The sequence below is a fragment of the Castor canadensis genome, chromosome 8 (assembly GCF_047511655.1).
Source record: "Castor canadensis chromosome 8, mCasCan1.hap1v2, whole genome shotgun sequence".
In the NCBI taxonomy this organism is placed as follows: domain Eukaryota; kingdom Metazoa; phylum Chordata; class Mammalia; order Rodentia; family Castoridae; genus Castor; species Castor canadensis.
The window spans coordinates 158140866-158280918 of record NC_133393.1 but is presented as its reverse complement, the minus strand read 5'-3'; the positions used below and the strand labels follow the sequence as shown (position 1 = coordinate 158280918).

At 52.6% G+C, this 140053-nt stretch overlaps 4 protein-coding genes, 3 long non-coding RNA genes and 1 pseudogene across 16 annotated transcripts; 4 read left to right on the top strand and 4 right to left on the bottom strand.

Annotated features, from left to right (window-relative positions):
• The first annotated feature begins 13311 nt into the window (after positions 1-13311).
• Positions 13312-20058, top strand: LOC141425871 (uncharacterized). The gene is made up of 2 exons (XR_012451061.1): positions 13312-13450; positions 17798-20058. It is a non-coding gene; the product is annotated as an uncharacterized lncRNA (long non-coding RNA).
• A 2919-nt stretch (positions 20059-22977) lies between these two features.
• On the bottom strand, positions 22978-25939 carry Pim3 (Pim-3 proto-oncogene, serine/threonine kinase). Its single transcript, XM_020181483.2, has 6 exons — positions 25708-25939; positions 25506-25615; positions 25364-25414; positions 24896-25265; positions 24134-24310; positions 22978-24057 (listed from the first exon to the last, which is right to left on the bottom strand). Exons 1-6 carry the CDS (start codon positions 25790-25792, stop codon positions 23870-23872), a joined length of 981 nt encoding a protein of 326 aa, XP_020037072.2. The 5' UTR covers positions 25793-25939; the 3' UTR covers positions 22978-23869.
• A 13826-nt stretch (positions 25940-39765) lies between these two features.
• LOC141425870 (uncharacterized) lies at positions 39766-44173 on the bottom strand. Its single transcript, XR_012451060.1, has 3 exons — positions 43693-44173; positions 41506-41780; positions 39766-40909 (listed from the first exon to the last, which is right to left on the bottom strand). It is a non-coding gene; the product is annotated as an uncharacterized lncRNA (long non-coding RNA).
• Positions 44174-57184: 13011 nt separating this feature from the next.
• Creld2 (cysteine rich with EGF like domains 2) lies at positions 57185-67224 on the bottom strand. Of its 2 annotated transcripts, none has more exons than XM_020181034.2 (10): positions 67029-67224; positions 66827-66897; positions 66333-66443; positions 63692-63783; positions 62607-62783; positions 61734-61829; positions 60545-60628; positions 59092-59187; positions 58480-58620; positions 57185-57482 (listed from the first exon to the last, which is right to left on the bottom strand). In XM_020181034.2, the coding sequence occupies exons 1-10, from the start codon at positions 67155-67157 to the stop codon at positions 57433-57435; spliced, it is 1047 nt and encodes a 348-aa protein (XP_020036623.2). In that variant the 5' UTR covers positions 67158-67224; the 3' UTR covers positions 57185-57432. The 2 variants fall into 2 exon arrangements, with proteins under 2 accessions (XP_020036623.2, XP_020036615.2); XM_020181026.2 differs by having other exon boundaries at positions 66815-66897; positions 67029-67223.
• Positions 67225-67485: 261 nt separating this feature from the next.
• Positions 67486-79934, top strand: Alg12 (ALG12 alpha-1,6-mannosyltransferase). Of its 2 annotated transcripts, none has more exons than XM_020181506.2 (12): positions 67486-67630; positions 69847-69950; positions 70165-70339; positions 70922-71099; positions 71177-71309; positions 73297-73470; positions 73781-73975; positions 74567-74670; positions 75265-75488; positions 78747-78916; positions 79000-79075; positions 79212-79934. In XM_020181506.2, coding segments are annotated over exons 3-12 (1488 nt in total). In that variant the 5' UTR covers positions 67486-67630; positions 69847-69950; positions 70165-70337; the 3' UTR covers positions 79444-79934. The 2 variants fall into 2 exon arrangements, with proteins under 2 accessions (XP_020037095.1, XP_073940843.1); XM_074084742.1 differs by having other exon boundaries at positions 79000-79103; positions 79212-79348.
• Positions 79935-96538: 16604 nt separating this feature from the next.
• On the bottom strand, positions 96539-127594 carry Zbed4 (zinc finger BED-type containing 4). Of its 7 annotated transcripts, none has more exons than XM_020181533.2 (4): positions 127495-127594; positions 125864-125939; positions 124667-125557; positions 96539-101666 (listed from the first exon to the last, which is right to left on the bottom strand). In XM_020181533.2, exon 4 carries the CDS (start codon positions 101315-101317, stop codon positions 97805-97807), a length of 3513 nt encoding a protein of 1170 aa, XP_020037122.2. In that variant the 5' UTR covers positions 101318-101666; positions 124667-125557; positions 125864-125939; positions 127495-127594; the 3' UTR covers positions 96539-97804. The 7 variants fall into 7 exon arrangements, with proteins under 7 accessions (XP_020037122.2, XP_073940839.1, XP_073940840.1 ...); XM_074084738.1 differs by having other exon boundaries at positions 125877-125939; XM_074084739.1 differs by lacking the exon at positions 124667-125557.
• On the top strand, positions 105847-105925 carry LOC141410589 (small nucleolar RNA SNORA44; annotated as a pseudogene).
• Positions 127595-128253: 659 nt separating the features above from the next.
• LOC141425869 (uncharacterized) lies at positions 128254-137293 on the top strand. 2 transcript variants are annotated; one of them, XR_012451058.1, is made up of 2 exons: positions 128254-129317; positions 136626-137293. It is a non-coding gene; the product is annotated as an uncharacterized lncRNA (long non-coding RNA). The 2 variants fall into 2 exon arrangements; XR_012451059.1 differs by having other exon boundaries at positions 134887-137293.
• The last annotated feature ends 2760 nt before the right edge of the window (positions 137294-140053 follow it).

Sequence of the window (140053 nt, the reverse complement as noted above, 5' to 3'; positions counted from 1 at the left end):
GGGTGTAGTGGGCGTGGTGCGGGTGGGGGTGCAGTGTGTGGATTTGCTGTGGGTGGGTTAGGGGGGCAGGGTGAGAAAGGGGCGGGGCGCAGTAGGCGGGATTGGGCGGGGCTGCGGTGCGAGGCTAGGCTTGGAGGGAGGTGCTGAGTGCGGTGTGCGGGATCAGGGTGGGCCGGATGGGGTCTGTGGTGCGGTGGAGTCAGGGCATGGTGGGCGGAGCACGGTGGAAGGAGCGCGGTGTGCATCGCGACGCACTGGGCAGGTTGGGGGCGCGGGCGGGGCGCGGTGGGCGGGTCAGGGTGCGTTCGGGGTGGGGCGCGGGGCGCTCGGGGTGCACTGGGCAGGTTCGGGTGAGGGCGCGGGCGGGGCGGAGTTGCGGTCCGGGCGTGGGGCGGTGGGCGGCATCGCCGTGGGCTGTGGGCAGGTTGAGGGTCAGGTGCGGTCGGAGCGGAGCGGTGGTCGCCCGGCGGGCCGGGGTCTCAGTGCCCCTCTCCCCGCAGGGCCGCCGCGGGACCTCCAGGCGCCGCGGCCCCGCGCCCCTCGCCGGGCCCTGCAAGCGCTGCGGTTTCTTCTGCGCCTCGGTGCTGCAGGGCGCCGTCTTCGTGTCTCTCGGCGCGCGGCCCAGCGGCCCGTGGAGCCCGTGACGAGGACCGGGACGAGAACCGGACCGAGGGGTGCCAGGCGCCCAGAACGTGGCTCGACCCCTCGCAAGCCCACTCATAGATGAGGGACCTTGTGTACAGAGCTATTTTAGAGAGATGGCGATGTCCACCATGGTTTTTCTTATGGAGCCCCAGCCTCTCCGGTTGCCCAGCCCCTGTGCGCGCATCCATAGCCCGTGTTAGCCCGGCACCCCTGCCCCTGCCCCTGCCCCTGCCCCTGCCCCTGCCACAGGACAGGCGAGAATGAGCTGCCCCTGGCACCAGGGTGCCCCCTTCCCTTTCCCTGTCTCGCAGCCCGGGGTCCCCAGCAGGACCCTCGTTCACTTGTCCACTCGTTCAACTAGTCTGCTGTCCTTGTCCCAGACCTATGCACCCAAGTGTCACCTGGTGCTGAGGGAGGGGGTGCAAAGGGGGTGTCCAACCTAGGTTGGGCCCGTCAGATTACATGCCAGCTGGACTTCTGAGCCCTCTGGTGGTCAGTGAGCCAGGTAGGATAGAAGACCCACCATGGAGACCCAGGCGTGGGAAGAGCCAGAGCCCTGAGTTGTCTCTGGACTTAGGCAGGGGTGCCCAGCTGCTGGCACCTGCACAGGACAAGGCGGGGGCCCTGACACAGGGTGAACAGGGCCTGTGCTTGGTGAACACTGGGAGTTCGCACATTGGAAACTTGGTCCCCAGTGCATCCGTGTTAAGAGGCAGGACTCTGGCAGAGCCTCATTTCGTGGATTAATGAGTTAGCATGAGTGTGGCTTTGTTACAAAAGTGAGCTCTCTCTGACAGGCTTGCTCAGTCTTGCTGTGTGACACCCTCCAAATGTCATGATGGAATACAGGGCCATGGAATCACTGGCACCCAGCCTCAGATGCTGGTCCGATGTTCTTTGACTTCCCAGCCTGCAGAACCTTGATAAACTAGTCTTTGTCATTTGCCCCGTATATGGTATTCAGTTACAGTCACCAGACAGGATCTACATTCCCCAGCCTTCTGTGACAGGACAGGAGCCTCTCTTGACCTCAGGCTGGAGAGGCTTTGATGACGGGCAGGCGGGGAGGGCCTCTTGGGACCAGTGCCAATCCCCTCTCCAGCTCCCCATTCCCACCTTAGGTTGTCTACTTCAGGCCACCTGCAGCCCCTTCAGCATGGTACTGGCATAGCAGTTCAGGGTGGCAGGTGTGTCACCTGGCAGGTGGGCCTGGTCTGAGCCAGCCATAAAGAGGGCCATCCAGGTGTGAGTGGACTCACGGGGGCCCTCCCCCTTTCTTAGCACTGCAGATGTGCCCGTGAAATCATTGTGAGGCCTCAGCCATGGCACAGCAGTCCCTACTGGAGCCCCTAGGTCAGGCTGCTGCAGCAGGGCCGGGGTGTCTTGGGGGTCTGTCTCAGAGCTGGCCTTCCTGGACCCTCAAACACACCTACTCCTGACTGCATCCCCAGTGTGGAGGTTGCACTGGACTTTCTCTCCCAGAGGCTGTGGCCACAGGCAAACACCCCTGGAGGCAAGGCACTGGCCCCTGTTTGCTTGCCTCAGTGGTAGTTCAGGGTGCGGTGGCCAATGCCCAGCAGTGGTCACAGAAGTTCCAGCCACCGAGACTCCAGACCAGGTGGGGGGCAGTATCAAGGGTTTGGCCCAGGTGGGAAGGAGGCTGGGAAGTGACTTGGTATTCAGGCTGGGCTGGCAAGAGGGTGCGGTCCCCAGCCATGGGTCTCCCCACTGCTTCCATCCACGAGACTCAGAGCCCCCTCACCATGCTTCTAGAGGTCCCACCTGACTTGGCCTGAATCCACCTCTCCATGTTCTCACCTAGAGATGGTGCCACCCTTCCCACTTTGGGTGTCCTGTTGGAATTCCAGACAGAGCCCCAGAACTTTGCAGGCCCAGCCCACTCCCGGGATCCTTAGCCATACACCTCTCTGTGTCCCCACCTCTCCATGTCCCTCTAACATGGTGCAGGGGTCCCCTGTTCTGTGGAGGAAGAGGCTGGACACAGGGTCTTCCCTGTGAGGGGTGGGGGGGGAGATGTAACCACCTTAGCACCCACTGCACAAATCCAAGAACAGAAACAGACCTGACTTGTGTTTTTCCATGTTCCCACCAGGTGACTAGCAGAAATCCAGGGTCTTCAACTTAAGGGTCTACCCCAGGCCACCCCAACAGTCCCAGCTTCCCATGTCCACCAAGGTCGATTCTCGTCCAGGGACAGAGTGACTGTTGCTCCTTGCTGCCACATAGACCTGGATTAACCACAGATCCTTGCAGGCCAGCACATGGCACAGTGACCACCTGGGCATCTGGATTCCTGTTAGTGACCTCACACTCCTGATCAGCAAGGCACCACAACCCACCCACTAACACGTCCCTCCTCACATGGCCTGGCCAGGAGCAGCCAGCTCTGCAGGATCTTGGGCCCTATCTAAGCCACAAGTCTGGGCCCCTCTGCCCTCATGCTGAGTACCCACCCCTCTGTGGAGGCCCCAGGCAGGCAGGACCGGCTGAGGAGAAGGACACACCAGACCAAGAGCCCAGGGAAAAACAGCTTTCCAAGGCACTGCCCCACTCCAGATGCTGTGTTCACGCCTGTGCCTCCTTCAGGGGTCCACACAGACTCGCCTTCTCTGTGTGGCCTCCCCTGACCACTCACTGAGGTTTACAACTCCCAACTCTCCTGAACCCCCTGTCATTTTCCCCACACCTCCAATCAACAGTGACAAAATATAGTCACTGATTTAAGTCTCAGGTTTTCAGCCTCCTCAGCTCACCATTTTTCAGAACATGAGCACTGAGGAGCTGGGGTCTTTGCCCAAACAGAACCCAACACAGTAGGTGCTCAATTGATTCATGCTGAGTAGATAAACCTGTGAGTGGGTCCGCCTGTGGGAGCTTCCAACACTGGCAGGAGTGGGACGTGCAGGCCACATCCAGGAGGTGAGGCCAGAGCGTCCACAGGGACTGTTAACACAGTCCAAGCCCAAGAACCAGGCCTCCCAGGGCCCGTGACCCCCACCACCCAGACACTGAGAAGGGGCCAGGGGCTAGGGACAGGTAGAACAGACATGTGACTGCACCGGCTGCGTAAAGAGTGGTTCAAGAGGTGCTTGAGAACTTGGGGCATGGTTCAGGTGGTTGAGCACTTGCCTCATAAGCTTGAGGCCCTGGAAGAGCTGACCCTCAGCAACTTGTCCCTTTCGCTGTTGTACCCAGGGCTTCACCTGCTGTCGCCCATTCAGCCTTCAGGGATGGGGTTGGATGAGTGGTAGGCTCAGGGCCCCATGCTTGGCTGTAGGCCTCCCACTCCTGGCCCACATGGCACCAAGGTCCACCCAGCCTGGCAGGTTCACCTTGTCCATCCAAGGAAGCAGGTGGGCCTGCTCAGGCTGGGTCTAATCCTGAGCAGAGTGAGTGGCCATGGCTGTAGCCTCCCCAACCCTCTGCACAGAGCCACACAGCCTGTTCACAATGGGAAGAGTGCCTGGTCCTGCCCAGGTGTGGACATTGCTCTCCAAAATGACTGCAACAATTTACAACCCCACCAGCGACATGAGGAAACTACCTAGCAAACATTTTCCCCTAGTGTGAACAGATACCCCATTGGGCTTTTAAAATAACTGCATTGTCTCCGTGACCGGTGTGCGTTTATTAGAAGGACTCCAAAGCCCCATATGGAAATGATATTGACAGTAATAAACATCCTCCCAGACATTTCTGTAGGCAAATATTCAGTTAGTAGGATAAGCAGATAAAAATTATTTTGTAGAAATGAAATTATCATAGTCATTTAAAATATTGTTTTCAACGTTACTGGAATTTAATAGGAAAAATAAATGGAGGAAATGGCTCAACTTCAATTAGATGTTTTGAGATATCTCCTCAAGGATCTTTGGAGTTAAGAAAAGGAATTATTTATGGCCAGGCACCCATGGCTCACGCCCGTAATCCAAGCTACTTGGGAGGCTGAGGTCAGGAGGACCACAGCTCAATGCCAGCAGGGACCTATAGTTCATGAAACCCCATCTCAAGATGTACTGGAGGTGAGGCTCAAGTGGTATGGCACCTGCTTTGCAAGCATGAAGCCCTGAGTTCAAACTCCAGTCCCACAAAAGAAAGGAAAGGAAATTATGAAACCCAGGATGCTGGGCCTTCTTATAGCCCCCTTCCCCCTCCCCCATCCCATCAAGAACTCTGCTGAGAATCTGGGGTGCTGAGGTGCTGAGTGATACCCCGAGCACCCACCTGCCTGGACCCTACCCAGAAGTCAGGCTATAATCTCTGCCCCCAGCTTCCCACCCCATGGTCCAGCAAGGGTTGGTCACTTCCTATGATCGCAGGGACTTCCCACCCAGGGGCCATCTGCTGGGATGTGCTGTCCTTTGGTGATCTACACTCATTGAAGGACCACAGAGGCCTCTTGGCCCTCAGAGTCACTTTGGCCCCAGGCCAGGGTCCCCCCAGCAGTGGGCCCTGGGACCCACCTCCTCATGCAGCTCTCACCACCCCCTGGCCTCCCTCTCAAGAATGGGTGTCATCTCTACCTGGCTGCTGTGACCAGGAACATGCACCCAACCTGGCCTGAATGATCAGTCACAGCTATCTGCACACTCTCTGACCTTCATCTTGGCCTGGGATGTCCCTCCTTCAACTGGCCACAGCCACTGGGCCTTCTTTTCCCTCCTGCAGGGGGTGCGACTGAGCAGGCCCCCCCACCCATAAACATTGGTCCTTCAGTCTGCCTCTTCCCTGAAAGACAGAGATCTGGAACTGTAGGGCAAAGTAGCACCCTTAGGTGGGATGGGGGCTGCAGGTATAAGTAAGGTAAAGCCCTGGGGGTGGGGGACAAGGACTCCTTGGTACTAGTGGCCAGGGATGAGGCCAGACCCTAAATGGCAGCGACGTATTAGGTTGGACCCCAGAATAGTCCAAAGGTTGGAGATGCCAGAACCCCACATACCCACCCCTTGGGAATGACTGCAGTGGGGGGGGGGCAGTCCCTAGGGAAGGAGACCTATTAGGTGGCAGGGCAGGGTCCCCATAGTGGACTTTGGGTCATCTGGGGTCAGTGTGACTTGGTGTGACCAGACATTTTCTGAGGGTCCCCATCAGGAACAATGGAGTCCCTGCACTGGAGCACAGAGGCTAAGTCAGGTGCAGGGCTCACCGGCTGGGTTTGGGGTGCTGGGGCAGAGGGACCACAGCAGCATGTGCAGAGAGTGTGCTCAGGCACACCATCCCTAGCCAGCATCAAGGTCCTGGGTGGGCAGGCTGGGGCTCTGCCCTCGCCATGTCTCCTCTGCCATGATGCCCCCTCCCTAGCAAGGCTGGGGGCTCAGCCAAGCAGGCTTTTGCCCCACATTCCTGCGTCTAACTCTTGGACAATATAGGGCTGTCCAGCAATGCCTACATCCCCCACCCTGATCCAGGGCTATGCCAGGAACCCTGCAGCCTGGAGGCAAGGGGTGGGAGGACTTACTGGAGGGAGGGGGCAGAGCTCCCACCTGGCTCCCTCAAGATGTCCTTACTGCCCTGGCTGTCCCACAGATAGAGGAATCTGAGGCCTATGGCCTTTGGCTTTCCCACAGACCTTGCTGCCCACCACCCCTCTGAGCTAAGGGGGAAGTGGGCAACAGGATACATGTGTGCTGCCACCAGGTGGCAGCAGCACGTGTACATGGTTCTGGGCGACATTCAGCACCCACCTCCTTATCAGGACTCTTTCTTTCCCCCCACCCCACTCCCTGGCAGTGCTGGGGGTTTGAACTCAGGACCTTGACTAGGCAGGTGCTCTACCACTCAAACCATGCAGCCAGTCCTTTTGCCCTTTTTGTGTGTGTGTGTGTGATACGGGGGTCTGGACCCAGGGCCTACACCTTGAGCCACTCTGCCAGCCCTTTTTTGTGTTGGGTACTTTTGAGATAGGATCTTGTGAACTATTTTCCTGGGTTGGCGTCGAACCTGATCTCTGCCTACTGAGTAGCTAGGATTACAGGTGTGAGGCACTGGCGCCTGGCTTTGCTTTGGTTGTTTCTTGAGATAGAGTCTCTCTTTATGTCTGGGCTGGACCCAAACTGCCATCCTCCCAATCTTTGCCTCCTAAGGATTACAGGCCTGGATTGAGTCACTGTGCCTGATCCCTATCAGGATTCTTGAGACCACATCCAGAGTTCCACCTCCCAACAGACCCACTGCCTGAGATCACACTTGCCCAGGAAACAGAGCTAAAGCATCATGGCCCCAGGATGGGGGATGGACTCAGAGATGGCAAGGTCACCACACTAGGACAGACAGCCATGGTTCACATCCAGACCCACAGTCTAACTGGAGTGAGGCCTCAGACACCTGTGTGCCTCACTCATTCATCCATCAAGTGTGTACTGAGCAACCACTGGGTCCTGGGCACTTGCCCATCATGGAACAAAGAAAGGCCCTTGCCAGCCCAGTGGCTCACACCGATAATCCTAGCTAAGCAGAGATCAGGGGATCAAAGTTTGATACCAGCCTGGGCAAAAAGTGAGACTTCACCTCAAAAATACCCAATACAAAATGGGGCTGGGCACCTAGTTCAAGTGATGGAGTGCCCGCCTAGCAAGTATGAGGCCCTGAGTTCAAACCCCAGTATGAAAGGAAGGAAGGAAGGAAAGAAAGGAGGGAGGGAGGGAGGATGGGAAAGAACTCTCAGGCCCTGCAGCTGGCGGACCAGGTCTGGGTCCCTTGGGTCAGGATTCCCAGTGCTCACAGTAGGACTATAAGTCATCCTACACATCAGACCTTTGCATGGGAGACAAACAGCTACTGATGCAGAATGCCAGCACGGTGAGAAGACTGTCGGGAAAACCAACAGGGAGTGGGAGGGGGTGCAGCGTGGAGGAGTCTGCTTAGACTGCAGGGGCCGGCCTTCCAGCTGTGGGTCCCACCAGACCCAGCTGCCTCACAGAAAGCCTGAGGGGCAGCCAAGGAGGTGGGGCAGGCAGTGGGAGAAAGTACAGAAGGCTGGGCTGTCTGTTGTCTTGATGGTGGGACAAGGGACCAATGTTTTGGCCTCAGTGGCTCAGGGCAAAGTCCATCCACATCCACAGAGATGGGGACGCAGGAATGCAAGGTTGGGGGCTGGGCAGGAGCTGGTTAACTGAGTCAAGTTCAAGGTGCCTACTGGACACTCGTACATTTCAGTGGGAATGAAGTCCCACTGTCTCAGAGACAAATGGACTTGCTAGAAGTGAACCCCTGGGCTTTGATTTATCTGAGTGTCCTATTTTCTCCTTTCCAAGGATAGCTTTCCTGGATATAGAATTCTTGGCTGACAGGGTTTCTTTTCTTTATGGCCTTTTTTTATTGTTTTCATTGTTGGGAATCAAGCCCAGGACCTCATGCAAGTGCTCTACCACCGAACTTCATCTGGTCTTTCAGGACTTTAAATATGTCACACAGCTGCCTCTGGCCTCCTGGGTTTCTGATAAAAAAAAAAAAAAACCTGTAAATCTTACTGAGGATTCCTTGTATGAGACATGTCACTTTTCTCTTGCTGCTTTCTGTGTCTTTTGACAGTAAGACAACAATGCTTTTCAATGTGGGTGTATTTGAGACAAACCTACTTGGAGTTTGAGACTCTTGGAGACACAGGTTCATGTATGTAATCACATTAGGGACTTGGAGGATATCACGTCTTCAAAGGCTTTTGTGTCCTTTCTCCTTCTCTGTCCTGGACGCCCAGGATGTGTCTGTTAGTGTGCTTGATGGTTTCAGAGATTTCAGAACACAGTCCTTGGCTCTGTTGATTCTGGGGCCATGGCCAGGTGGAACGACATGGAGGAGGTGGCAGTGTACAGAGGAGGCTGTTCACCTTCTGGCTGACAGGAAGCAGTGTGCAGCAAGAGAGGACACAGGGACAATTCATCCCCAAGGACATGCCCCAGTGACCCCCTTCCTCCCACTCAGCCCCACCTCCTAAAGCTTCCAGAACCTCCCAAAGTAGCACCACCAGATGGGGACCAAGCCCCCCAAATTGAGACTTTTGGGGAACACTTCCTGTTCAGCCATTGCAATGTTCCATGAGCCCCTCGAGCTACTCCATTCTACTTTCTACCTTTCTCTCTCTGCTATGAGAGTGGCTAAGTCAACAGCCTTGGTCCCTTCAGGCATCGAGCCCTCAGTCATATTTCCATTTGAGCTCCAGTTTCTCTTTGCCTCCTTTTCAAGTTCTCCCATCTTTACTGGCATTACCTTTTGTTCACGCCTGTTCTGATTCCCTCCATCTTGTTGAGCATCTTGAAGATCGCTGACTTAGCGTTTTTGTCCAGTAGTTCAAGTCTGGACCACCTCAGGAACAGTTTGTGTGACATTCTTCTTTCCCTCGTTCATTTCAACGTAATTACACGTTGAAAACTGGGCATTTTCAATATTATAGTTTAGCAACTCTGAAAATAAGCTTCTTCCTCTCCTCAAAAATTGCTTGTTTTTGCTTGCTGAAGGACAGTGGTCCTTTTGTTTAGAGTGACTTCTCCAAACTATTTTTGCAAAGCCTGTGTTCCTTGTTTCATGTAGCCCCTGAAGCGTCTGTCTGTTATCGCCACAGTCAGCCAATGATCTAACAGATGTTTCCCAAATTGCATGTGCATATATGTGTGTATGTGTGTATGTGTACTTGTGTATGTGTGTATTTGTGTATATATGTATATGTGCGTGTACAACTTTAACTCCTCCAACAGATGTCACATTACCACATTACAGAACTAAAAACAGGGATGGCAAGCCAGACACGGTGGTACACTCCTATAATCCCAGATACTTAGAAGTGGAGGCAGGAGGATTGAGAGTTCTAGGTCAGCCTGGAAAAACTTAGTAAGAGCCTATCTCAAAAAGAAAATAAAAACAAAAAAGGGGCTGTGCACTGGTGGCTCAAGCCTGTAATCCTAGCTACTCAGAAGGCAGAGATCAGGCCAATACTAAAAAAAAAAATCCACTTGGGCATGGTGGCACACTCCTGCAATCCCAGGGGGACTCTGTCTCCCCACTGGTCGGTTAAGCAGGGAGGCCAGGATGAGTAGCTGGGGGTGGGCGGTTCTGCCAACAAGGACTCTGAAGAGCCTGCTTGGAGAGGGTTGGGGACAGTAGGGAAGAGACAGGAATGGGGAGGTCTGGAGGCGGGTGCAGAGCCCCAGGAGGTGTAGGGTTTTGTCTTCCAGGGTTGGAGGAGGGGATGAGCCGTTCAGCTTCGCACAGGGCCAGTGGGGGAGATCAGGGGTCCCCAGCCCGCCAGTTCTCTTCTCCAGCCCATTGCCCACAAGCGACCGGCAGCCCCACGGCTGTGCGAACGCCTGCTCCCGGCTGAGGCCTCTTCTGACATAAAACACCTGGAGAGGTTTCTGGCTCCGGCGCCAACCTGATCACTAGGGCTTCCAAGTGCGGCTCCGATGGAAGTTTTAAATATCTGCTACCACGCTGATGTAGTCCATGGGAATTACTTTCTTCTGGGGCTCCACGCGGTGCGCATTTCCACACCGCTTTCTTAGCTGGGGGTGGCTCAGTGGGAGAGCTGCCAGCACGCGTGAGGCCCTGGGTTCCCACCCCAGCACCCCAAAAAAGTGCGCAGCAAGCTTACTGTTTCCGTGTTTCGTCGGGGTCAGAAAGAGCGGCAGCAGGGCAGGACTCGCGGATTATAGGGCGCGTGCGGGCGCGGATGTTGGGGTGCAGACGCGACTTTTCGGGGCGGAGCCGCGGAAGCTGGACAAGGGGCAGCGGGTGGGGACGGGATGTGAGGTGTGGGATGTGGGAGATGGACCATGGGCGAGGAGTGCAGAGGGCACGCGGAGAGGCCACGCGTGGGCCCCCCAGCCGATGCGGATGGACCACGGGTAGGACATGCTGGGGTACGCTCCTGGGAAGGCCCTGGCCCTCTCCAAGCCATGTGGGGACAGCTGCTGGGCACAACCCCACCGAGAGCTAGGCGGGAGGGAAGGGCCCACCTGCCTGCCAGAGAAAAACCCACGTCGCCCGGCGCCTCCAGCTGTCCCCACAGGCCTGACCCCCACTCCGGCTCCTGCCACCTGCAGACATCCCCGCCCCCTTCCCAATTTCGAGATCTGCCCCCCTCCCCCCGGTCCCTGTGCCGAAAGGCGGACGCGGGTCCCCTGGGGCGAGACGGCAGCTGTGGGGCGGGTCCTGCGACCCGCGGCTCACGTGGGGCCGGGGGAGGGGCCGCAGCTGGGGTCCTGCCCCTCCCCCACTGGGCGGGGGGGGCGAGGGGGCGGAGTCTCCCCAGAGCCCTCCCCCCCACTGGACGGAGCCGCGGGAGGGGCCCGCTCTGCGCAGGGGCGGGCGGGGCTCCAGGGCTCAGGTCCCCCTCCCGCTGCTTCGCTCCACAGCGGGGGATCTTGGAGGACATTCCTCGTGTTTGGCTCAGGTTCCCAGGACACAAACGCAGCTGATGTGGCCCACGCCTGGCGCCCAGAGAGACCCCCTCCCTCCCAGGAGGGACCCACTGGACATCCACACCGCGTACCCATGCGCTGAGGAAGCTGCCAGCTCACACCGCCATCATCACTCCTTTTTCTGCCCTGGGAGTCTGGAGGGAGTGGGGTGGATGCAGGTCCAGCGTTGACCACCGCCTGGGTGACCCCAGAGAGCTGGCCTCTGGGCCTGGGAGGACCTCAGGCAGGCTGCCCGCTGGGTCCCACCCCTTCAGCTCTGTGCCCATGGGTCACCCGGCCCTCATCGCCTGGAGGAGCCGCTTTGTAGCGCCTGCCCATGTGGAGGTCACCGAGGTGTACTCGGGGCCTAATGCCCCCTCCCCAGTAGTTTCCAGCTTTGGTTTCATCACCCATGTTCCTCTCTGGCCAGGGCCCCAATAACACCCGTATTAGCCCCTTTATTTTTGTCCCATAGGTCTCTGAACCTCTCTTCATTTTTGAAAAACAAAATTTTTTTGGCAGTAACTTGGGCTTGAACTCAGGGCTTCATGCTTGCTAGTCCGGTGCTCTGTCACTTGAGCCACTCTTTCAGCCTTTTTCATTCTGATTATTTTGGAGATAGAGTTTCGCTTTATTTCCCAGGCTGGCCTGAACCACAGTTATATTGTACACTTTCGGCTGTAGCTGGGTGACAGGCACGTACCATTGCGTCCAGCTATCGGTTGAGACTGGCCTCAAACTGAGATCCTCCTGAACTCAGCCTCCCAAGTAACTAGGATCACAGGTGTGAGCCGCCAGTGCTGCGCTAATATTTGTCATTTTTTGCAAGTGCTGGTTCAAGCACTTTTATAATGGGTCTTCAGACTTTTCAGTCAGGTAACTCATCTGAGTCACCGATGTCTGTGGATTGTTGAGATTTTCACAGTCTTCATATGTCAAGTGATTCTTGTTTCTATTCTGGAGAACTTGAATGTTATGTTAGGAGACTCCGAAAAGAGAATGTCAATATTCTTGTTTTGTCTCCCTCGGGTACGGTTCTAATGTCAGCCCCATTTTCAAAGATTTGCTGGCTATTCGGCCTGCCAGTGCCACTTGTGACACTCCTACTCCTTTTAGAGCAATTCTCCAAGTATCTGATGTGCTAATTTGCATCAGACCCACACACATGCAGACTGGGGTGAACCCAGGAGTTCAAAACTTCAAAACTTTTCCCCCTGAGCTTCTTCCTCTCTGTTACTTCTCTGGTACTTTCCAGTTACCTGGGGTTCCCTCTTTCTCTAACTGAAACCAACCACTTCTGTATTTGTGATGCAGCTGAGGCCAAATGGCAGGAGCCCGCAGAGGGCAAAGGCTGCTGACGAGGAGGCTCCAGGACCGCTCCATGTCTGTGCGTTTCCAGTGAGCAAGGCAAAATGAAGCTGAGAACACAACTCGGTCTGAATGCTGTTGAAAATAATAAAATAGCTAGAAATAAATTCAGCACAGGTAGTGTTAAGAGTGGCGCACTTACAACCACATAGCACGTTCAAGAGATGTTAAAAGAGGATGGAGGTTCAAAACCAGCCTAGGCAAAAAGTTAGCAAGACCCCATCTCAACCAATAGGTGGGCATGGTTCTCCATGCCTGTTGTCCCAGGGTAAAATAGGAAGATTGTGGTCCAGGCCAGCCTGGACAAAAACTAAGACTCTATTTCCAAAATAACCCCAGCAAAGAAGGCTGTAAGAGTGGCTCAGGTGGTAGTAAGTGCAAAGCCCTGAGTTCAAACTCCAGTATCAACAACAACAACAAAAAAAATCACCAATGTAATAAAAAAAAAAAAACTTGTATTTAAAGCCAGATGCCAGTGGTTTATGCCTATAATCCCAGCTGCACAGGAGGCACAGATCAGGAGGATAGTGGTTCAAAGCCAGCCCTGAGGAAATAAATAGTTCATGAGACCCTATCTCAAAAAAAGAAAAAAAAAAAAAAAAAAAGCCCTTCACAAAAAAGAGCTGGTGGAGTGCCTGCCTAGAAAGTGAGTTGAAACTCCAGTGCCGCCAAAAAAAAAAAAAAGCCCTCATACCATAACGGTGGAAGAGTAAAATCACAGAAAGTCTGTTTGCTCAACAACAAATGTGAATTTTCCATGTGACCCAGCATGGGTCATCTGCCTGAGAGACTTGCGCACATGATCGTTCTTAGCAGCCAAAATGGGACAGCACCTCCCATGTCCATCAACTGATGCGTGCGTTATCCATTCCCTGGGATGTTATCATGGGAACTGAGTACTGACACCCACGAGCCAGTGAACCTCAGAATGATTCCGTCCAGTGACAGCAGCCAAACAGCAGCCAAACAGCAGGTTCCGTTTCTATGATGTCCAGAAAAGGCAAGACTAGAAAGACAGAGAGCAGGTTGGTGATTTCCGGGCTGAGGGTGGGAAGAGAGGAAGTGACAGGGCTCAGAGGTGCAGGGCACTTCGGGGTGATGGAAATGTTCTAAAATTGTGTGTCGGTGATGGCTGCACAACACAGTGAGTTTACTGAAATCCCTGAGTTGTGGGTGGGTTGCTGAAACTGTTCACAGTGGGTGGATTTCATGGCATGAAATCACACCTCAATAAAGCTGGTTTAAAAATACTTTCCAAAGGTTTTATTAGAATTCCATTTAATTCTCTGAGAAGCATTTAAAGTGACTCAGAGTATTCGCTCAGAAGGATTTTTGCTTTTTATACAAACTTAGCCAGCTGAAAGAAAGAGAGCCTGCCCTGGATCCTGCTCCTGGGGTTGCCCTGGTGGGGACTCCAGCCGGCCTCCTATCCTTCACAAGCCCCTGGCCAGTCCAGAAGCCTGCCCATTGCAGCCCAGTCCACTCTGCAGCCTGGCAAAGCCCCAATGCCCCTCTTTCCGCCCCAGACCCCTAGGCCTGGGCCTACAGGCTCTCTCTCTAGGCCTGCCAGGGGCCACCGTGATTCCACTGGCTTTTACCGACACACATACCACATATAACACACGCTCAGACAGGAGCGTCCCCCCTTGGCACTGGCTGTTAGCTCCATGGTTGGGTTCTCCGCGGGTCATTCTAGATGGAGGGGCGGTGTCCCAGGAGCGTCCTAGCCGCGCGCTGCCTGCGGGGACCACGGGGCGGGGCGTGAGGGGAAGGCTGGAGCCCAGGCAGCCTGGGGAGCCCACGAGGTGAGCGGGGCGCGGGCACACACCTTGGCGAGGCCTCGGTCAGCAGAGCTCGGGCTTCCGAACGCGCGTCCGTCCCGCAGCCGGCAGGGGGCGCCGCGGCCCGCGGACTCCGAGGGCTGGGGCCGGGCGCGGACATCCGGGTGGCCCCGAGGGAACCGGGGACGCACGTGGGTGCGAAACGCCCAGCCTGGCCTCCCACTCCTGCCCCAGGCCCGGTTCCTCCCCACACACACTCGAGGCTCTGATGTCCCCAGACGCGAAAACACCGCAGTGTGGCGAGGCCGGCGGATCCCACTGACCCCCAGGCCCCCGTCTTTAGCTCCTTTTGCGCATATGGGGCGCGCGTCTGGGCAGGGAGGGTCAGACATGGAGACAGCCAGTGCCCGCGGCCCGCGGCCTGGCGCGGAGTGGATGGCGGGCCCCACACCGGAACTCGGACCTGTGCCCTGCATACCGCGCTGCGGTGTCCCCGTGTGACCTGGGCAGAGGACTTCGGTCCTCCTGGGGCTATGCTGGACCCCCCTCCCCATCCCAGACTCCACCGCAGGCTCAGGGCGCCCACAGCTAATCTGGCCAGCAGGGCACGGGAGTCAGGTGGCTGGACAAGTGTCTGGACCGGGTGACCACGTGCTGGGGACAGAATGTCCCAAAGACGAGGGCGGAGAGGGGGGTAGGCGGGGGGAAGGCCAGGGACCTCAGCTTGAGTCCTCAGCCCCAGAGAGCTGCCCTGCAGGACAAGCAGGGTCCTTGGGCCTATGACCGGTCAGCGCCGCCCGGGCCTGCCCGGGAATCAGGCTCAGGGAGACTGTCCCACGCGCGCAGGCATTCTCGGGGCGGGCTCCTCCCGACCTTGCAGCCTCCTGCCCTACTTGGGTCAGAACGACCTTCTACCTCCCAAGCCCTGTCAAAAGCGCCTCCTCCCACGTCGCGGAGGACTCTGACCGCTCGGCCCCTCCTCCTTGGCTGACTCCGGACCCCAGGCGCGCGCTGGGTCTCACTCTGCCCACCCGCGGCGCGGGCTTGATCCGCGGGTCGCAGCCCCCGGCTCCTCCCAACCTTGCTCCAGACACGCCCACTCCCTCCCTGCCCCTCCCCTGTCCTCGGGCCCCACCCCCTGCCTTAGCGATCGCACCCCCGGCTCTCCTCTAACCCGCCCCAACTTCGTGGTGCTCTGGATGACCTGCAGAAGCCCCATGGAGGGCGCAGGGCCCTAGGATGTTCTTAACTGGCTCACCCCACGCAGTCCTACCCGCCTCACACGGGTGTACACGTGGTCCCAGACCTTAAGGCTGGGGGGGCCCCATTGAGCAGACTGGGCAGGAGCACCAGGTGCACAGGGCTCTTGTGGTGTGCGCCTCCCCCCACCCCCAGCCCACCCCCCCCACCCCGCATGCCTGCCTCCCTGCCTTCATCCTGGCTTAAGGCTGTTCCTCCGTCTCCAGTGTCCCCCTTCCCCCACCATCCCATGGCTGGGTGACTCACAGGAGACTCCCCCACTTGCTGCTGCACCCTGTGAGGGAGGGAGGGTGAGTCACGGTGGCAGCAGCGTCACATGGGGGTGGGGGAAGGGGAGAACACTCCAGTGTGGGCAGCAGGCTCTGCCTAAGCTGGGTTCTGCACCTAAGCTAGGTGTGCACACACGCACTCTGGAGTACATGTGTGTATGCAGCATAAGCACACACAGGTACACATGCATGCATACACCTGAAAAACACACATGGAACCACATATGTGTGCACACACACAGGTACACTTGCACAGACGCCCACAAACATGCATGCACGTACACACACACCCACACACGCAGATTGCATACTCACTGGCGTGTTCTCACTTACGTATGCACTGACTGGTACACACGTGGACACATACGGGCAACACATTCACGGGGTTACATGCATCCCTTTTGTGGGTGGACGGATCCAGCTGGCCCCTTCCACAGGGGGCTAAGGAGGCTGCTTCATGCCTAGGCCTGTGGTGCCCTCTATGTGCCAGGCCCACCATGTTTCAATCCACCTCTCAGCTGCAGGAGCAGTGGCTCGGGAGGGGCGGGGGAGCCAGCAGGAAGGCCCCGGCAGCAGCCCTGGACTCTGCCCTGCCCTCTGAGGCCCACTCTCCTCTCCTTGGGTGCTCCCCTCAGCTTACCTGTGTAGAGCAGGCTGTTGAGGAATCCTGAGGCATGGCGACAACCAGGAGAAGGGTCCCAGAGTGGAGGACTCCTCTGTGCTCGCTCTCTCGCTCTCTCTCTCTCTCTCTCTCTCTCTGGATTGAACCCAGGGCCTTGCTAATGCTAGGCTAGTGCTCTAGCACTTTGGCTATGTCCTCAGCCCCCTTCTGTTTTTCTTTAAGGCCTGGGCTCCTTTGCTTGTCTTGTAGAGTTTGAGTGGCTGTCTCTCCCTAGATCTCAGCCGCTTCCTAGATCTTGGTCTGAAGCAGCCCTTGCCTGGCCTGGTCTGGTCACTGGGTCCTAGAACCCAGGGCATCTGACAGAACCACCTTCTCTGCCCTATCCAGGGTCCTTGAGAGCTTCCGGGAACACTGCAGACAGCTGCTAGGCTGGGTGTGACTTGAAGCCTTGGGCCAGCACCTCACCACTCCCTGGTCTCCCTGGCTGCTTGGGAGATCAGGGTGTGGGTCACTGAGCACAGTGGTCCTTATGAGGAGTCTCAGGAACAGAGAGAAGCAGCTCCTGTCTCTGGCAGGTTGTGCTCATCATCCCTGGTCCTCTAGTGCATTAGCCACCTGCCCATGTGAGGCTAGAACCTCAGTCAGGACCAGCTTGCACAGTCTGCCCAAGTAAAGACCTGACCCAGTAAGCCACCGCAGGGCTTCGAGGCAGTACCCCTGTGGCCCTTCCTCCAAGGTTGGACCTCTGTGCCTCTGGCCCCTCACCTGGTTCCACTCCAGTCATGGAAGCCCAGGGCAGCTCACCTAGTAGGAGGGTGGGCAGCAGTGGTTGAGGCCAGGTCGAAGCTGCTCAGGTCCACTGGGAAGGTAGAGTCCAATCACACCCACCTAGGACAGCCTACACCTGGGTGGAAGCGGGGGCCCTGGGTCATGTTTTAGGTCTGAGCCTGCTTGGCTACTTGTAACCATGGGCTGTCCCTGACCTGCCTGAGCCTCAGTTTCTTCACCTGGCTCATTCAATGCTGAGTAGAGGTGACCCACCCCAAGGGAGATGCCCCTTACTTGTTATCCAGGAAGAAAGCCCACCCTGGCTGACATCAGGGCACAGTGGCTGTAGGAGGGTGCCTGTCCAGGAGGAGGGAGGGAACCAGTGCTAGAGGGAAGGCCCTGCCCCCGCCTGCCCAGCCAGGCCGACTGCTGGGAGCCTTAGGTGTGACAGGAGGGCCTCAGTTGTGTAAGTGTTTTACCAAGGCTGCCGTGTATACTCATGTGCAGCACACCCTCAGGGGTCCCTGCACAAGGGAGTGCTCAGAGACCCAGGGCCAGGAATTCAGCCTGGACCCTGGACCCTGGACCCCTCAGCATCAGCCTGGTCAGGGATGAGCAGAGACCCCACTCACACACACCAGTTTCTTATCTGCCCCTTTACTGTGTTGGCAGGGGCCAGGCTTGCTGACGTCATCCCTCATCACCAGTCCTGGACCTCAGGCCTCTCAACACTCCACGGACCCTGTCCAGATTCTGGCTACCCAGCAGCTCCCTGTGGAGGACAAGCATGCCCTGCCATGAACCCAGCACCCTCTTCCCAGGCTTTGTCCTCTTAGGGTTTCGTGTGATGCTGGCATCGACAGGCCTGTGGTCCCCTACACCAGATGCTGAAGCTGAGGCTGAGGCCTGAAACTATGGGTCAGATGGGCTAGTGCCCACTCCCTCAGCCCTACCTCTTCAGGCTTCACTGCCCATCTGGGACTACCTGGCCTCTGTCCCAGATGGCCCTGTGGACCAGGTGTGAGTTGCCCACAGTTGCACCTGGCATTTGCATTTGGAGCTGCTTCCCTCCCCCTCAGGGTGCTGACCAGCTGGGACCTGGGTGTCCGGGGGAGAGGGGCAGATAGGCTCCCCAGGCCCTCAGAGATCACTTCCCTTTGCCACGCAGCTTTGGCATCAAAGCCACACCAAGGTTTCGTTTCTGGAGCTGCCTTGGAGGAAAGAAACTTAGCAAGGCCCCACCAATACAAGAGGCCAGCTTTGGAGACAGCTTGTGTCCTGGTCTCCCTCTAGAGAAGCTCAGCTGGCCTGCAGCCCAGTGGGTGAAGAGGCCAGGGGAGGCAGGCAAGCAAGGAGGCAGGAAGAGCAGCCTTGAGGCCAAGCCTCACCCCTCAAGGGCACAGTCAGCCTCAGCCCATCCTGTGACCTGTTTGGGGACCAGCTGTGAACAAGCCAACCATCTTTCAAACACTGAGTACCTATGTGAGTGACTCAGCCTGCAGACACAGTGGGAACCCACACTTACTGGCAGAGGGCCTCCTGTCCAGGATTCCCTGAAGGGTGGAGGTTTTCCAGGATTTGACTAAAAGGTTCTAAGGATGCCTTTACATATTAAGTCAGCAAACTTGGCTGAAGATATTAAGATGTGTAGTGATGGGGGCCTAGCTGAGCAGAAAATCGTCAGAGCTACCAGACCAGACCAGGCATAAGGAGAGAGACCAGTGTGGGTTACTGGTAGAGGGGAGAAACCCAGGAAGCCTGCAGGAGGCAGAAAGGGCTTTGGGGGCTGTGCCCCCAGTCGGTTATCATTTAGGGCAGGTCTGCCCCCTCTGCTCCAGCCAGAGCCATGACAGGGCCAACAATGCCAGCCTCAGGGAGGGTCATGGTTCTGCCATTGGCAGCAGATCCATCCTGGCCAGAGTGCCCTGGGTCTGGGGGGTCTCCTCTCCCAGCCCCTAGACCCTAGGACAGATCCTGCCCTAGCAGAAGAGGATCCCATGTGTAATCCCAACACTGGGGCAGAGGCAGGGGTACTGGTAGTTCCAGGCCAGCCTGGGCTGCATAGCAAGACCCTGCCTCAGAAACCAAAAAGCAAAAGCAACAATAGGGTGTGTAGGGTGGGAGTGTGACAAACTGAGGACCTGTAAACTGAGCAGGCCCAGGTCTCACCCTGCACAGAGAACGGGCATGGCTGGGGAGGGTGTTAGAGGCTGGCCTGCCCCAGAACCTCCAGGCCCATGCTGGCCAGTCTCCTGGTGTCTCCCTGCCAGGTGTGAGTGTAGTGGGGCACAGAGGTCATCACTTTACTGCAGGTGCCGAGGGTGCTGCTGTCCTGGAGGCTAGGACACACCTGTCTGTGGGGAAGGCCCCTGAACACATCCAGACAGACACCACCCAAGCACACTGCCTTGGGACTGCTGGCTTTCTCCCCAGACCTCAGAGCTGGGAGGAGGTGCTGGAATCCACCCCAGCACGTGGGTCGCCCAGACCCTGATAGAGCTCGAGGAAGCGTCTGGGGCACCCAGACACAGAGAGCCCAGGAATGGAGGGGGCCCTGAGTCCTTCACCACACCCCACGTGCCAGTCAAATGGCCTGGAGCAGCCACAACAGCGGCAGGCAGAGCTGCCCAGAGAACTGTGCTATGGCTTAGATCTGAAGTGACCTCAAGGCCCTCTGTTGAAGGCTTGGTCCTCAGCCAGTGTTGCTACTGGGAGGCTGTGGAACCCTTAGGAGGTGGGGCCTAGTTGGAGGACGTGGATCACTGGGACCCCAGCCCCTTCCTCTCTGTTTGCTTTCTGACCACTGTGGAGTGAATGGGGTGCCTGCTCCCCATCAAGAGGTACCATCCTCACACAGGCCCAAAAATAATGGACCAAGTGACCATGGACTGAGTCTCTGATACTGTGAGAAAATAAATCTGTCCTGCTTTCAAGTTGTTTGTCTGAGGTATTTTGTGGCAGTGGGGAAAGCTGACGTAATGGGGTGCTCCTAGCATTCAGCTCTGGACATTCTGCCTGTCTCCACGACCTGGGAATGCACCCTCAGACCTCTCTGAAATCTCATGGAGGGGCAGCCCAGGGCCAGGAAAGGCCCACACCACAGCCCAGTACCTGAGACCCACTCCTGTTGGCGGCTGCGGCAGGGCGGATAAGGACCCGAGGCTGGCCAGGACTGTCTCCTCCTGGTTGAACTGAGAGCACTCGGTAAGCCATCTCTGAGCTGGAAGGCCAGTACATAGAGGTCGCACCCACCCCAGGCCATGGCAGTGAGTCCTATTTCAGGAAGGTTTCTGCCTCTCTGGGCCTCCCTCAGTTTCCCCCAGGGCAACCAAGGTAGAGAGTCCTTGCCTGGTTTAGCTGGGGCTGGGAATGCCCATGGTGTCCAGCCCAGGAGTGCCCAGACAGCAGTGTCCCAGCCTGGGCTCAGAGGGTGGGGAAAAGGTGCTCATGGAGCAACCAGTCAGAATGGAGACGTAGAGTGAGGTGGGCACAAGCAGTACTGAAAAAGTGTTTTTTTGTTGTTGTTTTGTTTTGTTTTCCAGTATTGGGGTCACCTCATGCTTGCAAGGCAGGCACTCTATCACTTAAGCCATCACTTAAGGCCATCCCTTAAGTGTCCAGCCCTATTTGTTTTATTTTTCAGGTAGGTTCTCAAGCTTTTTGCCTAGGACTGGCTTCAGACTGAGATTCTCCTACCTATACCTCCTGAGTAGCTGGGATTACAGAGTGAACCACCATGCCCGGCTTGTTTTTTGACATGGGGGTGTTTCATTTTTTTCATGAGCTGGCCTTGAACCGTCATCTCCCATTGCCAACTTCCAAGTAGCTGGAATTGCAGGTGTGAGTCACTGCTGCCCCTCCCTTCTTTTCTCTCACCCCAGATGGTCCTCAGCTCCTCAGGGTGACTTGGCCCTGGCCCTACACTTGCATGTGTGCCAACTCATTCCTCCGTGGGCTGGGGACCCCTGCCTGTCCTCAGGGCCACCTTGCTTCTCTGAGCCTGTGTCTACTTGCTCCCTGGCCCTGAGGTACACAGGCCTGTGTGTCCCCTACCTCCACCCCATTGGTCACCGGTGTCCACAACTTCAGTATCCCCTGAACCATCAGCACCCACCCCCGCCTCCTGAGGTGGCCAGCCTGGCCTATCATGCCCACTTCTGTTGCTCTCCTGGACCTGTGTGCTGAATTGCTCAGTGGTTCAATCTCCAGGAGGGACAGGGGCTGGGGGGAGAGCAGCACTTCCAGACTCCCTGGACCTCCTCCTCTCCTCAGAGTGGTACTGAGGCCTCCAAACTCCTTCCCCAGCTTCACACACTTAGACTTGCAGGTCACTGCTGGACGGCCAGGGCCTTAGGCAAGCTGCATGGTGGCCTGCCTGCTCCTGTCTGTGGACTCCCAGGACATGCTCTGCATGTGGTGTTGCTGTGCGCAGAGGACAGCGTGTCCTTCTGGTATGGACACTCTCCACACAGCATCCTTCGTGTGAAGTCCCTGCAGGCTTTGCACACCTCCACCTGCTGAAGTGTTACCTGTCAGCATGACCTCCCTGAACTTGTGGTGGCCAGCTTCTGCTGCCCTGCTGCTCCCCTGTGAGAGGACTGGCCTCCTTTACAATTCTCCAATTCCCAGGGCCCCAACATGCCTTCCCACCAAGTTGAAGGACCTGGTGGCTAAGAGCACAGGGGGAGAGGGGCTTGACTCAGCCCCAGCACAGCTCAGCGAGCAGTGGGTGGAGGAAAGGATGGAAGGAGGTTGGATGGCAGAGTAAGTGGAGGAGGGTGGACAGATGGATGGGAGGAATTAGGGACAGGGGAGTGGGCCTGGCATTCTCTCCTAGCAATGGGCCAGCCTGATCTGATCCATGTGGCCGTGTGGTGATACAGGGGCTGCGTCCGTCAGGAGCCCCCGACCAGGAAACCAGAATGGGCCATGCTGAGTTCCAGCTACCAGGCTCAGGGCTGCTGCCCCTGGACCCTGCTTCTGCTAGGTGCGCTGGGGTGAGTTAAAAGAAAAGGCCCAGTGGGCCTGGGTAGACTTGGGCAAGCTGGCCAGGTAGGGCTGTGGGAACAGGCACTTTCCTCCCACTTGCCAGTCTCTGCTGCTGGGCAGGGATAGGGTTGCGGGGGACCTGTGGGCAAGGTTCTGCCCCCTGAAAACTCCTGCCCTCAGCAACGGGTCCTCAGGAGAGGCAGTCCACAAACACCCAAGGATTCCAGTGGAGCCAGAAGCCTCCGCCCAACCCTCTCCTGCCTGAGGAAGAGTAGCTTCGCTTCTCCCTCTTCGTACCTGTGGACCCATAGAGGGACATTCTTGTCCTGCTGCCTACCTGCCAAGGGTTCTTCAGCAGGGCTCCTGGAGCATCACAGTGACTTCTCCCCCTGCCCCCCTCCCCCTCCCCTCCCACCACACAACTGGCCACACCTCAACATGCCCCTACCACACCCACCTGTCCTCTGTAGGTACTGTCTGCATTGCCTGGACACCCTCCCACCCCATCCTTCTGGCAAACTCCTACATATCACTCAGAACATCTGCACAGTAACCAGGCATCTCTACTTTCCTGAGCCTCCCTGAGCAGACTCCGTAACTCCTCTTGGGATCACCTATTCCTCTGGGTGCAGAGAATGGGATGGCAAAAGGCCACAAACCACACACAGGACCCTCTTGCCTAAAGGAAGAGACACCAGAAGGAGCCAGGCTGGCCTCCCAAAGGGAAGAGACTGGACCCCTCTGTCCCCACTATGGGCACGGCCTCCAGAGGCAATCTGGAAAGGCTACCTACTCAGGGTCAGGAATCCCCTCAACCCCACTTTCCCACCTGGGCACCCAGCACAGTAAACACAGGACATCTCTTATATACAAAAAAAATTTAATTGAAATACCTGTATAAAAAATATGATCTCCAGACATCTCACACTTTTGAACTGAAAGAACCCCCCATCCCCGATGCCCATCACACCGGGGTCACAGAAACACAGCTGCTAAAATAAATTAAGGGCTTGAGACTCTGTCCCCCACCCAGCTTTCAGAGCCAGCAAGCAGACTGTACAAGGTCAATAATTTAAAACCCACCCCCAGTGCAGATGCCCAGGGCGGCGGGGTCACCCACTCCCTTTAAATTAGCCACTGTACAAGTTCTTCCTCCCAAACAGGTGGACTGGGGACCTACTCCAGGTGTAAGGTCAGGACAGGGTCTATGACTGCTGCCACCAGAGGCCTGGAGGAGGCAGCTGCTCAGAGGAAGTAACCTCGACAAATAAATTAAGCAATAAATAGCCCGGTAGGGCGGGGCGCCCTCCAGGGGAGTCACACCATAAACAACAGATACTGGCACGCACAGACACAGCCTGCGTGCGCTGTGGCAGGCAGGCGGCAGAGGCCTGCCATTGCATTGCTTGTGCACGGACAGCCCAGTCGAACACCATGAGACTGAGGGTGGGAGGCAGGCACGGGGATCCTGTGCCCACTGGTGGGTGCTCTGGGCCCTACAGGAAGGCTGCCTCCAGGTTGGAGCAGAAGGTGGGGGATGTCTCTGGTTCAAGTATCCACCCAGAGGGCAGGTGGGACCTCTCTTCACCCGGAGCCGTCTTTGGACAGATGAGCTCAAGAAAACCCAGTCCCATGGAGCAGCGATCAAAAAGGCACTCAAAGCAAAGGAAACAGGCCCGGTGCCGAGGGCAAAGGTCACCAGGAATCAAAGATCACTGCTTCTGCAGAAGGACACATTTTAAGCCAGGCCCCTTCTCACAAGCTCTCACTGCTGGACGTGGTGCTGGCCCCATCATCAGTGTCCAGGGCACAGAGTCGCAGGTCACAGCTCTCTGAGATGTCCCCTTCTGCCCCAAGCATCCAGGGGTGAGCAGCGATCTGGTCCAGTGAGGGCCTCTCTGAAGGCCTCAGGGAGAGGCACCACTCAATGAGCTGCTGGCACTCTGGAGAGAGCAGAAGGTCAGGGAATGTTCTACTCCTCCCCCTACCCCCCACCCAGCCACAAGTCACAGTGCACACCTGGGGAGACCCTCCTCCGGAAGAACAGGCGACCACGCAGGATCTCCTCGTCCTGCTCAAAGGGGATGTCACCGCACACCATGTCATAGAGCAGCACACCAAGGGACCACACGGTGGCCGAACGCCCGTGGTAGCGGTGGTAGCGAATCCACTCTGGGGGGCTGTACACCCGGGTGCCTGCGGGAACACAAGGGGTTGGGGACACACGAGGTCAGGGACAGGAGAGGTCGGGGAGCTCCTGCCAATTAACTCCTGGTCAGCCTGGCCTCCAAAATCTTGCTTGTCATCACCCTGGAAAAACCCCAGCGGCAGGCGGGGCCTCGCAGGGGGAGGGACGTGCCGGGCAGGGGAGGCGCCGCTGCCCGGGGAGCGCGCGTCACATGAGCCTCGGCTCGCGTTTCACAACAAACAGATGCGACGTGAGGCCACGGGGCGCGGTGCCCTGCGCTCCAGCTTGGTCCCAGCCCAGCCCGTGCGGCCGGGGAGGGGAGGGCAAAGGAGGGGAGGAGGAGAGAGCAGCGCGGGAAGAGGCGGGGCGGGCAGCGAGGGAGGAGGGAGGAGCGGGGAGCCCCGGCTTCCCCGCGCTCCGCAATGCGGGGATTTCTGCCGCGGCGCCCCCGAGCTCGGCACGCACGCAGGGGAGGCCAGCGAGCGCCCGCCCGGCACGGGGAGGGGCCCCGGAGTCGCGCGCGCACCGCGGAGCCCCAGCCCCGCGCCCCCTCCCCTGCCCTCCCCTGCCCCCCCGTTGCCCGCCGGGCTCACCGTCGAAGTCGGTGTAGACCGTGTCCTTGAGCAGCGCGCCCGAGCCGAAGTCGATGAGCTTCAGCTCGCCCGAGCGCAGATCCACCAGCAGGTTCTCGTCCTTGATGTCGCGGTGCACCACGCCGCAGCCGTGGCAGTGGCGCACGGCGGCCAGCACCTGCGCGAAGAAGCGGCGGGCCAGCGGCTCGTCCAGGGCGCCGCGCTCCGTGATGAAGTCGAAGAGGTCCTGCGCGGGCTCGGGCCGCTCCAGCACCAGCAGGAAGCCGTCGGGCCGCTCGAACCAGTCCAGCAGGCGGATGACGCCGCGCGCGCCGCCCGCCGCGCCCACCTTGCGCAGCAGCACCACCTCCAGGGGCACGGCCGCGCCGCCCTGGGGGACACGGCGGTCAGCGCACAAAGCCGGGCAGCCCGCACCGCCCGCACCGCCCGCACCGCCGGCCCGCACCCCCGCACCGCCCGCAGACTTACAAGGCTGCCCCACTCGGTCACCCGCTCCTTCACCACGTGCTTCACGGCCACCTGCGGGGGGACGCGAGTGGTCAGGTCAGGCCCGGCGGCCGAGCGAGGCGGGCGAGAACCCGGATCCGCCCAGCGGCCCGACTCGACTCACCGGGAGCCCGTCGGCGATGCGGCTGCCCGCGTAGACCGTGCCGAAGCCGCCGCTGCCCAGCACGGCGCCCACCTGGTACACCTTCTCGAAGCTCTCCTTGTCCGCCTTGGCTATGGGGACGCACGAGAGGCTTAGTGACGGCCGGGCGCCCCGCCGGCTCCCGCCCCGGCCCGGCCCGGCCCGGCCCAGCCCGCCCGCGAACCTGGCTGCAGGATCTTCACCGGAAGGTGGTCCACGCCGCCGGGCCCGCAGAGGTGCGCCAGGGAACCGAACTTGGACAGCAGCATCGCGGGCGGCCTCGCGATCGGCGCCACCTCTCGCCCGGTCGGCGCGGACGCGGGAGGGCGGCCTCCCGGGCCGCAGACAACGCGGCGGATATGCCGGGCGCTCGGCGAAGCGGCCGCGCGGCGCAGTCGCCCGGTGACCGCGCGGAACCGCGTAGACACGCAGCAGGCCGAGCGGCTCACACGCCCCGGCCGCCTCGCCCCGGGGTTTTGGGCCCCGGTGGCGCGTATCCCTCCGCGGTGGGCGGGGCCACCAGAACCCCCCGCCCCCTTCCTCCCGCGGCTTGCGCTGTGCAGCGGCTCCGAGCCCGCCCGGGCGGCACTGGGAAAGCCGGAGCCGCCTTCCTGGTGCGAGAAGGCTGTGAGGCGGCGGAGGCGGGACCCGCCGGGACTACATTGGCATAGTAGAGTCGCGGAGGCGCACCTCGTGTCGCGGTTCCTTCTGTGTGCTCACTCGCTCTGCGCACGCGCAGTTCGCGCGCGGGCGGAGGCCGAGGCGCCTTGGGCGGTGCGGGTGGGGCCACGTGAGCCAATAGGAAGCAGGGTTTTGAAAGGACACGGGGTGGTTAGAGCGCAGCCAATGGCGAGGCGGGGGTGGGGGCGGGGCGGGATTTGCCGGGTCCCGCCCCCAAGACGGCTCCGCGGAAGGTCACCCGCCGGGCTTGGTGGCACACGCGCGTTCTTTTCTCTGTGCCGCCTGTGGGCGGTCCGGGCGCGCGGAGAAAAGGGGTGCGGGGTCCGGAGGAGAGGCGGAAGTCCGGGAGGGGCTCCCGTGTCACCCTGAGGCCGCGGTGACACAGATGTGCGTGTGCGTCACCGGCGGCCAGCGCGCCCTAGTACGAACGTGCCCTGGCCGCGGGAGACGGCGTCGCCGCCCCTCGAGACTCCTCAGCTCAGCACCCCCTGCCCAGGTGCTCCTCAGCCCGCTCGGCCCGCAGCTCCAAACCCCCCTCCCACCCCCAGGATGCCTCCCCTCCCCGGACCCTTTGCCCTGGTGGCCTTCCTCTGCTTTCCATCCACCTGGCGCGGTCGTGGCTGATCTCCGGATCCATCTGCTGTCCGCCTCTACCAGTGGACTCTGTGATCAGGGGTCAGGGCCCGCACAGCCCAGGTCCAACATGGCCCCGAGCCTACCTGTGCTCCTCTGAGGTCTCAATGCTCACCTGTACGATGTGCTTGCCGACCTCAAAACAGCTCAGGATTAGAGGATGTGAGTGGCCGTCTGAAGACCCCGCTCAGCCCCAGAGTGGGTTGAAGACATTATCTGATGCTCCCAGCAAGCGTCCATGTGCAGATCCAAGTGCCTGGCCCCTTGGTGTGACCTTGCACACACGCTTGCCTGTGGGCCTGGCTTCTTACCCCTCACCGTCTCTTCAATGGTGCCACTGACCACCACACCACTCTTCTGCTTGAGGTCCTTTCTTGACCTAGTCTAGGGTCCATCTGTGGCACAGAAGCCCACTAGCTCCTCTCTAGCTCTTTCTCTGTCTCACTGGTGCCCTAAGCCTTGCTTGTGATGGCTCTGCTCTTGTCCCGCCTACCTTCTAGCTCTTTGGGCCTTGTCCCCCACGCTGACATTCTCTAACTGCCTCCTTCTGGTTCCTGTCTGAAAGAGCCTCAGGGTCTTGGAGCCTGGTGCTCTCCTGCAGTGCGGCATGGCTCCTGACTCAGGCCAGCCCAGGACCCTTGTCCCTGACCAGGTCAAGTCCCAGGTAGGATGTCCAAGCCCATGCTCTCAGTAGAATTTACACCACTTGTGTGGGAGGAGGGCTATTGTCCATGTGTGGGTGCTTGCAGAGGACCAGCCTAGGGTCCAGCAGGGTCTCCTTCCCATGCTGTGCAGTCAAGCTGTGCTGGACCCCAGGCCTTCATGCTGGGAAGGGGGTGTGCTGGGGAGCCTTCTGGGTCTAGATGTTGACCACGGAGATCCTGAGAGCAGGTCAGCAGCTGGGAGGGACTGGGATTACTGAGGCCCCCTCAGTGGACCTCCTGCCCAATTCATGAAACTCTCTGGGTCATCCTGGCTGGAACCCAGTAGAGTCAGCCTTGAGAGACCAAAATCCAGGAGGGGCACCCCATCTCTGCTCCCCCAAACTCCCGAGGTGTGCTCTCGATACCAGTCTCCCTAGACCAACAGCTACATGTGCCCAGCCTCCCACGGCTCCTCCTCCCCTTACTTTGAAGGTGGGCTAGAGACCCCAGAAGGACTCCTGCCTCACAGGACCTCCAGAGGGCTTGGACAGTGGGGAGGGTTCCTGGTAGCCTGGTCCCGATGCAGGAGGCAACCACTTGCTGAGGTTGGGATTTCTCTGCAACTTTCTTTTCTCCTGACACTGCTGTGCATTCACTCCTTTATGGACGTGTGTGTGCCCCTGCACTTGCAGATTGAGAACCCTGAGCCAGCAGTGAGCTCTGACAAGTCAAAATAGACTGGAGCCCATGCCCCCAGGAGCTGTCCATCCAATATCCATCTGGCTTGAGGAGTTTACTGAGCAGGCAGCCTGGTGTGTGCAGTCATCCAGACCACCATAACTTCTGGAGGAAGCTCTGCCCCAAAGGGATATAGGACCCCTTGTATCCCCAGATAAGCCCTGCTTGCCTCACCTTACCCCTGCCAGCAGTGGGCATGGTCTACCATTTATTGGCTTGGCAAATGGTGGGTACTCTGGCTATAGAGCTTCTGCACTCCTTGCACAGGCTGAATCTCAGAGACCCAAGGGCTTCTAGCCCTTCTGCTGACTCTGGCCTCACAGGTCTGCTTAACACCCCCAGCCAAGCCCCATGCAGGGTGCCAGTCCCCGCCTGTTTTTTCCTGGTTCCTGGAAGGCCCATCCGGTGGGCCTTAAAAATAGCTCTGGCCCCTGTGGGTAGGCCCAGCCCACAGCAGCAGAGCTGGGGCATTCCTACAGATGAGAGGCCAGAAGGAGGAGGGCCTAGCTGGGGTCTGGCTGCAGAGGCCCAAGCCCTGCCCCTGGGCCTCCAACACCCACTGCAAGTCAGTGAAGCACAAGAACCTGCAACAATTGGGCTGCTCTGCTGAGGGGGCAGGGCGGAGGCTGGGGGAGCAGAGCAGACCCTACCAAGGGCCAGATTTCCCCACCTTTCACCCAGCCCCGGAGCCATCCTGTCCCTGACTGCTCCTGGCTCAGGGATGGAAACAGCCATCCCTGCCCTACAGTGGATGGGATGAGCAGCCAGCTCCACCAGGTCACCCTGTCCTGCTGGTGGGAGGGGCTGTGCCGTTGCTGTGGTGACAGGAGCCAAACTGGCCTCACTGGATTAGGGAGAGTGGAAGAGAGGGGAGCCAGGGCCTCAGCCTTCCTCTCTCCCTAGACACACACACACACACACACACACACACACACACACACACACTCACACACAGGTGCTCATGCTCACAACAGCTGGTAAACACACGTGCACACACATCAAGCTTGTAAACATACCCACCTGAGGCACCCCCATGGAGCTGAAGCATCCATGAGGAGAATGGGGTAGGGGTACCTCCCCCATACTCCATCAGCCATCTCCACCTGTCCTCTTGCCCTCAGGCCATCCTGGACTCTTCTTCCCATGCCAATGACAAATGCCACCTCTATCAGACTTTGTCTAGCTGGCCCATAGGCATCTCATACGTTTGCCTAGCTCCATCCTGACTGTCTCTGATACTTCTCCAGCTGGGCCATACCTGGGGTCCTCTCACCTGCCCCTCCCCTACCAAGGCTGTGACTCTGTCCCACCTTCCACCAGCCTCCTCACTCCTGCTTCCAGCCTTGTCCTGGACCCTGGTGCATGTCCCTTCAGCCATGAGGGTCAGTCCCAGAGATAGACAGTGTAGCCTTGCCTCAAGATCCTCTGACCTTAGGTTCATTGCAAGAGCTGCTGGCTGTGCCTAGGCTGGCCCCTCCCTAAGCCCAGCTTGACAGTTCCTTAGATGGGCACAGCTGGCAACAAGCACCCACTGCCATCCATGGCCCCTGGCCAGGAACTGTACCAGTCCACCCCCACCCTGTGCCTGGCCCTGGCTAGTTGGGTAAGTGTGGCACAGGCCCTGGCCACCCACTGTTGCAGGGCCACAGCTGCTAGGCTTGCTTGGAAGCAGAACTCCCAGGGCAGGGCAGGGCAGGGCAGGCACCACCCTTTCCCCTCCTGCCCCAAGCTCCTCAGTGCAGCCTCTCACCGCAGCCTCTCACCGATGAGAGAAGCCAGCAGAGCTCGCCAGGATTTTGCAACAATTCACCAAAGGCCACCCAGGGTTGGGGTAGGAAGCTCAGTAGGAACAGGGCCACCAGCTTGCATGAACTCTGGCCCAGCCTCTTCTACCCTTGTCCCAGAGACTGACAGACGCCACTGCCCTGCCCAGGAGACCCTGGCCTGTCCTGAGCCCCCAGCAGAGGCCCACCCTATGTTGGCTGCTGCTTACTCTTGGCGTGGCCCCTGTTGCCACTGAGGCATGTCTACTCACACATGGAGTGGTCACCTGACCTCAGCAGAAAAAGACCTTGAAAAACCAAAGATGCCAGGGGGTGTCCAGACCTAAAGCAGCTCCTCAGTGTATCTGAATGCTTTCTTTTGTCCCCCAAAGCAGCCTGGGGCTCTTAGCTGGTGAGCCTTGAAGACAGCAAAGACAGTGGGCAAGGTGACATAGGCCATTCCATCCCATCTGGACCCTTCAGCCTGGATGGCTGCTGGCTGCAACACTGTCCCCAAACTAGGGCCAGGCTCAGCCAGGGCTGAAGCTGGTGCAGCAGAAGACTAGGCCAAAGGTGTCCCTCCTCATCCAGCACACTGTGTGGTACCTGTGGGCAGGACTGGGCTGCCCACAGTCCAGTCCAACCTTTGCCCCAAAAGTGCGTGCCCTGGTTCACCTCTGGGGACCATCATCAACCACAGGCTGGGCACCCCAGCCCAGGCCCTCCCACCTCTCAGTCATGGGCCTTGCCCTGCTACTGACCCACCCTGGAACAGTGGAAGGTCCCCAGCCGCTCCCAGCCTCAGCCTCCCCACAGCATACAGTAGGCACCTCACAGAAGCAGTAATGGAAGTCCTGGCCTTCTTTGTAGGCACAGACTCCAGAATTTTATCCACAGAGTCTTGGGGCTCCCTGGGATAGGTTGGCTGGGGTGGGGCCTGACATGCCTCCCAGAAGCTCTGAACCTCTGCCTCCAATGAGGAGCTCCTTAGACTAAGGCGTTTAGGTGGATGTGGTGGAGGGTGTCGCACTCCTGCTTGTCCTGCCCAGTCCACATGGACTGCAGGCGCAGGGGTGCCTTCTGCAGAAGCTCACGCCCTGACCCTGAGTGGGCGTAACCTCTCAGCTCCAGGCTGGGGATGTAGAGAGGGGTGGGGAGTGTCTGTAATCATGACCTTGGAGACGTGTACATTTAGTGAGTATTGCTGCGCAGCTCAGTCCACTTGTGCACCACGTGACAGCCTGGGGACACTGCTATCACACGTGTGTGTGAGGAGGACCTTCTCAGGAGTGGGGACTTTGGGGACAGGACAAGCCTGTGGGTTGCAGTTGGCCCTGCCAAGCTCTCAAGCAGGAGCATTACTGCCAGAGCATGAACTCTGCCCGAGAGCAGGTCAGCTTGGACAGAAGCAGGGCAGGATGGATGACAGCTTCAGGTCAGGTTCTATCTGACCCCTCCCTGATAGCCCTGGGTAGTACCCACACAGCTTGGGACTGACATACCTGGGCACCCAGTGCCTGTGAGTCTCCTCCTTTAAAGTTCAGAAAAATACCTGGGGGATGAAAGGCAAGTCCCACCTGCCTGGGCATGGTGGGGGGCAGTCAGTGGTTCTGAGGAAGAACCAATAAAGCCCAGAGTTCTGCTCATGGAGGAAGAACTAGAGAAGAACCCGTTTGTTTTTGTGGCTGCCAGGAGCCTCCCCTTGCCCCCTCTTCTCCTTTAGGGGCTGCTGGGAATGGACCTAGGCCTTCAGGCAGGGACTGGTTCCTGACAGCCACACTGATGCAGAGCCAGGCCAGGTTGGGCAGGATTGCAGGATGAGCCATGGGGCTCATGCTCACCTCAGACTGTGCCCTGTTACCCTGAGGAGCCCCTCTAGGCAGCCCTCCCCTGCCTTGCCAGAAAGACCGAGATCTGGCTCCTGGGCATCCACAGGGCCAGTCTGGGCTGGACACAAAGAATCATGAGGAGCATTTGGATGCCAGAAGGCAGTGGGAGCAGAGAGTGGGGGCTCCAGGGACCCCCCAGCCCAGGAAAGGGTAACCACCGGGGGACATCCGTGTCTCTGGTCTGCTGGCCAGGCTTGCAGGGGCTCTGATGGTGCTGAGCTGTGGTCCAGCCTGTCGACCCTTCCTGGCCGGGTTCCTGTTTGTCTTGATTGGTATGAGCCTCCCAGGCCCTTCCTGCCTCTGCTGCTGCTCTGGGGGAGGGACTAGGAGAAAGGACCCTGAATGACTGCAAGAGCACTGGGCCAGCTGCGTCCAGTCTCAAACCCAGGTCTAGGAGAGTCCAGAGGGGTCCACTAAGGCCTGAGGAGGGGCCCCGCTGTGTCCCCACCTCTGACCAGTGCTCCCCCAGTCCACCCTGACACAGGGCAATGAGGTGGACTGGGCAGGGCACCTGGTTCAGAAGTGGTCAGGCTTTTTTCCAACATCAGGGACACCTCCCTATTCCTGGGAAGTGACAGGGTGGTGGTGGGGTGGCACTCCAGGCCAGCAGAGGGGTTGAGTTGGCCTCTGGTGAAGGGATGTTCCCAATTCTTGACTGGCTTACCCTCAGTGTCCATACTTACTCTTGCTGCTCCCAAAGCAGACTGTGCTGAGGGCTTCCTGGAGGAGGTGCTGGCTCTCTAGGGCTGGGCAGCCAGAGGAGCCAATCTGGCCCAGTGGCTAGTTGACCTGGGTCAGAGCTCATGGAACAATTTAGCTTTGTGTACACCTGGTCCCAGGTGAGCCTGGACTATGTGTGCATTCACAGGTGGTCAATCTTGCTACACATTCTTATGGTGTGTACAACTCAGAACCTCTTTTCCTTTCCCCTTGAGCCCATGGGCTGGAAAGATATGGGCACAGCCCAGCTGCCAGGAGCAGAGCACCAGGCTGGGTGGGCACAGCTCCCCTGGCTTGCAGCCCCAGCACCTCCCACAACCACCCCTCAGGAAGAAAGCAGATTGGGGTGACCAAGGACTGGACACTTGAAATCTTGCCAACCTGCCCACTGTCCAGATGGAGAGCTAGGGGCCTAGGGAGAGGTCAGCTGAAGCAGGACCTATCAGCCCCTAGTGGACTCTCCTCCCAAGATCCAGGCTCTGGTCCTCTGGCCCAGCTGTAGAGCTGGAGGGGAGAGCTGCTGAGGCAAGAGGGCAGGGCGGGGTGGGCACCTGAAGAGGGGATAGGGGAGGGGCATGTGAACGTAGCCCTCCTGGGGCATAGGCACATTCCCAGCCATCCATTCACCAGCCAGCAGCCAGTCAGTGTCCACAGGAAACCCAGTGGCTGAGTCAGCGCAGAGAAATGGGAAGAATGGGAGGAATTCTACACTTTCACTCTCTGGCTGGACTCCCCACCCCCAAGAAATTCCCTGCCCCAGCCATCCTCCTCCAGCCTGCAGGCCCCAGGGGCCCCCAGAAATCCCTCTAGCTCCCACTGCCCCCTTGACCTTGGCCTGAGTGGGAGGACTTGCTCCTTGGGGCTGTGTAGGCCCAGAGAGAGATGCCGAGGCTTCCCTGTGCTGGGCTGGATACAGCACTGCAGGAGCGAGCTGTGTCTGGGGCTCCTAAGCTCTTTGCTTCAAGCACGTGGAGCCTCCTGAGACCTCACACCTGCCCTGTCCTGCCCCTAGTGCACCCCCTCCCCTGTCCCTGCTGTCCCTGGTCCAGGGTTTCCCCCTGGGGAAAGGTCAGTCCTGAAATCCAGTCTCAGGGAGAGGGAAGGGAGGGGAAGGGAGGGTGGGGGAGACAGCAAGTAGCCTGCTGAGTCCTCTAGTCAGCACCAAGCCTCAGGACAGGGCTGGTACCACTGGGTGTCTCTGGTCCAGCCCTGCTGAAAATTTCAGAGACCGGTTCATGATTCCAGTTCTCTTCCCTCCCCCCAGGTTCAGGCCTAGGTAGTGTCAGGAGGAACCACAGGGCCTCCTGGGGCCGTGGGTCCCCTGGGGCCCGTAGCACGAGACATCCTACCTCTTGGAGCCCAGCCACCGCCACAGACACCTGTCTTCATGTTTATGGGGATGGGGCTAGGTATAGACTCATACCTGCAAGGTAGTGGTCCCTTGGGAAAAGAGCTATCCACCTGAACAGGTAGCTCTAGGCCCCCTCCCCCAGCACGGAGCTCCCCAGCTCCACCATCCTGAGGACCAAGTCCTCCCCCAGATCCCTGGCCCTTGGGGATATGTACCCATATTGGTCCTCTTCCCTGGAGGGCAGGAGGCAGCTGCTGGGCTCCTTCTTTGTCTCAGCCACACCCTTGCTAGGGCGTTCCCAGAGTGGCTTCCCTGGCTGGCCACTAGCCTGTAATGGGAGGGGAGGGGAGCTGCTGACTCGTGGTTTCTGGGACGCACCATTTGGGGTTTCGACCCGGCCCTGGTGTCCCTCCCAGGTGGGCAAGTCAGCTGCTCTGTGACCTGGGGCAGAGGCCTCCCCACAGACAGCAGGAGAATGGCACCCAGCCTGCTGCTTTGCCATGGTGCTCTCCCCAGCTTCAGCCCCATGCCCTGCTGGTGCTCCCTGCCCAATAGGGCCTCCACCCCCCATTATCAGAGGCAGGGCCTCCACCCCTCATCATCAGAGGCAGCCCCTCCAGCTTGCTTCTGAACATGGCCCTCTCCTGCTCACAACCCTTTGCTGGCTCCCTATTGCTGCTGGGTCTTGGCTTTCAGCTATAGAATGGGTCTGCTGGGCACACCACCTGCCCTGCCCTTGAAGGATGAACCCTAGCCTTTCTGAGTTTCCTAGCACTCAGAACAACCCCCACCCCACAACCATATTTCACCTCCAGGAAGGAATGTACTGATCCCTATGCCCCTCAGGTTTCAGCCAAGGCTTTGCCTCTTCCAAGCACCCCCAGACTTGGCCAGGTCAGGACCACTGGCCAGGAAAGGGTGTGTGCTGGGTTTCACTGGCCTAGGGCTGCAGGAGCTGTTTTAGGCCTGGTCGGGGGTCCTCTCATTTCCTGGTATTCCTAGAAATGCCAAAGCCAGTCAAAGGAGAGAGGCAGGCAGGGGAGAAGAGGGACCCCTGCACTCTAACACACTTGGGATCTGCCCCCTCTCCTGTCCCCATGCCATCCTCCTCCTGGTGCTCATTTACAGATGGGAAAACAGAGGCTAGGGAAAGCAAAAATGACAGGCCACAGGCAGCTGAGGTGGGCGATCACAATCTGAGCTCAGTCCAGGGATGGGAGGCTGTGCTGGAGGGGCCAAGGCAGAGGCTTTTGCAATTCTCTGTGCTGGGCACTGTCAGCATGGGGCTGGAGGCAGAGGAGGGCTCTGGCCAGGGAAGAGTGCCCAGGGGAGAGGGCTGGGAACAAGGGCTTAGGAAAAGAGCATGTCAGGGGCAGGAGGAGAGCTGGGGCCAGCAGGAGTGAGGGAACCTCAGCCAGGTCTGACTCCCTGAAGTCCCTCCCGGGTATGACTTGGGCTCTCACAAAGATGACTCTGGCCTGTATGGGTGGGCATGGAGCCCCTCAGTGAGACCTGGGTGGGAGCAACGTGGGGCAGGCCTGGCCACCAAGTCACCGGCATATGGATCAGGGCAGTCATCAAACCAGCCCTGCCATGGCCAGCTCAAAAGCTCCGGAGGGTACTGGCTGGCTTCCTGTGAGCTGAGGGTGGGGTGGACAGAGCCAGGGGCGGGGTTGGAGACTGGGTTTCGTCCCCACCCAGGGCTCAGGCTAGATTTGGCTTCCTTGTGGGGCTGTCAGCCTCCAAGCCTCTCCCCACTCTCTGCTCTGTGTCTGTGTCCCCATCTCTGCATCTCTGACCGGGGGAAGGTGGCTGGGTGCTGGCTTGCCTGTCCTGCTCCCTGACCCAGCCTTCAAGGCTCAACCACTCCTGCTTGGCCACCCCCAGCTGAGCCAACACCTCCGGCAGGTGGCTGCCTGCCCACTATTCTGTGATGCCCATGACGCAGGCTGGGGCCTGTTCTGCCTGCCTCCTGGCTGGGCTTCAGTTCACAGTGTCCACGTGAGAGGCATGGACACACACACAGCGTGGCTGTACCCTGTCAGACTGGCTCTGCTTGGTCAACCTTGGTCTGTGTAGGGCTCATGAGTCCTCATGTCCTCCAGCCCCCAGCCCCTGTCCTGGTGACCTGCGGTCTCAGTTTTCTCACTCGCAAACCAGGCAGTACTGCCCACCCTGACATTCTTGTGGAGTTGGTTATGAGGAAATACTGCACAGCTGGGGTGGGGGCAGGGAAGAGGGCAGATCTCAGGCCCGGGAGACTGTAGGGTCCACCAAATGCAGCTGAGTGGGGCGAGGTCATGGAAGTGCTGCCCTCCTACCACGCCACAGCCTGCCCCACCAAGAGCTCTTCCAGCCATGGGGAATGCAGGCAGACCCTCCTTCCCTGAGCCCAGCCCACAGGGCCTGGGAAGGAGCTGGCACAGCCCCCGGCGCGTGCACGTGTGTGTGTGTGTGTGTGTGGTGTGTGCATAGCCTGCCCAGCAGGGCAGCCTGCCCAGAGGACCTCCAGCAGCTCCTACGGGAGGCTGTCACTTTACTCCTCAGTGTGGGTTAGCTGGCTAAAGGATTTATCACCAACCTGGTACCTCTCCAACAGCCTAGCTCAGACCTCTGCTGCCCTGCCCTTCCATCCTCTGAAGTCGGTGTGACCCTGCTCTGCACAGTGGGGCCACTGCGTCACGCCTGAGGGGGCTTCAGGGCACGTGCCCCACAGCGTGCCAAGTGGCCCACAGACTGGTGGACGGGATGAGTATGAGCCTGGGGCCACGTCAAGAACTGTAGGTGGAGACTGCATGTGTCATGCCCACGTGTGGGACAGCTAGGGAGGGACAATGGAGGAACAGTGGGCAGCACAGGCTCGAGGGACGGTCACCAGGTGGGATGTGGGTTGGGTCAGGGTTATGGGTCTGAGTAGAGAGTGTGCATGGAGGTCTAGGGCAAGGTGGGGCCATATTGGCAGGGGGTCGAGGGGCAAGGGGTGAGGGGGTGAGGCAGTATGGATGGGCCAGAGGGGCGGGGTGGCCGGGGACACAATGGGCCCTTGTCCCGTGCTGGGCTCCAGGCGCCCTGAGCAAACACACACCCTGTTCCTGCCGCACACCGTGTCCCCAACCAGCCATGGCTCAGGGCCAGCGGGAAGGCTGCCTGGCCAGGACACGCGCCACAACGCCTTGGCGCCTGTGGCCTCTGGAGAACCTCCGAGGGGCGTCCAGGGGGTCACTCCTGCTGGGTGCTCCCCCAATGGTCGCTTCACCACATTCAGGGGCTCTGGAGCCCTGTGGGGGAGGGGCCTCACCACATCCAGTCCTGCAGGACCCCCTTCCTTCTGTTGGCCTCTGGTCCTGGGCTTTCTCTGGATACTTCACTTGTGACAGAGGCCAGGCCCGTCAGGGCCCAGCCCAGTCCCTGTTGAGGGCCTTCCTGGGCTGAGGCCCTCTCTGGGCTATGAGTGACCAATCACAGCAGGTGACCCTCCCAGGGCTTCTGCCCCCACCCTAGCTCTCTCCCAGCCCTGCCCCACCACAGGGTGGATGGGTCCCAGCCTGTACTGAGAAGAGCCCCAGGCAGGGCTGGGGCTCTGCAGTGACAGAGTCCTCCCTCAGAGTCCTGGGCAAAGGCTATGAGGAGTCCCCCAGGGCTGGGTTTCTATCTGGGGGAGTTGTGGACCTTGGACTCCCCTGGGCTGGAGACAGGGCTACACCAGGTGCAGGGACTGGGGACTCTAGCACCCCCACATCAGTAGCTGAGTGCCGTCCGCGTCTCTCTGGCAGCAGTAGGGGCTGCCTGTTTACACTGCATGAGATCCCAAAGGCAGGTTGCTACCTGGTGACAGCGTGCATTGATTGAGGTGGGAGAACACTGGAGAGACAGAAACAGCCGCAGGAGCCGCAGGACACACACACTGAGAGCCACCAGGGCCCTGGGTCTCCTGAAGCAGCGTGTGCTGAAACTCCTGCCAGGGACCTCCTGGGACCCTCAAGTACAGGCAGGCTCTTGGGGAAGATCTAGGTAGCCCTGTCTGCTGGGCAGCTCTATTAGTAGAGCTGTCATCTGCTAACGGGACTGCTGGTGGACCCAGCTGGGCAGTCTCTCAAAGGGGCAGCTGCTGAGGGCTCCTATCCCCTCCCCAGGTGGGCTTCCCTCCAGGTAGGAGGAACGCTACCTGGCTTTATCTTGAAACCATCTGTGCCACTTGCCCCTCCCTAACCAGGTGCACTGGGCACTCTGCTGGGCCCTTAGGATGGCAAAAGAGCCTCTGTGGCTTGGCCAGTGTCCCAGTGCCATCTCCCATGGCCCCACATGGCACTTGGGTCCAGGGACCAACCAAGCCCAACGTAGGAGCCCAGCACTGGCCAGGCACTGGGACACTGGCTCCCTGCCCGCCTGGCCACCTGAGCCTGTGTCCCGGTCCCAAGGAAGGGTGAGAGGCCTGGGACCCCTGCCACACCACTGGTGTTGAGAACATGTGGTCATGCTGAGGGCAGAGCTGGGCAGAGGTCAGGCTGGGCACTGAAGCTGCGACAGCCCCACCAAAGTCAAAGGCCAAGCCAAGTGAGGTGCGGGCCTCTGTGGTGAAGGGATGTCCCTCAGCTGGTACTGATGGCAGAGGGGAGATGGCCCACAACCCAATGCAGCAGACCCCAAGCGAGGTTGGGAGGGCCTCAGGAGGAGCATTTGCATGACAAGTGGGTTCCCAGGAATTTCTTGCGCACATTGTGTGTCTGTGAGAGAGGCTCGCGGGTGTCCACGCCCCCACAGGCTCACAGCACCCATCTGCATTAGGCCTCAGGGCCAGACCCCAATTCAGAGCCACCCTGAGCCGGGTCATTCTCACCGGGTGTCCCTACCTCATCAGAGGCCTGTCCCCTGCCTACCTGTGGCCCATATATCACCAGACCCCTCCGCCCCGCCAGCCCTGGTGGCCTGCTGAAGTCCAGCTCTGGGCCACAGCTGGGGTTCAGGCCCCACTGGGCCTCAGAGCATGTCTGTTGGGAGGACCGGGTCCTTGCCCAGCTTGGGGATCAGGGAGGGTCAGCCTCCTAGGCCCAAGGACATCACTGCCAAATGCCTCAGTGTTTCTGCAAGCTGGTGGAGGGCTCTGCAGGGCAGCAGGACAAAGCATCTGCTGACCAGAGCCAGTCCTTTTCTGTCACCCTGCCATCCCTGTGGCACAAAGGATCAAGCCCTATCCTGTGGGTCTGCAGGGGTGTGGGCAGGTGTGGACTCTGGGAGGCACCAGGGCTTCCTCCCTTCTGGGAGGCTGGGAAGACCCTGGGCAGGGGCAGAACTTGGGGACAGTGGTGGAGGGACATCTGCCTGTGTGGGGGTAACTGGTAGGTGCAGAGAGGCAGGTCAAGGAGGCCCAAGAGGTGCATGGCATCTGAGGCCAGAGGGGAGGTGGAGCCCATGGTGTCCTGGCGCCTGTTAGGACCCAGATTCGCCAGCACCTTTGTGCTCCCCAAGGCTGGGGCAGGTGGAAGGGCCAGCAGAAGATGGGGAGATATGCTCGAGGAAATCCCTTTTAAAAAACGCACATGGGGCTGGAGGTGTGGCTCCAGCAGTAGCTCCTCTGTAGCAAGTGCAAAGCAGTGAGTTCAAACCAAATATATTTTAACGCTTAGCTTGCTAAATGCATCACGTGTGCCCAAAAAAACACAGAGCATGTTGTGTGGTTAAACAGTGGTAATGACAGTGGACCCTTGCCAGGACCTGATCTCCCGTGAGCTGGCCCCTCAGAGGAGGGTTTGTTGATGGAACCCTAACTCTCCTTTATCCCTGCAACCCTTTCGCGGAGGGGCAAGTTTCAAGCTGGCAAAAGGAGGCTCTCCAGGCAATCATCTTTTCCCCCCTCCATTCTGCATCCAACTCTTCTTGACCCTGCGGGTCAACCAGCTGCTCAATTTTCACAGGCCAATTCGCAATGAAAATTCAGGATCTCTTGTTCAAAAAACAGGAAAAAAATTGACTTGGGAGCAGTGGCTCGTACCTGTAATCCCAGCTACTCAGGAGGTGATCACAAAAAGTTAAGGAGCCTGTGTCAACCAATAAAAAGCAGGGTGTGGTGGCTGGCACCTGTCACCCCAGCTACTCAGGAAGTGTGTAAATAGGAGGATTTCCATCCAGGTCAGCCCAGGCATAAACAGGAGACCCTATTAAAAAAAAACTAAGGCAAAGAAAATGGGTGTGTGGCTCAAGTGGTAGAGCACCTGCCTAGCAAGTGCAAGGCCCTGAGTTCAAACGCCAGTATTGCCAAAAAGGGGGGGCAGGAAAAAGTAAGGTTATAGGAACTAAAATACAAAGCTTTCCCCTTTTTCCATGGTCTCACCCATCATGATGTTAGTAAAGAAAGACGGAAATGTGGGAGCACGATTGTTTTGTTGTTACTTTATATCGTACAAGGGGGGTTCACATGCCAATGTCCGAGCCAGCGTCACTGAATCACACAGCTCTCTTCCTTGCTCATCCTGGCACACATTGCTTTCTCGCCAGACTCCTGGAAATGCCACGCCAAGCTAATCCAGCTGTTTTCTTTTCATTGTGATAAAATACGACAGCGTGAGGGTTGGTGTTTAACTATTATTTAGTGTACTGTTCAGTGACGCCTGCCACATCCAAATGCAGCCATCACCACCATTGTCCCTAGAACATTCTCAGAACCTCAAACCCAAACTCTGTCTCCATTAAACCACTCTGGATCCCAACCTAGCCCTGCACCTGCTAAACCTTCTGTCTCTGTGCACATGCCCCGCTATGTGCCTTGGTGACACAGCGTTTTCCTTTTGCAGCGGCTTCTTTTACTGAGCACAAGGGCCTTAAGGTTCATCCACAGCTATCTCTTGCCAGTTTCCTTCCTTTTTTAAGGCTGAATCATATTCCACTGTATGAAGGGGCCATGTTTTGTCATCCACTCATCCGTCCTGGACCGTGAGTCACTTCCACACTGTGGCTAGGGCAGATGACAGTCCTGTGAACATGGTAGGCAAGAGTGCTTGAGAGCCTGATTCCGTTCTGGTGGGTGTGGACCCACAAGAGGACTCGCGGGTCACAAGGTACCGTATCTGAATGTGCCCCCAAAGTTCACGTGTTGGAAGTCTGATCCCAAATGAGTTCTGTTGGAAGGTGGAACCTGAGCCTGGTTCCCAGGATGGTTGATGCCCTCACCACAGGATGGGCTCCCAAGAGAGAGTGAATTGGACCCTCCTACTCACTGGCTCCCACCCTCTCCCTCCTTCTAGTTTTCTTCTCTCTCCTCTCTCTCTTTCTCTTTCTCTCTCTCTCTCTCTCTCTCTCCCCCCCTCTCTCCTTCTTTTTCTCTTCCTCCCTTCCTCTCTTTCTCTCCCCCTCCTCCTCCCTCTGCCCCTCTCTCCCCCCTTTTCCTCCCTCCTCCTTCTTTTTTCTCTCTCTCTTCCTTCTCCCTCCCCTTCCCTCTCCCTCCCCCTCTCCCTCGTGCCCTTTGCCCTCCATCCTGGACAACATAGCAAGAAGGCCATTGCCAGAGTCCAGCCTCCTGGATATTGGACTCCTTGGCTTTCAGACCCATTAGCCAATGTTTCTACTCACAGATTACGCGGCGTCAGGCGCAGTCTAGCAGCTCAGCACAGAGACAAGTGGGACTCTGGCTGCATTTTAAGCAGCAACGGCGGCCACAAGAGGTGGCAAGGGCTGCAATTCCTCCATGTCCTGCCACTTGCTGTTGGCCGTTTTCTGATTGCAGCTGTCCATGGGAGTGAGGTGGGGTCTCACTGTGGCTTTGACATGAGGCGCAGGGTCTCCCTGCCCGACGGCTCTGATGGCTCTGCCCGCCTGGGCCCCCGCCTCTCATCTTCCCTCCGTAGCTGGACATGGAGAGAACCCACCCCCTTCTTTTATTTACTTTTTGGTGCTGAGGGTTGAACCCAGGACCTCTGCCACTGAGCTACATCCCCAGCCTACCACCCCTTCCTTCTGCTCTGTCCCTCCCTCTCTAAACCCTCTTCTTGGTGCCCCTACCTCATGGACTCCCTCCCTTATCATTGCTTCCCCTCCAGAGTAACAAACTGACCATCTCCCATCTTGACAGTCATCCCTGGACCCCAGCTGTAGGCTTCTAGGCCAGACTTCTCCCAGGGTGGCTGTGACACTTTCTCTTCCCCAGACGTGCTGTGCTGGCTTTCACGTTGCCCGTGTGGCAGCACACAGATCCTGGTCCCTCCTTCCACCCCCTTGCTGGGGCTGCTCTCTCACCATCTCCCATTCCCCTTCGTTCCATGGGCAGATGTTTCTGGCCTGGGCTTGAGGCTTCTCCCTCCACCTCAAGCATGGAGGACCCATCGTCCTCCATGGGCTCTGGCCCATCTGTTCCAGAACTGCCCTCCCTGGTGTCCCACTGAGAGTCCAGTAGCGGCTCAAGGGGAAGCACCAACACCGAGTTCTGGATTTGCAGCCTTCATCTTCCCCACCACTGCAACAGGTGACCTGTTGGTTTTCAGAGCTTAGCATGTACCTATTTATCTGACAGCTTTGGGGACAGTCTGAAGCCTGACTGTGGTTTGCCTTCTTTCTCTGCCTCAAGGTCCCCACCAGGTGTATGAAACCCAGGGGTGAGCTGGGCTGACATCTAGTCAAAGGGTCACAAGTGCACCTTAGGGCCACAGAACACAGTTTGCATATGATAAAAAGCAAGTTCTCACAGCAATTCTGATCCAAAGGAGGGGTGGGATTCCCTCAGCACCTGGTGAGCACTGAGACCTTTGTCAGGACCTGAGCCTCACCCCAAGGATGTGCTGGGGGACCAAGTTCTCTGTAGCTCATGCCTACCCAGGTCTCCATGGGGGACTCTACCAGCTGCTGCAGGATCCGGGACTCTGGGGAGCTCGCACCACAGCTGTGGAGTTCGGGGGCTGAGGCTACTCTCTGGTGTGCTGACCACCTAGGACCCCCAGATCCCCTCTATTGGCAGAGACTGTAGAAGCTCAGGACTGTCATGGAGAGAGCCTGGGGCTGAGGATGGGGCTGGGGAAAGTAGGACCCAGGAGGCCTGGACAGGCCCCACAGTGAGTGGGAAGGGACCCAGCCTAGGCCAGAACCTGGAAGATCCTAACAGGGACCTGACACTGGACACTAGGGGTCACCAGCTTGGGCACCCCAAAGGCAGGAGTCCTAATTAAGGAGAAGACCCTCCCTCTTGACACATCAGGGGTCCTTCATTAAAGACCCAGGGCCTGAGGGCTCCAGCACTCCCAGTTCTACCCACTCATGGCGAAAGAGCACTGAGCCCAGGGCCCATTCCGCAAGAGACTGCAGCTATGACCTGGCCCAGCCCAGGGAGACAAAGGTTCAGCCCTGGAGTGGGGTGGAGGACACAGATTGTGAGCTGGGTGCCTCAGCAATCAGGGACCAGACAGACATCAGGGGAGCCCACAGCCTCCACCCATTCCCAGTCCCAAGGGCAGCTACTGCTTGGGGTCCCACACTTTACGGTGATTTTTAGGGAAACTGATTTTCAGGCAAGGTGTTCAAATTGTCCCGGGTGGTTCTTTGAGGGGGTGACGTTCAAGTGCCTGAGGATGCCTTGCTAGCTCTGGAGTACATAGCAGAGCCACCATAGGGGTCTGCCAGCTAGACACTGGTGAGGCTGACTCCAGGTCCAGGGGCTCTGTGGGCAACCACGGATCCCCACCCACTCAGGGTGTCTCACCACAATGAGTGGTGCCTGGGGCTGAACCCACTCCTCAGAGACCTAGCCTGGCCTGGCGCGGCTTTGCTCACCTCTGGGCAGAGGAGTCCTGGGGGGCTGCCCTGCAAATCAGCCTGTGTCCACTGGTCCTTGCACCATCATGAATGAGGCCCACATCAGGGACCCCATGGGGTCAGCTCCAGCTTTGTAACCTCAGAAGCCAGAGGCAGTGGCCTCAGCCATCTGGGAACTGCCTGTGATTCTAGTTATACACATAGCAGGTCTGATGCTCCTCCCCGCTTACACTCTGGCCTCTGGTGTCTGGGAAGGTGACCTTGGGGCTCTATGCATGGGGCCTGGGTGTCCACAGTGAGCACTGTGAGGGCTGGGAACCAATCCACATGTATACACATTCACACACTCGTTCATTCACTCACTCACTCATTCACTCACTTGTCCATTCACTCACTCACTCACTCGTTCATTCACTCGTCCATTCACTCACTCCTTTCCTGGGTACTGACTCCAGCCAGATCACTGCATACAGGGAGGGAGTGGGTGGCTGTTTAAACAGGTGGGTCCCCTCATTTGCTCACCATTAAACAGACCTTTCCCGGAGCCTGTGGGTCTGAAGCACTGCATGGGTCCACTGGATGGGCAGACACACGGACAGATGGACAGGTGGATGGACACATGGTGGTCAGGCCCCTTTCTTTTCCTGGACACATACAACTGCCCCTGCTGGTCCAAGGTCCCTTCTGGCTCTGCCTTCCTTCCTTCCCTCACCTGCTGCAGGTTTCTGACTCTCGTGCCCTTCCTAGAAAGCATGCGGGTCCTTGGGGCCCATGGCGCCCAAGTACTTGCCAATGTGGCTAATAAGATCCCTTAATAAGAAAACGGGGGCCACCGCCCTGAAGGGGGTGCCTAGGATAGTGGGGATCAGGCTGCAGGCCCTCAGTGAGACCGCAGAGGACTGGACACAGGAACCACAACTCAAGACTTAGAGCACAGATGTTGATCCTGGATCTGAACCTGACCTGGGCAGGTGCCAGCAGAAGGTGGAGGGAAGGGTTTGCCCTTGGAATGGAGTCTTCCCTGCCTCCGAGACCCCAAGCCTCTACTCTTCAAGTCTTGAGTCTGTCACAGACAGGAGGGATTTCCCAGAGCTGCTGTGTTGGGACACATGAGGTCAGTGTGTCTAGACTGGGCCCCCACCCCCTATCTGGCCTTCTGCCCCCAATCCCAGAAAATCCCATCAGCCCCACACTAAAATACCCCTAAATCCCTATTCGCACTCCTTCCATGCTGCCCTGGCCCCCGTCCTGGGTGCTATGCCTGCTCACCCTGCAGCAGGGTCCCTGGGACCTCAGCCTTGGTCCCAGGCCCCGCGCATCTCCACCTTGGGGGGGGGTAAACACCATGTCCTCCCTCCTGCTCATTAGGTCCAGATTTGCCTCTTCCTCTCTGGAACTCCCCTGGCTTCCAACAGATGAGGTCCCCTCTCCCTCCTGGCATCTCATACCCTTATGGCTCTGCCAGGGCAGTGGTCTCCTGCGGGGACATGAAGCCCCCAAAGCCCAGCTTCACACCTGCCCTGGACAGGCCCTCAGCTGTCCTCTGCATCCCCTCTGTTCTTCTAGCCTAGCACTCCCCCATGCTGATTGGCCCCTGCCCCAAGGTCAGGGGGACACTTCGACATCCCACGTGCTGCCTCTGACCCACAGGGCCAAATTGGGCCTGTGGCATTGTGCCCGGACAGGGTGACTCTGGAAGGCCTGCTCCCGTCCATGTCTCAGTGCCCATGTTGGGGGCAGGGAGAGCCACCTACCCTCCTGTCTCCTCACAGATGTGGCCTGGCCGGGAGGGCGTGCTTGCTAGTGTCTGGCAGGTGCAGGGGTGTTGCTGCGCTGAGGGGTGCCCGTGGGTGTGCAGGTGTACAAACACGTGCATGCCATGCCGTAAGGTGTACATGTGGGGATGTCGAGCCTAACTGCTGCGTGGACACACGCTAGGGGCCTAGCTACTGAAGAGTAGCAGCGTGTGGACTGTGGCTGAATGTTGGCCTGGGTAGCAGGAGTGCAGTGGCCAGGACCCTACTTGGCCCTCAGTCGGGGAGAGGGGCAGGACATATGGCATCCGGGGTCTTGGCTACACGACGGGTACGGTTCTTCTCTGTGGCATCCCCTCTGTGTGCCTGGTGCCCAGACTATTGTGGGCTAACAGAGCCTCAGCACACACTCACACTCCCTGGCTGGTGGCTGGGTTGGTCTGTCCATGGCAGTCAGTGGCCTATGAGATGACAACACTGACAGCCTGGCTGTACCTGCTGGGCTCACAGCTGCACCCAAAACTAGGCTCCTGGAGGAGGAAGTGGTCACCAGGTGAACTCCCCACACCGTGAGCGCTGATGGTCAGCTTTGTCTGAAAGCTGAAAGCCTACACCATAGTCAGAGGGATGGACAAAAAGTGGATGGACAGACAGGCAGCTGATGGCTGGCAGAGGCTGCCAAGAATGGGCGGAAGCTGGGGCGGGCGGCCGGCGGGTGGCCTGGTAGGTCCTGGAAATCCTTGCCTCCTGTTTTCCCAACAAAGGACCTCTGTCCCCCCAGGAAGGCCACTGGCGGGCGGCAGCGGACGCGCCTTTTCCGTAAACAGGGTTGTTTTCCTTTTTTCCTCCCTACACAATAACAACCGTCCCCAGGCCCCCATCCTGTCGCCTGTTACTACCAGCCATGGGGGCCCAGGCAGTCTGAGGGGGGAGGTGTCCAGCAGGCAGGCTCTACTGGGCCAGGCAGCCACTGTCACCTGGGATTGGGAGCTAAGCTTGCCCACCACGGTGAGACCTCAGCGGGAAGCAAGGGTCAGGAATTCAAATGTGCCTGCCCACAAGGCAAGTGGGAGGGTACACTCCCACTCTGGGGTCCCAAAGCTAGGGAGCTGGGATGGGTGGGGGCCATGCGGACCTTGTGCCTTTTGGGACTTGGTGGGTCCTTCAGGTCTGGCCCAGCAGTGCTTGGAACAGAGGGCCAGGGTTGGGTCCATGAGATGACTGTACCCCTGGCAGGGGCAGGAGGTACAGACCTTCCCTCCATGTGGATTTCCCTCCAGGCTGGCTGTGAGCCTCCTGGGTGCTCAGCCAGGTGGACTGCAGTGCCTGCTTCTCAGACAAGAGCTGGAGAGTCAGAGCGTCTCACATGCCAAAGCCCCTGAGGGGACCCTTGGGGGTGTAGACTGCAGAGTGAAGGAAGCCAGGCCAGCATCCTCAGAGAGGAAGGCTAGCTCCTGGCCACAGGGCCTACGTGGAGATGGGGACAGCCCCACCCCCAGCTATGAGAGGCCTTGAGAGGTGCAGGGACAGAGATCCATCTGTCTGGCAGACAGATGCGGTGGGGGTGCTCCCCTCCATGTGCCTGGCCCTGGAGGGGGCAGGCACGGGCATGGTGCCCAGTGGCTCAGAACGCCAGTGTGCAGCCTGTGTGGGTGCCCCCAGGCAGAGGCTGCCTGAATGGGCCTGTGTGAGGGGCTGGGGGCTATTTATAGCTGGCTCCTGCAGGAGAGCTATTAATAGTGAGGGCAGAGGGTGAAAGCACAATGTCCAGGCCCTGGCTGCCCAAAGGGGTGGGGGAGGGGGTCATTCTCTGAGACACTGGGGGCTGGTACCAGCATGAACCAGGCACTAAGAGCCACTGTTATCTGAGTGGCCACAAGCCAGGCTTGTGAGGCTAACCTGGGGCACTCTCCAGCCACCATGCTCCCTAGCAGGGTATGCTCATGGTGGGATGCAGGATCACCAGGGACCCGGGGTGAAGCAGAATGTCGGTAACAAGACAAAAGTCCAGTTCCCAAACAGTGCCACCTGACATGAGATGGGTAGGTGAGGAAGGCCTGGAGGGTTTTCAGGGGGACTTGGAACCTCTGCACCCAAGGAGTGTGCGCTTTGGGGAGCAAACCCTTTCTGTTATTGGCCAGCAGTGGATTTGATGGAGGGGTCAAGTGGACCCTGCAGCCACCCTCTGCACCTCTGGCAGGTCAACCAGGTGTCCTGGCAGGTGACTCCAGAAGGAAGTCAGCTGAGCCCTGAGCCACAGGACAGTGGGTGGCCCCCAGACCCACAGCCTCCCCTGGCTGCATTGTGAAACTTGGAACGTGACACAGACAGTGGAAAGATCAGACTCCACCCCACCGAGGGTGCAGCCGGCAGTGGGTGTGACCCCAGATTTGGCTGCAGTGCCCAGTCTAGTGCCACGGGTCCAGGTCTTACGGGAAGGGGTGGGTGCCCCTGTGTCCCTAAGCCCAGTCCTGCTGCAGGACAGCTACAGAACAGACCCCCTCCCCGGCCTAGGGGCCTGCGGGAGGGCGGACAGGTGGTGTCCAGGGCCAGGGGGTGGAGCTGGCCGAGGCCGCCCGCTGCAGCCGGGGACCCCCAGCCACCCCCAGCGGCCGTTCCGGGGCTCCGTCCGACCTGGATCAGGACGGACGAGCCCTCCTCCGGTTTCCGCTCGTTTCCTGCGGGAACCCCCGCCCGTGCCGAGACTGACCAAGGCCGGGCGCGCCCGCCCCGCGGTCACCTGTTGCCAAGTGCTTTCCAAGAAGGTCGCGGCCTCCGCCGCAAAAGCCGGGGTGTCGCCACTACTGCCGCCACCCACGCGTTATCTTTTGGTGGGGGCGGGGTTTCCCGGCGCCGAGGGCGCGGTCCGGGCGGGGGCGGGGCGGAGGGGGCGGAGCTTCGCGGAGCTGCGCACGGCCCGGCCCCTCCTGTGTCCGGCTCCGCCCCGCCCCTTTCCCGGGAAGCCCGTGACGCTTCCGGCACCGCCCCTTCCCGGCAGCGCGGCCCTCCGTTCCCCGCTGCGGCCCCTCCGGGGAGGGCTGGGGGTCCCCGGGGGTCCCCAGGACGCGGCTCGAGGCGTCCTCGAGGGACAGCGGCGGGGCGAGGCGTCCTCCCTGGTCCTGGGGAGGTGCGCGGACCGAGGGAGTCCTGTCGCCGGGAAGCTTCTCCCTAGAGGGTCCCCGGGGCCGGGAGGAGGGGTCGGACGGGGTCCCCTCGTCCCTGGCTGGTGGGAGCCAGCCGGCCTGGCGTCTGGAGGGGTCCGCACAATGAGTGCTTCGAGAGGGGCCCAGGTGGACAGGGAGTGTGTCCTGAGCGGGCTGTCCAAAGAGGCCCTGGGCTGGTCCTGCCCAGCACTGCAGTGACATGCCTCCCGGGACCCGGGCGCTGCCCCTCCAGCGCCCCTGACCTTCAGTTCTGCCCCCTGGGGCCCATCAGGGACGCGGTCAGCTGCCTACTGCTCCCTGTGAGGTTAACAACACCTTCAGAGGTTGACAGTCACTCCACTATGACCACCACCCCGTCCCAAGTGGTGGTTTGAATCCCCATACCAATCCTGCCTGTCTGCTGTCCTGCTGGCCACACGTAAGCCAGGATGAGTCCCACGGCGCAGGGAGGAGGCTAGAGGAAGGTTGTCCCCCCAGGGCAGGGAGAGCAGAGTGTGACAGGCTGAGGGGTCCCCAGGAGTCTACCCTGCCCCAGGACCTTGGCAGGCAGGATGTGAGGGTGAGGGGGGAAGGGCACCCACACATGGGGAGCCTGGCAGTGGAGCTCCTTCTGCTGGCAGCTCCCAGCTGTGCACCATGGGAGGGAGAGGCCACTTGTCCACCCCCTCTGCAGTCTCTAAGGCTGCTGGAGCTGGTCCCTGGCTCTTGTGGGAGCAGGCAGGAATTGGAGTGGTGCAGGGCTGTGGGCAGGTGCTGGCGGTGGGGCAGGGGTGGGCCTGTGAGGTTACTGGCATGGTGGGGCTAGCACAGGGCTGGGGCTTGGTGCTGGGCAGATGGGAAGGCAGCACCTGTCCCCGAGGCGGAACCTCTAGTGAGTCCTGTAGAGATAGCCACTTCCCCCAAGCTGAACCCCTTCCAGCTGAGTAATCCACAAAGGCATCAAAGCCCCTTGCCACAGCTCAGAACACCTCCAAAAGGTCACTACAGCAGCTTCACGGCCAACTGCCCCCTTGGAGCTGACCACCAATCAGCAGCAATGGAGGTTGAAGGCCTGGGCTGCTCTGCCCAGCTGGTGTCCAGTTGACATGGCTGTCCCTGGTGGTGGGCTGTGTTGACAAGGAGGGGCCCACACTCACCGGGCAGGATGGATTGGCAGCATTCCCACATATAACAAATGCCTGAGAGAATCAACTTATAGGGAAGTTTGGGTCAGTTTTGGAGGTTTCAGTCCGTGATGGATTGGTCCATTGCTTTTGGGCCTGTAGGGAGGCAGAGCAAAACACCTCATGTCCAGGAACTGAAAAGAGGGGCCGGGTCCCACAGTCCCTTTCAAAGGAGTGCCCCATCACCTGAAAATTCCCCCAGGGTCCACCTTTTTTTTTTTTTTTTTTTTGTGGTGCTGGGGTTTGAACCCAGGCCCCTCACACTTGCTAACTTGCCACTTGCCAACCCTGTTTTGTGCTGGGTTCTTTTGAGATAGGGTCTCTTGAACTATTTCCCCTGGCTGGCCTCAAACCACAATCCTCCGGATCTCTGCCTCCTGAGTAGCTAGGATTACAGGCATGCACCACTGGCACCCAGCCTTATTTTGTTTTTTAAGATAGGGTCACATTTTCTAGCCCAGGCTGGCCTGGAACTCTCATCCTCCTGCCTCAACTTTCTGTGTTGGGATTTCAGGCCCAGCAGGCCCCACCTCTTAAAAGCTCCAGCAGGTTCCAGAAGCCAAGCTGGGGACCATGGCCTATAACACATAGGCCTTTTGGGGGGCCACTTAAGATCCAAATTAGAGCACATGGTAAGGGTATAGAGATACAGTTTCAGGGACAATGTCATTGGGGCTGTGGCTGTTCTCAGTACTGAAAAGGGGAGACAGGTCAGAGAACAAGGGTTCAGTACTTCTTCTTAAGAAGGTTCCCAGCCCGGTGCCGGTGGCTCATGCCTGTAATCCTAGCTTCTTGGGAGGCAGAGATCAGGAGGATCGCAGTTCAAAGCCAGCCAGGGGAAATAGTTCAAGGGACCCTATCTTGAAAAATATCTAACACAAAACAAAGCTGGCAGAGTGGCTCAAGTGGTAGAATGCCTGTCTGCAAGTGTGAGGCTCTGAGTTCAAACCCCATTACTTCCCCCCACAAAAAAGCTCTCAAAAGGTCAAGCCGTGCCTGACCAGTGTGCTGTGAATAGCAGGGATGGACACGCAGGGGCCACTCTCCATTTGATGGCTGGCCTCTGCCCTAGCTAGGAGGCACACATACAGAGCCTCACTCCTCAGAGCCTATGCACCCTCCCCCTGGACACTAGGCCCACAACTAGGATGAAGTTTCTGCATATCCTGGCAGGGACAAGCTGGCTTGGTAAGGGACAAAGGGACTGTACCCACAGGAGCCTTGGAGCCTAGCACTGTGCCCCAACATGCTGCAGCAAGGAGTGCTTGATGTTGGGGACTCTTTGCCTGAGATACAGGATGAAGATCCAGGAGATGGTGTACGTGTAGATGCACTGCTAGGAGGCTCCTAACAGCCCAGAAAGTCTGAAGCAGGGTAAATGTCAGGACAACCAAGATGTGAGCTGCAAGGCCTGTGAGGTGGATGCAAGGGTGAACTTGTCACACGAGAGGTGTCAGGCTCCTCAAGAGGGCCAGAGGACACACCATGGACCCATGCCCTAGGGAACATCTGGGGAAGGATCAGGCAGCAGGACTGACAGCAGGAGAAGCTGTCACAGAGCTAGCCTTGCTGACAGTGACTTAGATGGGGGCATGGTGGCCACTCCTAGCTAGAAGTGGAGGATGCAGGCTGGTGTGGAACCAAGGGCTCTGAGCCCCTAGATGTGGAGAAAGTTAACTGAACATGGTGTTCCTGGGGGCAGACAGGTGGCCAAGCAGGGAACTCAGCCTTGCAGGCAGAAGAAATTGAGGAAGCGTGACGAAGAGGCCAGGGCGGTCACCTGGGACAGAGACCTGGCCCCTTGCCCAGTTTCCAGACCTGAGCCCGTTTTCAGACCCAGATGCCCCAACTACAGGGGAGGCCAGGTCCCTAAGAGGAAACTGTCCACCCAGACAAGTCCAGCCCAAAGAGCCTGGGCCACTGACTCAGGGATACAGGGAGGAGGGGAAGTACCCAGCGTGTGGAAGACAGCTGGACAAGGGGTTCAGGCTGACACTGATGTCCAGACAGCTTCATGGTTCTGTTGGTCAGCTTATTGGGACTAGGTGATAAATGGAATTCTCACCAGATCCTACCCACCAACTGTGAGCCTGCCCATGTACCTGGGTCATTGCCCCAGTTCCAGAACAGAGTGGGGCAGATGTACCTGATGGGAGGCTCTGTCCTTGGTCATCATAACAAGAACTCCAAGGCAGGCCTGCAAGTGTCCCTACCCAGCCAGGACAGCAAACCACAGGCGTGATGCCCTGAGATGATCGAGCCACAGAACGTGAGAGGATGGTCCATGGTAGCTCTGTCTGACCACTACAGAAGGAAAAGTGGGTGGGTATGCCAAGTGCAGTGGTTCATGCCTGCAGTCTTAGCTACTTTGAAGGCAGAGATCAGGAGGATTGCAGTTCAAGGCCAACCTGGACAACAAAGTTAGCAAGACCCCATCTCAACAAAAAAGCTGGGCATGATAGTGCATGCCTGTTACCCCAGCTACAAGGGAAGCCTAAGAAAGAGGATCACAGTCCAGGCTGACCTGGGGATAAACACAAGACCTTATCTGAAAAATAACAAAACAAAAAGGGCTGGGGGTGTGACTCAAGTAGTAGAGTACCTGCCTAGCAAGTGCAAGGTCCTGAGTTCAAATCCCAGTACAAAAAAAAAAGGCAAAGTGAGTGGGCCAAAGGAGAGGAGAGTGGCACCTTTCAGCACAGGGCTCTCAGCTTCAGGCTGTGGCGTGGCTCCTGGCAGGAGGGTTGCACACCCATGTTCACGTAGACTTGACAGTGTGCATACAGGCCCTGTCCAGGGCTGCGGTAACCTTCACCCTGTAGTGGTCTAGTCCTGGCTGCCACATACGACCTGACCCAGAGACTGAAGGCCTGGGAAGGCCCTCCACACAAACCCAGGGTGAGAGCGAGGCCATCCATCCACAGTGGAGGCTCATGGATCTGGTGAGAGGGCTGGCATGGCTCCAGGCCCGGCTGGAGAAGAAATGGGCTGCCCCGTGACCTTGTACCTGGACTGGCCACTGGCCCTGGCTCTTTTAGACCCACCCTGGGGTAAGATCAGCAAGTCCAGGGATGGCCACTGTCAGATGGACATGGTGCATCTAAAGGGGAGATGGATGCAGCACGCTGTATGCACAAGTGATTCGAGTCCATGTGGACTATGCCACATGGCACCCACCATCCACACACCTTTGCTTGTCCCTGGCTTCACATCATGGCCTCCCAGGGGTTCCTATAACCAGCTGGTGTGGTTCAGGTGTATCAGCAGTGTGTGGCACAAGCTGACAGAGGTCAGTGGTGTGACAGGTGTGGGAAAGGGTAACTTCTGAGATGGGCCTGGCCATCCACTCAAGAGGAAAGAGAAATAGACTAGAGGTCAAGTGATCAAAACCCCTGGTTAGCTGACCAGGGGGCGGGGGGGAAAGAAGTATGTGTGACAAGGGGTCAAGGAGAAGCATGCAGAGGGCCTTGGGATGTGGACATTTAAGTCCCATCTTAACACTCACCAGAGTAAGTCCAACACAGACGAGGCTTTGGACAGTCAGCCAGGTAGACAGAATGGCCAGGTGACACCAGCCTGCCTGTCACTGGTCTCCATGCTGGCACAATGAGCATGTGGACCCGAGGCCCTGGTGGCCTAGCAGAGGCCATGCATTCACTCAGCATCCAGAGGTGCACTCAGGACAGCTCCTCCTGACAGAGGCTGACCACTCCCTGCCTCGTGGGAAGGACACAGTTCACTGTCGCAGAGTAGCTCACATGCGTGCGCAGCATGGCCTTTTTCTGTGCCAGAGGACCTCGCCGCAGTCCAGGCTGCCCAGTGGGGGCTTCTGTCAGCATCTATCTGTCCTTCACCATTGACGTGTGGCCAGTCATCCTGTGCTGAATGTTCTGTGCACACGAGGGCACTGAACATCCCCGGCTGGCTCCCGCCCAGTCATGACAACCAAAGAGTCTCCAGACATTGTTCCCTGCTGGCTTGAAAACTGCCTTATCCTCCAGCGTCCCCAGAATGCCACCCAGGGCTGTACTTGACAGCAAAGTCAGCCCAGGGAAGAACCAGGACCAGGAACTTCCAGAAGCTTCCACCTCACAGGGCAAGCCTGCTGAAGGACAGGGAAGGTTGGGCCTGGCAGAGTGGAGTTAGCTCCTCACCTGGGTGTGTGCTAAGGTCCAAAGGACCCTGCCAGTCTGGGAACCAGGGGTACAGCCTTTCAGTCCTGCAGACCCTGGTCTACCAGAAGACTTCCCTCCTCGGCCAGGACACTGAGGAGGGGGTGGGGCAGGTGGCCCATGGGAGCTCTGAGGTAGGACAACTGTGGACTGAAGTCACCAGGTCAAGCGAGGGAGCGTACGGCATCAGTTCCCAGGGACCCAGGTCAGCTCCCAAGCAAGGGTTCCTTCCTCCCTGACTCTAGTGAGGTTTTGATGCAGGGCTAGAGGCTCCCCGACGAACACTGGCCAGAGAGGGAAGGACACAGCTTGGTGGGCTCCCACTGACCTGGCCTGAGGATCCAGAACAGGGACTCCACGAAGGGCATCTGGCCCCACCAGGCATAGTACATCCTCCCCAGTACGTCCTGCTTGGACTGGAGCCTCCAAGCAGCAGGGCCAGGTGGCCTGCAGTGCCCCCTGCTGGCTGAACATCCCAATGGTGTGCACCACCAAGCTGTGCCCTCCAGAGTGGTTGCCTTTGGCCATCTGCACACTCCAGAGGAGGGCAGGGGACAAAGAAGGCCCAAGCGGAGTCGCCGCCAGATATAGGGGACCTGTTAGGTACTCGGGAGCATAAGGTACACAGCAGAACAGCCCCCAGGACCCACAGGAGGCAGCACACCAGTGGGGGCCCTCAGCCCTGGTTAGGGCGCACCAACATTCAAGCTTACCAGGGCCCACGTCGCTGCATTTCAGTCACTGTGGTCAGGGACGCTGCCTGTATCTCTTGCGCCAGCCCTAGCCCTGCCTGGGAGGGTCCTGCTGGGGCCCAGTCACCCTTCCAAGCTTCACCTCCGTCCAGCCCCTAACCCCATTTCAGCCCGAGATCCATCTGCTGGGAACCTGTTTATAGGTGAGAAAGAGGCTGAGGGGCCTGAGAGGAGGCCCTAGATCCCCTGAAGAGCAGTGGTGGGGGGGCCAGATGTGTGGGGTTGGCAAGTCCCCAGTGGCTGAAGTCCCTGCAATCCCAGAAGGCTACATTCCAGAGGCCTCAAACAGCGACCACCCACTCCTAGGCCCCTCAGGAGGTCTGAGGCTCCACCCATGGGAAGCAGTTGCCACTCAGGTGCCTGGCTCCATTCCCTAGTCTGTGCCTCCCCCACTGGAGGGATCCTAGCACCAAAGTAGGTGTGTGGGCATACAGCACCACCTGGAGGACCTGTGGACTGGTGGGCTGTGGGGTCTGCCCAGGGTCACTTGAGAGCTGGCTTTAGTGCTGCAGGCCACACACCAGTCCTAAGCCTGAACCCCACAGCCTAGACTGCAGGGCCAACACTGGGAGCCCCTGGCCACCCCTCCTGGGGAACCTGGCAGGAGGCTGAGCTGGCTGGGCCCTGCATGCACAGGTATGCACACAGGTATACAATGTGCACACAGGTGCACACTGCTCTAGCCCATTGTGGTTCTTCTGAGTGGCCCTCCCTGGCCCTCTGTGCTCTCCCCAGCCCCACGTTCCTAAGGTACCCCCTCCTCCCAGGGCCAGGAGCTTCAACTACTCTACCCTGCCAGGTACCACACCCACATGATTCCCTTGGTACCCCAGACTTGACCCTTCTCCCCCCACTACCCCCACTCACTCCTCCCACTCATGCTGCTCCATCTGCAGGCTCATTCTTCCACTTGGGGATCCAGTAGTTGTGTGGTCCCCCCACCTCCTCCCTGCCCCCCCACTTCATCTCCACCATGCTCTGCTCCCTATCCTAACCTCCCCATGGGCCTCCCTGGCCACTGCCCCTGTGGTCGAGGCCCCTCAGATTCCACATCAAGATCAGCTCTAGACGTGCCATCAGTAGATGGACGAGAGTAGCATGTCAGCTTGATGACCACCTCTGGGTTCCCATGTGGACTGCCACCCCACCTGGATACGAGCAGCCCCTCCATGTTCCTCTAGGGGACAGAGCCAAGCAGGTGGGACAGTGGCATGCCCGAAGGGGTATGGCCAGTTGCCTGCCAGGCCCAACAGCACTGCAGTCACTCTGGCCATCAGTATGCTGCCTGCAGGGGCTCCATTCTAGTGTCCAGGAAGGAACGACCACTGAGGGCTGTCAGTAAGGGGCTGGCCATTGTGCTAGGATAGCACACCAGGGAAGGCGCAGCATTGACCACTCTCTTCACATGGGACAGAGCAGACACAGCTCAAGGGGCCCTGATAGGCCACAGGGCTGTGGTGCATGGCAGAATGGAGGAAGGATGGCCAAGTGAGCCCTGAGGATCATCTGGGATTCAGCATTCACTCCCAGTTGGCCAGAGTCCTAGAGGACTAGAGCACAGGAGGCCATGATCAGCCCACTCTGCTGGATGGGGCAGGTACAGAGAGCCCATGGAGGGGCTGGGGCTGCCTATCCTGACAGGGCTCCACAGAGGCCTAGCCTCTCAATCCCACAGCCTGCTTTTCCCAGACTCTCTTCATTCCTCGATGAGGTGCTATCCCTCATAAGCCCTCATGGGTTTGTGGTATACTCTTCTTTCTAGCACAACCCCCAAAGGTGGTCCTGCGGGTCCTCCCTTTCCATATGCCCCAGAGCTCACTGCCCAGAGCAGGCCCACAAGCTGGATGCCCGTCAGTCACTGTTATGAAATATCTGAGATGATCAGCTTATAAAGACAACAGGTTGATGTGGCTCCCAGGTTTGGAGGCTCCAGTCCATGACGAGTGGCCCCATTGGTTTGGGCGTATGGTGAGGCAGCTCCTCATGGCAGGGACGTGGGTAAGCAAGATACTCACCCATGAGGAAGAGTGAAAGAGAGGGGCAGGGTCCTAATGCCCCCTTAGAAGTACACACAAGTATGATGGGGACTTCACTGGCCCTAGCTCCTTTTTTTTTGGTGCTGGGGACCGAACTCAGGTCCTTGCACTTGCCAGGCAAGCGCTCTTCCACTGAGCTAAATCCCCAACCCCTGGCCCTAGCTCTTAAAGGCTCCCCACCACCCATAGCACCACAACTGGGATCCACGCCTTTAACGCAGGGTCTTTGGGAAACACACTCAAAATACAGTGGTCCCTCTAGCAGTCCCTGAAGCCACTCCATCACAATTTGCTTGCCTGAGGCAGGAGACTGCAGGTAGGACCACGATCCTTCTGTCCTCACCACACACAGCGGCTCTGCCTGTATCCTCTGCAGACAGGGTTTCACCTGTCTCCTGGCAACAGTAGGACAGGTGCAAACTGAAAGGTGTTAAAGGTCCACACTTTTTCAGTGAGACAAATCCATACATCCTGTTCCTGACTACCTTCATCGGTCGATTTTATTATAAAGAACAGTATCAAAATATACGAATCTGTTTAACAACCAAGAAATGCAGCTTTTATAAGGGCCAAATAGTTATCAACTTCTCCACAGCAGGCAGCTTCTCCCTCCACGCCCACCTGAGAAATGGGGTCACCATCCACTGGCTGCATTTCCTATGGGACATCATGTGAATAACTTAAAGGGCGAGTCCAGCTTCTGACGCCAGGTGCACATCACAAATCCTCGTGGGAGGACGGTGGAGTGGGGTTTTCCTCTGCGACTTCTGTCAGAAGACACACACAGATCACCACGTGAAACACCCAGCGCTGAGGGCCCCGAGGATGATTTTGCTGAAGGGCAGCAGATAGTGCAGGTGCTCATGTCCTGACATCTGCCAGCTGGCCCATGCCCTGGGGATGGCACCCTGGACACCCCCACAGAGGCTGAGCAGTGGAGGTAAGTACTGCGGGAAACGTGGGAGGCAGTGGTGACATGTGGCCATGGGTCCCTCTTGTCTGTGGTGCCTCACGGTACTGTGGTGCTCCTGGGAGTGGACACACTGTCACCCACCCTGCTGGGACGGGGCCTGTAGAATCTGACTCTCATCTTACTCTTCTGGAAAACTCCTGCCATTACTGCTCTGAACACTGCCTCGTTCCCTCTCCCACATTCTAGAACTTCCGTGAGACTGCTGTGTGTCTCAGAGAGGTGTCCTACTTCGGCACCTGTGAACATGCCTTGCTTAGAAACAGGGTCTCTGCAGGTGACGGGTAAGGTCAGGCCACAGACGCAGCATGACTGCGGGTCCTTACAAGAATGACAACGCAGGACAGGGACCGATCCTGGACATGGGACCACAGAGGACTGAGCTCAGGAGAAGATGGCAGGTAGAGGACCCTCCCTCACTGCTGCAGAACAGCTGGTCCGCTGGCTGCAGACCCACAAGAGCAGGCGCACTGCTGTTGTCAAATCCCCAGGAGACACACGGGCCCTGCAGGGCCATTCTCACTCTCCTGCAGCACCCTGTGACCCCATCTCCAGTTCACTGGTTGTGTCCCCTGCACCTGCCACACTAGACCACCTGCCAAGTTCTTTCTACTTCCTTGGAGAGCCAGGGCTCCCACTGCAGCCAGCGTGCACTACTGAGTTTTACATGCGTGACTTCGGGAAGCTTGCCATCACCCACCAAGTCCCCTGTCTGTGCTAATTCCTTACATGGTGGTTCCCAAGCCAAACAGCTGTGGAGGGCAGGTACTGCCACGTGGTGCCACACCACTCACCGCTCTCAGCTGCTGGCACACAAGCGTCCTCTGTTTCTTCAAAGCCATCAGGACACACACACACAAAACTCCCTGGAGTATTGTAGCAGTTTTCGTTTTTCCTCCTACATGCTTTTTCTGATAGTGAGCATTCGTCTACATCTGAAATAAATACTCCATTTTGGTAAATTTCCTCATTTAGCAAACGCACACATTGCAGACTAGGAAACTCATTCATAATTAATTCGTGGAGATCGCCAACACTGTCAGGGAAAGAAGCGGAGGTCAGAGAGACTTCAAAGGGAGAGCTCCCTGTGCCTCCAGCCAGGCCCTCAACAGGCAGAGTGAGGACAGGAACCCCAGTGTACTCAGGTAGCACCCGGGATGGCAGGTAGAGGTGACCTCAAGCCACAGGGGCTGAGTCCCCCAGGAGTTGATGGGGATGTGGGGGCTCTGGCATGCACAGTTGCAGCCAGCATAGCAACACCATCATCTGTACAGGGGTGGACCTGGAAAGCTGGAAGAGCTGCATCTGCAAGAAGAGCTTGAGCCATCTCCACCCCAGTAGCTCCTCAATCCTGGTGTGGGCTCTCTAGAAGATCCTACCTTCTCCAGCAGACATAACTCACTGACCTGTACACTGTCCACTCTCCTTTGTGTAGCCAGTGACACATTCTTTACATTTGGCTGGGCCTTTTCCTATGCAGCCCACACAGGTGGAATCACATTCTAGAGGCAAGGAGGGGAAAGATAACATCAGACCACAGCACACAGCAGAGAGCTGGAGTTGGGTACCACACTACTGGAGGCAATTGGGGTGTTGGCTGGACACTTGGGCTTTGTCCTCATTGACCACCAGAATGCCTTCTAGTGGTCAGACTTTATCTTATGCCACAAATAAAGCCTACGAGCTGAGTAGCGCGAACAGGGCAGAGCAGCACAACATACAATGACCCTGCACCTGTCCTGCTGCCATGGAAATGGCAGGCAATTTGCAGGCTGCCTGAAAACAAGCCCCCACCAGGCATGGCAGCAGGTTCTCCCTACACCAGGAGCGTGGCAAGAATAGCCAGGCAGAGGAGACAGGAGGCTCTTGAGGCTGCGGCCTGAAGTCTCTCTGCAAGGATGGCTCAGTGGCACTGAGCTGTGACTCCCAGTACGGCTGATGCAGGACACAGCCCCATGCCCACCACTGACTGTGAACTATACAACGTGGCCCGAAAATGTACATGCCTGTGACTGCACTGTGCCAACCGACCCAAAGGAAACAAAGAACATGAAAAGCTTTTCCTAGACGACACTCAAAGTTTGTAAGGGCAAAAAGACTGATGTGATTTACATGTCCAACAAGAGATTGTTCAAGAAAAGTATGGCCAGGCACAGTGGCTCACACCTGGAGTCCCAGCTACTTGGGAGGCCGAGAGCAGAAGGATCACAGTTTGAGGGCAGCCCAGGTACAAAGTTAGTGAGACTCCTTCTCAACCAATAAGCTGAGTGTGGTAGCTCATGCCTGTTACCCCAGATGCACGGGAAAAATAGGAGGATCGTGGCCCAGGTTGGCCTGGGCATGAAGTAAGACCCTACTCGTAAAATAGTTAAAGCAAGAAAGGCTGGGGGACATTGTCAAGTGGGAGAGCACCTGCCGAGCAAGTGCAAAATCACTGACATGATGCAGAAAAGTGTGAAGTGCAAAGGCGTTCACGGTTTTCCTGCGGCAAGTGACTACTACTAATGCTGGCACAGTGAATGTTTCTAAAGCAGCAGAATAAAGTCATGCTGAGAAGGCCAGGTGCAGGTAACTCTCGCCTATAATCCAGCTACTTGGGAGGCTGTGACTGGGACAATCGCAGTTGGGAGGCCAGCCTGGGTGGTCTTAATTCATAAGACCCCATCTCCAAAATAATCAGAGCAAAATGGACTGGAGGTGTGGCTCAAGTGGTAGAGCACTTGCTTTTCAAGTGCAAAGCCCACCCCAGTCCCACCAAAAAAAGAAAAAAAAAAAAAAGAAGAGATGGAACCCCATCAGGGCCCCTGCAGTATGGACCTGCAACCCAGAAAAGACAATGTGCGTCAATAGCCAGGTCACCTTCACACGTGTATGAGCCATTGATGTTCTCACAGTACTGCATGTCGCTGCAGGGAGGCATCTCTGCTGCACACTCATCCACATCTGGAACAGAATAGCACAGCTGTGAGGGAGCCCAGGCCAGCTGAGTCAAGGAACCACCCTCATCAGGACGACACACCCACAGGGAAGAAAGAGGGCTCCACGTGGAGGACACAGCTTAGCCACTATCCTTAGAGGACCCTCACGGGTAGAGGTGGGGACAGGCAACAGCCTGTCCTGTGGGACAATTAGTGCTGGGTGGAGGGGCTGCTGTGAAGAGGATGACAAATGACTTCCACACAGACCCATGCCATCTCTAGGTCTCTTATCTGCCTTACTGAAGGCATGAAACCGGCTTGGAGCTGAGTCCCTAATTTGCCTAAGGCCCAGCAGTTGCTAAGGAGTGAAACCTAAACCCGTATCAGCAGAAGGAGGAGGGTGGCCACTGGGCACCTGGGCTGCAGGAAGGCCAGACAGCACCAGCCTCTCCCCAGGCCACAGGACAGGGTTTCTGGCATTACACTCAGGCAGATGGGTGCAGGACAGGGCAGGTGGCAGAGGCATAGTAGGCAACAGTGCCATGGCAGAAAAGGCTGTGTATCCTGGCCCTGCAATATGGACACTAGAGCAGACGTGCATCAGAGCGATGCCTCCTTCCTGGGAGAGGGCAGTGGAAGTACAGGCCAACTCCCCTGCAAGACATAGAACCAGCCCCAAGCTGCTGAGAGTCAAGTGGTCACAGCCTCAGTGCAAAAGCTCATGAGGAGGTGCAGCCACCTGCTGGCTCACAGTTCTCCAACTGAGGCCCCTGCCCCAGTTTCCCTGTGGCTGCACACCAGCAGGAAGGAGACTCGTCCTGCTAACGAGGCACGGGCGGAGCTGGACCCATGCTGAGGCCTCCCTCAGGGCTGAGGTAGAAGTTGACATTCCCAGGGCACGGTCACCAACACAAAGGTCAGCTACAATGGGGAGACCTGTCTAGCCCAGAGCTGAGTCCTGACAGGAACCCAAACACAGTGGGACCACATGTGGGCCGTCTCCACACATGTGGGCCATGAGAACACCAGAGTCATTCTCTGCAGGCAGAGACAGAGAGCAGCAGACAGAAACCCACTGCAGGAAGCCCTACCACCCTCTGAGAAGCCACCTCCCCAGCGCTCCGCCTCACCTACACAGGAGTCCTCCACGCGCGTCCAACCCACTTCACACTCATGGCAGTCTCTGTTGGTCGGGCCTGAGCACAGCTTGCAGGACTCATCACAGGCTGGAAGGTAAAGTGTCACAGAGGGAGGCTGCCAGGATGTGTGGGCTTACCGTCCATTACCCACTTACTTTAGGAACTAGGAATCAAGTTCAGTAGGAAAGGAACAAGCAATAAAAACTCTCAGGAAAGTAAGGTAAGTTCAACAGAAAAATAACTTCCCGTGATTCCCAATAGTCAGACTTGAGGAAAAATTCTTAAGAGATAATTTCTCAGTCCACCAGTGCTGTAGGGAGTTCGTACAAAGAGGAAAGGCTGACTACACAGCCTCTGCAGCTCATGTGGTGCTGGGCACATTCCCACCACACATGCCTCATGCTGCATGAGTGTCTGTGAGATGGAGGGACGGAGTTGGGGTCAGAGAAACCTGGCCTCTCTTGCCTTGGACACATTTGTCCACCTCTCAGAGCCACAGAGCAGCCTTGGTTCTGAGCAAGAGGTGAACATATACATTTCCCTGCAGCTGCAGGTGGGGAGCAAGCCTTTTGCCAGAACATTCCAGGTAGTCAAAGGAATGTGGCCCACTGCTAGGTCCAAAAATCAAGGGCACCTAGCATATGGACAGACCTGCAACACAAACATCAAACTTCAAGTCCTTCCCAGAGGGCTTCAGGAAGTGACAGGCAGGGTCCCATCTCTAGTCTCCTAAGCTCCTCTGGACACCTAGGGCTAAGGGTCAACAGGTACCCATGCCCAGTTATGCCACTCTGGTAGAAAGCTGCTCCCTGCAGCCTCACTGTCAAGGAGGAGGGGCGCCTGGACACTGGTGCCATTGCTTACCTCTGCATACGCTTTGGATCTCGTTCCTCAGGAAGCTGAAGTAGCCATCCATGCAGTCCAGGCACAGTGGCCCCTTGTATCCAGCGTGGCACTGGCAAGACCCATCTCCTTGTCTGCTGCCATCTCCATTACAATGGCCATTCCCGCTGCAGGGCCTCTCGGACCCTCCTGGGCATGCTTGGGGGATACAAACCCATGGTCAGAGGATGCTGTAGGAGTGGCCAGTGTGCTCAGGAGAGTATCATAGCACCCCTCAAACATGCTCACAAAATCCAGACCTGCTCCACTTCTCCTGAGCAAGCACAGGCACATGGGAGCAGGTGAGGCATCTGAGGGCATCTTGAGACACTAACTCCCCAAGGCCTGAGAAGTGAGCCCTGGCGCACGGCTAACTACTTCATGTGGCTGTGCCAGCCTTACCCAAAACAGGGACAAGGATGCTTACACATGAGAGAATATAGGCTGGGGAAAGGGGGAAGAGACATGCAAGCTGTAGCTACAGCGTGAAACTTCTGCCACCTGATCCACCCTGACCAATGTGGCTGGCTTCTGTAATGCCAAAACAGGAAACCGTGGCTCCAATGTCAAGGCACACTCCACAGAAGACCCAGACTAATATACCTACCGCCCTTGATCCCCTGTAGATGGGTCTGTGCCACTCCAAAATGAGTCTACAATGCTGTATTAAAAGTAGGTGGGACTGGATGCTCAAGAGTTCTACAAACCAAATGAGAATCTCCCCAAAGCCTGGGGTCACAGGAGGCACCACAGCCCCACAGGTCAGGTGCTCCATTGCCTCAGAAGAGATGGGCAGCTGTCCCTGTCTTAGGGAAGAGGCAAGGTCCCAGACTCCCAGGAGCTAATATAGCCCAGGTCCTCTCTTTGTTATTAGAGTGGGTTTTTTTTTTTTTTTTTTTTTTTGGCAGAATTGGGGTTTGAACTCAGGGTCTCATGCTTGCTAGGCAGGCATGCTACCATCTGAGCTACCCTCTCAGTCCCCCTTTGTGCTTTTAAACATGAGGGAATCAGAGAGGAATGAGGAAACGATGTGGACTTGGGTAGATTTTCCCAAGAAAAAAACATACCAGTGCAGTCTGGCCCATAGGTACCCGGAGAGCAGCACATTTTCAGCGTCTGCACACAGAACCACTCAAATAGGTCAGGGTGCTCTTTCTTCCTGAAGGTTTAGAAACACTCATTAAATTTCATGTAACAGATTTTTTAAAAACAGAAACACTGCTAGGCACTGGGGGCTCACGCAGGTAATCCTAGCTTCTTGGAAGGCTGAAATCAGGAGAGGATTGCAGTTTGTTGTCAGCCCTGGCAAAGAGCTTGCAAGACCCCATCTCCAAAGTAATCACAGTAAAAACAGACTGGAGGCACGGCTCAAGCAGTAGAGCGCCTGCTTTGTAAGTGCAAAGCCCTAAGTTCAAATCCCAGTCCCACCAAAAACAAACAACAAACAAAAACTCAAACAAAAAAACCCCCAAACAAACAAAAAGAGACGCTGGGTTGGTTGTCTGATAAGGAAACTGGCCCGTGATCTGGCCTCAGAGCTCAAGCACTCCAAACATCAGGACAAGCTGGGAGTTGGTGTCTGAGTAGCCAGTGTCCTAGCTACTTAGGAGACAAGAGATCAGAGGATCATGGTTCGAAGCCAGCCCTGGCAGATAGTTCAAGAGGCCCTATCTCAAAAATATACAACACAAAACAGGGCTGGTGGAGTGGCTCAAGAGGTCAAGTGCCTGTTACCAAGCATTGGGACCCTGAGTTCAAACCCTAGTAACACCAAAATAAAACAAATCAAGATCAGAACATGTATGGCAGAGACTATGAGAAGAAAATATTTTGCGAAAACTCCTAAAGTACAAAATTCTCTCAGAGGTAGAACTGAGATTCCTGAGATACCTGGTTTAGTCTTGTTGCAGAAATGTGTTTAGTAAGCCTAAACTTTTGGAAAGTATTAAAATTCATGTTGTATAGATGTTCAAAATGCCTCTGAAAATGCCTAAACCCTTGTCCTTTAAACCTCTTAAAAGCTAAAATCTGAACTTTATCGTAAGATATGCAATGTACAGTATTAACTGCAGTAAATGGACATATTTAATGAAAATATATATCTGTATGAGTTCTGTAAAAAAAGAAATGCTGGGCTGGGGCTGTGGCTCGGTGGTAAAGTGTATGCAAGGGCAGAAATACAAACCAAAATCCAGTGCAGTATAATACACTCATCCTCCCGCATCAATGGGGACAATGCATTTTCCAAGACCCCTTGAGGGTACCTGAAACCTTAGACAGTGCCAAGCCCTATGCTTACTATGTGTCTGTCTATATAAACCTTGTTTAATCTATAAAATAGGGCTGGTGGAGTGGCCCCAGTGGTAGAGCACCTGTGTAGTAAGCGTGAAGCCCCGACTTCAAACCCCAATACGGCCAAAAAATGTATACAATTTGTAAAATAAGCACAGTAAGCCATTAACAACAATAACAAAATAAACCAGAGCCTGGTACCAGTAGCTCACGTCTGTAATCCTAGCTAGCTACTTATGAGGCAGAGATCAGGAAGGCAAATAGTTTATGAGATCCTATCTAGAAAATACCCAACACAAGAAAGAGCTGGTGGAATGGTTCAAGTGGTACAGCACCTGCCTAGCAAGCATGAAGCCCTGAGTTCAAGCCCCAGGACCACAAAAAAAAAAAAAAAAAAAAGAAGTTGCCAGATAAAATCATATTGCTCTAGCTGGGCACTGGCAGCTCACACCTGTAATCTCAGCTACTCAGGAGGCAGAGATCAGGAGGATCAAGGTTCAAAGCCGGCCAGGGCAAATAGTTCATGAGACCCATTACAAAATAGGGCTGCTGGAATAGCTCAAGGTATAGGCTGAGTTCAAACCCCAGTACTGTAAAAAAAAAAAATAAATAAATAAATAAATATATGCTCTAATCCCATTTATGAATTGCTTCTCTGGGGGATTTTTTCCACATAATATCTTCAGAAGGAGGTGGACCATGGGGACTAAACCTGAGGAGGTGATATTGGGGACACTGGGTAGGGGCAGTGGACATGCTTCTGAGGCTGGTCTGGGGAACTATCAGGTGTGCACAGGACTTGCGTCTAGTTTCCTGGCCCTGACAGCTTGTGCTCTGGTAGCATGGGGGGAAAAGGGGGGCTGGCAGGGATGCAGGCACGGGGGGAAAAAGGGGGCTGGCAGGGATGCAGGCACGGGGGGGAAAGGGGGGCTGGCAGGGATGCAGGCACGGGGGAAAAAGGGGGCTGGCAGGGATGCAGGCACGGGGGGGAAAGGGGGGCTGGCAGGGATGCAGGCACGGGGGGAAAAGGGGGACTGGCAGGGATGCAGGCATGGGGGAAAAAGGGGGCTGGCAGGGATGCAGGCACGGGGGGGAAAGGGGGGCTGGCAGGGATGCAGGCACGGGGGGAAAAAGGGGGCTGGCAGGGATGCAGGCACGGGGGAAAAGGGGGGCTGGCAGGGATGCAGGCACAGGGGGAAAAGGGGGGCTGGCAGGGATGCAGGCAAGGGGGAAAAGGGGGGCTGGCAGGGATGCAGGCACGGGGGGAAAAGGGGGGCTGGCAGGGATGCAGGCACGGGGGGAAAAAGGGGGGCTGGCAGGGATGCAGGAGCGCCACTGTTTCTGTAACTTCTCTACGGGAGAGATGACTGCAAAGCCACGCATGAGAAGACAGGACTTGGGGTCCCAGACACTCACAGCTTCAGCCACCAGGCCTCCAGCCGCTCCTCATGCTGCTCCACCATCTGGTTGCACTCAAAGTCGCTGCTCTCGCACAGGCCCTCCAGGATCTCCAGGAGTCGAACCTCGCTGAAACACAACCTGTCATCAGCACCCCAGGGTGCTCGGAGGCCCCACCTGTGGCCAGATGGGAAGGCCGACCCTGAACTGTCACAACCACCGGGCACGGTAAGTAAGTGTGGGGCTGCCAAGCTGGGGGTGGTCAGGGAGGATGGCTGATGGCTCCAGCAGGGAGGCTGCTGTCCGGGGAAGCCAGGAGCGTCCCCAGGTGGCCTGGGGTTCCAGTTTCCCTTTTCAAAAGGTATGGGGCCAGTGGAGAAGGCACGGGCCAGTGAGTGTCCAGCTCACTGTATGCATGCTGCCAGAGGCAGAGGTGGCCAGGGTCAAGGGGCCGGCGCAGGCTCCAGGGGACCCGGGGCCTCGGAGGACAGGGCGCCCACCTGAACTCGTACTTGGACAGCGTCTTCTCCTCCCAGGCCGTGTTGCCACCGCCGAAGTTCTTCTTGGCCGTGTTGGCCATCCCCTGCGGAGGAGGTGGCATCGCTTGGCTGCCCGCCGCGCCCCGGGGCTCTGGGGGCGACCCTGCCAACCCCTGCCCCGCTTCCCCGGCCTTGCCTGCTGACCCCAGTCCCCAGCCCCGCCGGGCCGGCCCACCTTGTTGAACTTGTCCACCAGCTCCCGGCACCGCTGGCAGGGAATCGGCTTCCGGGCGGCGTCAGGCGGCAGCAGCAGCAGCAGCAGCAGCAGCAGCAGCCCGAGAGCGGCGCGAGGCGGCGGGCGCATGGCGGGCCGGCAGGCGACGCGCGGCGAACTGCGGCGGAGCGCTCGGCCTCCGCCCACCCGGCCAGCGCGCCGGCCGTTCCCGGGGCTACTAGACGGCGCAGCCGGGGCCCCGCCCAGCCGGCAGCCCGCACGCCTCCATTGGCTGGAGGGATCCGCTCCAGTGTGATGTGGCCCAATCCGAGTTCGCCACGAGCAGCGACCAATGAGAAGGCCCCGGGTCAGCGTCCCGCGAGAGGAGGGCGGGGCCGAAAGGCAAAAGCCGGCCCTCGGCCCCGCCCCTCGTCGGCGGCCCGGGGCGGACATCTTTACTCCGGGCGAGAAGGGCGCTCCAGAGCCGCAGTGGCCGGGGCTGTAGTAGCCATGTTAGGTTTGGGCAAGAACTTCGCTTCTGTGCCCAGTTTCCGCCGCGTCTCTTCCGGCCGAGTGCAGCCCAGGCTTCAGGGCTCCAAAGGACGACGACAGGGGTAGGAGAGGTCAGCACGTACCGCCGGGGCCCGGGCGCTCAGGGGGTGGCGAGGCTGGGGCCGTCGGGGCGACAGGGGTACCGAGCTCGCGCTGGCTGCAGAGTCCCTGGGTCCTGACGACTTCCGGGCTCCTCACCTGGGCGCTGATCTCTCCCTATGGCTGGACCTCTCACATGGGGACTGACGTCTGCGCCCGGGACCCGCTCCTGTGTGCTTGGGGACAAGGGATCTGCATTGCACACGGCCACCTGCCCAGGCCATGGGCACCCGCTGACCTTCTCCCCGTTTAAGAGGTTTAAGTGAGGCAAGTTAAAATGTGCACTGTCTTGGTTTTAGAGAAGGCCCGTTTTGGAGGTGGGGAAGTGTCAGTAGAAAAAGTACAAATGACGCCAAGTTTGATCTGGTCTTTGGTGGGCAGCAGGAATAATTTGCACCAGACCCTTTGTGTTTCCAACTGAGAGATACAGTTTGAACCTGTGACTTGACCGATTTCGGTGGAAGTCTTGGACTCCTAGTTGACGGGGACTGGGGGACCCTTGCGGGCTGTTTCCTTGTCAGAGATGCTGTCATTCTGTGAGCCAGTTTGTTAAAACAGCCTGACCTGGGCCTGTTGAGCCTGCCATGTTCCTGGGACCTGCTGCTTCAGATGAACCGTGTGGTTGTAGAGTAGCTGCACAGTTGGCTGTCCCCCTTCCCTGTGGTGGTTTTGTTTTGTACTGCTATGTCACATTTATTGCCCCCTGTTCCTGGATGTCCATTCTGACTTACCCTTCTTCTTCTGGTACTTTGAGGACCAAGCTGCCCTTGATCTTCAGAAAAAAAGCACAACCCAGTGTGGGATGGGCCTGGCAGGAAGCTTGGGGTGAGTTCTGCAAGGAACATTCACCCCATGGCTTGGATTTTTCTTGCAGGGGGGGCAGCGTGGGGTCAGCCAGGATAGCCATGTCAGTCTCTGCTGAGCTTTGCATCCTGCCCAGCTGCCTCTGTGGTGTGGTGTCAGTGCATTCTGTCTAACTCATTGTTTGGGGAGGACTGGAGAGCAGTGTGTAAGCACTGTGAGTCTCCTCTGCTTCCCTGGAACTTCTTCATACGATTGGCATACTCCTAATGAAAATACAGACTAGGGTGGCGGGATCTCTGTTTTAGAGTTTTTCTGAATTTCTTCTTCAGCAGGTGTATTGAGCACCTACTGTGCATCGAGTTCAGCTGGTGCAGAAGTCAGCCCAGCAGGCCCTGCCCCAGGTTGTGAATTCAGGGGCCCTGAGCGCATCACTGATCCAGCACAGTAGATCTGTTCTTGGTGCTGAGGCAACACTGGTGGGAAAACTGCAACAGAAACCCCGCCCTCAAGGGCAACCTAAAAGCTGCCGAGAGGGTTTGGATAGGAAGGGTCCCCACAGGCTCATGTGTTGGAGACTTGGTCCCCAGCTAGGGGTGCTATTTTTGGAGGTGGTAGAGGCTTTAGGAGGGCCTAGCAGGAAGAATCAGGAGATCACTGGGGGTTTGACTTTGAAGGCTATACCTGCCAGGCATCCTCTCTCTCTGCCCCTGGCCACCATGAGGTGGCAGCTTTTGTCGCACACTCCTGCCGCCATGATGTTCTGCCTCGCCTCAGGCCCAAAGCAGTGGATCCAGCCACCATAGAGTGGACTCCCTGAAACCATGAGGCGAAAGCTTATCTTTCCTCTTTTGAGTTGCTCTCTGGGGTATTTATCAGAGTGATGAAGAGTTTGACTATAGCACTTTCTCCCATCTAGTGGTCAGTGGTTCTGACTGGCCCTAGACCAAGTTTTTATATTTGAGAAAGGAAAAAGGGATTGTGGTCTATTGGTCATTATAAAGTTATGAAAGCCTCTTTCTCCCCACCCCCACTGTGCAGGAGTCCTGTTCCTTCTGGTCACAGATGTTCCCTTCCTTCATAACCCCTCCATGCTGTCTTTGGAGAGTCCATACTTAACTCTTGGATCAGAAAGTGATGCTAACAAATAGTAAGCACTATGGCTCTCTCCCTCTACTTTGACCCTTCTGGTTTTGACTGAATAAAGTCAAACCTGTTTTTAAAGAATCCAGAAAACACGACTGGAGGTGTGGCTAAAGCTCAGGGGTAGAGCACTTGCTTTGCAAAGTGTGATGCCCTGAGTTCAAACCCCAGACCCACCAAAAAAAAAAAAAAAAATTAAAAAGAATCCAGAAACACAAAGAAGCATTTGCCCTCTCCTCCCTAGGTCTTCTGTATGTGGAAACTGGTGCTCTGGTGGATTCGCAAGGATCTCGTGCCTTAAGTCCCCTCATGTCCTCCTGTAGTGTCTGGATGACTACTTGCAGGCAGGTATAGATTTGTTGCCAGTGTGGTGCCATTTTGGGCACCACATTTTATCTCCTCCAGGCCCCTGGGGTGTGGTTCAGAGTGCTTCAGGATGGGTTTCCATAATTCCATCCCCTGTCCCTGGAGGACTGGGCTTTGTGGCTGCCCAGAGTCCTGTGTCCCTGGCAGTTGTGCTACTCTCCTGTAACCGTTCCTCTATGTCATTCTTGTCCTCTAGGTGCATCTCCCACCCAACCTCCACCTCACAGCCTTGGGTCCGTCTCTCTTGGCTGGTAAGCCCAGGTTTTTCCTGACTCTCCATGAAGAGCTGACCTTGAGTGCAGAGGCTGTCTCACTGCCGACCATTGGCCTGTGACACAAAAGGCTTCCATCAGACGGTCTCAGGGTCACATGTAAGCTTGCTGGTTGGGACAGGACTGCTTCTCAAGTGTGATTTTTCTTTTTCTTTTTTGGCTCTACTGGGGTTTAAGTGAGGTTTTCACGTTTGCGAGGCAGGTGCTCTACTGCTTGAGCCACTCTGTCAGCCCTTTTTGCTCTGGTCATTTTGGAGATAAGGTTTTGCTTTTTGCCCAGGCTGGCCTTGAGCCACGATCTTCCCAATCTCAGACTCCCACATAGCTTGTGACAGGCACACACTATCTCACCCAGCTATTGGCTGAAATGAGGTCTTACAAACTTTTTGCCTGCCTGGTCTTGAACTGTGATCCTTCCAATCTCAGCCCTCTGAGTAGCTAGGATTATAGGCAGGAACCACAGTGTGATTTCAAGTGTGATTTTTCTTCTACCTTTCTTTTTTGACACAATTTTAGACCTACAGGAATTACAAGAGCAGGTCAAAGGATTTCTGGTTCCTCTTCACCCAGGTGTCCTAAAGTTAACCTCAGAGAGGTTTTTGAAACTTGGGATCCAGGTTTTCATTGTGTCAGAGTGTGCAGTGCTAATGGCGGCTGTCTCTCATCTTTGGTTTTATGAAGGTTAAAGCCCCACATGGCGGGGAAGAGGTCACCCGGCAGGCGGCCACTGCTGCTGCTGGGGCTGCTTGTCACAGTTGCCACCATCCACCTTGTCACCTGTCCTTACACCAAGGTGGAGGAGAGCTTCAACCTGCAGGCCACACACGACCTGCTCTACCACAGGCTGGATGTGGACAAGGTGAGGCCACTGCTGCCTTTGGCTGGGAACCTTGGTTTACTCCTCAGGCCTCTGGCTGATACTCTTTCTCCTTGCAGTATGACCACCACGAGTTCCCTGGAGTTGTCCCCAGGACGTTTCTGGGGCCACTGTTGATTGCGGCATTCTCCAGCCCTGTGGTTTATGTGCTCTCACTGTTGGAGGTGTCCAAATTTTACTCTCAGCTGATAGGTAAGTGGGTAAGAACTTCCCACGAGGCAGGGAACTGCGACAGCTTCACAGTCAGCCTGAGCTTCCTCACCTGGGGGCCTGCCCTCCATTACCTTAGCCTTACCATCATACCTGAGGCATGCGACAGTGTGCTCTGTGCCTCCACACTCCTTCAGTCAGGGTGACAGTAACTTCTTTCAGGGCCAGTAGGAGAGAAGGCATCTGTGAAGCCCACTGCTCCCACCTCAGCCCTGCTAAGTCACAGAGCCCTTTATTTCTGCAGTGACAGCACACCTGTACAGAAAACATGACAAGCAACCCTTGAGATCCCAGAGGCCACCTCGCTGGCCTGCATGCACGTCCTCCCAGCCTTTTTGTGCACATATGAGTACTTTAAAACTTTGACTGACACGTATGTTTGTACTTGCTAGTGGAGTACGGAATGATGGTGACACATGCATACGTGCATAATGACCAAATCAGGGTAACTAGCATTTCCATGTCCTCAGACATGGCTCACGTTGGGAACCTTGAGGCTTGTAATTACATTGATTTGTTTTCTCTTTTGCTTTTTTTGAGATGGGTTCTCGCTGTGTAGCCCAGGCTGGCCTGGAACTCAAAATCCTCCTGCCTCAGCCTCCTGAGCACTGGAATCGTAGACATGTACCACCATACGTTGTCCTTCTAGCTATTTTGAAATACATCATAAATTGTTGACAGACTCCATACCATGCTGGAGACCACCGGCCTCATCCCTCCTATTTGTAGGTGGTGCCCATGCTTCCTTTTAAACCAGACAGAACATCTGTGCATGTTCTACAACCTGGCTTTTTTGTTTTTGTCAACAAGCAGCATTTTTCCATTTCAGTGAATCTTATTGCACCTAATGCAGACTTTATTCAAACTTCCCAATTGGGTGCGCTTTTCCCCCAGGAGCCTCCACCAAGAGGCCAGGGAGCCAAGACAGCCCGGACTGCTGCCTCTGCACCGTGATGTCCTGCTTTTCCTGACTGTTCTAAGACAGTCCAGATTTTCTAGTACTCCTGGCCCCTGCTGGAGGCCCAAATAATTCCTCTGTGGACGATGATATGTCACCCTGGACTGAGGTTGTCACAAATTGTCCTCACCTGACCCTCAGACTACAGTTGGACTCTTGGGAAAATGGAAAATCAAGAGGGCCCCAGATGGGCTCATCAGATGAGGGCTTGGTGGAAACAAGAACCTTGCCAGGGAATGTAAACAGAAGCACCAGAAGTACACGTCAGCCCTGTGGACGTGGGCTAGCAATGCCCAAGTGAGACATTGCACTGCAAGTTCAGGAGTACACGTCAGTAGAAAAAGGCTAATGTCCAGGCTGGGTTTCCTCCTGAGCGCCTGGGTTGGCCTCTGGAAGTCTGCAGTTCCCGCCAGCAGGGGTCACTCCACAGCTGCCAGTGCACAGCCCCCACTCAGGCTTTGCAGCCCCTCTGCCTTCAAGAGAGCAGCCCCAAAGTGATTTTCTCCTGCTTCAGTCTCTGGCTAGGAGCCAATGAGGCCCATCCACTCTGAGTGTGTGTGGTCTGCTGGCCCCTTCTGGGGACCCCTACCTCACCTGTCTTTTCAAGACAACTGGCCTTGGTGACACTTCTATTCAGCTCTCTACCCTTGGGGCCCATGTCCCACCTTGTCCTGCCCTCAGCTGCACAGGGCAAGGTCTGAGGTGCTCACCATCACTGTCTGTGCTGTGGGGTCCCTGGTCACCTGTTTCCAACATTGCCCTCAGCTCTACCCAGCTGTTAGAGTAGCTGACCAAGCCATGTGGTCCTAGGTAAAGCTGTACATTTGGACTATAGGGCTCTGAGTGCAGGGAAAGGTCCCAGGGTCCAGGCTGCCCACTTTTGGTACCAAAGGCAACTTCTTAAGTGGTTTCCTGTCACCTGGTTGCTAGCTTAGCATGGCAGGTGACACTGACCAAGCTGCTTTGATTCATTGTTTCTGTGCACACTGCACATCACTGTCTTTTGTTTAGTCAGAGGAGTCCTTGGGCTCGGTGTGATTTTTGGACTCTGGATGTTACAAAAAGAAGTCAGGCGACAGTTCGGGGCCACAACAGCTGCCATGTTCTGCTGGGTGACGGCCATGCAGTTCCACCTAATGTACTACTGCACACGAACACTCCCCAACGTACTGGCCCTGGCTGTAGGTATGTAGCCGCAGCTGTGTCTGCAGACCCCTTGCCTTGCTGGGTGAGGGAGCGCCTCCCCACCCCAGTTGCCTCCCTCTGGGCTTCTCAGACACACTGCCCAGTGTCTCCTGTAATGGAAAGTGGAGTTCCCTGCACAGGGGTGGTGCTTTTTAGCAGTGGCACCTAAGAGGCACCTGTGTCTGTGAATCTGAGAGTACCCGTCTCCTGGAGTCACTTTGCATGACTCTTGTGATGAGAAACACATTTCCCCTCAGCTCATGTGCCCCGAGTGGGTGGGGAGGGTGACAGTGGCACTCATGTCTTGCAGTGTTGCCGGCCCTCACAGCCTGGCTGCAGCACAGGTGGGCCCACTTCATCTGGCTCTCTGCTTTCGCCATCATCGTCTTCAGGGCTGAGCTCTGCCTGCTGCTGGGCCTCATGCTGCTGCTGGCCATGTGCTACAGAAGGATGTCGGTGACCAGGCTCCTCCAGCACGCCATCCCAGCTGGGGTCCTCTGTCTAGGCAAGTCCGCTTCGCTGCAGACTCTTCCACATGGGTTATTTTGTTTTGCCTTGTTTTACGAAGATGAAGAGAAATTTGTGATTTTAAAAATCCAATTAAAATGGGCGCTAGTGACTTACACCTGTAATCCTCAGGAGGCAGAGATCAGGAGGATTACAGTTTGAAGCCAGCCTGGGCAAATAGCTCGTGAGACCCTATCTCAGAAAAACCCATCACAAAAAAAAGGGCTGGCAGAGTGGCACAAGGTGTAGGTCCTGAGTTCAAATTCCAGTACCGCAGGAAAAAAAAAAAAAGTCCAGCCAGCCCCATGCTGTTTTCCATGGGCAGCTCCCCACTGCTGCCCTGGGAGCCTCTGTCTGCCCATCTGTCCTTTGGACTGTTTGGCCAGGCAAGGGAGGCCTGGAAGTGGAAGGGCCACTGTCCGGCTCTGCGGACCGCTGGGGCGATGGTGACCTGTGCAGACAGCAGCTTTCCTGGGGAGTGGCTGGCAGTTTCTGTGCCATGCGGTGCATCGGGGAGCTGTTTACCCATGGGCAGGATGTTCCTGGTGGCCGTGCTTATTCCTGAGAACGGTTTATTCTGTTTTATTAGGACTGACAGTTGCTGTGGACTCCCATTTCTGGCAATACCTCGTGTGGCCAGAGGGAGAAGTGCTTTGGTACAACACCGTGCTAAACAAGAGTTCCAACTGGGGCGTATCCTTTATGACTGTGAGGTGGGGGAGAGGCTGCTCTTCACACCTGGGAATCACTGGCTCCAATGGCGTGGCCGGCTGCTCTGCCTTCTGCCCACTCTGCAGATGTTATACCACGCTCAGCTTTAGTCCTCATGATAGTCTGCTCTTTAAGAGCATTTGCTATGGGGTGGTTGGCAGGGTGGCTCCAGTGTTAGACCACCTGCTTAGCAAACATGAGGCCCTGAGTTTGAACCCTTGTACTGACAAAAACACAAAGAACATCGTAATGGAGCATTTCAGGTGAGCCCACAATAGAAAGGATGGTGTAATCATTAGTCCCCGGGGCACATGTCACCCACTGTCATCTGCTTTTACTGTGAAAAGGAGGGACAGATAAAAGAACTCCCCACAGCCCTCCATGGGGACCCTCAGCCAGCTTGTTGCTGGGGAGGACATGCCTGTCACCTGAGGTGTGAGTCTCCACACCCCCTGAGGCAGTCTCTTGTCTTGGGTGCCACTTTAGCCTCCATCCTACCTTCTGCGTGGTTCCGTTATGTGGACAGTGACCCGATCAGTGATACCTGGCATAGCTTCCTTAACCCCCAACCTGAAGACCTCCCCGTTCCTGTGGTATTTCTACTCTGCCTTGCCACGTGGCCTGGGCTGCAGCCTTCTCTTTGTGCCCGTGGGCGCAGTGGACAGAAGGACCCATGTGCTGACCCTGCCGTCCCTGGGTTTCATCGCTTTGTATTCTCTGCTTCCCCACAAAGAGCTGCGCTTCATCATCTACACGTTCCCAGCCCTCAATATCACGGCTGCCAGGGGCTGCTCCCACCTGTGAGGCTCTGTACTGTCACACTTGTCTCTTTTTTCTTTTGAGGTACCTCCAGCCCAGTCTCTGGTCTTTTTTCTTTTTTTATGGGGGTGTTGGGGTCGAACCAAGGGCCCCAGGCATGTTAGTCAAGTGCTTTACCTCTGTGCTGCGTCCCAGCTGACACTTCAAGTTTCATTGGAAACAGGTTTGCTGGCTTAAAATGGGGCAGGTTTTTAATGGACACATAGGAAGTGTGGTCCTCAGTGTACCATGTAGGCCATGAGTACCAGCTGACCATGGCTTGCTGGTCTCTGTCTGCCATCACCTTGGTTGTAAGTCTTGTTCCTGTCAGCACAGTGTTTGATAACTGTCCTAGGGCTGGTCACTAGGGGTAAGGGACACTTGACAGTGGCTGTGCCAAGCTGGGGAGGGTGTGAGCTGGCTGCTTGGTGAAGGAGAAAGCTATAGGGACAGGCTCCCTGTCTGTCCTGATGGCCAGCAGCGGGGACTGCAGGTTGAGGGTTGTCCAGACTGGAGGGCTGGGGAGGGGTGTGTGGCTCCATGTGGAGGACTCAGTGAGGCTAGCATGGAAGTTGTGTAGGGGACAGGTGACAGCAGGCCATGGGGCCAGGGGAACCAGCAGGGGTGGGAGTCAGAGGTGATGGAGGAGTAGGGATGGGCAGCGGGCAGTGGAGGTGAGGCCAGACAGGGTGTGAGGAGGGGTGCCCAGGCTAGAGCATGGAGGTCTGAGTACAAATGGGCTCCCAGCATAATGGGCTCTGTAGAACCAGGAGTCCCACCCTGCCCCTTTCCTTGTTTGGACGTGGAGAAGATCCTGGGGTCAAGACAGGTCACATTGAGGACTTGCTTCTTTGGTGGGAACAGGAGGCCAGTGGGCCTGGCTAGGAGGCTAAGAGGCAGAGCCAAGATCCTGGGAGGGCTGTCCAGGCTGGGGTGGGGGTGGGGGGCAGGGATCTGATGGAAAGACACAGAGGTGCTGGCTTTGGTCAGGAGAATAAGCCCCATTATGTGGCCCTCAGTGGGCCCCATGAGCCCAGGCTTCCCCAAACACCTGTTAGAGAGGAGAGGCTGGCCAGGGTGCTGCCTTCACATCTGCCCTCAGCTTCCACTGCACCCTCCACTGCTCACTTGCTTGTCTCTGCCTCTTGTCATAGTGACCAAATATCTGACAGAAACAACTTAAAGGGAGGTATCATATTTGTGGCTCATGGTTTCAGAAATTTCAGCCCCTAGTCCTTGGCTCTATTGCTTCTGTGTCCATTGGGAGGCAGGACGTCATGGCAGCTGGAGATGTGGCAGAGGCTGCTCACTTCATGGAGGACAGGCAGCAGAGACAGGCAAGAGCCAGGGAGCAGGTATAACCTTCAAAGTTTTGCCCCAGTGAACCACTTCCTCAAGTCTCTTCCACCTCCTGCCACAGCAGCACTGGGGACCAGGTGGTCAGTACATGAGGCCGTGGAGACATTTCAGGTGCAGACCACAGTGGGCCTCCTGACTTCCCTGCCTTTGGCTGCTTTGTGTCTCGGGGTTGGTTTATAGGCCCAATCATGGGCAAGAGCAGGGTGGGGGCAAACATAAAGCTTGATGCAGTTAGAGCACCAGTGACAGGTTTTGGGCAGTTGTTTAGATATGTTCTTGCTACGCAGCCTGGGCTGGCCTTGAACTCACGATGCTCCTGCCTAAGCCTTGTGAGTGGCTTGGATTACAGGTATGTACCACCTTGCCTAGCTCATTGTGGGCTTTTGCAGCTGGACAGAGGGTCTAACATGAACTGGACTCAGTTTTGCCAAAGCAAGAAGCTGGACACCTCCAGGCTGGCCTGTAAGGGACCCGTTATGCCGGAGGCCACCTGGTGTGCACATCGGCCTTACCTGAAGGAGGACAGAATTCTTGCATCTTTGCTGCACCATCTTTGGTGGTGCGGTTGGATCTGCCCTCGGTCATGCCAGCCCCACCCTGTTCCTCAGGCCTGGGAGTGAGGGCAGAGCACTTTGGTGTCTGTGTTTCCGAGATGGCCCTGGTGGTGGATTTGTGCCTCAAAGGGCAGGGAAAGGCATGTGCGTGTTTTTGAAGCAAGTGCTCAGGTCCTATGCCTGTACTTTATCTCACGGCAGGTTCCCGACAACACTGGGCTTCTCAGGCAGGTGCTTGTGGGGCTGGAGTCATCCCAGGGTGGCCTTGTGCCAAAGATTGCTCAAGTCCTGTATTTGGGGTGGGCCGGCTACTTCTGCTGGAAGTCTGCATTGCTATTCGCCAGTCCAGAAAAGGACTCGGAGCCTGGTGACTGGGATTTAGACACTGGCTGGCAGACGTCTCTGTAAAGACCAAAGCAGTCGTTCTCATATTTGTGAATGGTACAGTTTCTTACAGTCAGCCACCGATGGCAGGGAAAGCACAGGTTGCGGTTGAAGCTGCAGTCTTACAGGCTCAACACAAACCTGGGGGCAGGGATGGCCTCTGAGCCTGTCAAGCATTGACAGGGTGTAGGTGGGCAGCAAGCTGACCCTTGAGACAGGGCTCAGTGACAGAATTCACATAAAGCCATTCTCAGAAAAGAACGGAGGACAAGAAGAAAAACATTCCTGGGAAAGGAAGGGAGTTTGGTGACCTACTGACACTCTGCAGGGTTTGGATGTTCTTAGCAGCTGGTTCTGGCCTGGGGATCCACCAGTGCTTGGAAAAGGCAGGTCAGCACAGGCTCTGTTGGTCTGGAGGACAGGCAACCAAAGCCTGGCCTCCCGGCCTCCCAGTCTCCCAATCTCGGCCTCTTGGTCTCCTGGCCTCCTGGCTTCCCGGCTGGTGTTTGTGCACCTTATCTGCTTTGTCCAATTCACTTTTTCCACAATGGAGGCGGAAGTGAGGGGCTTGGCATGGGCGGTCTCTGACCTAGGCAGTCACTTGGGAATCTTTGAAAATGCCTTTTTGAAAATCATACAAGCTTTTTTTTGTTTTTTTTTGGTGGTGGTACTGGGGCTTGCTAGGCAGGCGCTCTACCACTTGAGCTGCTCCTCCAGCCCTAATACAAACTTTAAAGTGGCCTCTTGGGTGAACTTTAGCGAGTCTAAAGGTGGCGTTTCAGCCACCCTAGCTGATTATTTGCGTAAGTACTTGGTGGTTAGCGTTCTGCCTGTTATGATGGGGTGAAGTTGAAAACAGGCCTGTCTGTCCTCAGAGACTGCTTTCCTCGGAGTCTCTTGGATACTTGGACACTAGCTTTTTCACTGCATATTTTCATGGAGCGCTGTCATTCTTCTTTTCAGGCTGAATAACTATAAAAAGTCTTGGCTGTACAAGGCAGGGACCCTGCTTGTGATAGGACACCTCGTGGTAAATGCTGCTTACACAGTCACATCCCTCTATGTGTCGCATTTCAACTATCCTGGGGGCGTTGCAATGTGGCGGCTGCATGACCTGGTACCACCCCAGACAGGTCAGTGCCTGAGTGCTGCCAGGGGCCAGCCACACCTGGCTGAGGAGCTGGGGCTGGGTTCTGACCACTGCGTGACTTTCTAGATGTCTTCCTGCATATCGACACAGCTGCTGCCCAGACTGGTGTGTCACGGTTTCTACAAGTCAACAGCGCCTGGAGGTCTGTTTCTGGAATGACATAGCTGCAGGTGGAGTGTTCCTCTGGGGCCACCTTAGCAGCATTCAGGAGTTGGGAAGGGGGTGTGGGGTGCAGGCAGGGATGGGTGATGTGGGGACAGCTAGCTCTTCTTTCTCAGGTACGACAAGAGGGAAGACATGCAGCCTGGGGCGGCAGGCATGCTGGCCTACACACACATCCTCATGGAGGCAGCTCCCGGGCACCTGGCCCTCTACAGGGACACCCACCGGGTCCTGGCCAGCATCGAGGGCATAACAGGCGTGAATCTGAACCTGACTAAACTGCCTCCCTTTGATGTAAACCTGCAGACGAGGTTGGTGCTTCTGGAGAGGCTTCCCAGGCCGTCCTGAGGGGCTGGGGGCTGGCCTGCAGTCCAGCAGCCTCCAGGAGCATCGTGAGCTCAGGTCTCTGGCATAGCTAAGGACTCAGTATGGGAAGACAAAGCTGAGGACTGCCACCATGCCCTGACATTCACCTACTGGCGGGCCTGGGCCGTGCCACAGCCACACCTGGGCGTGTGGCTGAGAGAACAAGAGCCCAGGTCTTGCTGGCATCCCAGGAGCCACCAAGGGAGACGGTGGCCTGCTCAGACCTGCCTATGTGTGGTCAGGTGGGCAACAGGATCATTTATGGTCCCAACTGGGTGTCATTTATAGTCAAGGAAGGACGGTGGTCATGTGCTGCCTGCCCAGGCTCAGGAGACCACAGGGTAGAGCCAGGGCCTTAGCACATGTGGGTAGCCCTTCTGAGTTCGCAGGCAGGCCATCTCTGTTTCAGGTTAAACTTTGGAGATAAATATATCCGAAACAGAATGAGAATAAAAAACTTGTTTTCTTGTGTAGTGTCTTGTGAATGTGGTTACTTTTGGATACACCTCTGCCCAGCTGTCACACTAAGGGCAGTTGGCCCTGTCACCCTTATTGGACACGTATTTGTAATGTGTGACACTGCCAGGCAGCACATGACTGCGGGTGGGTATTGCTCTGGGCACATGTACACACGTCACGCTTGCACACGCATACACACTGGAGGCATCACACTTCATAACACACACACGTTTTCCTGGGACACGTTTGCCTGAGCCGTTCAAGACCAGTCCATTACATGTGGCCTTTGGCCCCTGAGTGCGTCCGGTGGCCATTTCCAGCTGGTACTTCCACGTTTTTCTCATGCATCTCAGACACTTCCAAGAGGGCTCCACGTGATGGCGGGAGGGTGGGCTTTCAGACTCCAGCTCTTTTCCCTGGCACTCAGCCTCCATGGCAGCAAGCTCTTCCCCCCATTCCTGTCTCTTGATCATCGGCATCGCTCATGTTCACATACTTAGCGTCTGTTACTGGCTCGCACGTGTGCACTTCTACTTGACTTCAGTGGTCTGTGAGTCCTGTCCAAGTTTTCTGGCTTTCACATTGTAGGAGACTTGCCCCATGGAAGGCCTGCTCTGCCCTTGTGACATGCCCTCCTTAGCACTGCCTGACTTCCAGCACAGTGGTGTCCCTCTGGGCCTCTGGAATCAGCCCTGTCTGAGGGATCTTGGCTTCTTTGGGAAGGGAATGGGTGTGCTTGTTGCTCTTGGGGTGTCTGCTTTTAGGCACTTTCTGTGGACAGGGTAGGCAGGAAGTACAGGCATGCCTATATGCATACACATCTTACACACATGTGCTCTTAATTCATCCCAGCTCCACAGAATTCTTGCCTCCCTCTGCTCCACATTTGTGTTTCTCTTCTACAGTGAGAATATTGAGCTTATCTCCTTTGCTCAATGATAAAAGACATGTTAAGTAGTTTCAGAAATGATTGCACAAAACAAACCCATCAGAAAGAGGTCAGGTTTGTTTTTAGATCTTCACTCCCCAGCCACCACTGGGTCATGCAGTCAGACTGCTGATGAAGTCCTTGTCAGCTCTTTCCCTGCTCAGTTTGATTGTGTTTTATTTGTAGAACATGACCACGCTTCTGAAAATCAAACCACTCACAAAGGCGTACTCACAGAGGGCTCACTGCTCTTCCTTTTCTGGTAACATCTTTGTTTCCTTGGTTGACTTGTAAAGATACACAGAAACACATTTCACTTTCCTTTCTTTCAGGTAGCATCACCGTCTTTACTAATGGTGTCTCTGGAAATGGATGTGTCGGTGCAGAGAGCTCCCACAGAGCTCCATGTGTGGGGGCCATGGTTCACTCAGCACCTCACCTCCACATGGGCATTTAGCTCATTTCCATACGTTGTAAGTTGAAATAATGCTACAATAAAAAAAGTTGTACATCTGTTTTCTTATTGTGGAGGGAGGTCTCTCCTCAGGGTGAACGCATGGTAGAATTGTTAGGTATGGCCAAACTCCCCCACAGAGGGCTCCATTTCCATTTTACATCCCACAGGGCCAGGCCTCGGCTTTGGCTGTGTACGTCAGTGGCTTCAACCTCTGTTTCCCCTTAGGAGCAAAGCTGAATGTCTTCCCACAGATTTAAAAGTGTTTGTAACTTTGGTTCATTTCTCTTGGCTTTGAGGTTACTTTCTCTCACTTTATTAAAAATGACTTAGTGATTAGGGTACTCACCCTTCATCCCCATGTGTGCACAACTGACCTCCCCCTCGTTAGTCTTGGGCCTTGGTTATGAAGGGGCCCCCATCCCTGTTCGTGTCGCGGTCTCTGCTTGCCTTGCTTACGGCCACCCTTCCTGTGCTTCCCGTATCCTCAACCACACCATGTGCCTTGCTCTTTGTGGTAGAGCTCTGGTCTGTCGAGTGACTGTGTGTGTGGTGTGAGGGTTGTCTAATTCTGCATCTTCCCCAGATGCGCAGTCACTTGTCCCTCTGTGTTGGGCCTGCTCCATCGGCCGGTCCCCTGGACCTGGTACCCCTTTCTACACCTTGTTGTGTGCTTGGTGTCTGCCAGGGCAGCAGCCCCACAGTATTTTCCCAGAAGTTACTGTTTTTACTTTGAAACAGGAACGTTGGTGTAAACTCACCGTGCTCCATGAAGAGCTCGTAGGTATTTTGTGGATTGCCCTGGAGTGTGGATTCACTTGGGGCAGGGGCGGCCTGCTGCTGGGCATTTTAACCTGGAGCGAGGGGTGTCATGCATGCCTCCTGTCTGGTCTGTCCAGCATGTGTTGTCATTTTCTTCACACCAGCTTTGAATATGTATTGTTAAGCTCATTCCTAAAGATTTTCCACTGTCTTATTTTGTTACTGTGGTAAATGGTGTCTTCTCATTCTCCTAACTGGGGAATTATTCTGTGTATGAGTGTGGCTGATTTTTCATCTTTTGGCTGACTAAGGCATTATTTAAATATAATAAAGCTTGTCAATTTTAGCCTCTGGTCACTGTATGAACCACCACAAACAGGAAGTGGAACAGCTCTCTGGCCCTTCTGTGCTTGCTCGACACCCCTGAACACTCGTTTTGTCCTTTCTAGGGTGTCACAGTAAAGGGACGTACAGAATGCAATCTCGTGCTCTGGCTTCTTTCACTCCAGGTGATGTTTCTGAGGTCCCTGCATGTGGCAGATATCATCTAGTTAGGTGTTACCATTTCACCCGTTTTTTCTGAGCTAGTTTCTCAATGAATGGATATACCACAGTCTGCTTATCTACTCAACTGATGTCCACATGGGTTGTTGCGTTTCTGGTGCTCTTGTGTGACTATAAATGTCTCCATTTCTCTAGGTAACTAACTACCTAACAGAAGCCAGAAGATAAGCACCTCCCAAGGTTTTCATTCCACTGCTTTAAATTTTAACTCTACAAACTTGTGGGAATAGTGTCATAATTTGGTACAGGTGTGCAGTGTGTGCAGCTCAGAGTAATTAAACATTTCTCACCTTAATTTTTTTTTTTTTTTGGCAGCACTGGGGCTTGAACTTAGGGCCTCACACTTGCTAGGTGGGTGCTCTACTGCTTGAGCCACTCCACTAGCCCTTTTTTGTGGGTTTTTTGAGACAGGGTCTCACTTTTTGTCTGGGCTGGCTTGAACCTGGATCCTCCTGATCTCTGCCTCCTGAGTAGCTGGGATTAGAGGTGTGAGCCACTGGCATCTGACTTTGAAATTTTTTTTGTTTTAATTCTTAGTTCCCACTAGTGGTATAGGAGAGTTCTAGTTTCTCTGCAGTCCTGCCAAAATGGTGTTGCTGGTCTTCTCAGTTTTAGCTCCTGACAGGTGTCCAGTGATCTTGACTGCACTTCTCTGGTGACTAATGGCGGTGAGTATTTCCTGTGTATATTGACTTACCTGTATCATTTTTTATGAAGTATCTGTTCAAAGATCTCGTACATTAAAATTTGTTGTCTTAGTTGTAAGAGTTCTTTGTCTTCTGGATACAAGCCCTTTGTCAGGCCTTATAACACTTTGCCTGTGTTTTTGGAGGAGCTTTCATATCATCTTTCATATCATCTCAGCTTTCTCTGGTATAGCTTGGCGCTCTGTGTAAAAATATTTGCGTACCCTAGTTCACGTGAAAAAAGTTGAGAGAGAGAGAGAGAGCGAGAGAGAGAGAGGGAGATGAGGGACAGACAGAAAGGACAGGTCACAACAGGGTCGCGTGCACGCATGTGGCCACACAAGCAGCCCTTGCTGACTGATTTGGGGACATCTGACTGCAGCTGGCCGGGCTGTTCATGAGAACGGCTCCATCCCTGTACACATCTCTACATGCGCGTTCATGCATCTGTTGGTGCATATATGTACCCAGGAATGAAGTTGCCGTGAAGTAGGGTACGTTTATGTTCAGCTTTACAAATAACTACTTTCTAGAATAGTTCTAGCTTTGCATTCCTACCAAGAGCACGTGAGAGATCGCTTTGTCCGTATCTCATAAGCATTCAGAATTTTCTGTTTTTTTCTTTAGCCACCCAGATGGGCACATTTCTCTTTTCATTTTTCAACTTCTCATTATGAAACCTTATAACACAGAGAAAGTTGAAAATAATACAATGACCACAACATACCCAAAATCTGTGTTGCATAATTATAAATATTTGCCCTGTCAGTCTACAGACACACTTCTCCAGAGATGTGTGTGTTTGTAAACATGGCCATCATTTGCTGACTCAGTGGACATGAAGCAGACCTCAGATCTCTTGGGGTCCCGTGACAGGTCCTAAGCCCTCCTAAAACCAAGGCCATGGCCCAACAGGACCACAGCAGTCTCAGCACACAGTAGAAGGAACCACAAGAACATCTGCCTCATCTGGAGCCCACCTGTTTCCTAGCACTGGTATTCCAGAGCCAGGAGGCACGGAGAGTTCTTCTGCCATGTTCGGCTTTTTCATCTTCAAACCCAACTCTCCCTCTCCACATGCTCCAGTGTGTCAGAGAGACCAACCTTTCTAGAAGCAGCTTCAGTGAGGTGTGACAGGCCTGAGTGCCACATGTCTCGAGTGCTGGCCTGTGAGGACACGCAGGATGCCCGCTCCACAGGCAGATGTGAACAGACCAAACTGGTCAGCCCAGTGCCGCCTCCTGCCCATCCCGGGGGTTCCTACAGCAGCCTGCAGCCGCATCATTTATCAATCTGTTATTTCCTTGTTTTTATTTTGTGCTTTCAGGGTTCTTTTTTTTTCCTTTGGTACTAGTACCTTGAGCCACTCCACCAGCCTTATTGGCTGTCATCCTGCAGATGCTGACGGATGTCTGGCAACATGCACCCCCCACTGTGGAATCATTTGGATAGTTTCACTGACCCAAAAATCCCTTGTGCTTCACCTGTTCATCCCTCCCTGCCTGCTAACCTGATCACGACTGACTTTTTTTTGTCTCTATAACTTTTCTTTCTGGAATGTCATATAGTTGGAACCGTGCAGTATATAATAGCCTTTTCAGATGGGCTTCCCTCACTCCATGATATGCACTTACGTTTCCTTCATGTGGTTTTTTTTTTTTTCTTTTTTTTTTCAGCACTGGGGCCCGAATTCAGGGCTTTCACCTTAAGCCACTCTACCAGCCCTATTTTTGTGAAGGGTTTTTCAAGATAGAGTCTCACGGAACTATTTGCCTGGGCTGGCTTTGAACCACACACACACACACACACACACACACACACACACAAAACGTACTAATAAAAAACCCAACTGTCTTTTGGAGAGAAAAGCACTTCATTTTGAAGTCCGGTGTATCATTTTTTTCTTTCACAGATCATACCCTCAGTGTCATATTGAGAAAATAAATATTTCGTTAACCAAGATTATGGAAAACGTATACAGTGGTTTCTTCTAAAAGCTTAGCGGTTGGACGTTTTGTATTTAACTCAGCATCTGTTTTGAGTCAGTTTTCGAGTATGGCGTGACGTATGGGTCCTTTTCACCTGTTTTTTTTATGTATGAATATCCAATTGTTCCAGTCCAGACCATTTGTTGAAAAGATTAATCTTCTTCCACTGAACTGCTTTTGCGGTTTTCTCAGAAATTCACTCTAGAAGTTGGAGTGCGGGGATAGCTCAGTGGGAGAACACTTGCCTAGCATGCACTGGCCCTGGGTCAATCCCCAGCACAACAAAAATAAATAAATAAAATAAAAACAAACAAACTCAAGAGAATAAGAACCCAGCCGCAGATCAGGAGAAAATATTTCTGAAGGACAGATTTGATGATGGACTGATATCCAGAATATACAATGAGCACTTAAAATCCAATACTAAGAAAACAACATGGTTTTAAAATAGGCGAACAATCTGAACTCATCACTCAGAGAGATGTGCGTCTGGCTTACATCAGCAAATAAGCAATGAGAAGGTACCGCACACCGTATGTCATCAGAAATTCCAGCTAAGACCTCAAGAGGTAGTATCACACACCTGTTAGAAGAGCATGGTGGCACATACCTGTAGTCCCAGCACTTGGGAAGCTGAGGCAGAAGGTTTGTGATTTCAAGGCCAGCCTGAACATAGTGTCACATAGTGACACCCTGTCTAACAACAAAACGCAAAAGTAGAATGGATTTAATGAAAACTGCACAGTGCCAGGTGCTGCCAGCGGCGCGGACCAATGGGCGCGTTCACTGCCCGAGACACTGGCAGCTTCCACCAAACTCGACACGCTCTTGCCGCAGGATGAAGCAGCCACACTCCTTGGAGGTGTGGGACCTTCCCAGGAGCCATAAAACAGCACTGGCGTGGACGGCCCAAAGAGGACCTCATATAAGTCCAGCTTCATGAGTGGAATGAGTTTAATAGGACTTACTTAGAAAGCTGTGGACAACCTGAAGTCCCCACACCTCTTACCAACCTCCTGTCCTACCTGGCTCTAAGTCTATTGCAGAAACCTGGGCTTAGAGCAGCAGTATCAGAACAGAAGTGACTACAGCCTCCAATAACATAAGAAACAACAACAACAAAAAAGCTGGGTAAGTTATGTGTCTTGCCCTTATCTCAGACTCTGCTGGTCTCAGCAAACACTGTCCAGCTAGACGGTGGCTTGCTGCAAGATGAAGTTCTCTGGCTAGGATTTGGAGGGTTTTCTCACTACACTTGGCATTAACTCAAAGGTGTTGTCCACTGTGTCCACATAAAACCTGCATGGGGATGTTTACAGCAAGCTATTCAGAATTACCAAAACTTCCAAGCAACCAAGATGTCCTTCGGTAGGGGAGTGGATAAATAAACCGTTGTCCATCCAGACAATGGGACAGCATTCAGTGACAAAAGACAGCTGTCAGGTCATGAAAAGACATGAAGGACTTAGGAGGCAGAGATCAGGAGGATCGGATCAAAGCCAGCCAGGCAAACAGTTCATGAGACCCAAAACTCATCACAAAAATAGGGCTGGTGGAATGGCTCAAGGTGTACGCCCTGAGTTCAAACCCCAGTGCCGCAAAAAAACCCCAAAAAACAACAAAAAAAACCCCATAAAACCACATGAAGGAAACGTAAGTGCATATCATGGAGTGAGGGAAGCCCATCTGAAAAGGCTATTATATACTGCACGGTTCCAACTATATGACATTCCAGAAAAAGTTATAGGGACAAAAAAAAGTCAGTTGTGATCAGGGTTAGCAGGCAGGGAGGGATGAACAGGTGAAGCACAAGGGATTTTTGGGTTAGTGAAATCACTGTGGAATCCAAATGATTCCACAGTGGGGGGTGCATGTTGCCAGACATCTGTCAACATCTGCAGGATGACAGCCACGAGCGACCCTGATAAAAACTTGGGCTTTGTGTGGTGGTGGCGTCAGTGTGAGCTCACCAGCTGTAAGAAGCACGCCAGGTGATGATAGTGGGCGAGGCTGTGTGGAGGTGAGGTATCTGTGAACTCTGCACTTTCTGCTTAATTTTGTTATGAAACCAAGGGTTTTTTAAAATTAAGTCTGTTAAAAAATAAGTCAAATGCTCTTAAAAGTTGGGGGATAAAGAGAAGCTTTGGGAGAAGTAATTATTCTGTTTTCATTTTAGTGATGGCTACAGTTGTCAAAACTCATTGACCTCCCCTACAGATGTGTGCATTTTATCATTGATTTTACATCTTAAATCAGATTTAAAAAAAACTCTGTAGTTTATGTGTCTGAGGGAATGCTTCTGGACTTTCTGTTCTGTCCCTGGGTCAATTTTTTCTACCCATAGCAATATCACACCACCTTGATTGCTATTGCTTGTAAGCACTGAAGTTAGGTGGTGTGCTATTCTTCCTTCTCAAAATTCCCTAGCTTTATGAGTTTGTCTATCAGCTTCATTTAAGTGGAATCACACAGTATTTGTCCTTTTGTGACTGGCTTAGTCCACTTAGCTGAAATCACTTATTAGTGTTGTGTGTGTGTGTGTGTGAGAGAGAGAGAGAAAGAGAGAAATCTTCAGGTTTTCTACTTATATCATCTGTGAACGGAAATAATTTTATCTCCTCGTCTTGATTTGAATGCCTTTTATTTTTCTTCCCCAATTTCTTTGGCTAGGACTTCCAGTACTGTGTCAAGCAGAAGTGGAGAAAGCAGACATCTTTGCCTTGTTCCTAATCATAAAATCTTTCAGTCTTTCACCATTTGAGGTACTTCCCTTCTATTCATAGACTGATGAGTGTTTTTGTCATGAAAGGAGATTGAATTTTGTCAACTGCTTTTTCTGCATTTAGTTGGTCATGTGTGTTTTCTCCTATTCTGTAAAGCTGATGCATTAGACTAATTAATTTTCATGTAATTAGTTCATCCTTGAATTCCATGAATAAATCCCAGTTGATCGTGGAGTGTAATCCTTTTTTTGTTTGTTTTGGGGGAGGCAAATCCTTTTAATATGCTGCTGAGTTTAGTTTGCTGGTTTTTTTTAGGGTTTTTGCATTAATACAAGGCGTGTTGGCTCATACTTTTTTTAATATTCTTTTAATTTTATCGTTTTTACATTTACTCACATGTGTATACATTGCTGGGCCCTCTCCCCTGACTCCCATGCCTGTAGTTTAAAACAAAGTTTTTGGAGTGTCTTTGGCTTTGCAATCATGGTTAGCTTCGTGGAATAAGTTAGGAAGGTTATCTTCTTTTTCTTCTCCTCCTTCAATGTTTTGGAAAAAGTTTGAGAAGGATTGGTGTTAATTTTTTCTTTAAATGTTTGGCAGAATTCACAGGTAAAGCCACCAAATCTAGGTGTTTTCTTTTGGGGGAGATTTTTGATTACTGATTCAGTCTCCTTGGTATTACAGGGTTATTCATAATTCAGGGTTTAGTATGGGAGGTTTTGTTTTCTAGAAATTGTCCATTTCATCTAGGTTGTGTAACTTGTTGGCATATAACTGCTTACAGCACTGTCTTGTCATCCTTTTGGTTTCTTAGACTGGGAGCAATGGCCCCACTTTCATTTCTGATGTTTCTAACTTGACTCATCATTTGACTCTTTCTTTTTAGTCCAGTTACTAAAGGTTGGCCCATTTTGATCTTTTTAAAAATACAGTTTTTGATTCTGTTGGTTTTTTCTACTATTTTTCCATTTTCTATTCCATTTGTCTCTGTTCTAACTTTATTATTGCCTTTCATTAGCTGTGGGTTTGTCCTTTTTAAGTTCCTTAAAATTAGGTTGTTGATTTGAGATTTTTCATTCATCTTTCAGTATTTTCTAATTTCCCTTGTGATTTCTTCTTTGATCTTTTGGCTGAGAGTTTACTTTCAATGATTTGTGAATTTTTCATTTCCTTTCTGCCATTTAATTCTAATTTCATCCCATTGTGGTTGAAGATATCATAGTTCCCCTTTTAAATATTTATGTTAGGTCACATCTTCAGTGAATATACACTGAATGTATATTCAGTGTTGGGCAATATTCTGTATATTGCCGTGAGCTCTTCTGGTTTATTATGCTGTTTAATTCTCCATTTCCTTTTGTATCTTCTGATTATCTTTTTGTGTGTATGTGTGTGAGACAGAGTTTTGCTATGTAGTTTAATCTGGCCTTGAACTCACTATATAGGCCAGGTGGGCAAGATTGCCTGGCCTGGGCTCCACTGTGAGAAGCAAAGTGCCGGCTGATAGTCTAAAGCCCCAGCATCATGCAGGTGGCCCTGGTGTTTCTGCCCCTCATGCTGCATGGTGCCTGCAGCTCCCCTACACCTCCTGCTTCCTCCCTGAAATCCTCTCCCACTCCTACTCCATCCCAGTGTCTGCTGATACAACTCAAGGAGTTTCCTGGGATGATGGTGTACAGGACCTGAGGCCATGAGCGTGAGGTCAGCCTCTGATTCTCATATGGTTCCAGGTAGAAAAAAATTCTTTGTGTTGTACTTGCAATGTTCCTCTGGGACTGAGAATTTTAAGATAAAATAACTTGTGTGTGTGTGTGTGTGTGTGTGTGTGTGTGGTACTGGGGCTTGAACTCAGGGCCTTCACCTTGAGCCAATCCACCAACCCTATTTTTGTGAAGGGTTTTTTTGAGATAAGTTCTCACGAACTAGTTGCCCGTGTTGGCTTTGAACAGCGATCCTCCTGATCTCTGCCTCCTGAGTAGCTAGGGTTACAGGTGTAAGCCACCAGCGCCCGGCTAGATAAAATAACTTTTAATGACTAGTTTGAGAACAGCGTATTTTTATTAAGATCAGCTGCATGTTGGAATTCCCACTAAAATGCCTCGAACATGACATCTCCTTTAAAACCAAAAGAATGAAGATAAGGTGGCCGTGGTGGCAGCACTTGCCTCGTTGGCATCCTGGTCTGACTGGAATCCCTCATTGTGCAGTGAGCCTTTGGGGTTCCTCTAGGTACTGGAGGCTGATGGAAGCCCAGCCCCATTCTAGTAGAGGTTGGTGTTAAAACTAGACAATGCCTTATTTAACCACCCTATTCTTAAAATAAAACCATTTTCCCCAAATTGGGCTATAAACCCAATGCCATTTCAATCAAAATAATATCAGTTTTTTTCATGACACTCGGTGACTGATTTAAAGTTTCAGATGGGGCTGGCAGTGTCTCAAGCGGTAAGAGCACCTGCCTAGCAAGTATGAGACCCTGAGTTCAAACCTCAGTGCTGTTAAAAAAAAAAAAGAATTAGGAGAAGGATGGAGGGGTGAATTCAACTGTGATATAATGTAAGAACTTTTCTAAATGTCACAATGTACCCCAGTATAACAATATGATAATAATACAAAAACACAAAAAAAATTTTAGGCCACAAGGCACCAAGGTAAATTTTGAAAGGATGTGGAGAAGGTGTACCAAGACTTCTCAGATGCTGTAGCATTCGGGACCCCGGGGACAGCCCTATAGTGCTGAGGACTAGGAGGTGTGGCCACATGAGGTCTCACAGGCAGCAGAAAGCAGTGGCCACTCAGCAGGTGCCAGGCATAGCTGGCCATGTGCCTCTCCACCTTGGGAAGATGCTGGAGAGTCCCTGTGACCCACACTCCAGCCATGCAGGGTCTGCTTTTACACTTCCAGGAAAGCCCAGCCTTCTTGAGGAAAGAATCTCTCAGGGAGCCTTAGCCTCCAATGTCCCACTCCCTCAGATGGCCTGGGCCATTGTCACTGAGCCCTGCATGTCCTCTGGCCCTAGAAGTCCTATACAGGACACACAGTGTGACCCCAGAAACCTTGAGCAAGGCCTGTGAAGAGACATCAGGACCATACTGAGCGTTCCCTAAGAGGCTGATGTGGACCTGGGGGCCAGCTCACTGGGGGGCGGCAGTGGCAGGGCTGGGGTTCCCTGAGCAGAACTGAGGGCTAAGGAGCCACAAGCTGGCCGGGCAGAACTTAACCAAGATGACAGGCAGCTGTGGCAGAGTGAACCGAGTGCCACTTCACTATGGCTGGTCATCCACCATGTCCCTCTTTATGATGATCTGCTTTACTGACTTTCGGGTCATTAGATTAATAAATACAGCACATTTCTCTAGATGGTCAAGGAAAACCTTGGTTTTTCAACTGGTAACCTCAATAAACTAAATGTTAATTAGTAGCCTGTCCCAGAAATCAAAGGTTCCCATGGACAAATTGTGGGCTCCATCTACAAAGCCCTGTAGCTGGGGAGCAACCTTCATGGACACTGCCTTTGTGCAGGGTGGAGCTACTGGCCTCCTGGCTACCTTCCCTAAGACCTCCCAAGCCTCACCAGTGCCTGTCCTGTGGCATGCGCATCACAAGGCCATGTGTGTGCCACCGACTATGCGAGGGGATGGTCCAGAGAGGCAGATGGGCGTAGCATCGGCAGTCACCCGGAAGCCCTCTGAGACCACTGCACAGCCTTCAGCTTCCCTGATGCCCCAGGAAGCACGTGGAGGGCAGTGAGAGAGCAGGCCAGCAGCTGTGGATATGGAGGCAGAGTCCACTCTGGGGACAGCGTCTGGAGTGATGGCAATGGGGCTGGGTCTGCTGCAGTGCATTCCAGCCATGCGGGATTCTCTCCTCTAGCTCTTTCCCTTCTGACCTTACCTTGGAGCTGTCTTTGGTACTCACATGTTAAACGTTATTGTATTTCCCCACTAGATTGACCATTTACCACTGAGATGGCCCTCCATCCCTAAGACTGCCTGCCTGAGGCTACCTTGTCTGTTGGCAGCTGTGAGGGCTCTGTGCAGTGCCCAGGCTTGATGAGCAGATCCTCGAACACAGCTGGGTTCCGTTATTTCACCTGATCGGCAACTTTCCAGTTGTAGTCTGCACTCCACTTGCTTGAGATACTTAGTGGTAGGTAAAACTGGGGTTAAAACCTTGTGTTTGCCCCCTCTTCCTTTGGACTGGTAAATACAGCCTTCACTTGTTTCATGGACATTTTTTTTGCTTAGTGGTTGCTGTAGTGACTGTCTGATGTCTCAGACACACTTCACATCCAAACTTCCACTACTTATGTGCAGTAGAGGTCCACAGCTCTTTGCTTTCCCCCACTTTTGGACTTTTGTCTATGTATTTCAAACCCTAACAGATAGTGTTCTGTAGTCCGTTTGTGTGGACTTCCCACGTCTCATTCCTTCTAGTAGTGTCCCCTTTCCTTCTGACACCATGTAGGTCTGTTGGGGGATTTCCTTCTGCTTGCAGAACTCCCCCAGGATATGAGCAATGCCCCAGCCTGCTGGTGACAAGTTGTTTTTTTGTCTGACAACTTCAACATTTTTGGGTACATGAGTCTACTATGGCAATTATTCTTTCAGCACTTTCAAGATGCCATTCCACTGTTTTAGCTCGTTTTTAAACACGTCAGCTGCCTGTTGTATTCCTTCTTTGAAGGTGTGTTTTTAGACTTCTGGTCTTTGGATCTCAGCACTCTGATATGATGTGTCTGGTGTAGGTTATTTTTAATTTGTCCTGCTTGGGGTTCAGATATTCTGTCATTTACAGCTGATGTCTTTGACTCTTTCAAAGAATTGCTGTCCCTTCCTGGCTCCTCTCCTGAATGCCCATCATCTGTGCTGGGCCTCTCCAACACATCAGTTTCAGCTGCTCTGCTGCATCCTCCTTCCAGCTGTCCAGAACCTGGGTGCTTCCCACTGACCTTCCAGTTCAGCAGCTGCTGTTTCTACCTTGGTATTCCATTTACCAGACTCTTCACTCAGCACGGTAATTTTTAGTTTTGGAATGTTCTTATTTACAGATTCCCGCCCTCTGGGAACATTCTGATCTTTTCGTGGTCTACAAAGTGACTCAACTTGACGGGTGATACCCATCCAGCGGACACTCTACTGCACCTTTTGAACTTTGGCCTTCTCCTAGCTAATGACATGCAGCCCACCCTCTCTTGCAGCACTGGCTGGGGTTGAGCTGATCCCACTGGCCCCAGAATCACGGAGACCGCAAGGCTCTAGTGCCCTGCGTTGCTAAGCTCAGCAGGTAAGGAATATTAAGAGCACTTCCAACTCATGATGGGGTTATGGGGCATGACCCATCCTATGTGGAGGGCCTTCTGCATGGCTGAATGGAGGGATCATGAGGCTCACATCTGAAAACTGGTGTTTGGACTCTGTGAGCCTGTTTCTGTTGTCTATTACTCTCTTTCAGCATTTGGTCATTTTTTGTGTGTCTGACAGTTCTTTTACTGAGAGTCAAGCTACATACACATGTGTATCACAGAAGCTATGATCTTTTCATTGAAAGAAAATCTAGCCAGGCATGGTGGCTCACATCAGCTATTTAGGAGTCTGAACTGGGAAGGATGGCGGTTCAAGGCCAGCCCAGCAAAGAGTTCACAAGACCCCATCTCCAACATAACAGTAAAAATATGGAGGTGTGGCTCAAGCAGTAGAGCACCTGCTTTTCGGGAAGTCCTGAGTTCAAACCCCAGTCCCCCCCAAGAAAAGAGAAAATATATGAAATTTTCATTAAAAGATCTGACACAAGCAGGTCACCCTGATGCTGGGGGTGGCTCAGCTCTTCCAGGTTCATGAGGGCTAGACTGTGCTGCAGGTCTCACCTGTGGTCCCTGGGGCTTCTCTGTGGCAAGCACTGTAGTAGTAACGTCTTCCTGCATCCAGCAGTCTCCTCAGTCTTCCAAGCTCCTGCTGGATGTGTTCTGGGATATGACCTGCTTGTCCTGGGCAGGAGCCCATCAGGAATCAGCACCTACCTTGAAGGAAGGTCCTTACAGGTTACCAGGCCTGCTCTGAGAGCTCCCTTCTCCCAAGACCATGGCTTCTTGAGTCTTGGACAACAGCTCTTAGGTCCCAATGCTCTCCATAGCCCGGTGCCCTGCTGCCAGCTCTGGCAACCTTCGTTCAGCCTCACAACCAGGACATGAGCCAATGTCCCAACAGAAAGAGAGGTGTGAATATAGGATTTGCCTTAATGCAAGTCTCCTTCTTCCTGGATTTTTGTTTCCTCAAATCCTGACTTCCTTGATTGCTCTCTGTTGTGTTTAGAAAGCTCTTTTTAAAAGTATGTTTTAGCTAGGTGCTGGTGGCTCACACCTGTAATCCTAGGCAGATTAACCAGGAGGCAGAGATTAGGAGGACTGCGGTTCAAAGACAGCCCTGGCAGAGTTTGTGAGACCCTATCTTGAAAAATACCCAACCTAAAACAGGCTGGCAGAGTGGCTCAAGAGGTACAGTGTCTGCTTAGCAAGTGTGAGGCCCTGAGTTCAAACACCAGTACTTAAAAAAAAATTTGTTTTAAAGTTTTACATGACTTTTGATAGTTTTGGGGGAGAGTCGGTCTGATACCAGCTGCTGTTTCATGATCAAAAGTGAAGGGGAATTTTAGCTTCAAATGAGTCCAGTGTTTCATTATTTTTATAATTAACAAATGGTAGTTATATTAACTTTCTGAGGTTTCTCCAAAGGGCTTTTTATTACCTGAGAGAGACTTGAGAAATCCAGGCACCTCCCCCAAATGCCACCTGGAGACAGAGGACAAACAGTTCAGATGGAGAGGTGAGGAGGGATAGCTGAGAAAAAACACGTTTTCTACTTGTGCCCACAACCCCGACTGAATACCTGCCTCTGTAAGTGACCAGTGTCTGTGTGCAGGGTTATCAGCGACTGAGGACTGGGCTGGCTCCACTGTGTCCTTAGTGTTGAGGGTCAACAAGCATCCCTGACCAGGGCTGTAGTGCTCAGGATAAAGGTGCTCCTAGCATCGCTCAAGGGCTCATGTTCCTCCATTTTGGTGGTACTGGGGTTTGAACTTGGGACTTTGTACTTGTCAGGCAGGCTCTCTACCACTTGAGCCATTCCTCCAGCCTAAGGGGCCACATTTCTGTTGAGAAACAAGCCCATGTTTTCTCTGCAATCTCTTTTTATATACTGACTGTGACTCATAATCCTGTAGCTAGAAAATGGCAGCATGAGCCCCAAAGTTCAAAAACAGCAACAGAAGGCCAGACTTGGTGGCTCACGCTTATAATCCCAGCCATTCAGGAGGCAGAGATTGAGAGGCTCAAGTTTGAGGCCAACCTGGGCAAAAAGTTAGCAAGACTCCGTTTCAACCAATAAGAAATAGCTGGGTGTGGTGGTGTGTGCCTGTTATCCTGACCATGTGGGAGGTGTTAAATAGAAGGTTCGTGGTACAGGCCTGCCCAGGCAAAAAACTCAAGACCCTGTTGGAAAAATAATGAGAGCAAAAAGGGCTGGGGGTGTGGCTCACGTGGTACAGTACATGTGGGCTGCAGTCTACAGTGCCTGGCTTAGGCTACAGGCTCTGTCAGAGCAGGGATGTACCCAGGTGAACCACTGCTGTGTCCCAGTAGCTGGCCCAGTCACCTTGGAGTTAGGAAGTGATACAATTCTGCCATTGACTGACCTGACATTTTTGTTGTTTTGAGACAGGATATCACTGTGTAGCTGAAACTTGCTATGTAATCCATCTGGCCTCGAATTCGTCATCCTATTACCACCTTCTAAGTACTGGGATCACAAGCCCAGCAGGGCTGACATGTTTTATGGAGGGAAAACCCATGATGCTCAATATCGCAGAATTCTGAAGATGTTACTATTTGAAATTCAACTGTAAGAAAAACAGGATGGCAAGCAGTCTGTGGACGGGGCTAAGCAGGAACTGCTGCCCTTGCTTCCAGCCTGGAGCGCTCCTAAGCCAGGAGGGCACTGGCCAGGGGGACTGGTGGGTAGTAGAACTCTTGTCTTAGACCAGTGCCATAGGGCCATGTCCCCGATTAGCATCCAAAGGGCCTCTGGAAATAGGCTGGTGTCCAGGGAGTGAATGCACAGACACCAGGTCAGAGGACACGGGAGGCAACCCGATTCTGGTACCACACTCCTAACCACACTCCCTTTGAACACAAGGGAGTCAGCAAATTCTAGTTATTGTCATTGCTGTCATCAGAAATGGTGTTGTAAGAATCCTATTTCCAGGCTGAGGGAGTGGCTCCAGTGGTAGCATGCCTGCCTAACAAGAGTGAGGCCCTGAGTTCAAACCCCAATACCACAAAAAAGAAAAAACCCTGTTTCCACTCCCCAGTGGGTAAGGTAACATTTCAAATGCTGTATGAGTACAGTTTCTCCATATTGGCCCACAAAGAGCACACTTGCTTTATTATTGTAAAAATAAAAAGTCAGTGTGTCTACCAGCACTAGAAAATTGCAAATGAAAAGTTTAGTTTCAGAAGCCAAGTTCACCATTTATAAATACACTAACGCAGAGTCCACGCAAATTCAGACTGAGCATAGGACAGTATTTCAACAAAACAACTTTTCTTTAAAAGGTCATAGGCAAGTGAGTGACTTGTCTCACTCAGAATATTTAATTTATTTGAAATGAGAAAACAAACCTTCTTTTAGATGTTAAAGCAAAAATTCTGAAGACACTGCTAAAAGAACCTGACAACTCCTATTTCATTCTGACGTCCTTGGGACTCTACAATTCCCCAGTGATGGCTGAGTCTTCCCTATCATAGAAAAAAGTCTAAGTGGCCATCCTCACAGCTGTGATGCTAACACAACAAGCGCCTTCCTTCTTAGTAAGCCATCTCCTCTAAAAAGAATCTTTGCTGTAATTTGATCAAACTGGGGGGCAGTACACACATTTAACGGGGTAGCTTTATAGCGTAGACACTAAATCAGAGGCATGGAGATTTGATCAACAGGCCGTCTGCTGTAAACGTGTCACAGTATGCCCTGACTAAAGCATAAGCATGAATTTATCAACTGGGATCCAACTTCAAGGAGCTCACGGTAAGTAGGTGGGGTGTCTCTGAGTTAACTGTAAAACCTGAATGCAAACACCTGAAATGGGGAAGTTCTTGTGACCAAATGACCACATAGCTGACACTCCACGATACACTGAAGTTCAGTTTGTTTTCAAATGCCTCGTCTCTGTCATAGTAAACAGTTAGCTTCCAGAATGCCAGAATATTCTCTCCACTCCTTAATGTACTTTGGAGCCTGCAGTTAAAAACTGCTCAGTCAGGATGGCTTGACCTCCACCTCCTATTTACAGGTTTCGTCTGACAGCCACAAAAGCTGTTTTGTTGCAATTAAAGCAACATTTAACTAAAATACAGCACCTGATTTGTAGTTTTTTTTTACACAATTGAATAAAAAGCCTATAGAATAAAATTGTTTACATCTTCTCTCCATTCTAGTAAAACAAATTACTATCCCTTAACTTTTAAAAACTTTACAGCTATGAATTAAAACCTGATCATTCGATTTCATAATTGACAAAACAGGCTGTCTCTAGAGGACTTCTCAAAACACACGCGACCCCTGGCCTGAAGGAGGAGTAAGGCACACGTGGACATTACGGTGAGAGCCGGCAGCTGGCCCCAGAGCCTGGTCTGGTGTCCTACACGGCCCCGCCAGGTGAGTCACAGCCCTGGCACAACAGCTAGAACTATGAAGAGCATCCCTAGTCTGACAGCTCCATCGTAAGTTCAATACTGGAAGTATATCAAGGGGAGATTCACTTTCAAAAAGATGAGTTTTTCAAAATGCTCCATCATGAGCCTGGGCTGCCCAAAGCCACCAGTCTCTGTGGGAGTGCTGAACAGCTTTTCAGAGGGGACAGTACTTGGGGGACAGCCCAAAAATCTGACAGCCAAGGTAGACAGCCCAGGCCAGGATGACCGCTTCAGGTTCCAGTAGGTGAGTGGGTCACAGCTGTGTTCCAGCACCTCTTCCTCCAAATATGCAAGCACCATGTCTTCAGGTGGCTTCTCTCTCCGATCTCTCCTCTTCACCTTGGCCACAAGTGACCATAGGTTCTCCCCTCCACCAGAGTCTTTCGATGGGGACCCTGAGTCACAGCCATTGGACGTAGCCGTGTCTTCTGAGGTAGAATTCAGTATTTCTAGCTCCCTGATTAAGTCTTGCCTGTACTGCTCCGCCTCTTCCTCTGTGAAGAGGGAGGCTTTGTAGCGAGGGTCCAGCAGCGTGGCAAAGATGTACCTGGGGTCATGGAGGGTGGCAGACAGGCGGCTCGCCATGGCTTCCTTCAGCGACTTTAGCATGGTGTCGATGCCCATCGTCTCCCCAAAGAGCATGTCGACCTTCCTGCTGAGGATGTGGATCATAGGGATGACCTGGCTCAGAGTAGACCCGTGGGCACTCATCTCCCGGCTCGCAGCATCGAAAGGTCTCAGTGCATGACACACGGACTGCATGACCTCCCACTGGTCACAACTGATCAGTTCTCTGAAGTTACACTCGATGGACATCTCGTTCACTGCCCTCTTTTGCTCAATGAGCCGTTCGAGCATGTGAAAGGACGAGTTCCACTTGGAGGGCACATCCTGGATCAGCTGGTGCTGTGGCAGCTCGTACTCCTTCTGCAGCTCGGCTAGTTTCTCTCTGGCTCTGGGTGACCGATGGACACGTTCGCACAGCTTCCGCGCAATGCTCAGTAAGTTCTGCACCATCCTCTGGCTCTTGATGGCCTCGCTCACGATCAGGTTCACCGTGTGGCTGAAGCACTGGACGCTGGAGTGCTCCCCCTCACTCAGCGTCTTCCCTATGCTCGGATTGTCCGTGACCGTGATGCCAACCTGCAGGCCGATGGAGGTCACCCAGGCTTCCCACCAGCACTCCAGCTGCTTCTGAATGCCGCTGCCACCGTAGTCGCAGTCAACCTGCGACACGTCTAAAAGTGCTGAGCAGTGGTGGTCCTTGCATCGCGGTCGGACTGAGGACGCAAAGGTGACCCAGTGTGCCGTCAGGGTCAGGTACTCCCGGGTCTGGCTACTCATCCATATTCCAGAGGTGAAGTGGACCACACCACTCTCAGCTTCTTTCAGATGTGACATAATTATCTGCTTCACATCGTCATACATTCCTGGGATAGCTGTCCTAGAGAAGTAGGAAGGGGAAGGTAAAGAGTACTGAGGTTTCAAGTATTCGAGCAGCCTGTTAAAGCCAACGTTGTCTACAAAAGAGTATGGCTGAAGGTCAAGTGCAATCATTTCAGCTATGAGACTTGTGATTTTTTTGGCAACTGGGTGAGAGTCATAAAACTTCTCAGTAGGGTCATCAAAGGAGGTCACCGGGGCTCCCGATGGCTCCACACTCAATGGTGCCCGAATGCCTGGGGAGCAGGGCCGTGCAGCCTCTGAGACACCAGTCTTGAGCACGTGGCCGTGGAACCGCTGCAGATGTCTCAGGAGGCAGCTGGTGCCCAGGTTGGTGGGCTTCTTGCCCCTGCTGATGGTCCGGCCACAGTGCAGGCACACCACCTTAGTGGAGTCTGCAGAGCAAATAGAAAAGTGGTTCCACAGCTTTGAGGTCTTCTTGCTATTAGCGGGAAAGATACATTGATGGTTTTTTCTGACCACTGTTGGTAAGTCTGTCAGTTTGGAGGAGGAACTTTCTGCCGAAGCCAAAGTGGCATATGGAGAGTTTGCCAAACTTGCCCCCAGAAAGCTCTTCTGGTTCCCAACAACTTCAGGGTGGCGTCGGTACAGGTGTCGCATCAGACAGCTGGTGCCCACATCCCCTTTCTTCCCCCGACTGATGACACAGCCACAGTACCGACACACTGCCTTGAGGCTGTCCATGGGGGCCAGTGAAAAGTGGTGCCAGACTTCAGACTTCAGTCTTTTCATGACCTTTTTGTTCTGCTGGAAGACAGCACCTGATTCAAACCTTCTCAGACTCTCCCCATCAGCTGGCTGCTTCTCAGGAGAGGACACCACAGAGGCCTCACCCAGTTCATCAGAGGATGACAACATGGACACATCTTCCTGGGGCACATCCTCAGGATTCCTGTGTGATGGCAGATCCTCGGTCAGCCTGTCTGGGGATGAGGAGGCAGAGGGACTCTCTTTGACCAGCTTCCGTGGAGACGATGACAGAGTATTTGGATCCCCCTCTGGAGCCAGCAGGGCAGGCAGGAGGGTTGGCGGGGCAGGGTACAGGGGTGGGATGCCTGTGCCACCCCCGTTCTCCTGCAGCACGATGGACCGGTGTGCTCGCCACATGTGCCTGATGAGGCAACTCGTGCCCAGGTCCTTCCCGTTCTTCCCTCTGCTGAACTCATTCATGCAGTGGACGCAGACGGCTTTGGAGCTATCGAGGGGCGACAAGTAGAAGTGTTTCCAGACGGCCGACCTCCTCCTGGACCCGGACGTACTCTTGGGGAGGGGAAGGTTCCTCTCCACCATGCTCTCAGTTTCATCATAATGGAGCGTGGGGAGGTGTGGGGATGGCCCTGCCAGGGCCTCTTCTCTACCATCAGAGAAGACCTCTGAGGACACCTCTTCAGAAGAGACCACAGACACAGACTCCTCCGTTATTCGGTCAGGGGATGGGATCTTGGGAGCCAGCTTCGCGAGTCTGATGGGTGAGAGCACACTGCTGAGGTCGCCCACATCGGCAGGCTGTGGGGGAAGCAGGAGCGAGGGGGAGGGAAAGGAGGACCCCGATGACATGCTTCCGTTTTCTTGCATGAGCTTGGTGGGGTGTGCCCGTCTCACATGTCTCATGAGACAACTTGTACTCAAGTCTTTTTCATTTTTGCCCCTACTGAACTCTTTCATACAGTATGTGCATATTGCTTTAGTGCTATCTCGAGGAGAGATAAAGAAATGCTTCCAAGCTGGGGACTTCTTCCTGGAGCTTATGTGGCGGCTAGAAAGGAGGCTCTGGGTAACGGCTTCCATGGCTACGTTGTACAGTGTGCTGCTGTACTGGGAGAAGAGCGACCCGTAGTCATCCTCGCTCTCAGCAGGTAAGTACTTCCCAGGGGGCTGACAAGCACAGCTTGACGCTCCAATTTCTGCCTGCTCATCACCACTGTCTGTCTGTCTCATGTCCTCCGGCTCACTTTTAAAGTCCATTCTTTCCACACCATGACTAGGAATTTGATCATCGTCCTCCTCCTCTATTTTGAAATTTACTTTATCAGAAATGAGATCACTGTCCCCTTTGGGACAAGTTTCTTGCTTATTCTCCATGACCAATCATAACTATCCGGGCTGCTTCATCACGTTAACGTAGTAGGTTAATAAAAACTGGTCTGAGTACTGATCTGTGTCACCAAATGAGAATCCCTCACTTTTTCAGAGCAATCCCATCTTTCAGAATGTTTCCATGAGCATGGCTGACCATGACTATCACTGGGAGGCGAGCGAGAACGTGGTTTATAGGAGCACACCGTTTCAGGATGCAAAGCCCAGCTGTCCAGGGGTGCTTCCACTAACCACTTCACAGTGTGGACACAAATGTTTGAAGTAGAGACATGCTTCTGGTCTTAAAGACAGGCTCCCCATCATCTTGATAATACCCGTGATCCTTTTGCACTTCCTATAAAAAATGACATCAAATTAAGCACAGAATGAAATCATACATACGTTTCAAAATCTACACTGCCATGGACACATCAGTCTGAATATGTAAGAAGAAAGTTCCATAATGGAAAACTGATACAGAAAAACTTGTTGGTAGTCCACTCAAATACGAGGAATACCCTAGCACTGCAAAACTAGCAAAAAGTAAAGGTAGGAATTAAAATTCAAATGGCCTACTAGTAAAGGATGGGGGGACATGAAGAAAAAGCTACAATGATATTAAGAGGTCACTTTCACCTAGAATTCACACCCTCCCCCTGCAGCTTTCCTCACTGAGGTATTTAAAAGCTGAACTCCTTGAAATCAATTCATGTACCTTGCTATAAGAATGAGTGTGCAGGCTAGAGGTGTTGTTCAAGTGGTAGAGCACCTGCCTAGCAAGCATGAGGCCCTAAGTTCAAACCCCAGTGTTGCCAAAAAAAAAAAAGAGTGACTATGAAAATGGGAGTTTAAAAAACACTCCAGCTAATCTATGAAAAGTTCACGGACTAAACTGGATTGAAATTCAAAGGCTAATGAAGATGTATAGGGCAGGCGTGGAGCAGTTTAAAAAGTAGCCACAATAGTAGTGTTGGCAATGTGGCAGTGTTAACACCAGAACTCACTCGTGTCACTGGGCACATGGGAACTTTCCAAGGAACTGGCACAGCGTGAGCTGAGCCACAACAGCCAACAGGAGGAGTTACTGTGGGCAGGCTCTCATCCACACTGGGCCTCTAAGTGGAGGGGCCCAGTCTGACACTCCCAAACGCACACAATTCAAAGCAGTGAGAACACTATATGATTTATTTTCTAAACCTGGGCATTTCTGAGAGAGAAAACTGTTAGGACAACAGGCTTGAGCCAAACCCTTCTGGGGTAAAGCATGGTATTTGGTCTCCCTTAAAATGTCCCCAAGTTAATCAGACTGCTAGCTCCATCAGAAATAAATGCAGATGGGTTCTGAAAGAAGGCACATACAACAGGGATGTCAGAGACAAAGGTGACCCAAAAAACCCCTGAAAGTGTGGGATGTAGTTGAGTAGCAAAGGATGTGCTTAGTATGTGTGCATGAGGCCCTGGGGTGAATCCCCAGCACCACTTTAAAAAAACAAACAAACAATTCAATTACCACAGAAATTAAATATCATTAAATGCACAAGGAAACAAGCCACCATGAGGGAAAGCAGGCAAAAGAAACAACAGTTAAAGAACACTGAGGACTTTCCTGACTAGAGTCACAGTTAGGTACTGCCCATGACCATGCCTCTTAAAACATCATGTGACTCACACAACTATACATACACTATAATTTATATATTTATATATTTTGTGGTAGTGTGGCTTGAACAAGGGCTTCATCCTTGCTAGGCAGGTGTTCTACCACTTGAGCCACTCCACCAGCCTATATAAAATGTTTTTAGTAAAAAACAGAAAACAATGAAAAATAGGTAATGTAAGAGACTATAAAAATGAGAAGCTAGATTTGGAAAAGAATCAAGCAGAACAGTAAGAATAACATCTGCAAATCCAAACCACAATGAGACACCAGCTTATTTAACACTAGCATGGCTAGAGTAAAAACTGCTAAGTCTTAAGGAGAATGTGGAGAAGCAGGACTTGGACACCTGCTGGTACAGATGTAAAACCAGATGACCTCGCTAGAAATCAGTATGACAGTTCCTCAAAAAGCTAAACCCAGTGTTCCCCAGTGTTCCTCCAGCAGTTCTACTCTCAGATACATACCAGGAGAAATGAGAACATCTCCCACAAGACTTAGACATGAGTGCTCGAGGCAGCATTACATCAGCCAGTAAGGAGAAGCAAGCTGACAGAGACGACCATCAACTCATGAATGGGTTTTCAAATGTGATGCACATTCACACCAGGGCGTAAGTGAGCCATCGAGAAGCATGAAGTATTAGAGTGTGGCTTACAAGCTGAGTGCAGTGGTATACACATAATCCCAGCTACTTGGGAGGATCGTAAATTCAAGGACAACCTGGGCAATATAGCAAAACCCTATCTCAAAACAACAAGAACAACAACAAAATCACTAGAGCATACAAGAAGATGGATGAACCTTAAAAACATCAAGCCAAGTGAAGAGAAACCAGGCCCAAAGATCAGATACTGTATGACTGAATTTGTATGAAATGTCCCAACTGAGCAAATCCAGACAGATTCAGAAGAGTGTTTAAGAAACAGTGAATTATTATCGATGAAATGATGATATATTTAGATTTTGCTTCAAAAATGATGTAATTGAGGTAGAGGTAGGAGATGGGACACTCAACAGTTGAAACAGGATTGTCCCTGTGCTGACAATGGTTAAAACACAGAATAGTATATGGGACTCATTGGATGGAGTTTATTGTGCAGTCTACATTTGTAAATGTTTGAGCTTTCCCTAATAAAAAGGATTTTTAAATCTACAGATCAGTATAATAAAAAATAAAAGCAAAATTCTTTTAAAGTTTTTAACAAATTAGAGCCATCAATATATAAAAAACATAATACACCATGACCAAGTAGGTTTAATGCTAAAACTGCAAAGTTTAACATTCAAAAATAAAGTGTTGTAGGGAAATGTGTATAGGGGCACATCCACAGATGGCAAGAGACTGTCCATGGGTGGACAGCCCCACACCTAGCACAGCTCCCTGAAGACTCGCTGGTGCACGGTGGTCTCAGGCAGCAGCAAGACTGGGGATTCCTAGGATTTGGATTAGGACAAAAGTAACTTCACCCAAGGTGGGATGTGCCTGGTTGTCAAGTACCATGTATGCTGACAATATTGTTTAATTACAATATTGTTAGGAAGCTGCACAGGGAAACCACTAGGTTTAGCCAGAGGCGAGGTGGTGGTCTCCACCCAGGGTGTTGTGGTCAGGTCACACTGGGCCCTACATAAATCCAGGTAATTCCACACACTGAGAGGACCATGAACAAAGCCCTATGATCATTTAATAGATGCAGAAAGAGCACTGACATAATTCAACAGCCATGCATGATAAAAAGCCTCACCAAATGAGAAGAAAACTTCTTTGATCTGCTAAAGGGTAAGGATGAACAGCTGCAGCCAGCGTCTGTCATGCTCAATGATGAAGCCTAAGATTGCTGCCCTAGATCGCCCAGGATACGACAAGGCTGTTCTCGCCACTCTCGGATCATTTGTAGGGGCTAAAGTCTGCTCGGGAACATGGAGATAGCACACATGCTGCAAGTCACTTGTATAAAGCCTGAAACAAGTCTCAGCAAGCATACAAGGCAGGACATAACATTAAAACAGCTATTATAAATACCATTCACAGTTTGAAGAAATAAAGGAAATGATAAAAATGAACAATACAGAAAATGCCCAAACAGCCAGGGGCTGGTGGCTCACGCTTGTAATCCTAGCTACTCAGGAGGCAGAGATCAGGAGGATCACGGTTCGAAGACAGCCCAGGGAAATAGTCCACGAGACCCCCATCTCGAAAAACGCTTCACAAAAAAAGGGCTGGTGGAGTGGCTCAAGATGTAGGCCCTGAGTTTAAGCCCCAGTACCACAAGGAAAAAAAAAAAAAAACCAAACCAAATAGAATGTATAGAGATGAAGAATACACTATTTTAAAACAGAGCATTAACTATGTCACAAACTGCAAAAGATCAATGCATCTGAAGACACAAAAATAGAAACAATGCAAGATGAAAAAAGGAGAACAATGGGAAAGTTAAAAACCTGTGTATCAAAGTTGACTATCAAGGGGAAAATGTTTGCAAATAAGATAGATAAGAAGTTACTGTCTAGCAAATCAGATATATTAACTAATATCCAGAATAAACACTTACATCTCAATTCAAAAATGGACAAAGGACTCAGACATTTCTCCAAACAAGATATTCATATGACCGACAAGCACACTGCAGGTGCTCATCACTGATCATTAGGAAAATGTGAATAAAAACCACAAGACAATTTCATACTCACTAGGATTGCTACCATTAAAAACAAACAAACAAAAAAAAACCAACAACAACATAAATGGGCTGGGTATGGTAGTCCAGCCTTCAATCCCTGCCACATGGGAGGCAGAGATGGGAGAATAGCAATTCAAAGCCAAAAAAAAAAAAAAAAAAAAAGATGGGGAGATCCTTATCTCAAAACAAGTTGGCAACTGCCTGCAAGAGCAACAGGAGAGACTTTTGACAGTTAAGGTTACCACAATACCTGCAGCTGCCACTCACTTTTCCTAATGTTTTAGGAAGAAAAAACAAAACAAAAAAAGCTGGGCACCAGTGGCTCATTGTCTGTAATCCTAGCTGCTCAGGAGACAGAGATCAGGAGGATTGGGGTTTGAGGCCAGCCCAGGAAAAAAGTTCATGAGACTCTATCTTGAAAAAATCCATCACAAGAAAAGGGATGGTGGAGTGGCTCAAGGTGTAGGCCTTGAGTTCAAATCCAGTACCGAGGGGGAAAAAAAAAGAACAAGTCAGGCATGATGGCATACATCTGTAATCTCAGCTAGGCAGAAGGTAGAAGTAGGAAGATCACACAGTCTGAGATCATCCCTGGGCAAAAAAACTCAAAACCTTCTCTGAAAAACAACTAAAGCAAAAAGAGCTGGGAGTGTAGTCAAAAGGAAGAACACTTGCCTAGAAAGCCCAAGGCCCTGAGTTCAAACTCTCATACTGCCAAAAAAAACCCAAAAAAACAAAATCACGAGGCTGGAGGTGTGGCTCAAACAGTAGAGCGCCACCTAGCAAGCACAGAGCCCTTTCACTACCACCAAAAAAGAAAAAAAATGTGAGAAAGTGTTGAGGGGTTGAGAAGAAGCTGAAACCCTCCTCAGTACGGGGCAGGTTAGGGCACGGCAGTGCTGTAGGAGGCACTCTGGCAGATCCTCACGACGTTAAACCTAGAATTGCATGTGACCCAGCAGCTCATCCCCACAAGAGCTCAACCACAGATGCACCCAAGGTCCTGAAATGAAACAGCCCAGTGTTCATCAACACAGGTAGACAAGCAACAGTGTCCACACACGTGGCAAATGTGCTAACAAGCTTAATAAGACATGTCAAACCTGGTGAACTTTGAGGATATTGTGCTGGGTAAAACAAGCCAGACACAGACAGACACACACACACACACAGCCCAAATACCATGACTCCATTTGTATGAGGTCACCACTCCAGAGTGAAGTGTGGAGGGGCAGATGGAGGCGGACAGGCTCACTGGGCAGCTGTCTGCAGGTACAGTGGTGGCGGGTATACAGTGCTGTGAATACACTTGTTAGTGTAGACTTAAAAAGGGGTAAGATGGCAAATTTTATGTCATGTGTACTTTATCATGATTTAAAAAATTAAAGTGAAATAAGCATTTTATCAGATACCTGAGACAATTTATCATTAGCATACCTGAAATATGAGATTTACTATGGAAATTTAGGTTTACACAAAGCAATAAAGAATACAAATGAAAGCCAGGGGTGGTGTGCATTTCTGTAATCCCAGCTACTGGGGAGGCTGAGGCAGAAGGATTCCTTGAGCCAGGAGGGGGCAGCCAGGGCAGCACAGCAAGAACCCATCTTAAAAAAAAAAAAAAAGTAAACGTAAGATAAATAAAAGGAGTATTTAAGTCACTTCAAAGAAGAAAAATAATTCATGGAGCACAAGGCACACACCATGCAGAAGCAGAACATGTGGGAACTAGCACAAAGGGAGGGAAAGAGGGTTCTGTTCTCACAGTTCCCATGGTAGACTGTTAAAATTATCTGAAAAAGGCTGTGTATTACAATTTTAGGATACAGATAAGACAAGAATAGAAATAAAAGGGAAAAGGAAATCAATTTTAAGAAGCCGGGAAGAGGAAGCACCCCACATGGTACAGTGCAGCACCCTGACTTCCGATGACATGCAGTGACTTACGGTGATCCTAACAATGTTGGTTTATTTGCTACTTGTACCTTTTCACAGGTGAAGTGTTTACATGGGGTTACGCGTTTTCCTTTTAGTGAGTTTTCAGAGTTCTTCATTATACATGGAAGCAAGCTTTTTTCTTAGGTATGTAATTCCCAACTACTCTCTCCTGGTCTGGTCTGGAGCTTTTTATTCTCTTAGGTTTTGTTTTTTTAACGTTTGCAGTTTTTGTTATTCTTTTCTATTAGAGCATATTACTCATGCAAAGGGGCTTCACTATGGTATCACTAAACATGGGTATAATATACTTTGATCAAATTCATCTATTACAATTACAGTTTTTTATCCTCTCTTTCTCTTTCCTTTTTTTTTTTTTCAGTTTTTAGTTTCATTATGCTATTTTCTTTTGTGTGTGTGTGTGTGTGTGTGTGTGTTTGTGGTACCAGGCTTTGAACTCTGAGCCTCACACTTGCTGAGGCATTCAGCCAGCTGTTTTCATACACAACACATACTTTGCTTACATTCACTCCCCATCACCCTCTCCCCTTCATGCCTCCTGAGAGCACCTGTGTCCAGCTTGTTTCCTTGACGATGGCCATTCTAACTAGGGTGAGATGGAATCTCAGTGACTTGCATTTCTTTTATGGGATGTTGAAATTTCTTCATGTAGTTACTAGCTATTTGCATTTCTTCTTTTGAGAATGATGTGTTCATTTCATTTGCCCATTTATTAACTGGATTGTTTTTTGGGTACTAAATTTTTTGAGCACTTTATATATTCTGGATATTAATCCAGATGGCAAAATTTTTCTCCCAGTCTGAGTTGTCTCTTCATTCTGGTTAACTGCTTCCTTTTCTCTTAGAAGCATACTTTAAAGAGCAAAGATTCATTTTGATGAAGTCTAATCTATCAACCTGTTTTCTTATGGATTATGCTTTTGGGTCATATCTTTTCTTGTTTTTGTTTTTCTTGGGGGGGTTGGGGATGGAGGGGTCTCACTACGTAGACCAAGCTGATCCTCCTGCCTTAGCTTCCCGAGTGCAGGGATTACAGGCATACACTACCACGCTGGCCTTCTTTTAGAAGCATTATAATTTTACTCAGCTTTACATTTTTAAAAGGTTTGCAGTGAACTGGAGGTGTGGGTCAAGTGGAAAAGTGCCGGCTTTGCAAGTGCCTGTCTGCTTTCCAAGTATCAAGCCCTGAGTTCAAGCCCCAGATGCACTAAAAGAAAAAAAAAAAAGATAAAAGGTTTGCATTCATGTTTTACATATGGATATCCAATTGTTCTAAAACTGTTTGTTGAAAGGACTATCCTTTCTCTACTAAGTGCCTCCTGATTTCATTGAAATCAGTTATCTCCGTGAGTTTATTTCTGGACTTTCTCTGTCTCACTGGTCTCTGCCTCTATCTTTGTTTATACCTACCACATAATCCAGCCAACTATTGACCTGAGAGAGCTGAGATACAACACGAATCAATCTCAAACAACTGTGCTGAGCAGAAGCCTGACCGAAGAGCAGACCAGTGTCTAGTAGGGCCTCGGAGCAGAAGGTGGGATCACAAAGGGCTCAAAAAGCCATATAGGAATGATGCATGTGCTCACTCTCTTTTTTTGAGATGGGGTCTCATATGTAGTCCACACTGGCCTTAGCCTCCTGAGTGTTAGGATTACAGGTGTCCCCATCCACACCCAGCTGAAGGCTCTCTTGACTGAGGCAATGGCTTTCTGGCTACATGTGTAAACAGGAATGTGTTCACATGAAGGCTGCACACAGATGTTCACAGCAGCTGCTCATGCATACACATATGCACACGCATACATTTATGTCCGTCAGACGGTACACTTTACACATGTGGAATTCACTATACGCCAATTACACACAAATAAAACTTTAAGGCAGGAATTATTAGAATGGATAAAAAAGCAAGACTATATGCTGCTTACAAGAAACATTCTTTAAACATAAAGACACAAGAGGAAGGAAAGAAGTACACCTTGCTAGTGTGAATCAGAAGAATGCTGGAGGGCCAAACAATAGCAGGTAAAGATTTCAGAATCGAATACTAGGGTGGTAAGGAGCACGGTGTGTTATTCCACAGGGTCAGTTCATCTGGAGGACATGGCTCCACAGGTGTTCCCATCCACCCACAGAGCTTCTCACAGACATCACAAACCTCACCCACAGTGCGCTGTCCTACATGTGCTTACATCCTCCCACAGACCTTCCAATCCATGTTGCAAATGGCTAGACCTGGACAGAGACCAGACCAATTCACAATCACAGGTGCAGAATTCAACATACCCATCCAATAGTTAAATAAACAGGAAACAGAAAACAGAGGCTGTATTATCAAAGCTGACCTGACATTATGAACCAACAACAGAATACATAGTACTTCCAAGTGCACACAAAACACTCTCCCAGATAAACCATTTTCTGGACAATAAAATAAATGTCAATATATTTTAAGTAAATGAAGTTAAAAAAAATAGTCTCTAGTAACAAGGGGAAACTGAACAGCAGAATATCTGGAAAGATCCAAAATCTTTCAAATACTTAACACTTCTATATTAAAGAAAGTATCAGAGAAAATAAATCACAAAGAAAAGTGAAGCAAATTCAATTCCAAAATAAGCATCGTTTCTCAGCCTTTTGACTAAGATCAAATGTAGTAAAATAAGCAGAGGGAAAAACTGAGAAAGATGAAAACCAAACACTGGTTCTTTTGAAAAACATCTACACAGACTGACCAGAGAAAAACCTGGAGAAGACAGAAATTACCAACAGATCCAACAAATGAAAAAAAAAGAATCTTATAAATAACTTTTTGAAAATAAATTTTGCATTTCAGATGAAATGAACGAATTGCTCAAAAGATATAAACTGCAGAAACTCTCTGGAGATGAAATAGCCCTTTACTTAAAAACCGAATGTATGCGAATGGCAGCGTGGCTCAAGTGGCAGAGCGCCTGCCTAGCAAACGTGCAAACCCCTGAGTTCAAACCCCAGTACAGACAGACAGACTGAATGTGTCACTGATAATCTTCCCACAAAGAAACCTCTAGCAGGGCATGAGGAGGTGACAGGAGGATCACCAGTATGGGTTACAGAGCAAGACCTTGTCTCAAAACAGACTTAAACAAAACTCTTTTAAGAAAAAAAAATCAGTAAATCAAATGCAGCACTATGTACTAAAGATAACATACCATGCTTAAGTAGGGAATATCACAGGAATAAAGGATTGCTTAACATTCAAAAATCAATATAATTCACCTTTTTATTAAAATAAAGGAAGAACACCATATGGTGATGTCACCAGACTCAGAAAAACATTTGTTGTTTCCACCTCTACTCACAGCACACTTCTTTACAAAAGGTATCCAGGAAAACCCTATAGCCAACATGTTATTTAGCAGTGCAGGACTGACTGCTTCCCACACACTAGGTAGTAAGGCACAGCTGGCACTTCCATGCTCCCATCCTGGAGTCCTAGTCTAGGCAACAGGCTGGAAAGGTAAGACTCCTTACTCCTCACGTGATAAGGATTTAGACCTCTACAGAGGGCACAAGAGCTCATTGGTAAGGGAGCTTAGAAATGTGACAGGATTCAAGATCAGTCTGTCTCTCAGCAGCAGCCAGTTCCCCCTCTCCCCCACCTCCTTCTAGTGTCTAAGCCGCCTCTCTCCTCCGGGCAGCAGGTACCTCATTCCCCTGCCCTCCTATTCTCATTCCTGGAAAACCCATCTTCCTGTTTCAGGCTACCAGGCATCTCTGTGGGTCTAGAGGGGCTCGGTTGTTCTCCATCTCCTGGGCTGGCCTGACTCTTGCTGAGAACATCTCAGCTAAGTATGTACTGTGAGCCACCTCTTTTAAGCATCTGTGACCTGTCATGAACAGTGAAGGTTGTCCAGGGCATTCAGGCGTAAGTGAGGGTCACTGGCTGCTACTCACATGGAGAAGTGAGCAGCTGCAGGATTGGGGTAGGGATGACAAGACAAGATGGGAGTGCTGGGCAGGAAGGGGTACACCAGCTATGGACTGTATACTACTGATACAGGACTCCAGGCTGTAGATTCAAGAATTCCTAAACCCCAGGCAGGGTTATGAAAGCAAGAAGTTAGAGACAGATAAAAGTTACAAGGAACAGAGGAACATGTGAACAATACCAGAGAGATGAAACCAGCAAAATCTAAACTGGGGGATTCCTTAGGACAAACAACCTACTTTTTTTTCTTTTTTGGTGGTACTGGAGTTTGAACTCAGGCCCTCACATTTGCTAGGCAGGCACCCTATCACTTGAGCCACTTCGCCAGCCCATTTTTGTGTTGGGCATTTTTGAGATAGGGTCTCCAGAACTATTTGCCCAGGGCTGGCCTTGAACTGCTATCCTCCTGAGCTCTGCTAGCATTACAGGTGTGTGCCACTGATGCCTGGCTAAGAACTTATTTTTTTTTTTCTAGAAAATGTAGGAAATTTGGACTCTGACTTAGCATTTGAATTAGCAATTTTTGTTAGTTATTTTATTTTACCATTTTTACATTTACTTACATGTGTATACATTATCTGGGCTACCCCCTACCCAGTTTTTTAAGGTATGATAAAAGTAGATACAGTTTTTAAAAGAATTCTATCCTTTTAAGATATTCACTGAAATATATCTAGCTGAAATAGGATTTCTGGCATTTGCTCTAACACTGAGTGGGGAACAGAAACAAATGTGGAGGCCATGGGATGGCAGCAGCTGGAGCGGGTGACAGTCCATGGGGTCCATTACATTACTAGGTCACTTCCATCAGGGTTACTTTAAGTTATCTGCGAAGGATGCATTTCAATGTCCCCAGCAGACGCCTGAAACTGCAGAAATTTCCATGGCTTCTTATTCATACATATGCACCTGTGGTGAACTTTAACTTCTGGGTACAGTACGAGATTAACAACAATAATACAATGGAACAATTACAGGAATACACTGATAAAAGTTATGTGAGTGTGGGCTCTCTTTCGGAGAGAGTCAAGGTAAACATTAATGTCTTTGAATATGGTTGACCATGGGTAACTAGAACTACAGGAAGTAAAAGTGTGGACAAAGGGGACACTGCACTGTTGACTGCTGACTTTTCAAGAGAAATAAAGCAAACCAAAAGACAAAGGACTGATCTCCTCAAAGTTAAAAAAAAAAAACAACCCAACAAACCAGAATTCAGTAATCAAACAAAAACAGACCTATAGGATGAAGTATGAAATAAAACCACTGCCGGACAAATCCAACAGAATCTGCCACCACATGACCTAACAAAGACAATGTAAAACAGCCTTCTTCAGGGAGAGATAAACTGTCCTGATGTGGCAACCACTGATGCAAAATGGCAAGGGAGCAATGACTGTCACTGAAGAGTTAAGCACGTTGTGCTCACTGCTACTGGGGTGCCTGTGTCCAGGCCCTTCCAAGGAACAAGTGAAAACCTGTAAGCTCACACGTCTGGATGCATTGCATGTGAGTCCACATGGATACCCCCAATTCCAACCCAACATCACAAGATCCAGACTCCGCTTTCTGTTTGTAAACCTATCACCCTCTGCTCATAACAGATCAACTCATTTGCTCAATCCTAAAATATACACAAAGTATCTTCAGAATTGCTAACCCGTACCACCAAGGAAAAAAAGCCTCCTAACTAGAGATTAACATGGGTTTATAATTTTTTGTCTTTAGATTTATGGGAATACCAGCTATGGGGGAGGCAGAGATGATTGTGGTTCAAGATCAGCCTGAACAAAAAGTTAGTAAGACCCCCACCACCCCCATCTCAGTCAATAAACCAGGAGTGGGATTGTATATCTGCAATCCCAACTGTGCAGGAGGCTGAAAGAAGGAGGATTACAGTGTCCATGAAGGAAGCCAGCATGGGGAAAAATGCAAGACCCTATCTGAAAAGTAACTTTTACAAAACTGGATGAGGTGTGGCTCAAGTAGTAGAGCACTAGCTCTAGCAAGAGCAAGGTCTGTAGTTCAAATCCCACATCACCAAAAAAAAAAAAAAAAAAAAAAAAAGACATAAATATGGACTTAAAAATTTTTGAGATGAAGTCATAGGTCACAGGAAAATGTTAGAAGTAAAAGTAAACTATAGTTCAAGGATAAAGAAAAGACATAGTAATGCATGTCTGTAATTATAGTTACTTGGGAGGTGGGAAGCAGGAAGAACATGGGTTTGAGGCAAGCCTGGGCAAAGGCAGAGACAGTAGCTCAAAAAAAAAAAAAAAAAAAAAAAAAAGAAAAGGGCTGGGGGCACAGTTCAAATAGTAGAGTGTTTCCCTAGCAAATATGAGGCCCTGGGTTTAATTCCTAGTACCACAAAAAAAAAAGGAAAGAAACTAGAAGAAATAGGAGAATAAATGAACCCTATGGATAATGGTTTAAGATAAACAGAAGGGGAAAAGAAAGTTTTAATGAAAAAGCAAAGAAGGGATAAAAATGACTCAAGACAAACTGACCAACTCAGTAAAGATAAATAAGACACAGTACACATAGAGTACTCATCCCCAGACAAAGCAGAACAGAGTAACTAAAAACCGTTAAAACCTTTCCTGAAGTAAAAATTATTGAAAGGGCATCTGAAAATCCATCCTGAGCAAGTAACATGGAGACATACTCTAGCAAGATTACTGGACTTAAAGACAAAGAAATCTGTTGGACTCTCAGGGAAAGAAAATAAAAGCAACATATGTTGATAGCAAAGCTTGAGGCTAGAAGACAATGGGATAGCATATTTAAGATATTCAAGGAAAAGCCAGGTGCTGTAGTTCACATCTGTAATTCCAGCTACACAGGAGGCAGAGGACTGCAGTTCAAAGCCAGCCTGCGCAGAGTTCTCAAGACCCTGTCTAGAAAATACCCAAAACACACACACACACACACACACACACACACACACACACACACACACACACACACACACACACACAGAAGAAGGAGGAAGAAGGAGGAGGAGGAGGAAGGAAGGAAGAAAGGAGGGCTGGTGGAGTTCAAACTCCAGAACCACCAAAAAAAAAAAAAAGAAAAGAAAGAAAGATATTCAAGGAAAGAAAATGTGAACCAAGAGTTTTCTACTCAAAATGATTAAGTGATTTTCAAGCATAAAGGATGTAGAGAAGCCGCCATCCATGTGCAAGAGCTCAGGATCTGTTTCTATGTGTCTTTCCTGAAAAACATACTGAAGAACAAATCTCAACCAAAAAAGGAGAGAAACCTGACATTGGGACTGGGTGAGCACTTTATGTATAGTTGCTTGTAGAACAGGATGAAATTAGTGGTTATGGTGCAGAATACAGTAGAATATAGTGATATCCACTGTACAGAGGAGATACTGTATAACTATAAAGAAGGGTGGAAAGACCTATGCAGAAAATACTTTAATGGCTTCAGTAGTGACACAGGAAGTGGGGGTATTGCCACTGTTATTCTGAGAGTACAGTGTGCATAGAGAGATAAAGCAAATGAGTAATTAGTGATGGTCTATTCCTCTCATCTCCTTGTCTGAAAACCAGGATTCTCAGTGTTATCAAGGAGACAGAGACATTGAGGTAAAAAGTCAGGACACACCCTGCAGTCAGTGAACAGATGAACTGGCTCTGTTCACTGCAGAGGCCTGGAAACAACCAACCACAGCTTCAGCATCTCTAACATCCAGCCCAAACTGCGATTCTGAATCAGCTCTTCAAAGTCATAAGTAGGAACCAGGGCTGAAGGAGTGGCTTATTCCAGGTCTGGGGCAGGAAGAATACAAGATGAGTCCAGAATATCCTGGCATGCTAGACAGCAAGAACCCTTTGAGAGAGTACAGGGACTATGTTAAAAGGATCTAGGAGCCGACTTATGAAGGTTCCTACTGTCCAGAGACAATCTCAACATAGATAAGGATCCTAAGAGCAACGCATCAACATGCATCAAATGTTAAAATTTATGAGTTCATAATGCCAAAATAATATCCTGATTTGGTCACTGCTGGGGTTGAGGTGTAATTTAAGGATACCCCCAATGGTGCATATGTAAAAATTTGGTCCCCAGGTGGCATATTGCATGATGCTGTAGACCTTTAACAACTAAGACTTACAGGAAGTCGCAGGCCTTGAGGGTGTGCCCTCAGAGGGACTGTAGGATCTCTCTCTGCTTCCTGGCTCTGGCATGCACACCTGCCCCACCAACTAGCGAGTGCCTTCACTAGAGGCTCAAAGCAACCAGACCATGACCCTAGACATGAGCCTCCAGTATTTCGTGATAGTAATGCAAAGCTGACCAATACAGCTAGCTATCTTTGCACAATGATACAAAAAATGACTGGCTATTTTGAAAACTGGAAAATAAAAGAATGAATCAAGCATTATCTTCAGTTGCCCACATGAGTGCACATTTGTAGACAAGGAAAGGCTCCTCTTTACAGAAGTTCATCTAATACCTGAGGAAGCAGAAGCTAAGCTAGGGCATCACAACCACAGCTTCTTGTGATTAACCCCTGTAGGTACAGGAGCACACCAATAGCTGCCAATATCCAAAAAAAAAAAAAAAATACGGGGTGGAGGTGGGAGCTGCAGAAGGAGGCTTCTTTTTGTTTTGCTTTTTGAGACAGGACCTTGCTATGTGACTTCCAAGCTAGCTTGGGCTGCAATCTTCCTGCCTCTGCTTCCTGAGTACTAGGATTTCTAACAGGTACCACCACACCTGGCTCTGAAGTGCTTCTTGAGAGCTTGTTTGGAGGTTCTATCAGGGGAGCTTGGCTACTCATATGCCCTTGACCGAAGAACGGTCTTCCTTTATCGGGGATGGTCTTCCTCTTCGACCGAGCGCACAACTTCGGGAGGGACGCACATGGAGCAGTGAGGGAGGAAGGGGACACCCGCCTAGCCAGCCAGATTAGCCAAATCAACCCTGGCTATCAATGGGGTGACAGATGTCGCAGCCAGATTGCCCTCACATCCTCTGAAGTGCTTCTTGATGGAGTAACATAACACCATCAGGAAGGGATCTCGCCCAAGGTCTAACCTGAATCCAATCAGGTCTCTAGGTCCACCAACCAATTTATAGGAAGCCAGAAGACACAAGAATAGCAAACCTCACAGAGGAACACCACCAGCAAAATCCAGACTGTGACAGACACAAGGGCAGCTACTAAGTTTCCCCATCAAGAAGTTTCCATGGGCTGGGCATCGTTGGCTCCTAGTTACTCAGGAGAATCACAGGTCAAGCCAACCCAGGTAAATAGTTTGTGATACACTATCACAGGAAAAAAAACAACACAAAACAAGGCTGGCGGATTAGCTCAAGTGATAGAGTGCCTGCCTGGCAAATGTGAAGTCCTGAGTTCAAACCCCAGTACCACCCAAAAAAACAATACACACACAAAAAAAACCCCAGGTCAAACTTTAACACATACTTAGAGGTGCTCAGTTCAGCCATAAAACTATAAAGCCAAGTTAAGGAAGTAACTGCCATAAAGTCAGGCTCCAGGTTTCTTCACTGGGAGGGTGAGCAGCCAGAGCCAGGCAGGAGGTGGCAGGATTTTGTATCTTGACCCAAGCACCAGTTAAAAATGTGTCCCTCACTAAGCTATACATTTTTTTTACTCAGTGTCAGCATCTATGCTCTACTTTAAAATAAAAAAGACACTTAAACACATTTCTAAGCTACACTGGAGCTGAGACTAGCAGACTCATGGACTAAGGTGTCCAAGACACCAGTGATGTGGTGTAGCCCTCATGTTCACAATGGCGATGCCACAGATGACTGAGAATGGAGGGTCTCTTAGATGCACAGTGCAGGATAATACTATGGCTTGAATATAGGTACTCATTTTGAACTTAATCCCCATCATAGGCTATTAAGAGGTGGGACCAGGTAGCACCTTTGAGAGGTGATTAGGGCGCTGCCCTCATGAATGGGCTAATCCACACATATGATTACTGGGCTAATGGGCTGGTCATTTCCAACAGGTCTGCTATAAAAGCCAGTTTGACAAGGGCTCTCTTGTACTCCCAGTCTCTCACTACAAGATACTCTGCTCCAACTTGGGACTCTTCCAGCAAGAAGGCCATCACCAGATGCAGCCCCTGAACTTGGACCAGCGTGAGGAACCAAAATAAACCTCCTGCCAGGTGTGATGGTGTGTATCTATAGAGCCTGCTACTCAGGAGACTGGCAGGAGGATCACTTGAGCCCAGAAGTTCGGGACTACCTGGGCAAGACAGTGAAACCCCATCTAAAAAAAAAAAGAAAAAGGTAAACAGACTAAGACAGACAGATCTCTCTGTCGAAAACAAGAGCCTTTACCTCACAATTCATACCATCCCAGAAATCAACTCCAAGTAATGGCCTGAGCTAAAGACAAAACAGTAAAGGATGTAACACAGGAAAAATCCTTAGAAATCTGATTTATGGCAAAATAGGACTAACTACTAAGAGAACATAAATAAATCAAGCCACATTAAAATTAAGAAAAAGAGAGAAACTCTTCTTCAAGAAATATTCAGAAAATAAAACAAGCCTCAGAGTAAGAAAAGATTTAGTAAAAAGGGCAAGAGTCAAACAAGCATTTCATACGAAGTTATACAAATGCCAGTAAATCTACAGAAAGGTGTTCTCATTAAAAAATCAAGAGGATACCATTAAAGGCACAACAGCATTCGTCCTGTAAAATGGCTAGAGACAACAGGTGTGCAGTCACTCTCCCCACACAGACATGTAGGAGCCCCAGCCCCCACCCACAGACACTGACCAGTGTCTTGTGAAGCTCTGCAAGTGAGCAGAGCCACTGGGAACAGCTGCCATCACCTACGAGCACTGAAGAGGCACACGCTGCCATGTGACAGTCGTGCTGCTCAGTGTGCTGCAGTGACACAAGACCCTGAGTGGCTTATAATCAAGACACAGTCACTTCTCACAGTGCGGGGGAGCTGGAACTCCAACATCATGGGGCAGGAATATTTGGTGTCTAGTGAGGGCCCATTCTTGGTCACCTTCTCATAGCAGGTACTGAAAAACTGCTATGCTCAAAGCAGACTCCCCACCTTGGCCCACAAGAGAACTAAAAGAGGGAGAAAAACTGGGCATCCTTGCCTCTATTTTGCATGTGTTGCCTTTGTTCTGGGTCTTGCCCCTACCCTACAGTTACCTGGGACTCCAGAGGAAAGAACTATCAACAACATCTTTATGACAAGGGACCAAAACTACCCCCAAAGAACAGCAGAGCCTTGTGTGGATACATCATCCCCCAAATGAGGACAATGACCTACAATGAGGAGGCCAAACCCTAGAGTGGGAGTAATCAATCATCTCATGGGAACCAGACTACTGCCCTCAAGTAGTGACAGTGGTAACAACTTCTCCAGATCCCTTTGCAGAACCAGCACTGCAAATGGTCAACAAGGCCACACACTTTGCCAGGAGCTGCTTAACTGTGCACACATCTTGCCCCTGCCCCAATTCTTCTTCTGTTTAAACGTAAAGCCCGTCAGAACCCCGAGACAGTGCTCACGTTGCCTTCCACAGCACACCTATGCCATGTGGTAACTCTACTACTCTCTTTTAGGTTTGAACTCAGGGCCTTGTTCTTCACTCTACCACTTGAACTATACCCCAACACCTTTTGCTTTTTAAAAATGTTTTAGGCAGGACCTCCTGTTGTTTGCTCAGGCAGCCTGAACCATGACTTTCCTACTCATGCCTCTCAAATAGCTGGGATAACAGGTAATGCTACAGTGCCTGGCTTAAACATTTGTCAAGATGAGGGTCTCACTAATTTTTTGTCCCAGTGGGCCTCAAACTACAATTCTCCCAATCTCTACCTCCTCAGTAGCTGGAATTACAGGCTGAGCCTCTGCACCCAGTACATTATCGCCCTCTCTTTAGTGTATTGGGGGAATGGCCAAAACCGAATGTTGGAACACCCAGAGTCGGGTCTCTGGTCTAGGACACCAGTTACAGCCTCACTATGTACTAGTATAGCAGAAGAGACAGGGATCTCTCTTGGGATCCCTTAAGGCATGAATCCCACTCATGAGGGCTCTACCCCCACAGCCTAATCACCTCCCAAAGGCCTCACTTCTTCTTTTTTTTTGGTGGTACTGGGGTTTGAACTCAAGGCTTCAAGCTTGCTCGGCAGGTGCTCTGTCACTTGAGCCACTCTGCCAGTCCCCAGGCCTTACTTCTAATACCACCTTATTGTGAGTTTGGTTTCAACATATGAACTGGGTGGGAGGGGGAACACAAAACAACATTCAGTCTATAGCATCCACTTACAGGTATATCCCCAAGAGAAATGCTTGCAGACACGCAGCAAAAGACAAATGCAACAATGTTCATAAAAACATTCTAGAAATAATGGCCAAAAACAACTATCAATTACATACATATCATAATAGATTCATTCCATGGAATATTACACAGCAACAAAAATCATTATATTCAATGAGTATGATATTGAACAAAAAAAAAAGCTAGACAAAACAGAAGATGCAACACATGACCCCACTGATGTGAATTATAGCGGTAGAAGTTGCAATGCCAGTTAACTTTGAGAGAGATGGGTGATGGCAGAGGTAACTTTCCATCTTTGCATCTGGATGGCCTGTCTTAGCAAGTGACACTTCACAATAGGAAGTTTAACAGCTAGAAACCATCTTTGCGTCCATCCACCCAGAGTTGCCAGTGAGTTCTCACAAGCTGTGCTGCATCCTGTTGAGCCCCAAGTCTGCCCAGAAGGAGGGCTGCCACTGCTCCTTGCTTACCCAGGGCCTGGACCAACACATGCACCCACATACACAAACATGCACCTGGAAGGGTGTGTTCACGTTAACTGTGGTACTTAAGAAACACTCTTGCTTCCTACTTTATGTATTTCTCTACTACCTACTTTTTCACATTTTCTCTTACAACCAGAAACAGCAGTAATATTTCTATTTCTGTCACCTATTCTAATGTTTACTACTAGAAAAAAATCATTTTCTCCTACTTCAGCCCCACATACAGAAGGGTAAAAAGCAGATTAGCATTGATTTTCACCCCATAAATAAACCATGCTCCTGTGGCTCTCTGTTACTGTCACACATGTGTGAAGCACAACCTGGGCTTTGTCACCTCCCTAAGGCTGTGGAGGTGACATCTTGGCCTTGAAAAATGAAAGTTTCCTACACAGTACATCAGGATGGCACCTGGTAGTGATTCTGTTTTCCAGTAAACAAAGTTAGTTAAAATAGGTAAGCAATGATAAATAAGTAAAGCTCTCAGGCCTGGGACAAACTCTGCTGATGAAGTACCACTGCCCTTAAATAGAGGGTACCAGGAAACCCTTCAGTGTGATCCAGACCCAAGGGAGAGGAGAAGAGCAGAAAGGAGGCACTCAAAACCAAAATTTCCTGGTATTTATTTTACATCTTTTTAGTTTCAAAAACAAAAACACCTGAAGTTTAATGGTAGTTAACTTATGGAATACTCTCAATTTACAACTGTAACTCCTCCCAGCAGTCCCATTCTTAGAAGACCCAGAAGACAGTCTCACTATAAGCAAAACACACACCAGTCTTCAGTTACAGAAGCAGCCCACAGCAAAACTGGACACACCAGAAAGACTGTTACACTCAGGAATATGCCAAGTAACAAAGTCAGACCATAGTTGAACATGGTGGCACACGTCTGTAACCTCAACTCTTGGAAGACTGAGAAAGGATTGTGAGTTTGAGGCCAGTCTGGGCTACACAGCAAGAAGGTCTCAAAAACAACAAAAAGACACACATGGCATACGCAGTACTTGCTCCCTTCTGTGGAGGACAGGAGGGAAAATGAGGTTGGTGTGTCTTTGCTGATCTCTGCAGGATAAAGTAAAAGGGACTGCCTTAAAGAAGGGAGAAGGTATTTTTTTACACAGGTAATTATTTTATTTCACTTATTTATTTTCTAGCATTACTGGGATTTGAACTCAGGGTTTCATGTTCGAGAAGTTACTCTACTGCTTGAACCACATCTCCAGCGCAAGTAATGATTCTGTAAATAAAAATTAAGTTTTAGAGCTGGAGGAGTGGCTCAAATGGTAGAGCATTTGCCTAGCAAATGTAAATCTTTCAGTTCAAACTCCAGTACCACCAAAAAATAAAAAAAAAAGAAAGAGAAGAAAAAAATTGATTCAAAAGAACTCCAGGGCTGAGCATGGTGGCACACAACTGTAATCTCAGCTACTCGGGAGGCAGAGATCAAGGCAAGACTTCCTCACGCATCTCAACAAGCAGGCATGATGGCATACGCTTGTAATCCCAGCCACTCAGGAAGCCCAGGTAGAAGGATTGCAGTGCAAGGCTGGACTGGGCAAAGATGCTCAGCTCTAAGCAAATATGACTGACTTAAAGACAGCTGGGGTGTGCCTCAAGTGCTGGAGCACCTGCCTAGCAAGCACAAAGTCCTGAAGTTTAGCCCCAGTACCCCTGTACACGTACGTACGTACGTACACACACACACACACAAGAGCTGTGATTTCTCAGGGTAAGATAAAGAATCAAGGGAATTAAGTAAAGCCATGTAATTTTAAATTTGCATTGAAAATATCTGTATGAACTTGAGATTCTTGTATGTTTGCCTGCTTTTTTTGTGTGCTGGGATCAACCTCAGGAATCCACACGTGTTAGGCAAGTGCTCTCCCACTGAGGTACACCCCAGCCTGAACTCATGATATTTTAACAACAAATTTCCTAGTGCCATTCACCAAAAGGTCAATAAGCAATAATACATAAACGGCTGGGGTGTGGCTCAGTGGTAGTGTCTGCCTAGCACGCACAATGCCAGGGATTCAGTTCTCGGCACTATAATAATCATCATAATGATAAAATGCATAAACACGATAGATACCTTTCTTTATTAAAATAAACCAAAGCACTCAAGACATGCTTGTTGCAGGTCTGGAAAAGAAAGTGAAGGTGAGCCAGGAGGTCAGGTCATATAAAGAAAGTATCCAAGAAGGGTGTGCTGAGTGATAAGGACACAGGATCCAGCTCAGAGGAGCTCCCAAGTGGTCACATTTGTAACAATCTGAGCATCACATATACAAACAAAACACTTTTAATAAACTGTAACGCAGCACGTAAGTAAAAATCCATTAGCCTACCCTGACAGTCAAAGAAGAAAATGTAAACATGAAAACACTTGTTGCAATAGAGGTGACCATTACACCAAACACTTCCCCTGAAAACTGGTAACAGAGGGAAGGTGTCCCAAGGTGAGGGAGAATGTAAGACAAGCAGAAGGAATAGCAGCATGAGAAAGCCCACTAGGAAGGACCATAGAAACTGTGTAAAGGATGCCCCAACAGGTGATGTGCTCACCAACAGCTACCCCAGGCTGGGGAGCTCCAAGGAGAGTGTAATCCCAAGCATGCACCATCAGACACACCATCATGTGCCACCTACATTCACCCAGGGTGTGCACTGGGGCAGAGCAACAGAAGGACACAGCACCCACTGAAATGTAGGATTCTGATTGGGAAAAACAGCTACCAAAGACATGTGGGGAACAACTGGGAATTCTGATTGTGGACTGGCTGCTGGATGTCACCAGGACTTTTTGTATCATTTCTTAGACATCATCAACGATGGGTCTGTGAGTAAAGACAAGAATGGTCTTTTCCCTTTTCTTAAGAGAAAAGGGCACCTAGAAGTGAAGAGTCTTGACATCTGCCATTTCCTTCAAAAGGCCTGCAAGCACCGGATGGAGCCAGTGGGCAGTCTGCAGGCTCCATCTGGAGAGGGGCACCTTTAAAAAACTAACTCGCATCTGTCTTCTAGTGGGAATCTGTAAGTCCTCAAAGAGCTGTTGAGCATAGCATACCCAGGGACTTCTAGAACTCGAGGTCCTGCCTCTCCACCAGGGAGAAGGCAGTCTTTCCTTCTGAAGATGTGAATTTATGTGAATTAAGGCCTGTTACACCTGTGGGCAACCTTAACGTACCATGAGGGTGGTATGGTGTAACTAACATGTTCTAGGGGTAACAGCATCAAGAGCCTCAAAGTCACAAAGAGAAACTGTAATTCAGCCCAGGGCTAACCTGAGATGGAGAACCCAAAGCTAAAAGCCAGGGACAACTTCAAAGGGTTAAACTCCACAAACCCAGAAGCAGAGCTATTTCACGAGATGTGGTCAGAAACCCCGATAAGGCTACCTTGGAAACAAAGCACATTCCAAAGGAGGCAAACAGACCACGTTAAGGTCACTGGTTCCTGAAATGTTCGGGTCACATACCACAGCATGGACTGTTCTGCTTGCTCTTTTTGTTTCTGGGTGCCCTGAGCTCAACCCCAGCACCACCTACCTTTCCTCTGGGGCCCAAGGAGTCCAACCAGGGACAGGCCTAGAATGGCTGGCTGAAAGCAGAGGAAATCTTTACATATCCTTTTACTTACAGGATGTGGAAGGTGGCTTCTGTGATCTAGGGACCAAACATACTCTTCCCTGAATACCACACAGCCCTTTCCCTGCTCTCTGTGGCAGGCAGGTGGAACAGGGACCACAGGTGAGCCTCAATTAGCAGCCACAGGACTGCTTTAGATGAAAACTCAGCCTCTAATGACATCTGTCTTCAAATATGAGGATACAGCAAGTCCATGGGCTGCTGGGTCACCTGGCCAAGGGGCTGACCTCACGCTGTAGCAGGGAGAAGGAGAATGCAGCAATCACAAGAGAGCACCCTCGTGGACCAGCAAGAGGCCAGCCCCACCCAGTCTCAGCTGCTATTGTACACAGACTATGAACAACAGGGAGAGGCCTGGGTCACAATTGCTGGGAGTCCTTCACCTGGATAAGGTTGGAAATGTGGGCCTAGCAGCCCATGTTATTTACACTGTGTGTCCACTGAGTCCCTGGGGAAGAGGCTGCAGCAGAGGGGGACTAGCTCTGCGCTTTAGCTGCACCATACTGATGTGTCTCACAGAGAGGCCTGTGCCCTGTGGCCTAGGGTCCCTCAGGCCTACATTCAAATGCCCTCTCCCTACCAGAGGCAGTCACACCTCTCAGAAACCCAGCATCTCCCCTGCCTTTACCTGTTGGTGGTCTTCCTTGGAGCATTTACTGGGTATCTTCCTTTTCTTTTTGAAAATGGGGCCTCTTTTATGTTACCCAGGCTGGCCTTGATCTTCTGGGTTCAAATGATTCTCCTGCCTCAGCTTCCTAAGTAGGTTGGACAACAAGCACACCCAGCTATCGGGCCCTTTTCTCTAGTTTACACTGATCACCACCACCACGTTCTCTGAGGGCAGGACTTTTTATAAAGACACACTGCCCCACCAGGTAGAACAGTGTAAGGTACAGGGCACAGAGGTAAGAATGCCAGATGGCATGCAGAGTGAAGTTCCTCTGCCTCAGGAACAAGGAAGATTTAATTTATTCCTATAGGTGCCTTCCAGAATTTGAACTACCAAAAGTACGTATCAAATAATTAGCTAAAGGGCCAGGCATGGTGGTGCAAACCTATAATCCCAGCCACTGGAAGGTGGAGATGGGGAGGATTGTGATTTAAGACCAGCCCCGGCAAAAAACTTAGATGAGGTCTTACCTCATCTCAGCCAGAAACCCTGGCATGGTGGTACACACCTATAATTCTAACTATGAGGGAGGCATAGCTAGGCAGATCACAGTGCAAGAACAGCCTCCGGCAAAAATTTGAAACCCTACCTGAAAAATAACTTAAAACAAAACAGGTTGGGGGGTGTAGCTCAAGTAGTAGAGCACCTGACTAACAAAAATGAGGCCTTGAATTCAAACCCTGTACTGCAAATAATTAGCAAGTAAATGACTTGAAGTATTCCAGAAGGAAAAAAAAAACCTAGGTACTGAAAAGTGGGGCAAAAAGGGGATGGAAGACTGGGGTGCAGAAAGGTGGAGTCTGGCGAGGAACTGTGACTCTTATGCAGAATTCAGCAACACAGAAACATCTGTAAGAACAATAAATTCCTTCAGTTTATGTCTTCAGATCTTGAGACCTGAAAACTAAAGACTAATCAGAAGAATGATAGTTGCTGACTTGAACAACTGTTCTGTGTAGACACTCAGACGGAAATAACTGGTAGAAGAGTTGGTGACTTGGCCTCCAACGCCAGTGGCCTCCACCACAGGGCTATGCTCCCTCCCCTCAACAGGCCACTACCTTCCTGCTGAAAACATCAGACCAGAGTAGAAAACTTAAGTAGCTGAAGCCAGGCACAGAGAGAATGCAGATATGAATCGGAGGATGCACTGACCATGGTCACTTACTGTCTTCATGCTTCCAGAGCTCCACTGCCCAGGTCTCTCTCCAAACTCTAGGCCACCAGGGATCTGAAACACACACACATTTCTTTCTTTTTTGGTGGTACTAAAGTTTGAATTCAGGGTCTTGTGCTAGCTAGGCAGGTGTCCTACCACTTGAGCCACTCCAGCCCTGTTTTTTTGTGTGTGTGTGCAAGGGTTTCTTTGAGATAGGGTCTTGGGAACTATTTGCCTGGGACGGCTTCTAACCACGATCCTCCTGATCTCTGCCTCCTGAGTAGCTAGGATTGCAGGCGTGAACCACTGGCATCAGGCTCACACACATTTCTTTTACTAAGTACATATGAGCTCCCTTGAACATACACAGAATTCAATCAACTCCCCTCATAATTAACTTAAAACCTTTTTCCAAGGTCTTAGTAGATGTGTGTGTTGACATCAAAGAGTAGAATTTTCACATGCCAAAACATCAACTACCACATTGAGGAATTACCTGGAACAAAGATGAGGGGACTGAAAAGTAAACCACCTGTCAAATGGACTAACAACTTTCTTTCAACATAGGAGACTGTGTCCTCTACCTAAAAACCTGAGGCTCTGAACCTTTCTGAAGATTCGCTAAATCTTTCTTGCACTAGATCTTTTCCCCAGAAAAAGCAGATCATGAAGAGCAGAAGACGAGATCTGTTTAAAAGGAGAGGAGGTGAGTATCCTTCAAGGACAGCCCAGTGGGAACCCACAGGGTAGAGAGTGAAACTTGTAAGGTTTCCTCCCACAGCGTAACAGGTCAGCGTGGAATTAACCAGCGGCCGAAACTTGGCTTATTCACAGCATAGCACTTTTTAAATCCTTCCTAGTCTCCTAACGTGATCTCCACGGCACACAGAAAAAGCATCAAGATGTACACTTCTTTGTAGAAAGTCACAAAAATGTTCCTGCTCCCGCCGTCTGGGCTCCTTAAAAAGCCTTAAGTGGATTCTTTAAAAAGCCATGTGCTTAATCTGATCACAGTGAACTTCAAAACAATCAACTTCCCTTTTCATCATCCCCAGAAGCCCGCAGAAGCTGCTCGGGGACTTTGCGACGGGGGAAGGACGGCGGCCCCGCGGAGGCGGTGCGGGTCGCACAGAAAGGGACAAAAGGAGCGAAAGCGACGGCGGGCGCCGCAGCTGGGCGGTTCGCAGTGAAGCGAGGACCTGCAGTTTAAGTCCGTGCTCGTGAGCCGGGGCGGTCCGACCCACCGCACCACGATGGCCGGCTAGCCGCCGGGGCGTGCGACCGACCGGACCCATGTCACCGCTGCCGAGACGCACGCCGGGACTGCCGGCGCCCCTTCCCGGACACGCGCGGACCAGCGCGCACCAGCCAGCCCTCGGCCGGGCGCGGGCGCCGCGACGTGGCGGGAGCCGGGCACGAGAGGGGTCCCGGGGGCGCGGCGCGGGGCGGTGCGGCTCCACGGCCTCGGCCGGCGGGAGCCGGGCGGCAGCTGTCAGCGAGTCGGGCCGGGCGCACACAGGAGAGGCCGCTCCGGCCCGGCGCGGACAATGGCGGGGCTCCCGACCCCGGCGCGGCGCCGACGGTCGGCAGACGTGGCTCGCGGCTGAGGCGTCCCGCGCGCACTCACCTGGGGCGCCGGCTCGGCGCGGCGCGGGCCCGCGGGCTGCGGACGGCACGGCGGGCGCGCCCATTCATTAGCCGCTTTGTCTGCCCCCGCCGCCCCTCCCGCCGCCCCGGCCCCGCCGCCCGCGACGCCGCCGGACGCTGCGCCCCTCCCAGGGCCCCGCGCGGCGCGGAGGCGGGACTCGGGGGGGCGGGGCTATTGCGCGCAGGCGCAGTCCCCTCGCACCTGCCCCGCCCGGGGCAGGAGGCTAGAAGAAGCCAGGCGCCGCAGAGGGGGCGGGGCCTGGGTGGCTGCGCAGGCGCGGTTCCTCGTTCCAACCCCAGGTCCGGCCGGCAGACTACGCAGGCGCAGTTTTTCGCACTCGCCCCGCCCCTAGGTGCTCCGCGGGCGGACCAAGGCGGTGCAGTTCCGCGCGCCCGCCCCGCCTCCGGGAGCCTCCAGGAGACCACGCAGGCGCAATCCAGCGGCGGTTGATGGGGGCCGGACGCTCCTGCAGCGGTTTCTTCCCGTGGCTCGAGGCCGTTGGCTGCAGCTCGGCACCCACCAACTGCCTGTCGCTGGGCTTCCGGGCTGGTCTGGTGGGCGCGTTCCCACCCCCACCCCAGGGCTCAGCGAGCGGCCGAGATCGCTGCCGGCCAACCTGCAGCGGGTGACACCGACCGACCGTCCTGGGAGCCCGCGCCAGGTTCGCCGCGGGTCGGCGGCTGCGGGGCTCCCGAGCGGTCCCCAGGCTGGAGGCCAGCGGCAGCAGGTGCTGACCACGCGGGGCTTGGGGCTCTCTTTGAGTACACGTGAGAAATCGGGACTTTTTACGTAGAAGTCCCTAGTTCAGATTCCTGTGCCCACCAAGCAAGTTCTACAGGTGGAATTTGGCCCAGAGGTCCCTCTTTATTATTTTTATGCGAAAATGTGACGGACTTGTTCATTTATAGTCTAAGTCGTGCTCTGCATACCCGCGGGTGCAGTGAGTTTCGTTAGGGCGTGCCCGCCTCCGCCCAACCCAGCAGGTCCCTCCCCATGCCTTCCCCGGTCTCCATCGCTGGCCCCTCGTCCTGTTCCAGGACAGGGCACCTGACTGTCCCAAGTCCACGTCTAACCTGCACCCTGTTTTCGTGCAGTCCCGAGCAGGCGGTGGTTTTCTCCTTTGTAAGTGGCTCGCGGAGGCTAGCTTGCCTAGGGCGTGCAACACCCTGGATTCCATCCCCAACACCGCAAACCAGAACAACCAATGGTTGGGTTGGGGGCAGGGAATGAAAACAAGAGTAGTATTTCAGAAAATTCTGAAGGTCATGTGGAGCTTCACTAGAACACAGCCACACCTGTACAGGCCCGGTACTGCAGGTTGTTGGCAATAATGGCGCCAATAGGTTTCAGTTCTGTTTCCCAGGGTCATGGTCCTGCCTCATGTTTAGCTTAAATTTCCCTTCTGCCCCTTCCTCCAATCAATCAGCAAGAATCATATGACCTTAACCAACCAGATCGTGCCAAGCCTCACTAAGGGGTATTTAAGCCCCTGCCCTTCTGTCTCCCCTCTCCTCCCCTCCCCTCTCCTCCCCTCCCCTCCCCCCCTCCCCTCTCCTCTCCTCTCGCCCTCTCCCACGTGGCTCACTCCTCTTCAGGCCAGCAATAATCTCTTGGCCAGACCACTCCTCTCAGCGTGGTCATTTTGGGGGCCTACATTTGGTGCCGTGACTGGGATTGGATATCCCCGCTAATCCCGGAGGGACCCCGATTCCGACTCACCCCACGAACACCCTGAGGATGTGCCTGGCTAGGACTCATCCTCCCGATCGCCCTCGCTTGCATCCAACACCGGACATCCTTTGGTGAGTCCACATACCCTTATTGGGCTCCCTTTGCGGTCTCTCCCCTCAGTGTCTGTGGGGTTTAAGCATTTCCCCCTTTATGTCATCTCCGGGGCTCAGATGGTAGATGGAAGAATCCCTTCCCAATCAGCCTTGGCTGGGGTCTATTTCTGCATTCTCTGCAGTCACAGAAAGCCTGGTGCTGGGTGACCCACAGCCCCCTCGGCCTTTTGGCCCTACAGGCCACTAGAACGTAGTGACAAGTGCTTCTCGTGCACCTTGTACTGTTCTTGGATATTTGAGCCGTGTGAGGACGCCCCGCGATTCATAATATCCTCCAAACCCCTTTTCGGGACCAGATCCCAACATGGGGGCCTCCTCCTCTTTGCCGTCTGACTCCCCACTGAGATGCCTCCTCAATAATTTGGACACCTTGGGTTTGACCCCACATATAAAACCAAAAAATTTGATCTGCTTTTGCACTCAAATCTGGCCCACTTATCCTTTAGACAGCCAAAGTCACTGGCCCCTTTTCAGGTCTTTAGATCCCAACCTTTTATGGCACACATAACTACTGTGAGTGATCAGGACGATGGGGAGAGATTCCATTATGTCCAAGCTTTTTCATACCTCCGTCTAAATCCAGCTCTCTGACTTCAAATCCTCCCTCTGTACTTTCTGTTCCCCTGCGCAGATTCTATTAGCCTGTAAACCAGTTTCTAAATCAGCCAATTCCTCTCCAAACCTCCTTCCCCATGTAAGCAGACTTCGTGCACTGCTCACCATACCTATCTCCTATCTTCCTGAAAAGCTTTCCCCATCATGGAGTTAAGCAAGCCACTCCTTGCCAATTCTGGCCTGAAGGCGGTTCCAGCTCTGGGAGAGCTCATGCTCCCTTCCTGTGGGCTGAGACCAAGCCCCGAATTTATTTGGGTACACCTCATGCTACATTGGTGGAGTCCTGTTTGATTATGGCACCTGACAACTGCTTCTCTTCCCCCACATCTAATGTCCCTTTTTCCCGAGACAGTGACCAGAGAGTGGAGGTTTCATTTGGCTGAAAGCGTGCCAGTACCAGTCAATGGGAGCAACCTAGAGACATAGGTGATGGCTAATCCCATAGGCGTGTGTCATGCCTCCAGGCTCTGCCTTCCCCTCCCTTACCTAAGATGTCAGCACACCTTTTCTGCCTCCTCCATGGTCTCACCATGTGTCATTTGTCTCTGTCTGCCTTCCCCTCCCTGGGCTTACTGGGACCCTGCCTCCCATGAAAAACCTGTAGCATGATACCTTATGACTTAAGTTATTCCAACTAGTTTGCCAGGCCTCTCAGACTAAAGTAACTTTAAGTCAGCTGCTTTACGAAAAGCACTTACAAAAAACTGCAGCTGCCACAAGGGGAGGAGGGAAAGCAAACAGGCACGTTTGTGCATAGAATGCCGGCTCCTGGACACAGCAAAAACGCCTGCCATAGCTACGAAAATCCATAGAGAGAACCCAGCACATCCCGGGCTGCCAGCCACACATAGTGATGGCTGTGGCCCGCCACCACTTCCCCTAGAATAAACACACACAGAGTACACAGGAAGGGGGGAAGGGCGACAGGCCACAGGATCAAGCCTAGGCAGTCAGGGTCATTTGTCCCAGGTGTGTGTGGAAGGAGTGGAGCCTTGCACAAGTCCTGCTCCTAGCCCCACCTCACACCTCAGGGCATCAGACCCAGCCCTTGTAAGTCAATTGTTAGCTCAAGGTTATAGTTCCAGAAATAACTAAATAGACGTTACTGTGGTCTCTAAACTTCTCATTTAGAATTTTCTATACCTTTGGCTTGAACATAAATTTTTCCCTCCAAATATTAACACTAGTTGTCCCGTATGGCCCTGTTATTGGCCTGAAATGCCCTCTGAATGCCCTTCTCTAACTTTACCAATGATTTATTTCTTTGTTAAAGGGTAGCCTTTATTACAGAGGCTGCCTGCTGTTAGCTAAAAGTCAGGATCCTAACGTTTTGTTCTTTCTAGATGGGACCTGCATCTTCCAGTCTTCTGGCTGGTAGATGTTGGAAACTTTGTACTGAGGTCAGCCTCAGTATGCCTTTGGTGACCAAGTGAAGTGGCCTTCACAGGGTTCCTTAAATTACAATACCATACTCCAATTAGACCTTTTCTATAAAAGTAAAAAAGTAAACTGAGGTCCCCTATACAAATTTCTACCTTCCAAGCCACTCCAGTACTCAGAACCTCTTAACAAGTGCTTCCCTCTTCAACAGGCAATGGTAGGAAGAGGGCAAGTCAGTCCCCTTCCAGTTATCAGATCTAAGGGAAATTTAAAAACATCTAAACAGCTGTACTGATGGCCAGAGAAATACATTCAAGCCTTTATCTCTGTGATCCAAACCTTTCAACTGACATGAAAGGATATTAGGTTCCTACTAGACCAGACTCTTATCTTATTAGAGAAGCAATGGGTTCTGGCCCAGGCACTCAGGTTGGAAATGAGTATATGGCTCAAGCAGTAGAGTGCTGCTTTACAAGCAGAAAGTCCTGAGTTCAAGCCCAGTACAGCCAAAGTAAAAAAAAAAAAATAATATTTGGGGTTGAGGAAGTAGCTCAATGGGAGAATGTCTGCCCAGCATGTGCAAAGCCCTGGGTTCAATTCCCCAGTATTAGTAAAAAAATTAAAAATGGTAAAGAAGATAAGTGGCATTAATGTCACTTCAGCCATCTCATAGTAGAAAAACTTAGTTTAACCTAGACCATTCTTCAAGTGAGGAAACTGAGGCCCAGAACCATTCAGAGACTTGCTCTCCAGAGTGTCAGGTGTCAATGTAAAATAACAATTTTACAGCAACAACCTAAAAATAAAAAATCCTCTTACCTTTCTACAGCATCTTAAGGACGCTATCAGAAAGCATACCACAGTGGACTCAGAGTCACAGGTGAGAGAGTTTCTCCTCCAAGATAAATTGCTAACAGTCAGCCCCAGATATTCGTAAAAAACTCAGACTGTGGCTGAAGGGAAAGTCATTGAGCCAAGTAATACAGCTAGCCCTGTCTGTATTTACGGCTACGTCTGTATGTCCGGGACCTTACTAACAGGAGAGAAAAAGATAAGAGACACCATGGCCTCATTGCTGCTCTCAGAGAGGGCCCCACCCGACTGGGGCCTGTATCCTGAACTTGCTACATGGTGGACAGGAGGGGCATTTCTGCAGAGAATGCTTAAGGGGGGACAGCCTGGGAGACAGCCCCACCCCCAACCAGGACCCTGCCCTCTGCAAGGATAACCACTGGAGGTCTAAGTGCCCCCGTCACCAGATGGAAGGCGAGGTGCCACCTCCTATGGATTGATGGGTGATAGGTCCCAGCCTCCTGTCCATACTCCACTTCTTGGCATCAATGTTGAGGAGCCATAATGGCAGAAAACAAAAGGTCGTTTTCCTCCTAGACAGTGGAGCCCGTTTCTCTGTTTTACCTTTTTCTCCTGGTCCCTGGTCCAATGACAAAGTTATTGTTCGGGGCAAATCTGGCCAGCCCCTAGAGCGCTAGTTTACCTGGCCTCTGGTCTGCTCTTGGGGAGACCTCCGCTTCTGTCATTCTTTCCTCATAGTTCCTAAAACTCCAGTGTCCCTGCGGGGACGGGATTTACTATCTTGATTAAAAGCTCAAATTCTCCTCCCTCCAGGCAGCTATCTCTGCTGCCCCCTCTTTCAGGAACAAAGAGATTCCACAGTGTGGACTGATGAGATGAGTATAGGGTGAGCCAGGAGGCCCTCCGTATTCAAATAAAACTCAAAAAACCCTCACAGTTTCCACACCTAAAACAAAATCCCCTCAAGCCTGAGGGACATGAGGCCTTATGCCTATCATAAATTCCTTAAAACAATAAGGGCTACTAATTAGTTGCTCCAGCCCCTATAATAAATTTAAAATTCTTATAAAAGTTAATTTTAAAATACAAGTTACAAAGTAAACAACTGGAAAGGATATAGATAGGTAATAAATGTATTTTTTGAGAAGTTAAAGGAAAAAGGAATTTTTTTTTTTGAATGAGAAGGGATTTTGTAAAGAAGGGTTTGTCCTAAAGATTGTTTCAAATAGGAAGGATAAAGACAAACCATCAAAGGGTTTAGTATGTTGTATGAAGGTCTGAGTAAGTTTGAAAAGTGTATAATAAACGCTTTGGTGTGTGATAAAGTTGAATATAATCTAAGAGTTGCCTAAAAGATTTTTAGGGTCATGTCAAACTAAAATCAAATCCTCTATGTCTATGAAATAACAAGGTTATCTTAATATTGTTCTGCTCTGAGTAACATCTACAGAAAAACATTACAGAGAAAGATTTTATCAAAGAAATTATTTGTGTTTTCTGCTGATCTTGTCAAGCTTTAAGTACTACTAAATCAGAGTTCATTTACATATTTGCTTATGTGTTTTAAATGACCACCTTGTGACAGTGTTATGTTATACTTTATCTAAATATGGTACAAACATTTAAAAAGTTAAAAGTGTCAATTTATATAAAATAATGAGCTAAAGCTCTCTTTTAGCCAAGAGTGTTACATTTAAATCCTGACAGCCCCTGCCTCCCACAGGTCATCTACCTAGGTGTGGCCTTAAAGGGACAGACTCACTCCCTGAGACATAAATGCATCAACCCATCTTCCATTTCCCAACCCCCATACCATAAGACAGCTTACAGCTTTCCTTGCAGTTATAGTATTTTGCAGAATTTAGATCCCTAGGTATGCAGTCCCTGAGCAGACACCTTTTTATGCTTCTCCTAATATTCCTATTTGGGTCTTAGATAACGTATGGCCACCCATTTCTCTTAGAAGACTTGTCTCCAACAGACTCTGCTCCTTTGACTGACTACCTGCCTTCTCAGGGAACTTCTCAGAGAGCATGCAAACCAGATCCTGCCCCACCCTATAACAATTTCTGTTAAATCAGGGCATCTTGTTCTCCAAAAAGGATCTTCTCCCCTCTCCATTGGGACTTCGGTGGACCAGCCCTCATCTGGTCATTCTCATGACACCCACTGCTGTCAAGCTCAATGGGCTCCCCCAATGGCGGCACCTCTCAAGAAACTTAAGGGTGCAGTAAGAACCGAAACCTATCGGCACCATTATTGCCAACATTCCTCCTTTAAAGGAGGTTCTCACTAAACTCACCTTGGAACTACACCTGGATTGGGTTCAACTCCTTCCACTAGCCCTCTTTTGCCTATGGGTACTCCCAAAGAAACCCACACAAATATCCCCTTTTGAGGTGATGTTCAGTTGCCCAGCTCTGCCTCCGGGAATCACCTCCTCCCGGGGCCCACTCCTGGGACACCTCGCCTTCCCCCTTCTTTCTTTCCTTTGAACCCAACTATGACATCATGACACCTTGTCTCTGGACCCCTCACGCTCCCACCTCTCTTTCCCTCTAAACCCAGGGAACTGGGTCTACTTCTCTCCCCCTTTTCCTGAAAAGAAACCCCTTACCCCAAAATGGAAAGGGCCCCTAAAAATCATCCTCTGTGCTCCTACTGCAGCCTGGTTAGAGGAAACCCCTGGAAAACTAACATCTTGGATTCATGTTTCTAGGCTAAAGCCCACCAGACCCTCCCGGGACAAACAGCAGAGCGATCCTACCATCTCCTCATCTCCACTCCCTGCCTCCTGTTCTGGTTTCATCTGCACCCCCTCCCCTGATAACCCCTTAAAAATTTGCATCTCTCGTTTTTGTGTCCCCTCCCCTATCCCTGAAGATGCACCATAACTTTCTCGCCCTGCTCTCCTTTCTCAATCTCTTACATTTTGGGAAACTGGCCAACACCAGAGGATATTTTTGGAGATTTAAGGTATGGGAAACCTATGTCCTTGGACAGACCTCGATTACTAGTCTCATTGGCACCGCCGACTGCAGCCCCAAGTTGTGCCAGACTGCCATTGACATGCCAACGACTCCAAGGTCGACTGCCTCCCTGAGGGCTTATGCTTGTCCCTTCTTCACAAACCCGAGATTACCGCAAACAGGGAGCACCATATACCAGGATTATGGGGGATGCCCCTACTGGTCTTGCAAGATCCACTGGGTTCGGCTCTCCAAGGGGCCACACAACCAGTTTCACCTTTATGTAGGAGAAAATAGGACTGCCATACTTCATATCCCCGACCCCTGGCACATCAGATGGGTACAAGGGGAACAGGCAAATATATATGCCCTGGGTGACTCCTCATGCTCCTCAGCCACCATAGAGATATCTAGGGAATTAACCATGTCCACTAAGACACGGGAACTAATAACCTCTAACATTCTCCAGTCAGAAAAGAAACTTCAGGAACAACTCCCAACATCCACAGGTGTTCCTAACTGGATTAAACTAATCCACGCTTCTATACGGCTCCTCAATGCTACCAACAGCCTAAATGTCACTGGATGCTTCCTCTGTGCTTCCCTCCAATGTCCATTGTTGGCCGCTGTTCCTATTAATGCCTCCCTTGTCCAACAGACAAATCACTCTATCTGTGCCCCTCCCTTACCCTCTGTACCTTTATGGGAACCTCCTGAGTCCACACAAGATCCTCCTCCCTCTCACACCTGCTACGTTCATTCCTCAACAGCCCTGACCAACTTTTCCCTCTCCTGTCATACTAACGTTACGATTACAGGACAGGTGGCTTCCTCCAGGGTTATGTTTCTGGTGTCGTAATTCTTTATACTCCTGCATAAATGAGACTACCCCCGGACCCTGCATACTGGTGGCCATGGCTCCTCAACTAACCCTGTATGGAGAGGCAGAATTCTCATGGTTGTATGCACCCCGACAGAGGCGGGCCACCTTCTTACTGATCATGGTTGGTGTCAGCCTGGCCACCTCTGTTGCTGCGGCGGGGGAGAGCCCTCAGCCGCAGTTTCATTTCGGCAAAAGACTTTGAGGATCGCTTACAGATCACCCTTGAATCCACCTCAGCCTCATTGGCCTCCCTTCAACGTCAGCTCACTTCCCTAGCCCAGGTGGCCCTACAAAATCACTGGGCCCTAGACCTCTTAACGGCCGAGAAGCAGCTGCTTCTTCCTCCAGGAGGAATGCTGCTACTATGTCAATGAGTCGGGGCTGGTGGAACAAAATGTGAAAAAATTAACAGACTTGGCTGGGGACCTCCTAAGAAAGCCCACAAAGAATAGCTTGACAGACTTACTACACTGTCCTCTCGTTGCTTGGCTCTGACCCCTCCTCAGACCTATATTCATGCTGATTGCCTTTTGCACCCTCCTACCTTGTCTGTTAAAGTTTCTACAAACCCAGGTCAACAAAATTTCTAACCGAACCTTTAACCAGCTTCTCCTTAAAGGATACCAACCCCTGATAGCACAACCAGAGGACACCTGTGATGGACCCTACCAGGACACCGGGTTATAAGCATCATGGACCCCTCACAGAACGCCTGCTTCAATTCCTCCACTCCCTGCGCAAAGATGGATGGCTAGTACCCGCCATACGGAGCCCGAAGGGTTGGCTCGAAACTTTACGACCTGTGGCTGCAAGGGACCTTCATCAACTTCAGGGAAGAGGAAATTTTCATTTTCGGAGCCATCATGAGGCCATCATGAGGATCACCACCCCAACACTGTTTGCCAACTGACCCTCCCTTCCCCTACGCCGCCCCTTGCCAACTCGAAGAAGCCAGAACGAATGCAACGCCCCCCTTCCTTAACAAACAAAAAAGGGAGGAATGTTGGCAGTAATGGCGCCAATGGGTTTCGGTTCTTACTGCACCCTTAAGTTGCTGTTTCCCAGGGTCACGGTCCTGACTCATGTTTAGCTTAAATTTCCCTTCTGCCCCTTCCTCCAATCAACATGAATCATATGACCTTAACCAGTCAGATCGTGCCGAGTCTCACTGAGGGGTATTTAAGCCCCTGCCCTTCTCTCTCCCTCTTGGCTCTCTCCTTCTCCCACACAGCTTGCTCCTCGCTGGGCCCACAATAAAGAATCTCTTGGCCAGATCACTCCTCTCCGCGTGGTCACTTTGGGGCCTACACAGGTACTGTCTACAAGTGATCCCACCCTACATTGCCAAGCCTTACAGGGCAAACCTGAGGGCTGCACCCGAGACGCTGGGAGCATTTACTGTTTAGCCCTTTACAGAACAAAGTTTGCTGAGTCCTGCTCCAGGAACAGCTCCATTGTCACTCCTCCAGCGGTAAGATAGGGGCTGATTGAGAGTCAAAGCCAGAGTTCTTAGGGTGCCAGACCTCCACCGCCTGGCTTGTGGCATGCCACAACCATGCCACTTCTTTGGTGCCTCACCTCAAGGCCTTTGCACTGGCTGTTTTGCTTCCTGAAATGGTCTTTCCCAGATACTTGCCAGTCTCATGCCCTCCGCTCTTGAGCTCTTTGGCCAAATGTCACTAGTACTGGGAAGGCTCCCCCTCACTGCACTCTATGGAGTAACACAGCCTTCCACGTCCCCCTTGGGCTCATCTTGCTCTGACAGACTGCAGGAAGGCAGGATGTATTGAGGTCTCTGCTTGGTGGAGAGGAGTCTGTCCTGCCTAGGCATGTGGAATAGGTTAGTTGTGCCCCCAACTGCCTGGCCAGGACCTAGGTGTGGGAATTGGAGATTCCTGAAGCAGAAAGCATTAATTCTTCTCAGAGGGACACCATGAGCACTTTCCCTGGGATTGCAGGTTGACAGTGCCCACTGACCTTCCAAAGTGCAAGCTGACCAGGTGTGGCCTGTCCTCTGGCACCCATGAGAAGGATCTTGTTTCGTATGTGAAGTGCCCATGTAAGTCTGACACCAAATGGCCATCAGAGCAGATGTGCTGCTAATCACAAAGCAGAACCCAGCATAAACTGGGACGGTCCCAGCAGGGGGCAGGGCCCCAGGAAGGGGGTGGGAGGAGCCACCCGCTGGGGGGGGTTGTGCACACGTGCATGCACGTGCACACACCCAATCCCACATAGAAGTGAAGAATGACTGGCACCCTGCCTCTCTGTCACCACAGCTACAACAGGCTCTGACCTCTAGAGCAGGGTGGCCCTTAGAGATCCTGCCTCACACTCACCCTCCCGTCATGCAACCAGGGTGAGTGTCTGCTGTGAAGGAGGGCTATGAGCCAGCTGGGGTTGGGGGCCAATGATGTCACATGTTGAAGCAGCTTGGTCTCCACTGGCCTGGGTGTGTAGGACCTCTCTGGGCCAGGGTCCTGAGGGTAAGGCTCGAAGGGTGGTACACTGGCAAGTGGAGACATAGGGGACTGGCAGTGTAGCCCTGGAGTTACCTTCTGTGTGGAACTCTGGGCCTGACCCCTCTCTGTCCTCTTCCTGGCTTCCCTGCCTCCTTTTCACGGTGGAATGCTGGATGTGTGTTGGGAGAGGCAGTGGTCCACAGGCCAGGTGGGGAAGACCCCAGACAGGCCCAGGTGGGGATTCTTAGAGGGCAAGTTTGCTGTCAGGTGGCAGAGAGGGCTCTCACCATGCAGCAGTCATCTGTCTCACCACATGTCATTCCCCCTTCTACATCACACCATGTCCTGCCTGGAATATAGGGGGAAAGTCTCCTGTGGTCGCACAGCCCTCCATGAACAGAGCTGGATTCAGGTGGGGTCTTAGAAGCCCATGCCATGGCTCCAGGAGGGAGCTCCAGACATGGATCCTTGAGGTGTAGAACTGTGGGGGAGGGGAGGTAGGCCCAGAACTGAGTAACACAGCCAGGAAGAGCCTGTGCCATTGTTCAAGGCCCTGTGGGCAGGGCCCAGGATCTCAGATTTTACTTTGGGGCCAGATAAGGTAGGATAAGGAGGGAGGAGGGGTCACCACAGGCCCATCTGACCTCTGTTTATCCTGCAGCACCTGTCCAAACTCTTCACCTGGGGATGGATGTTCAGGCACAGGCCTGCCACCCCACAGGGATGGCAGGGCAGGGATGGAAGGACGGTTGCAGTGGCTGGCACTGCTGCCCTGCAGACCTGCATTCAGTCAGGGCTTGGACGCTAGGGTAATAGGCCAGAGCACTCCGCATGTGCCCTCCACCATTGAAGTGTCCAGGAGCCCCTGGGACCTGTGCATGCACAGGGCTCAGCAGCATGTCCGTGAGCTGGCAGCCGCAAGCCTGAGCCTGTGGGCCCCACAGCCTCAACACCCTGGTGACCAGCACTGTCTTCTGAGACCTGAGGACAGCTGGGAGTTATGGGATTGTTGATGGACAGCAACCCCAGGCCCAGCCTCCTGCAGCCAGGCATTAACATGGAATCTGAATATTCTGTACTCCGGTCAAAAGACAAGATGACTGCAAATTTAGTTTAAACCATAACTGGCTTTTATTTGGGGTTCTAGACTAGGGCTGAGCAGGGTCCCAGTAGCAGAGGAGGTGCGTACTGCAGGCAGAGGGTGGGCCTTTTTCAGATTCATTGTTATGTAAAAGTGAGAGCAGGGCTGGGGGTGTGGCTTAGGTGTAATGCACTTGCCTGGGAAACACAGGCCCAGAGTTCAAACCCCTGTGTCTCCAATAGTCATAAAGGTGGAAGAAGGGGCCTTCCCCTCAGCCAGCCCTGGCCTCTCAGGGGATCTAGATGTTTTCTGCCCCTCCTGATCACTCTGAAGGTGGGATAACCTAGCTGGGGCTGGGGAAGTCGAGTTTCAACATGAGTGGCTCCCACTGCTGGTAGAAGTGCAGTCCAGCCCTGGCCTCCCACCCTGCTCTCAGCCTCTGTCATCTCTGCTGCTGCTCCAAGGGTCCCCAGAGTGGAGGGCCTGCCAGG

Excerpts from the sequence above, each read along its gene's own strand:
- Pim3 (XM_020181483.2), bottom strand. The coding sequence starts at position 25,792 with ATGCTGCTGTCCAAGTTCGGTTCCCTGGCGCACCTCTGCGGGCCCGGC. Across the intron at positions 25,616-25,707 it reads GGTGAAGATCCTGCAGCCAG|CCAAGGCGGACAAGGAGAGC; the intron begins GTTCGCGGGCGG and ends GCGTCCCCATAG. Across the intron at positions 24,058-24,133 it reads CCGGAGGAGGGTCTCCCCAG|AGTGCCAGCAGCTCATTGAG; the intron begins GTGTGCACTGTG and ends TGCTCTCTCCAG.
- Creld2 (XM_020181026.2), bottom strand. The coding sequence starts at position 67,157 with ATGCGCCCGCCGCCTCGCGCCGCTCTCGGGCTGCTGCTGCTGCTGCTG. Across the intron at positions 59,188-60,544 it reads TGGCTCATACACGTGTGAAG|AATGTGATTCCACCTGTGTG; the intron begins GTGACCTGGCTA and ends CCTTGCCTCTAG. Across the intron at positions 57,483-58,479 it reads TGTGCCAGCAGCTGAGAGCG|AAGTCGCAGAGGAAAACCCC; the intron begins GTGAGTGGTGTG and ends GTCTTCTGACAG.
- Alg12 (XM_020181506.2), top strand. Across the intron at positions 71,100-71,176 it reads ACAGGCTGGATGTGGACAAG|TATGACCACCACGAGTTCCC; the intron begins GTGAGGCCACTG and ends TTCTCCTTGCAG. Across the intron at positions 73,976-74,566 it reads AGCTGGGGTCCTCTGTCTAG|GACTGACAGTTGCTGTGGAC; the intron begins GCAAGTCCGCTT and ends CTGTTTTATTAG.
- Zbed4 (XM_020181533.2), bottom strand. The coding sequence starts at position 101,317 with ATGGAGAATAAGCAAGAAACTTGTCCCAAAGGGGACAGTGATCTCATT.